The sequence below is a fragment of the Botrytis byssoidea genome (assembly GCF_014898295.1).
Source record: "Botrytis byssoidea strain MUCL 94 chromosome Unknown BBYS_017, whole genome shotgun sequence".
Taxonomy (NCBI): domain Eukaryota; kingdom Fungi; phylum Ascomycota; class Leotiomycetes; order Helotiales; family Sclerotiniaceae; genus Botrytis; species Botrytis byssoidea.
In genome coordinates, this window is record NW_024065858.1 from 681,649 (window position 1) to 788,225 (window position 106,577).

The following is a 106,577-nucleotide window of genomic DNA, read 5'->3' on the forward strand; positions in this document are numbered from 1 at the left end:
GCGTACTCCAAAATACCTCTCCCGCCTCCTCCCATTACCAAAACCATCGGGCTCACCCCTTCCTCCCGCATACCTTTCCGTGAAGAAATTCACCGGGCAGTGTTCCGTCCAAGTCGTCGTACCAGACGTTCGTCACGTGGATGGCGCTTTTTCCAAGACTTTGGGCAGGCGATGAATATGCATCGAAGTATCGATTGCGTCGCTTGTCCTTCACGCACGCTTTTTGCAAAGTGTGCAGGCAGTGTGATTAATGTACCAATTGTAGTGGATCTGATGATCGATATGTGTATGGTTCTCTGGAGAGAAGCCAAACGCGTCTCTTATGCCGGTATATTGTTATCCGGTGAGCCACGTTGGCTAAGAGGTCACTACGGAGTATTAGATTATTGCTATTATTCTCTTCGCACGAGTTCGTGTCTTGGTATCTGCTCAATGCACTGGTACCTGGTGCCTCTTCTGTAATGAATCTCGGTTCCAAATAAATTCGCGTTGGGAATTTGTGAAATGGCCGGGCCCAGCTAGCTATGGCTACAGAGAGATGGAAAACAGATTCATGTGCGCCGTTCGAAACCCCTTGTCTCGAGTTTATCAGGGCGGGCTTGCTGGCTTGCTTGTTTTCTTGCGCTTGTTTGTTTGGCTTGCGGGAGCAGGGAAGAGCTCCACTATACATAGTTAATACTCCACCGTTTGTTCGCACGCTTATCGTTATCGTGCAACGCTCTTTCTCGTGTCTGAAATCTGGACAGGGTCAAGTCGGAAAGCAACTTCAGCTCCTCGACTCGATCCTCCGTTCCCGAGGATCCCGCGCAAGGACTCCTTGACAAAAAGCCGTTTACGGCATGTTATATATCATATCTTATCACATGATTAGACAGCCATGCGACTTCGGTACCTTCTTCCCTTTCTTTGCGTAACCAGTCTACTTTTCTCTCACGTCTTGCTTCATCTTGCTTGCTTGCTTTATCTGGGATCGGGTTTTCATCGTGGGACTAAATTCGGGAAAAGAACTTGCTGTGGCGTTGTGTTCTCTGTTGTCTCTTGGCTATATTTATATTTACATAGAGAGAGTGCTGTGTTGCGAATTTTCGATCGGTTAAAGATCTTGGCTTCGGGTGTTGTTCCCGATTCTTGGTGCGACGCATAGGATACTAGAACTAGGATTCAGGTACTCGGTACAGTGCGGTGCGGTGGTGGAAACTCGATCGGTGTCTGCCATCTGGCATGTGAGCGGTGGGTAGCGATGTACGGATGGACAATATGTATGTAGATGAGACTAGATGGGACGGTAATGTAGCACGTATCAAGATGGGATCGTGGTGGGAATGGGAAATGGGATAGGTCACGTTACACGGCTTTCTGGGAGGGTAATGGGAGGTTGGAGGTGGGAGCAGTTCACGGTGGCTGCATCGGAAGGGAATGTGGGAAAGAGCGGGAATTTTGGGACAGGATTCGGGTGTTGGTGGGTCAAGATAGGGTATGAACGCTGTGTGGTCGGATAAGGGGGCAGAGTAGAGGGGTTTACGTCCCGAGTGGGCTGGGAAGCTGGGAGTTTGGTAGTCACCATGCCTTATGTTTTCATTTAGGGAAGCTCGGGGAAGAAACCGGAGTTTCTTCAAAGAGCGCTGGAAATACTTCCAAAGTTGGATACACAGATGAACTGGATGCATAGTACGAATGTATAAGGAGTAAAAGAACAAGATGATCCATCAGGATAATCAAATTGTGGAAAAATTTTCAGTCTGGATCTGAATTAGCTGTAGATTTCATACCTAGCTGATATATCAAGAACACCTGAGCGGAATTCCGCGTTCTTCATTGTGATCTGAATCTTTTGGATTTTGAAAATGAGACACGCTGGGTTGTGGTTTGGTATGATATATGTGGTGTTGTGAACTGAGATGGCATAGTAGTTTCCATGGTAATAGCAATATTATATGGATACTCTCCATAGAGACTGTCCCTATATATCCATACACTTCTATGTCCTTTTTTCTTCTATCGTATAATGTGAAAGGGAGATCGGGATGAACATGCATGGTGAGAGAGTGAGAGAGTGGGAGGGTATAGGATAGGTATGTGTGGTTTACTATTGTTGAATTCTGTAGAGGTTGATGCTTGGTTGTTATGCTCTACTGGGTTATTTTGGGGGGGGGGGTTGCAAGTGAGATAGCTGCGGAAGGAGAGGGAGACGGAGAGGGAGAAGGGAGAAGGGAGAAGGAATGTTAATGTTAATATTGAATCTAGGTTTGGAGTCTAGTCTATATCAAATTAGATCAATCAATAGACTAGTGTAGCTAAGGGATTCGAGTGCTAGGTAGATGATGTCATGTGTAGGTAATTAGGTAGCGAATTTGAGATTGTGAATCCGGACAATATGAAAATCTTTATGCGGTGGTATGGAGTCTGAGGTTTAGGGACTGTTTTGATATTTTGTGAGCGGGGAGAGGGGAGAGGGGTGGTAGAAATCTATTGTGTGAGATGGGATGTGTAGTTGTTCTGTGAGATTTGTTGCAAGTTGATTTGAGATTTAGGTATGAATATGGGTTTGGATTATAGCGGAGACGGTTTTGGGATTGATGGGTGTTTGGTGGCGATATCTTCTGGGTATTAGATGGAGGAAGAGTGCAAAGTTGGGGGATTTGGGTGTTTGGTAATTTGGATGGCGATGGTGGAGGGGTATCGTGGATTCAATTTGAAGCGTTGGTTGTATGTCTGTGGTTGGTATACATGAGCAGGAGCGACATAATAGAATAGTGCTTGGATTTGAGATGGTTGGTAAAGGTGGTTCTTCGCAAGATGGCACTTTTGTAAATTGGTGGAGATATATGGAAGAATATTGCATGATCATTGAGTAAATGTGATAGCTCAATGAAAGAGAGGCTGGGAAAGATGCTAGTCGTCTAGGAGTTCGAATGTGCAATTTGTCTAGGAAGAATCGCGGTAGTGTGCAGATGAGACCTTGATTCTCGAGACCCTGTATTAGGATGATTGGGAGAGTAGAACGTATAAGTGACTCGATTAGGTGAATGGAGAATAACTCAATTATTTGGGGGATTTGACGATGAGTGTAGGAAAGCGGATCAGGGAAGGGACTCGTACTGCGTTAGGAAAAGATGCTGTAGCTTATATATGCTTATATATGGTATTGCACGAAACAGAGGATGACCTGAGACAAGAGCTTCTCCACGAGAAGAGGTATAGAGTATGTTGAAGATGAGGCACAGTCTATACTAGCCTGAATCCGGCCTACGAAGGGGTTCGAAAGAACGATCTAGGAAGTAAGCGAAGAAGCTGCGTCTTAATCATGAGAAGAAATATTTGGAAAGTTGATATTAGAACCGAGAAAAGTAATGAAACTGACTCGTTCATTAGCTAATTGTTCTTATCCTTCCTTTGATCATGAGTGTAAAGTTCTATAGAGATATATAGAGAGATCTCTGTTCGATTGAATAGACCTAAGATTCATCACCCCTCGATTAAACGATTGACCAATGTGATTGTCTATTCAACAATCTATATACGTATTCTCAGGTATATATATATTTTAAACTCCCGTAAGGATAGTCTAATTCGTAAATTTAATACTTTCATCTCCACAATAGGGTGATAGGAGCAAAATGACTTCTTGAATAGAATGCTAGAACGTGATCCGAGACGATGGAGGGGTACCACATGATAATTATGTAAGCTCTCGCACACTCGTCATTGTTAATGCCTGAATTTCTGCCTCGTAATGATTAGAGCTCTTTCAAGAAAAAGTTCAGTCGCATCAACCTCGAAAGTATTTTTGTCCATCAGTTTTGAAGGCTCGCAATCACCCACCACCAATCCCTCTGATCCGATATTCTTTCATTCGCATATACTGATACTACTTCATCCTCTCAGTGTTATCATATTATAGAAAAAAATGTCGTCTTTTGCGCTGGAGAAGGAATCGCCTTTGGGCTTCCTTTACAATAATGCTGCCGCCGGGGCTTTGTCAAATGCATACAATACTTTCCAAGAGAAGAGGGAAGCGCTGGGTCTCTCAAACCCTGGAACAGTTGAGAACATTGCTAGAGAGGTTCAACGCGATGTATTTCTCAACAACTACACATTTTCTGGTCTGAGAGCAGATCTCACCAAGCCTTTCAGCATGGCACCTTTATTCCAAGTCTCCCACGCATTTTCTATGGGATCTCAAGGCTTACCCCCATACACATTTGGAGCGTTGTTCGGCACAAGCAAGGTCAGTAATGGAATGATGGAGATTTTCTCATCAATCTATACGAGGCTCCCACTATAAATTATGGAAAAGAAGTTGACAATGCGATTGACAGATCTTTATGCAAGGAAACATGGACAATGAAGGGCAACTTACCACTAGATTCAATTACAGATGGACTCCAGCTTTCGTTACCAAGACACAACTTCAAGTCGCCCCTGGTCAAGCTATGATGCAATTAGACAACGAGTATACCGGACAAGATTTCACAGCTTCAATCAAATCTCTCAACCCTTCGATACTTGACGGAGGATTCACCGGTATTTTCATTGGTCAATATTTACAAGCCGTTACACCAAACCTTGCTTTGGGTTTGGAGGCTGTCTGGCAACGAGCAGCAATGAACCAAGGACCCGAAACTGCGGTATCGTATTGTGCTAAATACAAGGGTAGCGATTGGATTGCTAGTGCTCAATTACAAGCGCAAGGAGCTGTAAACACATCTTTTTGGAGAAGATTGACAGATAAGGTCGAGGCTGGTGTGGATCTCAACTTGCAATTCGCGGGGTTGTCTGGAGCTGGAATGATGGGAGGACCAATTAGAAAAGAGGGTGTCACAACTGTTGGTGCTAAGTATGACTTCAGAATGTCTACTTTCAGAGCTCAAGTTGATTCAACTGGAAAGTTGAGTTGCTTATTAGAGAAGAGAGTTGCACCACCTGTGCAGCTTACTTTTGCAGCTGAGATGGATCATTTCAAGGTATTTTGTCCCTATTTGAGACTTGTTAAATCTTGACTAATAAATTTTATAGCAAGCAGCAAAGATTGGAGTAGCAGTTTCCATCGAATCTGGTGATGAAGCGGTCGAAGAACAAGCAATGGCAGTCGGAGGTGCCCCACCTCAAATCCCATTTTAAACATATGGGTTTCGACACAATGCTTCCCAAAGCACATCCTCCACTCCCAAAATTAATCGAATTCTAATGCCATAACATAAAACCCTTTACGAACAAGAACATGTATACCGACTAGCCACCTACCTTATCTACTTAACGGACTCATTTCTGCTATGCCAGACCTTCATGAAATGCTTCTTCATTTCCTTTCGAGATGTTTTACTACAACCTTGAACCTCGTTTTGTTCTACCGCTGGAAGAAGGAGTACACTTCTGCATGCATGTCCGAACCAAAAGATGATGATCCAACCTTTTCATTTTCTTCTATCATATCATAGACTTTCTTTATACCTCATGTTCTCGGGACCCTGCGTTGTTGGAGCAGCATATCTGAAATTTGGTTTGGAATGGAAAGCATTGCGAGTGCTTTTATTGAAGATAGCGGATAGTTTGATGCGAAACTTGATCATGGATGATGCATGAGATATCATGACGGAGATGTTATATGAGGATGAGTACTTCTGTATTATAGTGATTCGATTTTGCAGCGACGACGATGGGAGGGAGGCATGATAGTATTTGTCACTGTAGATACCTAGCTGTGTATAAAAGACAGGATATGAATGAATGTCCATGAAAACAAAGTTCTCACAATATAATTAACATACCTAATTGAAGTGAATTGCAGCTAAAATATGAATAATAAGTTGTTGTTGATGAGGCATCAATTCTGAATCCAGGCACGAATAAATTCATCCCGCTTCAATCCCGAAGTGAATTTTCTCGAAAACCTTTCTTTTATGATTGGTCAAGTGAATGCATCGATTGACTAATCTTTGATCTACCACTTATCTTGATAATCTTAGCTGAAGCTAAAGCAAGGACAATCACGAACCGCATTTTCGTCCTCCAACCTTCGAAAACTCATACGACCACAGACATTTGGTATTGATAGATTTCGTGCTTCCCATCAAAGCATACGGCGGGCGGTTGAAAAGAGTTCATTGCACAAGATTACCGACGGATATCTGAAACTACCAAGCGCCGAGAAGTTTTGAAAGGAAGTCCGGGTATATATCCACGAGAGCAACTGGTGGAGTAACTAGAGGCTGCGTGAGACAAATATTGAACAAAGCTTTGCCTTGATACTTTTAACCAGAGCGAATCCACTAACGCGTGTACGGCTCATTGCACTTGCTCGTCTCTTTTTCTTCCGGGAACACGAGGATTTAAAAGGTGCTTTGTGCTCGGAAAGACATTCTCGAAATTACACAATATACGGGATTTGGTCTTGAAGTCACGAGATTACCAAAGGAAAGAAAAGACTGGCCAGGAGCAAAGGAAGCAAGACTCAAGTGCTACTGTATATTCACTTCATCTGTCCAATTCCTGAATATTTGAGATTTTTGGTTAAAGATCAATCACAACGGATTTAGATTGCAGAGTTTCTTTTTCGAGAACTACTTTTGTGGAAAATCTAGAAAGATGGATACTTTGTTGTGAGTGGTCATAATTTTTCTGGTTATTCATTTTTACCCCCTCGTTTAAGATTCAGGTAGTCTTGAGATGATTTTGTTGCGCCATTCTTCTTTCCTAGTTCACTCTTTCAACTCTGGACTTGCCTTCCACGGAAGTTGGAAGTCACAACGGCCTCCTCTTCTCAATCACAGCCACCACCGATATTTTCTCTCAACGCTCTATTAGCACTATCATGGCGAGACTAGAGCTCGCCGATACCTTGTTCACTGAGACTGACCATGAGCTTAGAACTGCGGAAATCGCGGCCAATTCTCCTCGCTTTCGTCGGAGATCTTCAACTTTCATCGATGGAGTTCATGATTTGCCAGATGAGAAGGCCACTATGGCGCCAGCTCAATTGTATTCAACTGAGTCAGGTAGACTTTTCCATTCTGGAAGAATCGCTATCGTCCTAGTTGGTCTTCCTGCGCGTGGAAAAACGTGAGTTATTCCTCCAGATGAGATTTTAGATGCAGTTTCACTGATTGATCATTCTTCCGTAGACATATCTCTGTCTCACTTTCGCGTTATTTACAATGGTAAGTTTTTATCTAATCCTAAATATCGCTTCTCTGCTAATTCTTCCTAGGTTGGGTGTCAAGACAAGAATCTTCCATCTAGGGGATTATCGTCGTGCTACAATGGGCCCAGGTCAGGATGTCCCTGATGATTATTTCTTTATCAATGCATCTGCTGCTTCAGTTATGCTTAGACAAAAGATTCTCAAGAAATGTCGTGAAGATATTTATGCCTGGCTCAATCACGAAAATGGTCAAGTTGCTATCTATGATGCTGTCAACCCACTTTCCGGTGGTCGCAGATCTCTCGCAAAAGAGTTTGCTAAGCATGATGTTCAGGTATGGCTTATAACAACAATCTCATCCTCGATTGACAGAGGCTAATTCTCATTTCAGACGTTGTTCCTTGAATCATATGTTACGGATGAAAAGATACTTCAGGAGAATGCTCGAAGTGTCAAAATATCATCTCCAGATGTAAAGCTCCCTTCAGAGTGTTGGAAGTACCAGGATGATGCTAAGATACCACAATCGCAGTTTGTTGGCATGGATCCTGAGGACGCTGCCAAACTTTATCTCAAGAGGATTGACATGAAGATTCCTCATTTCGAAACTATGACTGAACCTGACCTTAACTATGTCAAGATGATCAACGCTGGTGAGCGCATTGATTATAATAACGTCAGCTTTGGCTATCTTTCCCATCGGATCGTCTTCTACCTCATGAATCTCCATATCAAATCCCGTCAAACTTTTTTCGCTCGTGCAGGCACATCTAGTCTAGATGATTCCTACAAAGCCGATGCATCACTCTCTGATGAAGGTCGAGAATACGCTAAGAAAATGTCTGATGCATTACTCAAACATCGTGAAGAAGAGAGAGCAGCGTCTATTGCAGCAGGTGGTTCTGATGCACCTCTTAAACCACTGACAGTTTGGTCTTCGACTAGAAAGAGAACGGTAGAGACCGCGGAGTATCTTAAAGGAAAGGGATTTAGAGTTAGACAGAGAAGTCAAATGAGTCAGTTGAATCCGGGAATTTGCGAGAAGTTGAGTGAAAAGGCGATGAAGAGACTGTATCCCGATGAAGTCAGAATGCATGAATTGGACCCTTACCATCATAGATACCCGCGTGCTGAGGTATGTTATTCTTCCCTTACCACATGTTCCTTTCTCTATGACTCGAACATTTCATCTCCAAATATATCTGATCTTTCGCACCCTTTGATAAGAAGAGAAGCTAACGAGAGCGATAGTCATACCATGACCTTGCAGTCCGCATGGAACCAATTATTCTCGAGCTCGAGAGAGAACAGAATGATCTGCTTATTATTGCTCATGAATCCGTTTTGAGGGTTCTTTATGGTTATCTAATGGCTTGTGATGCTATGAATATTCCTACACTCAAGTTCCCTAGAAATGAAATTATTGAGGTATGTATCCATCAATCTGCCTATATTCCTCCCATCTCCGCCATTTCCTTGCTCTTCTTACCTCCATCCCATCTACTCTCTTCTCATAGTTTGCAACAATACCTACGTCAAGTCCACGCACATACTAATTTTTGCAAATAGATCATTCCCGCCTCCTACCAAAATGAAGCAAAACGGATCCACATCGATGGACTCGCACCAGAAATCATTCCGAGCTCCCCAGAAGATATTAGAATTCCTGTTCCACCATCTACTGCTCCTTCGGGTGTTCAAAGTCCCTTTTCAGGAATCGGAACGCCAGCTTTGGGAGGAAGTGGGGTGGCTACACCTTCTGGGGAGAAGATCGGAGGGGGAAAAGGGGAGTTGAAAGGGATTAATCCTCTGTCGCAGGACTAGGGAGGAGAATAGAGAAGGATAATAGGGTAAGAGAAAGTGGAAAGGGCGAGAGGTGGAAATTTGGGGGGCATTAGGAAAGAGATGAAACGATGATTCGAGATGGGATGACATGAACATGAGACACCAGAGAAATGCGGGAAGAAACGCAAATTCCAGAAATGAACATGAATATGAATATAAAAAGAGTCTTTTTCTTTCTTTTTCACTCTTGTCCTAAAATTTGTCGTGCCAAGTTATGCTACTGAATAGTCACATATATACATTAAATAGACTGGGTAGTTACGCCTATATTCGCTATTTAAGGGATAATTGCGGTATTGATTCTCGGCAATTGAGAAAATGGCAAATTGCTCTTATGCCCTAATATAGATTATAGTCAACAAAAGTTGAATACATCGGGCTTGAGGTAAATGTTATGTCACACATTCTAGCTTATATCCATAGTTGGAGGCTAGCTTCTATAGCGAGGTAGATTCTGTGATATAGGCTCTAATTACTATAGGTTAGGACCGATCTAGGTACGACGAGAAGTCATGCTATATAATGATGATGATGATAAGGATGGAATCATTTGTATTAATTCGGTATTGAGGATATCCATGGATCTTCTGAAATCATAGCTTCGGATTACAAGAGACTAGTGTATATTCTTGAGGTAAGTTCTATAGATAGATACTAATATTGATAGGCTAGAATCTATAGCGTACAGGAGTAGAGTGGGTCACATCTTTAGGGCTTGAGAATGATTTGTCGTTAGGAATTTCGTGTGTTGGGATGAGTGTTGAAGATTTCTTTACTGATATTTGAGGTTTTGAATGCGTTAAATTCTCGTTTGGATTGATGGTCCGGATAAATTAATTAAGGGTGGATGGAGAAAGGGTGCTATATTTCATGTTCAGAAAACTGAACAGCGTTGAATATGCAACATCTTTATCAAAAATCTTACGCATCCTAGAAATGTATCTGAAGACGTTTCATGATTATATATTTGTCTATTTGAATGTCCACGATAGCTTATTGACAATTGACTGCTAATAATGGCGAGTAATGTTCAGTAGCGCTTAAGATTAGGACAACGCGCTTAGCCACATCACGGAGAGGTTGACGAAAATTTAAAGTTTCAAAATGGATTCGTATCATTAAACAAAGCTCTACAACGAAATGACATTAAAAAGCAAAAAACTGACTTCTAGCCTAGCGCGGATTGTCAATTTGCTTGGCCGTTAAGCTTTTACTTTACACCATCAAAAGATGGCAGCTTCTCCAACAGTTTCGTTAACCCCCCTGAATAGCCCCGCCAATCTGAGTAACATCTGCATGATCCACAAGATATATGGCGATTGGGAGAGAAGAAGCAGGTCTTTATCTATCTGCTTCTTTTTGATAATCGCCAGGTTTTCATGATGTGGTTCTGGATCTTCCTGATTGACCAGTATGGTATCCGAAGAGGAGCATGAAGATTTAACGTCTGTTTTCAACTCACTCTCCAGTTCGACTACTTCTTCAATTGGCTTCAAGGTTGATTTTTCCGGTTTCGTTATAGAATTTTGAGCGTTTTGCTGTCTTCTGTCTACAAATACTGAGAGAGCTTTTGTAAGGTTCTCGATGGAAGGATATGTTGGATCTCCCAGGGAAGGGTTCGAGACCCCTCGAATTAATGTGGGGGAACCAATGGTAGCTCGTGATTTTTCAACAGGGTTAATAATTGCTCGATTTATGCTTGGTCCTGAGGCGTTTGCCGCGATCCCACCCAGTCGAGCGAATGCGGACACAGCATGTGGCACTTCTGTTGGTACAGCTAACAAATTTTCGATCTCCATTGCCCTGGGGAGAGCATCTGCCAGCGCATCGAGCTGGGTACCAAAGCCGATCTTCCGAGGAGGTTCAACCAATAAAGTTGCTACTTTGCTTCCTTTTGCCCTTGAGGAGAATTTTAAGCATCTTCTGATCCTATCTTTAGGACTTTTCAGCTTTCCTTCAATTTTGACCTCCATGTAGAACGCATCACCCGCGTGCTCAAATGCAAATGCAGTATAAATAACGTCACCATGCGTGGCTTGTGTCTCAAAATCGCTCTCTATCAAATCCCACTTCAATGTTCTATAAACGCCTGTCTGGTGGCCCTGCTGATTCGGGTGGACTGCAGGTATCAGATGGCCTTTGAAGTTCCAACGACTACTGCGCACAGAACCTTTAACTCTATCGAAACCAATCCCGCCGCCTCCGTTGCCGAAAACCGTGAAGTTGGGTGTAAAATGAACGTTTTTTTTCACAGAAACTTTTCTCTCTTCGCCAAATAGTTCCTTTGGTCCAAACCGATTGTCGATGTGCAAAGAACTCGAGAAAGCTTCATCGTTTCTGTTTCCATCTTTGTATTCCTTGAAAGTAACAGAGACAGTTGCCTGAGACAACCTGCAGTCACCGGGTTGATGAAACCCGAGGCTCATATAAATGATTCCAGCGGGGTTCTCAGCATGTCCTAAGACACCCCATTTCGATTTTGAGAGGTGAAATTTACAGTCGACTGTGATTTTTCCGACGTTCCGATTATGCAAAGACAGATCATCAGGAGGATTATTAATTGGTTTCAGAATATTTCCAAATAATCGTGAAACTTTTGGTCGGTTCAGGGAAGCGTGTGAACTCATTGTATGTGCAATCAATTGCGACTTTTGCAGAGCCAATATTCGAGTTGTTCTCATACAACAAGTTAAATACTTCTATTACACTATCTCATACTTGCGACTCTTACTTGCGTTGAAGTTCGTATTCCTACTTTCCATCCAAATGAGTTGGATGTGTTGTATCCTGAAATTACACCACAGACCTGCACCATGCTACAATTTTTCTCTCATTCGACTTCACCCAATCATTCCTCAAGTCTACCTTCCATATCGTGTCGGCACTTGATCTAGGGAGCCACGATAATATCTCTTTGACACAGAGTCGAACACGTGCATATCATCCCTGTTCTTGCATACATAACTCGCTAGGCAACGCATAGCCCGCATATTCGAGTGCTTATTGATGGTCCAAGAAATGGAATGTTCAGTTATCGAAAATTTGGTATTCTAAAGTCTGGCTCAAGCTCCAAAATACAAATCGTGGAGCAATATACTGCTGATCCACCAGCGAAAATGTCTGATCCTGAAAGTCACCACCGGTCTCCTACCCCGCCCCATATACTCCGCCGCCGTGGTCACCAAACTTTAAGACGAAATTCTGACCGTCATTCTTATGCTGGGATGGATAGATTTCCCCTTTATTCAGATAACCTTCACCTACCTAGGAACAACGAACTGGACCGACACCATAGGGGCAATTCCCCAAACAGTGAGATTGATGTACGGAGAGCAGATCTGGTACATGAGCGATTGGGTACTGAAGATTTCACCTTTTTTCCACGAAAAAGTGTAGTCACGACAAAAGGCGTAGAAGCAGTATGGAATATGGATTCGACCCAAGATGTAACGATACACTTGGACTTCGAATGTGATGAGGATATTGAAGCTCATGTGGAAGAGCTTTCTAGATTGAGAAAGCTAGGCGATTTTGAGGCCGCGTTGCAGTATATTGAATCGTGTCCAGATGAGTGCAGAAATAATATGGACTTTGCTGTCAACTACGCATATATCTTTTTAATGCAAGGCGATCTTGACTACAAAAAGCTTGAAAGGTTGGGATCAGCTTTCCCCAAGATATACCAGCAATGCATAGATTGCGCAATCTTCAAAATGAAAATTCTACGGACCTCGGGCTCTGAATTCGATTATAACGCATGTAATCTTCTGGAGTCTGAAATGGCTAAGGAGCTGAAGTCAAATTTTCCTCGACTCAATTCAATACAGGTAAAATCATCAACTACCTTATTTTGCATTCCACTGACATGTCCAAGGTGAAACTTCTTTGCAATTAGTTGCGGTTAAATGAAGCATCCAATATAGCAAAGAGAGTTCCCACAACCGAATGGAAGACCCTCTACAATTATCTCGCTTCCCAAAATCGTGTCTCAGATATGCGAGATCTGTTCCATACTATGTCAGAAAGCGACATCATGTCCGCAATCCATGGTTGGTTTGAAATGAATCTAACCTCCGAGAGCTCCATCAGCGACTTCATCGCTCTTTGGACTGAATCACGCGATGAATTCACAGACATTGCTCTTCTTGACGTTTTGGCGTCAATGTGTTTACAGATATTCTTGAATTACGTGTACCCTCGCAAAGAATATGTTAGGCACGCTAGCCAATGTATAGAATATGCTCGGCAATTCGCCAATTCTGTCAGTAGTAACAGTCCCAAAGACACCAAGTCCGAGTCCTACTTGACATGGATCTTGGCAGAAGAAAAATTGTCGAGAATCCTAAAAAGGAGCGAACCCCGCTTAATTAACCATTTCAGAGGGTTTCCTGGTATTGTCATTTGGCAGCGCGATGTTCCAATTTACGTTCCTTTTTCAAATGAAAACCCGGGGTGGGTCATAGATGAGCCACTTAGACAATCCAATGACCTGCTGGAACTCGGGCTGAATACGGCACGGGAATTGGGCAACTTTTCGTTGGAAGGAAAGTTCTTGGAAGAAATCATTCTTGGTTCTCAGGCACCGATGGAACTATTGAGAGAGAGAGCGCGCCTACAGAAAGATGTTCAAGGATATCGGCAAGGCTATCTTGCAACATGTCTGACAATGTATCTTGTGGCAGCAAATGAAACTGTGCAAAGAGAACTGTACGACGACTTGACCAACTTTGATGAGGGAGAAATAGGATATTCTGAAGATCGTGGTGATGCTATCATGTTGAAATGGTGTCAGAACAGAATCCAAAGGGCGTTGTGCATCTCTCTCAAGGGTAGCAAAGAACAACTGGACAAATATACACGGAGAGAAGTGTTTTTGCATAAGAAAGTTTCAGAGAATCACCCCGAGCTTTTTGAAAGCAATATGAGAGCAATGGCAGTGAATGAACAAAACGATTCTTCTTTGAGGATTGGTCGGAGTTATAATGATATTTCATACCTTTGGTATGAGAAATCCTCTGTTGCTAAGGACGAAAGATATTGGGAGAACAGACCAAGAAGCATGTTTGAGAGCATCAATACAGATAAGATCAGGCTTTCAAGAGGAGAGATGCAGTCGGAGAGCGATATGGATGGATCAGAGGAAGGAACATACTCAAGTGAAAGAGATAGAAGGTCGCAAGGGAAGAAAATTGCACGACCTTTAGGAAAACACGTCTCTTCACCACAGCAGGCTAATGGAGCCCATATTAATGCGATAGGGCGGACAGGGGCCCGAGGGTCATTATATGGGAACACAAGCGATGAAGATGGCATTCGTGGCGAAGACGATCCGAATCACAGGATCACCCGAAGCAAATACGATACAGATGCATATCAATCAGAAACCTCTGTGTATGAATCTTGGAGCGATCAAGATGAGCTTGATAATAGACGATAGAATTATGATACTGAAAAGAGTAGGCGAGTCAAAAGAAGTATAGGCATCGATTATTATTATAGCTAGTCTGTACTTGCTTCAATCGATCACCAGGATTTTATGCATCTATTGAAGGCCAGGCTAAAAACTCATACCGTTACCAAATTATCTTCTTATCTTCTCCTATCTTGTTCTATACAATTTTCAGTCATACTTTATGTATCAATCACTGATAGTCAATTTCCTCTCCTGGGATGAGAGATTACCGTTATTCACAAAGATTGTTCTTCTCGCAAGTATTCTTTTAGTCCCTGGTTTTGATATATATATTTTTCTATTCCATCTCATCCTATATCTAGATTTTGAATCGATCAACAAGTTCATTCTGTGAAGTTTCCTTTGATCTATTCGATCCGATTTCACTTCTCAACTTCTAATCAGTTACCCTATCCCCAGTTCAAATGGAGGAGAGAATAGAAGTTTCATAAAATAAATTTCAAGTTTTTTAGCAGAATACCTGACAAGGCTAAAAATACAAGAGCGTATTCTTGTTGTACTAAAATTGTCGATAAGATTGACATCGTCGGAATAATACATATACCGCAATGTGTATTTGCCTCAGTAACAATTCGACGTTCTTGTAAAACTTTCCCCCTCAAAATATGTACATAAGAGCAATCTAAATCGCTTAAGCTAATACATGGATATCATTTGCTTTACTAAAAATTTCACGCAATAGACTAGTGTTCCCCTTCTCTGGACTTCTTTGAAATTTACCTTATTTATCTACCATTCATCAGATAAGTGTCACCTACAACAGGTGTGTTGTTTTGTTTGGCGTTCCTTTCGGATAACAAATCTGTTTCTGATGGATCGGACGCGATATCATAGGTCAACGGTACACTTGCGATCAGGAAATTCAAATCTTTGTTGGGTTTGATGCTTCAATATTATAAAGATTTTGCTAGCGGCTAGCATTGTTATTACGAATTAGCACAATGGATCTTTTTCTCTAGGGAAAACAAATTTGTGTGGAAATGGATGTTACTAATGAGATCATTGAGTCTATCGCAATGAATCCTTCGAATCGGATTGTGGGATGTCGGTATTAACATGAATATGTTGACTTGAGGTAATAATAACCATACTCAGTTATTCAATCATTTCATACGCGTGGAAATGGTCATCCTATTTCAGAGCAGTGATTATTTTCAAAGAAACTTATCTTTGAATATGGATGATTGAATATTTCGAGTCAAAATGAGTATGATTTTACCAAGTCAGGAATATTCATCCAAATCTGGATGCTTGATCTCCTTCTTAACGCATTTTTGGAAATGGCTAGATCGATTTCTTTGAGTCACAATGATTGTTTTCGTGTAGAAATAAATATTCTAAGTCATTGAAGATGGACTGATCTCCTCAAAATGAATCATATTGCCAATTTAATGGATATTCTCGATCTGAATAAATCATCCGAATCAGAACACCCGTTATACCCACCATTTCGAGTCACAAAAAAGACTTCCAGTCACAGTGTCCTTCAGTTTGGTCTCATTCAGTCATATTTTATGACGCCAAACTAGAATCCACATGGGTACAATGTGCTCAAGTACACTCGATACGTCCCTCTTGGTTTGAGTTTGGACATCATCGAGAGATCTAAATAAATCCCAGATCAACGAAAATCTATTGCGATACATCATATTTAATCTGCATACGGCTAGATTTCTTACGCCTGAAGCTCATTCCTTTTACCGTCCTAGCTTATTAAGCTGCTTGGGAAAACTCCTACCTATTAATCGACATTCACTGTGATATCTAAAAGCACATATCCATATCCTTTAATTCATCTGCCATCTTTCTCGGTTGCACGTATCCGGGACCATCACTACAGAGATCTTATCATCGAATCCACGAGTTTAGTTATGTCAAAAAGATCACGGAGCTCACGGATATCACCACCTGCGCGGAATTCAAGGGGCTCACGGGGCTCACATGTACCAACAACTTCCTCACGTGCACCACGTCCATCAGAGTTATCGCCGACGCCAGCACCACTGCAGGATCTATGGGAGTAGAACACAGATTTGAGTGCGGAAACGAATGACATGAAGGCTATGGAATTTACGACTGCACATAACGTGCCTTGGGAATATATGCAAAGATGGGAACTTCCAGCCAATTTGACACCCGAGAGCGCATGCGATCAATACCAGATCTGAGTAGATAAGGTAAGGCTAGCTGCCGGTATGAAGCGTGAGCTTGCAATTCATTTCCCCAAGGGCGTGCCACCGCTAAGGGCTTACTTCCATCCTGTCTTTTTTAGGAGAGAGCCAGGACCCCCTCGAATGGGTGATATGATTAGTATGAGCCCGGAGTTCGATGCTGAGCCAATACCATCAGTTACTGAAACCACATATAACAATATTTATTTAGGTCGTGATCCTCTTCAACAAGCTATGGTCCCACGACCACTACCCGCCATTGCAACACCCGCGACTCTACGAAGTCAACTAGAATCAGCATTCCAGTCATTACCCAAGCACGCGGCCGTTCGTTCCTTGAAGGACTACATCGCTCCTCCTATTCCTCCAAATATCTTCGATCAAGTTTGCCATCGAGGTTTCCCTGATCTGACAATCGAGGAATTGCAACGTGACTTGGTTCCCTTTGATGGGCATTATGATTGGAGGTTTCGTTGGCCAGATATATTTAGCGAATTATTTGTGCTACAGAATACGCTCTGGGCGAGAGACTTCATTAAATCTCAAGAGAATTGCCAAGTTTGTTGGATCACTCGTACTGTTGAAATGCAAAAGAACCTACCTCCTGGAGCCATGCTTTATCCCAAGATCAAATACTATAGAGAAAATCCATATGAGGTACCTGAAAACTGCAGGGCATTGGTGATTGCTGAAGGTCGAAAGCGAGGAGAAATCCCAGACAGCGGGTATTATCAGCCTACCAACAAAGCTAGTGGAAGTGGATATTCGAATTATCCTACCTATGATGATGGTAGTACAAGCGGCTATGGAGCTGACCATTATGGACAATCAATTTATCAACCCAGTGGCAGTGGAAATGTTTCTTATACAAGAGATCAACCTGCCGTCAATGATACAAGTGGTACGAATAACTATCAACCTAGTGGATTTAATCAATATCCATATCCATCCGGTGGAAGCGGATATAATAAATTTGCAGCTGGTGGTCAACAATATGACCACGGAAACGAGAAGGCTGATGGATCCTATAGTGATGTTAACACAAGCGAGCCTAACATAATTACTGCCGAGCCACAACATCAAGAGAGAATACCCGCTCCTCGTGATAGTACCGCTTCTGGTAGCCGCTCCTCGAGAAAAGGAAAGGGGCGTAGCTATCGCTAGCGTAATTGGATACACCCAGGGCCCTTGAAAAGAGGAAGATATAGAGATATTGGAAGTCAGGGTTGCTGGTCACCTCGACGAAGAAAAATTAGATAACAAAGATTTTGTTGCGCGGGTCGCACGATACAGTAGATGTCAAGCGTGCTGGTCACCGTGATGAGAATAAGTAGAATACATGAGTTCTATTGTGCCTGTCACACAACTAAGAACATATATGGATAAAGAAAGTTGCTTTTACAATGATCCCTGACTATTGAAAATGTTCATTCTTCTGTTTGTGACCACTGATGAAAAAATTGAATAATGCTTAGGTATTTGTTGTGATATACTTAACCGAAAAAGGCGAGAAAAAAAGAAAATCAAATTTCATATGACATGGTGGATCCAACTTCATTGATTCTCAATTCATTTACATACTTATTAAATATCTTCTTTAAGAAAGTTGTGACGAGATACTCAATGGTAAACCCATAGGGAAAAGTATACTCTGAGGCTTTGAGAAGGGGAGAGGAAGAAGGAGAGAATTTCGGACACCACAGGTAAACGGTGACTCTAGCTATGTGATATACTTGGGGGATTTCTTTATGGAATTCAGAAGCAGAATTCTTTCAAAAACAAAGAAAGCGATCCGAAAAAAATGTATTTTCTGTTTTTTTCTTATTGTCTTACCCCGCTCGGCTAACCTCAATTCTTTGTGTTGCACCAGTGACATCCTTCATCTCTTAGCCCCAAGTAAACACATCTGTTCTTTGGTTACAATAATTGAAAGTATATTTAAGTTGTGCATGTAAATACAAAGGCTTTCTAAGATGTCGGATGTTTTGTACATTGGCAATGATGAATATACTGAACGACAACCTAAGAGTGAAAGTTCTCAGCCCCAAAATGAATTGGCTGGAGACTCTCAGCGAGATTGCCCATCAACCAAAGAGGACGATACTGAAAGTGGGTTTATATTCCGGGACGGAAAATCTCTAGCAGTACCGATATCAGAAAGGGGGATTACAAATTTAGCCGAGACTCCCGGTTCCACAGAAAGTATGGAGGTTACTTTTGACTGTGAATACGATCTCGAGGCATATCTGGAAGATTTTTCTCGTCTCATGAGGAAGGGTAGATTTGATGCTGCCATAGATCTTTTCAAATCTTGTCCATCGGACTTGAGAGATCACCCGGAATTTGTTCTAGACTTCGTGGATGCTTTACTGAAGCAGGGTGCCTACAAGACTTTGATGGATTTTGCTGCGGGTAAGGAGTCAATTTTGCTGAAGCAGTTGAGTGACTGTGGACAGATTCCTATTCAGTATCTGCGTTCCGTGTTTGAGTTGGGAAGACAGCGTGCTTTTCGTTACTTGCCCGACGGTGACATGAAAGACGCGGGGGCTGATGAAGCTCAATTGGATTTACTGACGAATTTCGAGAGCCTTGATTCGATTCAGGTCAGTCGATTTTGCCGAGTGTTGAGATTTTGTCTGATCAGTTCCTAGGTACAATTGCTTTGTAATATTGTTCAGCTTGATTCTGAATTAATGAAATACACAAAGCTACCAGAGATTATCCCTCGAAACCCCGAAAGTATCATAGATAGCTCGTCAAACTGGCACAGTTTGTACAAGCATCTTCTCTCGACTAACAGAATATGGGATATGCGAGACCTTTTTCAGGCTCTTTGTTCCAGATATGGAGTCGGAGATGCCATTAAATTATTATTTAAGAATCGAAAACAGGACCGCTCCAAGAAAGCTCCTAAGTCAGATGAATCGGAATTCAGCGGGTGGTTTCATTTTGTGTTTGACTGGACTCAACGTTCCCATGGTGACGAGTCTACAGATTTAGCCCTCCTTGACGTTTTGGTAACTATCTTTCTGCAATTATTATCGCATAGCAGTCAAATTGATTCGTCAATCACGAAAATCATCAATCAAGCCATGGCTCATGCCAACCAGTTTACAATCTCGCTTAGTCTAAGCAATCCAGAGAATGTTCAAACGAGCCCCTATCTAAAATGGGCTTTGGCCAACCAAAGACTGGCGAGAGAACTACCTTCCAATCCGCGTCAGATTCCAGATTAAAGATACATAAAACAATCTCAAGGGGTTATCATATTCATTTCTAATCTGCCGATCTACGTTCCATTAGACTCTCATGATTTGAGCCCCGTGCACTGGAAAAGGCAATCGCGAAGCACGCCGGAGAATTTGCTTAAGCTAGGGCTAGAGGTCTCTCGCAAAAATGGCAATTATTCTCTTATAGTAAAATATTTGCAAGAGATATTTTTTACATCTGAGTCACCTTCAGAGGTGCTAGACGAATTGTCGCACATACAAGAAGACTTGCAGGGAGACAACATTGGTTACTTACAGACTTGTCTGACGAAATACCTTTTCGCGAGTGATAAGCCTGCTATGGAAGACCTCAGTAATGAAATAAATAAGTTCGATGAGAAGATTCAGGAACTAGACTTCAATCCTCGGAAGATTGACCCGTTAACAAGATGGTCTCAACGAGGTATTCAAGCTGCATTGCACGAGCGCCTACGTAGGGATAAATTATCGACAAATTCATACTTTGAAGAGCAAGAAAGTGCATATCGAGAGCTGCTGTACGATTTCAAAAGCTTATTAGCAGAATTAGGAAAAGAACACGGTGCTTAAAAACTGAATTTCACTGATGAAGCGCTGTCGAAGGACTTCAAAAAACGTTGCAAGGGGACTATCTACCGAGATCAGAATTTCATTGTCTGCGACTCGTCAGGGTACTTTACAAGAATCTTTGAGGAGCCAAGTCATGAGGAAGTATTGATTGAGATATAACCTTTAATTTTCAAAAGCAGTGTGTACAATGAACTATCGCCCTTTCTCGCTTTCTTGTTAATTACTTGAGCCTATATTGCAAACCAAGACCTCTGGAATTACAAAATAGCTTGAGATATCATTTTTTGATGGCAATTTAATCAATTTACACACAAGTTTCAATACAATATTTCATTTTTGTTTCTTATCATCTAAATTGAAGTGGTAAACTATACAATGGCTCCTCACTAGAACATTGCAACATCCCGTATTTTCAAATTTTCAATATAATTAATTACATGCGACGCTTGAATACATCATAAACCTGGATTTTCTTCAGTGGAAATAAACGAGGCGATTACAAGATCTTGCCCCCTGATAATTCCCTTTGATCCTTTTCAATATTATCAAACCATCGAATGGCACCAAAAAAGATCGCTCCACGAACGAGTCTTCAAGTCTAGATAGTGACTAGAGACGGTTTTAGGTGATTGATAAATCAAAGCACGAAATATTATGAAAATGGGCCCACCATTATACTCAGTTTCTCAAGTCAATTAAGTAACAGGTAGACTTTTTCTTTAGCGAAGAAGCAGGCTCAATTATGAGAGGTGGTGGAATTGATGTTTTCGTGAAGTGGTAATTATAATAGCACTATGGATGGAACTGATAACCTATGCTGCCTATGCTATAGCCTTAACGTCATCATATTCCGAATATTTTTTGACATTGAAAGGTCTCCCAGAGTTCAATGCGTACATCTCGTTCACTCTCATCCTGAACGCGGCAATAACAGCCAAGGGCATAATAGACCCATCACTTACGCCATCAAGCTTTTGTTGTTCCCTGTTGGAACTGTAATAGAAATTTTCTTTCATACACATATCCAATCTCTGCCTGCCATGTCCAAAACTTGCTGTACGCATTACAATACTCGGGTCATGCCTGTTGTTCCAGTTCCATTTGGGGCTCAACAGCTTTTCAGTCCGTGAGTGAGGAAGACCCTCGGTGTCGAACACACGAATGAAAGGTTCGATTTCGGCATGCTTGCGCGAATCTTCCAATCCTTGAATTATCAAATCAAAATCGGGCATCCAGAGGTGACCGTCGCGTATTACGAAAGTACCATTGAGCTTGGTTGCGCTTTCAATTGTAGTGATATTATCAAAGATAGGGTGAACCGAAGGGTATTGTTTTCGGCCGCTAGCCCACCATTTCGTGAGCTCATCGGTTCCATTGAAATGTAATTCGCGCCAGACACCATTATCTATATCGACATCGATGGCAAAATTTGCAGTGTTAGTTGTGCTACCAGAGAAACGATGGAAGTATTGATAAGGCTCTTTGCTGCCAAATTTTGGTGCAAGCACGGGAGCGAGGTAGAAGGTTTGATTATTGACAGATTCATTGAGACTGTAGAGAGTGTATGTTGACGCTGCAAAATGAGTGCCTATCTCGACTCGGGTGTCAAATCCATGGCAAGAGTCCTTCATCTGATTATACCATTGTATGTCTGGACCACCGACAATTCTAAATGCAGCAAATATCAGTCGAAATCCAATAATAACTAATACGAAAAGGGCTAATATACGTACCCTATAATTGGGATGGCATAAAGTCCCACGAGAAAGCACGTTAGTAAGAACCCTCCTATTACCGCTCGTGAAAATCTAAATTTGTATCCAGTCTGCCACGGATTGCCGTTGAGTATCTCCAGGTAGAATTTCGACCCCCCTTTTAAGCAGTTGATACAATAGAATGCTCCGAAAGGGAGGTAGAATATTCCAACCACAAGCAAACAAAGTCCTTCTGCAATAGAAAGACCGCCTTTAAAACGAGGATATAAGTATGGTTGTGTATGCCACTTGATGTGAAAGCTGATATAGGTACAAATACCCCCAAATAGAGCTACAATGAGCACGGACTTGAAAAGGATAGTGCGAAAGTTTAACCTCTTGCTTTTGAATCTACCCCAAATAGTATTCATATTTGCCGGGTTGGGTAAAGGATCATTAGCGCATCTTCCACATTCATACTTGCATGGCCCTGGGTGACATGGCTTTCGGCAAGATGATTTGTTTCCATGAGCACATTTTGATTTACTACCGCAAATACCATCAAAGCACGCGTTTGGGATGGTAGGGTGGTCATTTAATGGGCTACCTTTTCCACACCAGCATTCTTCCTTGGGACTCGAGCGCTCAATATTTTCACATTTGGGACATTTCCAAGCAAGGGCCCTTCCAACGAGGTTTGCCTTGGCCCATAATGCCGTACATCGATGGTGAGTAACAGCATGGTAAGACTTGCAATTCCACAAGTAACGATCCTTTGCAAATCGTACGGGTTCTAAACAAACTTCGCACGCTAGACTAGAACAGACATTAGTATGAACATGTAGGGGTTGTTAAAATACAAGTAGTTGTCAAAATACTAACCGCTCATTTCGGATATCCTCGATTATACGTTTCTCTTCTGAGAGAACACCGGATTGATCAACTGCATCTCGTTGTTGCGTTTCGCTAGACAGGCGTGCAGTAGTACCGGTTTCAATGTCTTGTAGAGGTGTTGCGTACCTATCATCAAATGGATCTCCATTACTGTCATCGAAGGGATTTTTAGTATTTGTAGCACTAGGTGACCACGACGAGCCGTTCATCCAAGAGGTTGAATTTGAAGCCATCTTGAGTAAGTGTTGAAAAAGAAACAAAATAAGTGAAGTGAGAAAAGGTACAGTGAAGAGAGGGGGAGAAGTTTATATATATAGATATATACCAAGAGATAGCGATGCGTGTCTTCTAGAACTAGCAAAAACTGCCTCCCTAGTGTTGAAGCTACTTGAACCATATCCTGATTTACTGGACTGTTATATATCCACAATTTGTCATTATAATATTCAAGATAGACAGGCTAGAAATATCCAGTATAGCATGTGCTGAGGATAATGGATCTTGACGTCAAATATTCTAGAAGTAGCAAGTAGCATAAGATAAAAAAAATGACACCAGAGCAAAACCACATGCTTTTCATTGCCAAGAACATCATTGGTAGTCCTAAAGATGCTAAAGTTGACAAATTTCCAGGATTTAAGCTAACTATGGGGAAATCTTCAGTACAAAACTTTTGTCATTGTCTTAGATAGTCTAGTACACTAGGCGCAACAGTCACCACCCAGTTTCATGAATTATATATGACGTACATTACGTAACATCCAATTTGATGTCTATATCTTCTGTTAGGTGGTCATTAGGAACCAGAAATGAAAAGTTGCTGTTCCTAGGTTTCAAAAGATACGCGGAAGGGGCACCCAATATATCTCGAGATGTTCGAACTTTCAGGTTTGTAATCTGCATGTGATACCTGGTAATTGTAATGAAATCAAGAAGCAGTTACAAATGACGTGAATACTTATCAAGTGTTCTACAATCCAATTCAGTAAAGAGTAGTTGATTTTAAGTTTGGTACTAGCATTATCTGATGTGCGGACTAAGCTTCAATTGGTCTGGATTGCCAAGGAAACTGTTATTCGTGACTTGCAGTAGTCTACAATTTAAATTCGTACCAACTCACAATCGATCATAGTGCTAACTTGCTGATCTTTGAGGTTAAGTGAAGTAAATCTTGATGATTAAGTATTCAGAAAAGACTTTGTAAAAGCAACGTGTATATTATCTATCTATATTCTCGGTCTTACGGCCAGTGTATCATATCTCCTTTCCATTCTTGCAATCTAATTAATTCCTACCATAGCGACTCACGCAATTATGTCCAATATCTGTATCTTTTTGCTGTTTGTATGATTTTCGAGATCTTTAACGATAAGAGGTGTTTTTCTAGTGCAGTACCAAATGAAATATGAAAAGTGTGCTCCATCAAACCACGGAAATAGGGACAAGTGTTTCTTAAAATACACGAAGAGTCCCTACCATAATCTTATGTTTGCTGCTGGTCCTTTGTTGGACCCAAACAAACGCCTGAAGGGCATGTTCTATTCTCAAAAGGTTTCCACACAACTTCCGGGCTTCCTTCATTCAAAGGCCTGGTGATACCTACCTTACAGTTATTGCATGCTTGAATCAGATTCCAAAATGGACGAGCACATACACAATATTTAGACCACTGTCTGATACACCATAGGCAAGTAAGTGGCCGTATAGGAGATGGAGGAGGAATATTTGTTTGTCTACCGCTACCGCCGCTTGTTTCTGATGACATTGCTATTATTATTGTTCTGTATATACTTGAAGTTGATATCTTTTTTGTAGGAGTCTGTAAAAGGAAATGAAGGTGCCCACTACTATGATGAAAAGCTTAGTTCTCTGAAAAAACAGATTGCAAGCAAGAGTAGGAAGAAACTGGGGGAGCTACCTCGAATATCCGAATGAAAAATATTTGAACGACGATCGAGCCGTGGTAATGAGGCACTCTTGAAATTAGTCCAGGAAGAGGACTTTTGATGACGGAAATTTGTTCCGACGGAGACTTTATGTGAGGCGTTGAGTCTTAAAGGCAAGTCTTTGGGAAGTTATATATGATTTCGTCGTCTTGTATGATGTTTTGCAGTGCTTAATCGTATTTAATGGTAGCAAGGTATATCTAAAAGGGTCCATCGATTGTATTTAAACACACATTACCCCTGCAAATCTCCTTCTTGTGTCCTCGAAAATGACTCCTAAAGGCACTCAGACAGCGACAATTTGACTCAAAAAAGCCGAAAATGACTGGGAAAAGTCGTCGGATTGACTCGAAAGTCTCTCTTTGACTGGAGATGCTTTTCTCGATTGAAAAGACTCATTTCAGTAGGAAATAATGGTCCTTGTGACTGTGACGCTCATCTTGGGACAGTGTAGACAATAGTATTTCCCGTATTTCGTATACGGGCTAGTTTAGTGGTGCGTATCGATTTTTTTCGAAATATATATATGTACGTGATATTGAATTCAATACCACTGAAGATATTCAATATTATTTAAACTTTCGATATTATTAGCAATATACTGAAGTACTGGAATTCAATATAAAATATGCATTCCTATCTATATTAGATAATAAAATTCCATTCCTTATTCCAAATCGAGTTAAGATCCCTTATTTATAGCCTAATTTAGCATAGAATGGATAGTTTATATTGAATCCCAGTATTTCAGTATATTGCTAATATTCTTTAAATATATAAATATATACGAAAGTGGTATAACCTCCTTTCTAAACATACTAGCTGCAATATCAATATGTTAATACACGCCACAGTTTTACTGTAGTATACTATTGCCTACACTGTCTTGGGATACGGATTTATCAAAAATGCGAAGCCTTTCATGATACTTACACTTCATCTATTAGATCTATGAGCTGCCATATATTCTTCTCCTGCTGTATCAGTCACTTGGCCAGAATCCTCAAGCTTGAGTCGAGGTCTGAATATCTTTGAAAGATCCACCACCAAATTTCTATCGTAAGTTGACATGGAATACCAGCTGATCAAAAGTGTTATTGACAAACCTTTGAATAGTAGTCAAGTGCAATTTGCAAAGAATCGCCGCGGGTAAATTGGCGCGGACAATGGGGTCTTGTAGGTTGTCCGAGGAAAACAGTAGTGGCAGATGGTGCTGGATTTTATGAAATCTGTAATATTCGAATGACTGCTATCCCATGCCTCTGGCCGTGTCTTATTTGTTCGAGCCCCAGTGATTTTTTTAATCTAATGAGGGTAACATCATACCATATTTAATCACTTAAAAAGCTTAAGCAGGTATGCAAGAATCAGGTCATGGTTATGAGAGAAGAAGCACACCTTCATCATTAAGTACTCTCACCAATTTGCTTAGCATACCATATATTTGCCCGAACAATTTGCGTGAACACCTCCATTCATTCATGTTCATTTCTTCCCTGATAGCACCAGTCAATGAAATACGCCCGTTGTTCTGGGAGACAAGTCTGTATTTAACATGCATAGCTTGTGTGTACAGAGAATCTGCTTTCTGAGAATATCCATGACCATCGCAAGACCATCGCAAGATCTACGCATTCGATGCGACCCTTAGTGTTCTCTTACCGAAATATTTTTTCGCAGATTCTGTAAATGGCAAACTGCATGTCCAAGTCATCTTATCCAAAGCACAAGGCTAATGATCTTGTGCCGATTTACCACCTTACCTCTGGACCATATTGTGGAATTACAGCGATGGTGGTTTGCTCGTCAAATCTTCTGTATCTTTTGAAAAGTATCAAGCAATGAAGTTGAATCATCCAAGTTTGTGAGTCCCAAGAAAGGAAGCTCTGGGTTCATACCTAGGTAGTGATGAGAAAAGCCTCACCCCAACCTTGAGTTGCCTCAAATTTGACTATGAGCTAAGTAAGGTTGAGCGAATGGCGACGAAGGTTGCTGGTCCATTTTCCGAGTTGGTCACTATGACTTACCGTCAGAAGTCAGGTAAACTTCCTGAGCTCGTGGCTTAACTGAAATCAAGGTCTAATAGCATTAGACCAGACGCTAATGCATATGTAATTGCTTTCCTTGGAATGTTGGGATGCGCTTTACGAACTGTCATTATGATGTCCCGGTATCTTAAAACAATGGCACCATGTGGAAAGAATAGTCGCGATGCCTAGCTGCTGCATAGTATCGATGTTCACTTCAGCAAAACAAAACCTTCCGTATCTCGTTCTTCGCGAAATATCGGTTTTGATCCAATGACTTCATCGATTGATAAATTAATATTCCACAAGGAACATATTGACATTCAATCCGCCTGAATTGCTTTTGCCTCTTTGGATCTGTATGCCAAATGTCAGCCTTAGCTTTACTTCAGATACTGAGTCTTTATTGTGGGTTTATAATCAGCAGATCTACTTTGAATGTTGGGTCTGGAAATGTACTTGTCAAGGTAATGATCTATTGTAAAGAAGGCCGGACAGCTCTCTCCGCATGGATTGAACCTGTACGTCTGTACATAGCTTTATGCTGGAGATAAATTCACACATAGTAAGGTTTGGTTATGGTAATAAATTATCTCATAAATCATTCCATAATAAATGTGAATATAAAATGGTTTCAAAGTTGTGCGCTGGCATTCGATGCCCTTGAGCTCAATGCCCCTGATCGCAAAGATCCAGGTACTAAGATGCCCACAATTGCACTAGTCATCCTTTTTATCGTTGGCTGAAATTGATGTAAAACAATTGATGATCTTGCTCAGCTCTTGAAGAAAATATAATCGGGGACAGTTGCGCTGCTCATTGATATTGGGTCAATTAATTGGTGGGGGTGGCACAGTAAATTGGGGGCCGCCAATGCCTAATCGTGGGGAAGAGTCACCACACCGGAGTGACTCCTAAATTCTCTATTTGTGACTCAAATCAATATGTATTTGACATGTATTTAGTTGATGCTCATCTTCTATGATCCGACTACTTCGCAATCAGTTTTCTTCTCGCAAAGAAAGCTATACATCAAATATGGCTTCATGGAAATTGGTTCTCGCGCCAGCCGATGAGGGCAAAATCAAATATACCTCATTCGCCAATGCAAGAAAGTATTTCGCTCTCGATGCTTCTGGATCTACAGTTGGCCTTCGATTCATCTCGGAACATAATTTTGCAGATGGAATTCACGAAGTATCTATAAAAAAAGATGAAGATAGAGTCACGAGATGGGGTTCCAACTGCAGAGACCCAACGAGTTGGGAGCAATGTTTTTGGGCTCCCGATCAGGACGGAACGCAGCCACAACATATGTTGAGGAACCAAAAGTCGATCCAAGCGATTCGCGATTCTGATATTTGGTTCTTACTTACAGATGGAGAGGTCCTCAATTCTGAGGTGCACACACTGGCGGGGTTGGGACAAGAACTGGGAGTGTTTGATTGCGCGACGGTGTTTTTGATCACATCACATACAAGGGATGCACTAATTCATGCCAATATTTCCGTTGGTATCACATCTTATGCCAATTGTGCGAATGCATTATGCCTATTCAAGGATTATGAAAGCAATCGAGTTTATGTAATAGCTAGCAAAGGCGCTTTTGCAGAATTAGATCAAGCATAAGATCATAATACGTGGAAGAAACTAACCAGTTTTCGTAGCGAAGCAGCGCTGATCCAAAGAATCGCCAAGCTAAAAATTCATGTCCCAACTGCGGAAACAAGAATTGCAACACCAACTCAGCTCAATTTAGGCGAACAATGGAACGCGGCTCACAATAACTCCCAGCCTACATTGGTAGACATTGACATGCTTCTTCGAGCAGGAGTTATGTCAGATGAAGATCGTGATCTACTCTTTGCAGATGAAGCACTCGATGCTCTGCTTCTGGCCTGCAAGTCTCGCGGAAAGCTGAATGAACTTCGATCATTCCTTCTCACCCAAAAAGTCGAACAATTGACAATCAAACTCGAAGACGTATCTGGTGCCACGGGCTTTATTCATCTCCTTGCTGATCAAGAAATGCCTAGCGAGACTAGAACTCTCCTGCAATCCAAGCTAAGAGACGCCCACGAGGCAAACCGTAAAGCTTATACCGCAGCTCAAAATAATGTACAAATAAAGGCCATCCAAGATCGTAATCGAAGAGTCGATGCAGCATTACGTGCTCTATCTGGTTCAGAAAAATCTGAATTTACAGCAGAAATTCTCTCGAGAAGATCCAACCGAGCACGACGAGCTGAAAATATTTCCGTAGACTCTGCAGTGGATATTTCAGTGCTAGATCTTGGAGCCCCAGGCTTTAGAGGTGAATGCCAGGTTTGCTGTGGGGACAATGAAGTTCTATCAATTGCTCTCAAAGTACTGAGCGCAGATGCTATGGCAGCTAATACCGATAACTTTGCTCTTGACTTCCCATTGGCAGCCGGGAGATTTGAGGCGAATATGAATATACTGTCCAGTCAGTGTGTTTGTTTCCAATGTGCTTTATTCGGAAGACCTGATCACTCTATCTACGGAGAAGAGATCTCCGCTGTCATTCCCACTCTAGAGTACACTGGGAGTAACAAATTGTACATCCACCAACAGCTGTACAAAGCACTCAATGCGGGGCTGAAAACTGGCGTTCCAGCTATGGGACAGTTGTTTGCGACAATTTTGGATCGCACTCTGAGGGTCAAGGAGTGGGCTGGTGCCGGCTTTGAGAATGAGCAAGGAAGCATAGATGCAGAAATTCTGCAGAGGAGAAATGCAATAACTTGGCTTCTGAACAATATAATTTCACATCTCCGAGTAAGGGAAACATCCAATGAACTAGGCCAATGGACTAGCTACCCTCTCGCTCTTGCCTGGGCGGCACAAGATTTCCAAAAAGAAGGGTTGACGTCTTGGTGTATTAATTATCCTGTCGCAGGTTTCATGCAACTCTTACGTTTCGGAAAAACACTGAATGTGTTTTCCGATGAAACCATCACGGATATGAAGAATATCAAATCCCTGCATTCATTCGTCTCAACCTTCCTTGCACGGCTCTATAAAAACATGGGTAAATCCCGCAACTGGACGAAACCTCTGTTGGAAATTCTTTACGTGGAATTTAATGACGATCTAATTCCAAAAGATTTGGGAGGCAATGCATCGATATTAAGATCAGTACCAACATTCTGGAACACACTGATGGAATTCATGCCTGCGGAAGATTTTCTCAAAGGTTGGACAGAGGAAGAATCAAGAAAGATGATGTCTCGAATACAATTCTCGCTTTCTGGCTAGTGTTTTACCAATTTGCGCACACATCTGCAAAGACATATTTCGCACAATTGCGCTCCAAGGAACCGTTAGCTGTTGTTTTGCTGGATACAAAAGCTGAAGTTCCTGAAAATACTGTCATCGAGATACTACTGAGTATATTCATTGAATCCAAGCCAGGGTTTAAGAATAAAGATGCGTATACTAGCCACGAAAATGTTGTAGTGCCATTGGAGAATCCATTTGGTGCGTCGGTACTCCACTGTGGAGCTCCAGATTGCGGTATTTCGTTTCTACCAGAGGAAGTCTCGTTGAAGCAAATTGCAGACGGGGAGATAGAATGGACGCCACGACTATTGGATCAAGTGAGAAAGAAGAGGCGAGATCACCTTATCGATATCTTCGGTATTCTCGGAAAATCTGAGATTGAAAAAGAAATAAGCGAAACAGGACTACCAGGTGTAACAAAAGTCCCATCAAGACCAAATGAAGTTCACACTTGTATGCATATAGGAATCGCCAAAACATGGGCTACACTGACGCGTAAAGAGAGAAGAAATTTGGCAGGTGCCATTCAATCTTCGTGGATTGGTGATTGTGATGAAGAGGATGAAAAGGTGATCGAGGAGTTCGTAATCAAAGCAAGAAAATGCATTTGTGGGGTTGGGAGGGGCAATTTTTATTCGGCAACACTGGAAAGAGATATCAGGGCTGTGTTGCCCAGCTTTCTGGAGGTTTTGAAGGTGGGCTTGGCGATGGAGAAGAAAGAGGGGACATGCGAGGATGTGAGTTTGTATGAGTTTGATTTTGGGGAGAATAGGGTCGCAGTGAAAATTAGGTGGGAGGTGGAATCTTTGAGGAGGAAAGGGCTCGTATAATGGCGCGAACAAAGGCCAGTGAATGACTTGAAAAGTCGGCAGAAGATGAGTAGCTCTGCCCTAGAGAAAGAGGTACTATTAATTTGAAGATCCATATCGTTAGCTGATAAAGCTTTCGATACATACAAATTGTATAAAACTGATATTTCAAGATCTGTCCATTTAGTTTGGCGTATATATGCAAGGTCAGGAGGTGTAGAATCCAAAAGCAATAGAGTCCTTTTATTATGCGCAAAAGGACTAGGAGGCCCCGAGACTGCAATATGTGCGAACTGTAAACGCAATTTTGTGGTGACGAGTACATACCTAGGTGGCTAAGAATGGGCGAGGTTCGACAAACTCAAAATCCATTCCGATTTTCATCCAACTTCGGAAACCTGTGTAAGAGTCTACAGGAGCGGGCCTCTAGCAGGCTTCTAGATTGTATATCAGAGAAATAAATCATAGTCTAGTATTTGATGAGCCATGAATGTAATCATGGAAAGAGAGAATATATTGCATTTTCACTGGAAAGTCGATCAAACGTTCGAAAAGATTTGCTAACGAAGTGAATAGATTAAAATAACGGGGTAGCATGAACTGTATGCAGGAGCTTGGAATACAGTACATAAGTATAAACTTAAGTTTATGCAGCAGTGACCATTCATGGTTTCATATGTTACATAGTAGTAGAAAAATAGTTCCATACACGGTACTAAAAAGTCATGATTCTGGAAAAGTGGCGACGATAGAAAACAAATATATGTGTCGCTTGAATTAAGAACACGAAGGTGTCTAGTCTGTCCAACCAAGTCCCCAAGAAAAGTTGATTCGGAAGGTAGTTTCCCTTATTCGGCGTTCTTTGATAGTGGGATACAATCGTTGTCTATAACAAGAACAGATATACCCCAAGTGAAGGGTGTATTAAGGGTCCATCTCGTGGGGAACATGGTTTTGATGGTGGCGCAGTAGAAGGAGGCCAGCCCTGGAGATATGAAAAATTCGTGACGTTGAACTCCTGTAATAGATTTCTAGATATCATCCTAGAGTGTAACATCATCGAAGATGGTTAGGCGACGGTAGAGTTCCAAGGTAATGGCACCTTTTGTATCCGTGAAGGTCTTGGTTCACCATGTTGCAGTGAGCTTGAATGAACTGGGGCTCCTTTTTCTGTCTTCATGATCTGTGGAGATGAAGGGAACGAGTCTTGTAGCAGTATGAGAAATTCACAAACAGTTGGAAACCGTTTGCGAGCTCAAAATAATTATTTTCGCCATTGAGTTCTTCTCTCAATTAGGTGCGAGGATAGTTGGATGGAGGAGTCCAAGTCACGTGTAAATAAGAGCAATAGTTCTAGACTGGATTGGGACTAGTCTGCACCTTTTTGTCGGGACTGAATTATCACTCAACCACAAACAAATAATCGTTCGATCCTCAAGACTTCAAACTCTTCACATGTCCACAGACACGCAATACATGTTCAAAATTGTTCTCTTCGTGGTATTATTGATTCTCAGAGTTCGTCGTGTCTTTACTGAAATTCTTCGGAGCACGTTAATTATTAATAGTGAATGGTTTCATCCTAGCCATCTTGATACTTCTTGAGCTTCATGGGGACGCCGCATGAAAGTTCCACCCCCTGATCTTTGCTTCCAAGGTCAGGCCTCATTCTAGCGATTACTGGACGAACCTTTCGTTTTCTTCTTAAGACCAAAAGTTGACCTTTCGATCTGTATCGTCTTGTTTGTTTCCAAGACAAGGGTCCGTCGTACCCTTGCTACATCTGAAATAAGTGTGTACGTACCTATGATGATGTCAACTTGGTTGTGATATTGCACAAAGTCCCTTTGGTAGATTCATGGCAAAACTTCAGTTGCATATAGGCAACCTTTACTGCTTTAACAGTTTTCGATCTTGCTTGCTGTTGACCTCGATTAGTGCTGATTAAGTGCCGTCGAAAAAAGATATTTGCTGATTAGTCTTAGGGTTTGTGGTGATTGATGCTTAAATCTGAAAAGTTCAATCTTCTCTTAACAGAGCGCATAAGGGCCAGTGTCCTGATTCGGGGTCCACTCAATCAATGCCATCGGCAATTTATAGCCAGTTGGAGTCCATGAACTAAAAATTCTCATAGCCTAAATACGATGGAATATTCTACAGAACCATCTACGTTGAGGATCATGGATATTTTCCAGTGTCCTTTTCATCCTCTGGTCCCTTGGCTTCTTTTACTTTTCTTGATTGGTCAATCCATCCTGTTGCATAAACTGCTTGACCCACACTGCTTTGACCTTGTAGTCAGGGTCCTAAGCGAACATTTGCGACACCGTCGAAACCTCAATGGTACTTAGTCAAGCTTCTCATACTTCAGTCGTCAAAGACTACTTTCTTTATTCTGTCTGGCCGATTAAACTGATTTTAGTAATGGGAAATATCGTGATAAGCATCTTCAATCAGACTCTTCCTTGAATATCGCTCACGTTGTGAGCAATTAATTGCATCCTCCACTTGATCAGGAAGTTCAAACACTTTTCGAAATAATTCTCTCCTTGGGTACCACCACCTTTTCATACTCTCCATAGTAAATGAGTTGAAACCCACTTCAAGTGGCGGCGGCGTGGCCCATATTAGTTTAGCACTACTCCCCCACCACTTCCTCCACGCACAAGGTTACCCTGCCAGGATGGACTTGGTCAATCCGCCCGTGGGCCAGACATTCGCTTTGCCAGATGTGCTTTCTTATACATCATGCATTCCGATAATATTTGTAAACCGTCTTTTGAGACTTTGTGACATTCTCTTGGGGTTCTTTTTCCTACCTTCGAGTCTGTCATTATTCTCTACGATACGTGCAGTGCACTATCCATCACTGCTGGTTCAGATAATTTCTTATCTTTTATTTTCTTATTCTGTGCCAACTGGATTATTGGTACAGTCCGCTCTTTTAATACCTCATTAATTACTTTTCCCCGTCTCCTCTATTATCCGCGCTAAAGAACTCTTGAATCTTCTTCCAAAAAACCAACTATCGCTGCAGCACTCTCATCATTCGAATCTCATGACTTAACGACGACATAAGGCAACGCCACGGCTCGCTGCCTATATCCATCGATAGCTTCGATCATAATAACGACAAAATGGGTGCAAGTTCAGCTTTGTATCTGATGGCCCGGGCGGAACTTTACGATGGCTCGGAACCCGCGTCGACCTTCCTGAAAGATGTACAGAGTTCTGGGAACAATACAGTCGCAGAGGGGATTATAGAAAACTTGGTGTTTGCAGAAAGCAAATCGGTCCGGACATCGACTATTATTCTAGCAGCCTTTAATGTACTAGCTTCTTTTGCCACAGCAGCCAGTATTCTTTACGACTGCTACTGGGCATCGAAACGATGCAACCCCAAGTTTAAAGCTTCGTATGTTATGGATAATTCCCATTCTTGTGGCAGGGTAACTAACGCGTGCTAGAAAATTCTGCGTCTCCATGATTCATCCAGCGGAAACTTTCCCTTTGGTACTATCTATTGGTATTGTAATTCAAGGACTTATCTTTGCTGCAGTTCAAGGAGAAGGCCTTCACTCATTATTTACATTTGGATGCGGTACAATCGCTCAATTTATGTGGATCGGTATGTTTAATCTAGGACTGAAAGCCTTCTTGATACTAATGATGTTCAGCTCTTTTCATTGTTCCATATATTCAACTTGTGTTCGGACTCGAATGTGCTATAAGATCTTTGAAGAAAACCCCTTTCCAACCAAGAGGAAAATACGATGTGTCCATATGCTTAGGAACAATTGTGTTGATGTTGGTTGCCACTTGGATCCCAACAAATCTCTTTCCACAAAAGAATAGATGCTTTGCTTCATTGGTATGGTTCGTGTCAAGATATGGAACTTTTGGGCTCATTGTATATTCTGCTGTCGCCGGTCTCCTAATTATCAGTGCTCTCACTATATTTGTCAGACTATCCAAGACAACTTTGGTAGAGCGCAATCAAAGAATTGCAGCATCTCGTATGGTGTATTATCTCGTTGTAGGTCTCGTATCATTGGTAAGTCTATTTGATCAATTGGTGTTTAATATAGCTAAAGATTAGCAGGGTTTCGTAATTCCATACTTCATTTCCCAAGCAATCGGACATGGTAACTTCAAGCTAGCCATGATGGCAACTGTGGTCCTCAATTTGTCCGGTCTGATGAACGGTTTACTTCACTTATTCTTACGGTCGAACACTGCAACAACATCATTTGGGCCAAGAGGCAGGTCCTGGCCTAGTAATAAGCATGAGATTAGGATGTGGGGACCAAATGAGTTGGCATTCAGCGACCAGATAATGGACCCTGTTCCAGCGCCAGTATCTCCTAGATCAGGGTTAGTAAGTCGAGCAGAAAGCCAGAAAAGTTTGATCACTTCCTCGGACAAAAGCAAGTTCATTAGTATGACCGACTTATTTGTTCCGCAATCATCCACTTATTCACCGACGAAGCCAAATCCTCTACGCTCGAATTTCGTTACCCAAATGTCATCGGTACCAATTCCTCCGACTCCTACTGAGCATTTGCCTTCAGAGTATACGAGAAAACAATCATACTCTCTTTTCCCAGCACCGGCTCGCGATAGCCTTGACACATTAGAACCTCCACACATGAACAGATCTGCATTGGAATCAGTATACGATATTAGCGATCTTTCCGATCTGGTACCACCTCCACCTCTTCACGGTAAGATTGGACATAGAAGAGGCTCTTCTGTATCTTCATCAGCAACAGTTCAAATTGGTATTCGTTTCTCGCAAGCACCACCTCCAGTCATTCCTAAAACTATCCCCTTCGCCCTCCCAGCAACAACTTACGAATTGACTCCACTTCCCGCGACTACTTTTCAAACTCCCGCTCCCCCGTCAATGACCTACTCTCCTACATCAAAATTGAATCCCATTCCAAAGACCATGACTGCTCCATCTAGAGCTCATCTCCCTCCACTACAGACGAAAAATCTGACTGGAAATTCCATTCCAATCCCACCTCGCTCACCATTCCGACCTCCTCCTACCGCCAGTACAAACATCACCAATCAACGACAACAATCCCCTACCATGTCATATTCTCCTCGCTCTACCTCACCGCAACAATCACCATCCTTCGTCAACAAGACTCTCCCGGGGGTTCCAAAACCATCAACCCTAAAACAGCCAGCAATCGAACGCTTAGAGAACTCAGATGCAATATTCCAACTGAGTCCAACTGTTTACACACCACCTGGAGACTCGCCCCAGCGAAAAGGTTCCGTGAGGACCATCCCCATTAGATCGGATTCCAACCGTCGACAGTCAAGGCTAAGACAGGGAAGCAATGGCCAATGGATATGATCTGTCTATCATTTTGAGCGTCATCGATCTTTGAACGCGGGGTTTGTTTGTATATTGGAGTAGAGGCAAAGAAAATAAGGATGGAGTAACTTAGGAAAGGGAGTTTTTTCGGATCTAATGATACCAGCTTATTTGGTTTTTTATGTTTTATTTCTCATTTATGTCTATTATCAGAGTCTTTGGATATGGAGGAATTGGAAGGTGGAAGATTAAGATTGTGTCATGCGGCGTTCATATACCATCAATACCTACAACAGGGAACTGAAAGCTGCTCCCGCACCCATGGATATCTCTTTTGTTGGATATTATATACGCCTTTTGTACTCTACAGCTCTAGAGGGAGATAGAATTTTCTTACATGTTGCTAGAATTTGTGGTGGCGGATGAGGAAATTTATTTTGGAGAGTCGTATGGAAAAGCGCGTGGTGGTAAAGCAATGAGGAGATGAGATTTACGATGATAAAATGAACTTGGTAGAACAGAAAGTATGGGAAGTGTACTATATTCTACCTCTTTAGAGAATTGATCATTATGAGATGATATTACTTGGTTCCCATCTTGCTCTGAAGATATCCTCAATAGTGCTTTCTACCGATTAAATTTCACCAAATTCACTTCGTGCCAACTCCTCTTCACACCACAATTCAGCTTCACACTTCCCTCATTTCTCTGTATCTCAAAGCTCCCAGAACCAGTAACAATAGCAAGCAAAAACACCCAAAACCGCAAAATCATCCAAAAAGTAGCCTTCCATCCGATAGGTGAGTTCAGACACCCACTACTACCAGTTCTGGTAAACTATCTATGAAAAGATTAGATTGCGAACCAGACTTTTTTCGCGACTCGGACGAAATCGGACTTAGCTTACCATGGTGTTTCTTCCCGACATGATGTTTCATCTTTTGACTTTTCTGTCTGACTCGAGGTGCGGGAAGGAAAGAGATAGAGTGATGGAAGGCAAAATTTTAACATGAAGATGGGATCGAATGGACGGGAAGTCTAAGTCGCAATAGGTTAATTGGATTCCATGCATGCTGTCGAAATGATAATATTCATGTGATCCGAAATCACACAACCTCATATCTTTTTGAACACTATTTCCATAATTCTGCTACCACCGCCGATCACCTTCTACAACTCTTCTCTCATCCTTCTCGAGCATTCCAGAACCCAAATCCCTTCCATCCTTCCACACCAATTCCAAATATCCAAATATAGACCCCTCCCTCGTATCCCGTCGCCACCCCTCCCGTAGCCATAACGCTCCTAACGTCTACGAATGTCGATCTTCTCGCAGCCCTATGCATAGTATACTAGCTACTTATTCCCCTCTTTACATGTGGATATATCGTCTCGAGCTTCCCTTTGTGTATTTGATTCATGCAGAAAATTTAGTGAGGAAGGGACGGGAAGGAGTGGAGATTTGGGAAATGGGTGGATGGTGAGACAGGAGTGGTTTGAGATGATGGATTTGAAGATTGGCGAGCAAAGGGTCTTTTTTGGGACAAGGTAGACATACGTGGGTAATAGGAGGAGGTGGTAGATGTGGACATAGAGGCTAGTGGATGTGGATTTGAAGAGGAGAGGGAGGGGATACGCGTGCTGGTGAATAGGAATAAGTGGCACAGAAAGTTGTTGTTGATCGACTGGCTTGATTCCAATTTTGATCATGGTCGTTTACCACTTGTGGTGATATGGAAGTATCGGTATTTCAAATCTTCTGTTACTTTTTGGTAAAAATAGAACTTAGCCCCTTTGTCTTTATCAAGAGGTAACTTTCAAGTTGATTCTAATAGCCTGATCTATGAAAATAATTGGACGAAAAGTGCTGCTCCCTGTTGTGCATAAATAGCACTAGCAAAAGATTTCTGAGGATACCTCAAGTCGACCTTGCTATATTCTATCTTCTGTTGACACATTACAATTTCCAAGTGGTAAATTATGAAGTAGACTCTAGATATCGCCAGTGCTGTGACTACTAGCTCCGTGGAAGATAAATTCTTAGTACTATATCATGGATGTCCAGCTAGACTAGACCTGAATCTGTAGTTTGAGAATGCTAGACATAGGCTCAATAGATATCATGAAATATTGAAAGAGTATCTCCCAAGATTGATGGATAGAAGCAACATTCCAGTGATTAGAAAGATTGATGGGAAGGGAGTGGACCAGGTCGAGCATTTTCTAGCAGTATATTTCACTTGATCAGAACGAGAGCCAACTATCAAGCGGGAGACCAAACCTAGAGTCAATGAACACAGGACGATGTGATGAAGAAAAAATATCATATAGTTGATTATACAAACTAGATGCAACGAAGAGGGACTACTACAAAGCGAGGCTTTATAGATAACTCATAGGATAGGAAGGGTCTGTGATAGAGTATTTGCAACACAAATTATCTGCACATCATGTACTAGTGTAGATTACTTTCGGGCAGCCTAAGAATTGTGCCTTTCCGCACAAAAGGATGGCAAGTTGCGATTGCTAATCATTTGTGAAGATCTATAGAAAAGCTTCAAGCGCTTTCAAATACGGTCATAAATAAGAAATAATAAATAATAATATCCTGCCCCTTACCACTCGATGACCCTTTCCTCTCCCAGCCCATGAAATTCAGAGGTGATACCCTCTTATTTCTACAAACTCTTCGGAGGTCTTGTGATTCCAGTCAAATAATCTCCATTCAGCGTCTTGAACACTTTCCCCAACCCCTCATGACTATAATCCTTTTCATTCCACATATCTTTATGATAAATAACCTTCTCTTCATTTCCTTCTTTCACAAGCTTCAAGCTTATAAGACCTATCACATATATAAGTCACGTATCAGATGCTTTGGTAGATATTGAGTGCGGAAAAATGAATTCTAAAGGACTGAAAGAGGGCTAAAAGGGAAAGAAAGTACATACTGTCAACAACCTTTCCTTTTGGCAAGAGTTTTGGTCTATATTCCTGCCGCAATTTAAACACAATTTCGTCATCTGAAGACTTCACAATTTCTGTAGCAAGAGTCTTAGATGATCCCATTATCATAGGTATCCCTATTCAATTATCTTGCATTAGTTTCCTTTTTCTTGAATCTGTTCGTCAAATGTAAACTTGGCATTTCGTCCCAGTTTGGACTCAACTCAAGATCAAACCTCCATTCACACCTTTCACTCGGGGAACAACTCACCATACCACTGTCCCGCAATCTTAAACCTTGTATCGCAATAACTCCACGGATCATCATAAATCGCTTTTTCAGAATAAACATGCATATCTTGTTCCCCGGTGCCTCCTTCCACACAGCTCCCGCTGTATAGCGATGTAATACTTGTTACTATCTTCTGACGCGAGGGGGAGAGGGAGATGGATAATGTGGGATCAGGTGTATAGTTTATTTCTTTAGGATTTTCTGGAATTGCGGTGAGAGCGATGGGATCGGGTTGAGGTTCATGATTAGAGGCGGGTGTGGTGGTGGAGGGACCTGTTGACATTTTTGGAGATGAAGGGATTGTTAAGATTGTCAACTTCGAGGTTTGTCGGACCTATGAATTTAGACGTTGTATGTGCTGCGTGATTTGATTGAAAGGTAACATGGTGTTATATGTTGTTCACCACAGCTTGATATTAAGTCGTGATGTCATCGATAGCAGCGATCATAATCAGGGACCAATGGCTCGTTTACTGGGTTTTGCAACATCCAATGTTCTGTGTTTCGAAAAGCCCAATGTCTCAAATCGAATTGTTGATTTGATTGTCGATAGATGAGGCTCACTAGAGCTTTTATTCATGTTTTGAACTGCTGTTGTGTGTATCGCAGAAGATTGCATTTCTGATATTTGGATGTATGTACCATCCGACGATATGATTTCTAGCTCGAAAGAGATCAAAAGAGTTTGATACATGACAAGCCTTATGTAGGCATTCATTGAGTAATATTCTTGATTACTAGGTAAAGTATGTATCATGTCAAATATTTTAAACAGAAACGACGTACTCCTTCATGCACGCCCTTCGCTAATATGCAAACCAAGATATCCCAATCGTCTAAAATGACAAACCGTGTAACGCCGCTAAATATGTAGTTTCCATCGCTAGCGCCATCGCCATTGACGTCCTCGATCCGACCCTATTAGTAATTATCATATCCGTCACCGAACTGGTATTTCCCAGGCAGCATGGTTTTCTTCGTCATCATCCCATTCTAACTGATCTTCTTCGTCATTTAAAGCCATGCGTACAAATCTCTGAACCCAAGCCTGATTTGCTGCATGCTGATCCTGATCCTGGACATCGGCAATTATCTCATCGCGACCCCGACCTCGACCTCGACCTCTGCCAGCTCCTTGCCGTGGAATTTCTGGTCTATTCATACCACCAGCACGACCACGAGGAGCCCCATTACCACGACCCTGATTCTGTCGATTTCCACGATTATGCTGCCCACGACGTGCCTGTGGGGCATCAGGGACTGCGGGGGCAGGTTGTGCAACTTGACGAGGCTGATTTAAACGCAAGACAAGAGGGGCTTGTCGTTCTACTTCCTGCCGTTCGCCTTGCTCGATTTCTTCGTCAGGCTCCTGAGCTTCCTGCTCTGGTTCCTCCACCTCAGGTTCTTCCATCTCCTCCTCCTGAGGGATCTCAACAATTGCTTCCTGGACTCCACCACCAAAACCGCGCCCCACATCGTCCCCATCACCCGCTTCCAGTTCCCAAAGTCGTTGATAGCAGCCCGTAGTTTCTTGATTAAAATGCTTGTAAGGATTTGCTGGTTCCAGCCAAGCAGAGCAGAGATAACAGAAATGGGAATTGCATCTGAAACATATCATGTGGTTACACCCGTGTGTCTTCTGAACCGGGGCGGCACATGTAGGACAAGGTGTGGTATGAAGCTGCATGTATTCGAGCGAAGCCTTTTCTTCTTCAGAAAGCTCTTCTTTCTCTCTCTTCGGAGTGCAAGCTTTGAATTCTCCATGCCATCCCTGTAAACATCGACTGCAGAAAGCATAGGAACAGTCTTCACAGATTGCGATAAGATCCGCTCCTGCAACAAATCCCTTTCCCTTCCCTTTCGTCTCTGTGTCAGATTGATCATCTGAACTTTCATCGTCCTCAAGACCTTCAGGTTTGCGATACTTCTTTGACCTGGCGGCTCCGTTACACCAAGCTCGTGGGCAGTAAACAGTGTTCTTATCAGATTCCAGTTGAGCTTTATGCTTGAGTTTGACAAAGCGTGTGACAACATCATGTTCAAGGGGTATTTGAAGAAGTTCGCTGGGACTCAATTGAGTTTTCGGCTTTCGAGATTTTTTGGTGGACTTTTCGGCTCGTTCTTTTGCGCAATTCGGGGCCAAACATCGGACTGATATTAGATCACCCTCTTTGATTGCATTGTTATAGAAATCTTGTAGACATTCGATGCAAAAGACGTGCCCGCAATCGATCATCTTGTGGCAAGCGGAACCCTTTTTTGGATCTAAAGACAAGTCAGCAAATATATCGAATAAGAAGTCAGAGTCACACTACCAAGACAGATGCCGCAATCGTAAGTTCCTCTGTCGAATGCTTCTTGTATAGATTTGATGTCGAAATCCAGCAAGGCGATCTTATCATCCTGTGGGATCTCTAACATTTTGTCCTCCTCGCCATACCCAAAGGCATTCTCAGCTCCTTGTTGCAGTGAATCAATGTATGCGAATACCACCAAATCGTGCCCCATTTCTTCCCACATGCGAGTTCCATCGGCCTCGAGTTCGTCAAGGCGGGTTCGGGGAAGCCATGCGGGTGTTGTGGACAGCTCAAACTTGGGAGGTTCGGTTTCCGGATAACCTTCTGGTAAAGTTATGTGCAGTTGTAGTGATGGTAGATACGTGATTTCGTGCGATTCGGTATTGTTAGCTAAGGGATTATTGGTTACGTTGCCCTCCGCATTATCAGAACTGGCAGACAATGGCGGGGTAGGAAAGTTTAGCACACCATCAGATGCAGTGGGAAACGAGACAGTGACCGGGTTTCCGGGCTTAACAGATAGTTCGATGGATGCGCGAAACTTGTTACTGGAGTCAAATTCGATTTCGGGAAAGATAGCGGCGACGCATTCAAACTCCTCTGCTCGCTGATCCTCCATCTTGGTAGAAGATAAAAGGACGAACAACGAAATAAGCTAATAGAACAACTTCTGCTCTAGATTCTCTAGGTAGTAGAAGTGATTCGACCACCAAGGTCATAAAAATGAGCGAAACAACCAAGACATCCAGAATTCACAGTTCTGAAAGTTGGTGAAAGTAAGTGGAAGATATTCTCAGTGGCGGATGTGTATTGATAATTATGATGGGGCGTAATCTGAGGATGATGGAATTATTTTACAGAGCTGCTTTAACGAAAATGGCATGCTGCCTTTAAAGTTCTCTGATAACCCACCGTCATAGTCATCGGCCAAGTTTTAAATTTTGTAGATTTGTTACCCAGTGAGAAAGTATCACATTGGATACCCACATAGAAATGAGGTAACAGACTTCACTTAGCAAGCCCTTTCCATTAACGAACTTTGAGCTTCAATTGTGAAAAGTGTCTACAAGGAGTGCGATCTATTCGCAAATTTCAGCGCGAGAATATCACCATGGCAGAAACTCCATTAGCCTCACTTTCCTTGACGCATGTTCATTATGTATGTGCCAGCTCTCCTTTCCGTGCGAACTATGCTAATTGAACTCAGGATCCTAATGATCCAGTCTCCTATTTCTGCGCATGGCTCGCCCTCGTACCCCAAGGACTATGCGTCGTGTATGCCACTCTCATTTGGTCGACGCGCGAAATCGAAGTTCTCATGATGTTTGGTGGACAGATGACATGTGAGGCGTTGAACTTCATCCTAAAACGTATACTGAAGGAAGAACGCCCAAAACAAATGCATGGAAAGGGCTATGGAATGCCATCTTCTCACTCCCAGTTTGTGGCTTTTTTCTCAATAAGCTTGACATTATTTTTACTGTTTCGACATGTCCCAAGGAAGCCAACACCTTCGCATACACCACTGAGTATCACCGCCCGGGTTGGTCTATCTGGATTAGTCTTGATCAGCGCCGGACTGGTAGCTTGGAGCAGAATCTATTTGAACTATCACACACCAAAACAGGTAATCGTTGGTTGTTTAGCTGGAGCAGGGAGTGCTACATTATGGTTCTTATTTACAACTGTTGTGAGAAAGTCAGGATTACTTGCATGGATTTTAGATCTGCCAGTGACGAGATTATTCCGAATGAGAGACTTGGTTGTGGAGGAAGATTTATGCCAGGCTGGTTGGGAGAAATGGGAAGTCAAAAATGCGACTCTACGGCCATCAGTCAATGGCAAGAAAACTCGCTAAAGGTTCAAGGAATGTGTCAGTTATAAAGTCATCACCACAAAGTCGATGTGAATCATCGCGTCAAACCAATTGTCAGCTGGATAGACCCAGTAGATTCTTACGAAACCCATCTCACCAATACTCTGGAAACAAACGGGTTAACAGTCATCTGAATTCTGCGCAACACTCTGGGATTCCAATGGTCAAGAACAAGTCCACGATTGTTCGCCCAATGAGACATCCTACTAACTTATTTGGTTGACGACCGACCAATGCAATTTCTTCGTGGATACGTTTTCTCCCAATAGCCTCTGAAAACTCTTCAGATAATGCTCGCAAGCAATTGCATGTGCTACCATTTACATTTCCAATACACTCCGATATTCCCAAAGTTTTTCTAAACAGTGCAATCAATCGTCCATTCAAGTGTGCTTTATATCAATACGAGAACGTCTGCAGGTATGTTCAGTTAGCTTGGTCAACTTGCTCGGAATGGGTGCCGATATGTATCATAAACGCATTCAGAAAGCCGAGCTGCAGATTATCAGGCTCGGGATGTGTTCCTGAAGATGCTCCGGAACTATCCTAGGGTCTCGTTGACTCTGAAATGCAACCGTACCTACATGTTTTACGAGATCCAGGTCAACAAATTACGGATCCACTATTGTTTTTTGCTGCAGCCGCTTTTGTCGATGTTTGAAAAATCTAGAGACGAGCGTCAGAAACTCAAATCATGCTGCCGCACAAGTATATTGAAGCATTTCCGAAGAATTGATTTGCAGTGTCTACCTATGCAGCCATGTGGCCCAGCCGTATCCGACGGCGGGGCTTTACCTAATCAGACGAGATCCAGGAATTGAATGCAAGTCTTGCATACCCGGCGTAGATAAGCCTCTCAATATGCGATGCAGACTACATGTGTAGAAATGTTGGACTGTTGTATGCACGAGAAGTTCCGATCCGATCCGCATGGCACCACCTAAGGTCTGAGGCAAAATTCGATGGTTTTATGATTATGACTCAAAGTCGAACTCGTTCTGATTTGAGACCCAGATAATTACAACATTATATGATTGATATCCGGGCGTGATATTGCTTATCGTCTGCTTGTGCAATATCGCTGATAAGGTTAGAAAGATCAATAATTGATTTTCCTCTTTGCCTGCGTTACAATCATACCATTGTGGATAGATATTTTCCGTTTCTGATAGATCTAGAGCATATAACGTGGTTTATCAGTGAACGGGTCATTTCGAAAACCACCTAAATCAAGCTTTTTAAAATTTTAAAATTTTAATAACTAATCATTATTTTCTTAAATAAAAGATTTTAAAAAATAATTAAAATCTAGGTTTTTTATTAATCTAATTTTTATAAAATAATTTTATTATATTCTAAAAAGAAAAGGAAATTGTCACGATTTTCGTTACAAAAAATCTATTTTTATAATAACAGCTTTATAAATTCAAATTTCTTGAAACTAATAAGACTTTTAATATTCTTATATATTGAAATATTTTATATCAAATTTTCAGAAAATTATATCTATAAATAAAGAAAGTGCACGGTTACGCACAAACGAATTTTGTATGTAAAATAAGTGATCCATTCACTGATATGACCCACTCACTGATAAACCACGTTATCTCGTTTATGTTACTGAATCCAAATCAGGATTTGATAAGTGCATTTTTCTAACTACATTTACATGAATAAACATGACGTATTCCGTTCAGCAGAAGTCAACACTTTTCCTTATCGAGTGCGTTTTACTGTTACGAAATAACGGTGTCCAGTATGAATAGCACCTTCTCTTTTGACTATTAGATGCATGGAGTGCCTGCTACCCTGCTAGAGTCCCAGCGGACAGGAGACGCTCACCCAATTCGGTTCCATCTTTTGATGAAGACCCCTGCATCGATTGAGGTTGTTCAGTACAACATCAGCGCTTCGCGATTGGTCAAACCTTTGCTCCTTGTCAAGACGTTATCTAGACATTGAGTGTCGTGAAATTCATCTCTACCCATTTCAAATCAACAACTTTGAATGCATGCATAATCACCAGCCGGCACTGGGTCAGATCTCGTAGGTCTAGAAGAACTTGCGGGAATAAAGTTTAATCCCACATATTCCTGTCTACACTCTTTGATTTGCAAGCCTTCTGAAGGTCTAACTATCCCCTGTCTAAATCCTAGTATCTTCTTGACCTCAATCTCATATGCATGCGAAACTGTGCAAAATCACTTCATCGACATGCAGTATTGGATCCAAGATTACTCAAGACCGACGATTGTTGAACCTTCAACGCCCTTCAATTCCGGCCTTGACATGCATTCTATCCAGTCATCATGCATCATCGCCTCCGTACTAAGCTTCTGGAATCTACAAACGGTCCTTCTCAACCCTGTCAATAGTTATATGACGTTAGGTGAATCAAAACTTCAGTGATGTCCGTTTGCATCTCACTATTGCTAATCCAAACAAGTTGCGGGCCATCCGAACCCTTGTCTCCTCTCCCCTTCGCAATCGCACAATGTCATAATCCAGAGTGGTCAAGTGCGATTAAACTATAAAAACGATCTGATCATCACTCATCATTCGTTTAAAGGGGTATCTAGTTATTTGAATTCTTCTAAAGGCCCAAGACATGCTTCTTTCTTCGTCGTTACTAGCATTTTTTGCTGCTGTAAATGGAGTCACTTTACCAGATAGTAACCTGAGACACAGAAAGACGGATGATAATACCTTATATCCAAAAGTTAACACCATTGATAAGGCGTTCATTGTTGAATTGGAAAAGGGAGTTAGCCCCTCTATATCTAGACGAGATCTCCACAATGCCTTCCACAAACATGCAGCGTCAATTAGCTACAATGTCCGTCACGAATTCGATTCTACAGCATTTTTAGGCCTTTCCATTTCTGTCATCCAAAGTGACACCAATGCTGAATTGCAACGACAGCTTTCGGAGATCCCTGGAGTAGTGGATGTATGGCCAGTATACCAAGTCCCCCATCCTGGTGTACTTTCAAATTACACGAACGAGGATAGTCCCAATGAAGATTTTCCGTTGTTACAAAAAAGACAATCCACAGTAACTCGAACAGGAGATTTGGCATCAGCTCTCGAGATGGGCGGCGTTGATAAGCTACATGCAAAAGGCATCAAAGGCAAAGGAATCAAAATCGGGATTGTAGACACCGGGGTTGATTATCGCCATCCTGCACTAGGTGGAGGATTTGGAACTGGTTTCAAAATAAGTGGTGGATACTCTTTTGTATACGATAACGGAACCTTGGGGGAAAGTTCAGACCCTTTATCCACGTGTATCACTGGAGGACATGGAACCCACGTATCAGGTGAGCGTGCTCTGCTCTCTTCGCTATTTAATGACGAGCTAATGTCCTTTAGGTATTCTTGGAATGGATCCCATATCTGAAGATGGCTACTTTCCAATCAGTGGCGTCGCTCCTGAGGCGAATCTCTACATGTACCGCACTTTTGATTGCGCAAATTCAGGTGGTAGTGACACTATCATGGCTGGCATGTTGAAAGCACAAAAAGATGGTGTTGATATTATCAGCATGTCCCTTGCGGTTGGAACCGAATTCCCTTCAACCCCAGATCCATTGGCTTCTGTAGTAAATAGCATTACCCAAGCCGGAATTGCTGTGATTTTGGCAGTCGGGAATGAAGGCTCGCTAGGTCAATACGCCACAGAGTTATTCACTGCAGATTACCCTTCCACGGAGCCCGGTGCTATCGCTGTTGGAGCCATTGCAAATAGAGATTTTCCACTTGTCTATCCGGCCGTGGACTCTGCCAATTTCACTCTTGGTTATGCATCTGTTTGGCCAGTCAATCTTACTATTCCCGTATATGTTTATCTTGTGTCCGATGGGTGTGATAGCTCAGCATGGACTAATGCTCTCGATACCGTCAGTCAAAGTGGTCTTTTAAATGCCACAATCTTTGCTTTCGAGGCATTCAAAACGACTTCTTATTGCAATCCGAACTCGATTGCCTCAGATTGGAGTTCAAGTAAGGTAAAACCTGTCTATGTCATGGGCTACAATTCTGACATTGCGAATTCTTATTTACTCGAGTATAACGTCTTCAGTCCTTCATACTTTGGTGCAGTACACTATATCAACCTTAATACCAATGATGGAATTGCTCTCGTCAACAATTATGGTTCGGTTGGAGGTTTTCCTAGATACACTTTGACATTCACGAGAAGCGAATACAAGAGCCCTCCACAACACTCAGGAGGCTTGGTCGATTATTATTCGAATTTCGGCCCAACCTATTTCACTTATGATTTAAAACCACAGATTTCTGCACCTGGCGGACATATCCTCTCGACATATCCTTTAGGCATAAATTCCAATTACGCGATTTTATCTGGGACTTCAATGGCTACTCCCTATGTCGCAGGATGTTTTGCGCTCGTTAAATCCCAATTTCCGACCGCTAGCGTATCTCAAATATTGGATCTGCTTCAAACAACAGCTAAGCCTGTCAGTTGGGTCTGGGATAGTACGATCCTTTCCGCGACTGCACAACAGGGTGCGGGTCTCATCAATGCATATGATGCCATCTTTGCGCAAACCACAATTTCTCCCGGGCAAATCGTTCTTGGAGATGATAGTACACACACTGTCTTTGGTGCTGCAAATATCACCATTGATAATGCATCAGAATCTAGTAAAACCTACACTCTATTTCATATCGGTGCTGGTTACACGGATGGCCAATTGTCCGGACGGAATTACAACCAGATTGCGCTTTACGGAACTGGTATCTTCCCCACCCCTACTGTCACTCTCGCAGGTGGTGAGTCAAGAACCATCGATTTTTCTATCGTCCCCCCCATAGGCATCGTTGCCTCAAATCGTCCCGTCTTCGGTGGTTTCATCAAAGTCAGCTCTTCTGCCGGTGAAACATATACAGTCCCCTACATCGGTCCACCCTACTCAGTATTCAATGCATCATACATCTCGGTCATCCAGGTTGCTGGTTTTAACTCGGCTGGAATACCGGAAAAGGATACTGGGTTCCTCGAGATCAATCCCACCAGACAGTACGGCATAGCTGCTGATATTCCACAACAATATACACTTGCATTCCGATTTGATCTCTTACCCGCCAATACAAATATTACAGCTAACACACACGCATTCAACGCATCTCAAACTTTCCCCTACATTTCTTCTCAATCCACGCCCAGATCGTCGATCTTCGGATATCCATCTTTTGGAACTTACACAAACCGTACGGCGACGGTAGCAAGTGGCCCAATACAGCCAGGTAATTATATCCAGTATTGGACGAGTGCACGGGTCACTGGTGATGATGGAGTGAGCTATAACGTAGGGGATGGTGACTATCGATTTTTCGCAAGCGTGCTGAGATGGGGTGGAAAGGTGGGGAAGATTGAAGATTATGATACGTGGCTGGGACCAATTTTGAGATTTAATGCGAGCTATACAGGTTAATGAATTTGCGTGTTGTAATAGTGCTCATACGCTCTAGTGCGCGGTGTTAGTTACTGATAGTTATTGTTAATTGATGTGGCAGTTCCAGAAGGAACGGAAATTTATCAGAAACAAATAAGATGTTCATCAATTATTTTAACTCATTATAGTAGAAGATTCCACTTACTTATCATTTCGAATTTACATATCATGCAACGAAAAATGAATAGCTATCATTATCTTGATCGTCCCTTTCGGTCGCGTATGTCTTGTCTGTCTCTTGTCCTCTCGCTTCCAGTCAAGTATCCACCGTGAAAGCGTGAAGCGTTTAATGCCGTGGCCTACTTATGAGACTCAACCCAACCAAATCTATTTTTGGGCAATAAGGCTGATCTAGGTCACCGATAATGGACCCATCGCACCCTGTTCTCATATAACTTAATTAGACAGATGGACGTGTGACGAATTAGGATTTGACGGAAAGTTGAGGCCGGCCCCACAAACCTACCTACAAGACCTCAATTGTGTTCTATATATAGTCCATAGGATGGATATTTTCCAGTCTGTACGTATATCTTGGATGAAGGCTTGGTTGATTGAGTCAAAACAATTCTACGAGATTGAATCTGGTCGCAAATTTTGTCAAAAGTGTCGTTATATTGACGTTAGAATGTTACGCTTCTTACGATGTCCAATACTATTGAATCAAGCATATTTCGTGAGAAACTATTGAAATTAATAGTAGGTCCGATGATTTGGGATGAGGTCTTTACGTACCGGCAATGCATTTACTAGATTTTATTGCCATAGAGCGTCAGGAGTTTGATATAAAGATGAATAGGTCGACAGCAGTCTTGGTCAATTCGGACCATAGTTTCATTACGCAAGTTTCGATGAGAAAAATTTCTCATCTAGGCTTTCTGATATAGGCTACGATTTTGCTGTTCTAATATAAAGCATTTCGAAGACTTTATTTAGATACGATTGAAGCAATCTTGTGAGTTCAATGCAATTTGGTCACTTTCTGGAGTATTGGCAGTGATTTGAGCTTGAAGATCTGGGGTATCTACATCTCTTATATACTGACCCTTGAATGTAGGATGCCACTTCATTTATTTACTACCGAAAATGTCTTCGTCTACCTTGAGGCAGCCACCATCTCCACTACACGAACCACCTGTGGATCCTGATGTAAGAAAGGCAGAGATAGAAAATGTCATGAAGACCGTGAGGATGTATGAAAGGATTAGAGTTCCCCTCCATGATAGAAAAAAGAAAGGAGCACACGAAAAAGCAATGAGAGTTTGGGATGGCCATGTGCAAAAAAGTACATGGACAAACCATGGGCATATTGATCGTCGATTCGAGGAAGATTATCTCAGGGCAAAAGTGGGTCTAGACCGACTTGGAAATAATTCAAAAGAATCAGAGACAGTAGGGTTCATTGAGCGATGGCTGGGATCGAAATTCTCGGAAGCCCGGTTTCATATCAAGTCGCAATACGGAATATTCCCAAAGAAGGGTCCAGAAGAACAATCGGATAATATGCTGGGCTACCTGAATATTCACATGCTTGAGCAGCCTTTAGTGGTGATAGAGGCAAAACCGCCAGAAGAAGATAGGGAAGAGATGACACCCGCTAAACTGGTTAAGATGGAGAATCAAGCAGAACGATATTGTCGTGAATGGCTAAAGCACAACCCGGATGTACCCTTTATATATGCAATTACATTCCGATCGACAAATTTTAGAATGTGGGTCATGGCAAGAAAAAGAGATATGGAAAAGGCGGAGATGGTGGGATTGTGGCAACCGAAGAAACGGACATGGGACGAATATAGGGACCCGGGGTTGGACTGCGATGCCGAGACTATTAAAGTTGCAATTAGTCTGATTAAAGAACACCCGAATGGCTCAGACTATGCACTTACTACAACTAGTGATCCTCAATCGCAAAGTGATCAAGCCCCATCCGCAGTTCCAATTAGAGCAACGAGAGGAAAAAGTGGATCGAGACGTGGAACTCCAAGTGGGGATAGCAAGGGCGAAAGAAATAGAAGCAGAGATAGAAGGAACAACAAGTCAGATGATCAGTTTTCAAGCCAAGAAGAGACTTCTGAGCAGCGAGCAGAAAGGCACAGAAAGAGAGACAGGGAGAGAGAGAGAGCAAAAGAATCAGAAAGATCAGAAGGGAAAAACAAGGAGAAAGAAAGAGGAGAAGGACGTGAAACCTCTATCAAGGCGCGCTCACTACAACCAAGCGCTCCAGTTGACGTACCACGATCATCCTCGAGAGTTCCCAGAAGATCCAATACATCAACCAGTGAGCGTGGAAATCTAGCATCAAGTTCCAGTCCCGAGTATTCTGCACAAACACCAATACCAACACGCGAACGTCGCGAAAGAGGAGATACAGATCGAGCTGAGCGATCTTCTACCAGAGACGGAAAGCGGCCGGAAGGCTCCAGTAATAGCAAGCTTAGCGAGCCGAAAAAACGTGATTTCCAGGCCAGGAGAACAGATTCTCTGAGCACGGTACCGCCGACTTCGTCGAATGATCGGAATACTTCTAGTAGTGATAATCGGGAACCACGACCCAAGAGTACGAAGAAGGTTGGAGATGCGTCGGCTGATGCGAGGAGGAAGTCGAAGCGGGAAAAATCGTCTATTAGTTGATGAATTGGATAGGAGGTAGGTAGCTTTGGAAAGGTATGCATTATCTGGTGTGTGTTTTCATTGCCCTTTCACTTTGTTTTATATTATATGTTTTTGCTTTGTTGATCAACTGTGATTTACCATCCCTCCCAAACTCTGATGGGCCTATAAAATGATAAAATAGAGGGCTATAGGTTCTACTGCAGCAGTGTCGTTTGATTATGGGTTCATCTTGCTATTTCTTGTTATATATGCCACAATAGTTTGAGATACAAAAACCTGCTTTGAGGGCTTCTGTTTTCAACATCATGCTATCTGTTAGAGTCCTATTCCATTTACTTCCATGTTGCGATATTCTTCTCAAACAGTAATATATACATTCACATGAAGCAGAACGGCAAATGACAAATTTGCAACAGCTTGTGCTTCTTCTGCAACCAATGGTATATTTTCAGTCATATCGAGCGCCATGTTCTTTTTCAAGTCAAAATTATTTGTTTCCAAGAAATCTTCGGGAATAATTCTAACCATAACTGTTCCACCTTATTTATTGCAAACAATTATAGCAAGCACATGTACATGATATATATGTAAGAGCTCGAGGAACGCAGTGAACTTTCTTCATCTTGTTGAGTGGAAATTCGACAGCACTCTTCTGATTGACTCTCTAATACAATTCAGTCCATCTAGTGTTCGTATCACTCATACAGAGCCCTGCATAATTTATCAATGGCGTAATATGTGAAGCGATCTCGATTAAAGTTTTGCTACTCTTCGTACTTTTTCAATATGCACATATGTTTCCTCTCTATCATGGATGATCTGTATCTTAATGAAGAGGTGAGAATTTTTTCATACATGTAATGTGTTCATAAAGAAGATCTATATTGAGAGATGGCGATGATGAACTCATAGAATCAAGGAAGGAAGCTTTGATGATAGATGATGAGCTACGGGAAGCGAAAGCGGAAACCGAAAGGTTGAAACGTGGAGAGTGCAGCCACTTGGAAGAGATACCACTGCTTCTTTTAGAAAAAGAGGAAGAGGAGCGCAAGATAGAATCAAGAAGCTTCAAGAAGAGGCAACAGAAGGGGAACAAGCATTCCGACAAGCGAAGCTAGATACAGAGACCCGGCACAGGAAGGAACTTGGGCAGTTGGCTGCTAATCTGGAGGCTGCGACTACCAAGGCACAGCAAGCTTCTACAGAACTGCAAAAGATAAAGCAAGGTTCCGCAAAAACACTGGCAGAGCTTGACGCCAAACTGGCCAAGAATACTGCGGCTTTAATGGGAAAGGAACAAGAGCTGTCAATAGCCACAGAAGCTCTTGCCACAAAGGTGGCTGACTTCGAAAGTACCTCGAAGGCTCTCTCAGAAATACAGCAGAGCCATAGCAACTGTTCCAAGAAGATCAAGTCACTAGAAATCGATTCGCGAGACGCAAAAGCTATCAACAACGCCAGCCGAACAAGCACCCATGCGGAAGCTGATAGAATGAAGAAAGGAATCGCAAAAGCTACCGCGGATCTCGAAGCACATCTCAACGAATCAGAGTGTAATGATCAAGGGTTGGAGAGGAAATGCCGTATGTTTGAAGGCAGATACTCCGAGCAAGTGGTTGCATCTGCAAAAAAGGAAGAGCAACTCATTCGAAGTGTGGTCGAGGAACGGCGCTCCCATGATCGAGTTTTGGAATTGCAGCGAGATCTCGAGAAAGAGGAGAATGAATTTTTCGAATTCGAGTCGGCTTTTCGGGATCTTCAGCATCAGTTTGGTGTTGATCACGAATGATGGGGTAGTGGTAACGTTCGTGGAAGAATGGAGTGGGGGAATGTTGATGCGGGGTTATCACGTGTTTGATTGATTTTAATTACGAATAGGTAATGATGGAGATATGTTAGGTATTCAAGAAGATAATATCATGTAGAGTCATCGGCCTCCTTTTTGAATAAAATGAAGCATTTGAGAACAAAAATTGGTTCTAGATGGAATAGCTACGGTATCACGTGTGTATGCTCATTCCGTGGCTACAGCATTATGAGGCTTGCATTTCATCTCACTGCATCATCAATCGGACCTTCAAATACTCAAGTAAGAATCAATGTGTATCGTGATTGATAATTTCATTCCATCACATTGAATAGTTGATCGGATGATTTTCTTTCTAGTTCACCACATTTCTCTTGTTATTGCTCTTGTAACACCAACCCACGACGGCCTCTTCTTCTTACTTGCGGATTTCTCGGTCAATCAATAAACCAATCGTCTTGGAAGGAATGCGGGGAAACGCGAATCCATTCTATTGCGGGGGAACAGCTAGGAATAGCCAGGAATAGCTCATGAGTGTGAAATGGCAAGGGCCATCAGTCAATCTAAACCCATGATGGAAAGCTAAAATAGCTGATTGGCAAAAGAGAGTTCCATTGAAAGTGTCCTTGAATTCTCATTTTCATACAAAAAGATCAGATCCCAACATATCAGCCTGTTTACATTATAAAGGAAACCATGCAAAGTAGGTAGGTAGACAGGTAGGTAACCATTCCTCCATGTATCCCCAGTTTTAGATACGATTACGCTGCACCTTTCTTCCGTCTCATATATATGATACGATCAATCCAAACAATCAATCCTATCGAGAATATCTACTTCATTCACGCAACGCTCTTTCCATTCATTCGGAAATGGTACCACAAGACGGTAGAATTCATTGTGACAGATGATCTAAACATTCATTCCCCGTTCATGCAATCCTAACATTTACCATATTGCTTCTTCTTGAATTCATCGGCCTTTCTAACCTGCTCCCTTACAAGAACAATTCTTCCTTTCCCTAGAACACATCCTACCAACTTCTCTTCTTTTTCTCTTTCTCTTTCTACGAAAACAATTTGTACAATTACAGATGCGGGTCTAGAAGATGACCTGGCCTTCGACAATGAAGCCGATACTTAGATTGTGTCGTGCCAATAATTACTCAGAAGTACTCTCGCCGAGTCCAAAGACTGGTGGTAGTCTTGGTATGTTTTCATTCCCTGACGTTCGCTCTAGCTCACGATTTCGTATATCAATTACTTGATTAAGACTAATATGTATTTCTCATAGCTACTCACGTACGATCACTCTATCCAACAAACCAGAAAAAGTACAAGAGATATACATCGGCAACTACTTCTTTTACCACATCTGCTGCCCCGAATACCGCATCTCTTTCTACAGCTTCCTCTGCTGCTGTTACGCCGGATCCAATTACCACTCCATACTCGAATTTGACAGTTGGTATAGCTCGCGAGACATATCCAAACGAAAAACGAGTTGCGATTACTCCGCAAAATGCACAATTGTTGATTAAGAAAGGATTCTCCCGAGTTCTTGTTGAGCGAGGTGCTGGAGCCGAAGCTCAATTCACAGATGAGGCATATGAAACGGCGGGAGCTAAAATAGTAAGTAGGAAGAACGTTTGGTCAGAGAGTGATATTCTTTTGAAGGTCCGCGCACCAACTGTGGAGGGACCTAATAATGAAGTGGATTCGCTCAAGCACAACGCAACTCTTATCTCGTTCTTATATCCCGGGGTAAACAAAAATGTCGTGGAGAAATTGGCGCATCGAGAGGTTACCTCTTTCGCGATGGATATGATTCCTAGAATTTCCAGAGCTCAAGTCTTCGACGCTTTGAGGTATGCATCGCTTCCAGATCGCAATTAAGAGACTGAAAGCTCACATACTACCGTGATTAGTTCTATGGCTAATATAGCCGGTTACAAAGCTGTCCTAGAGGCTTCAAATCATTTTGGTCGTTACATGACTGGTCAAGTCACTGCTGCTGGGTAAGTATATGTCAATATGTTGCTAGCGTTGTAGGCTAATTTAGTGACTTTTAGAAAGGTACTTCCTCGAGCATCCGCTTTTAGTTGACGTCATTAATTTATTTAGGTTCCTCCTTGTAAAGTACTTGTTATCGGTGCTGGTGTGGCTGGTTTAAGTGCCATTGCAACAGTAAGCATATGATTCTACTCTGTGACATAGATATTGATGGTCTTCCTAATTAGGCTCGACGCATGGGAGCAATTGTACGTGGATTTGACACCAGATCAGCTGCACGTGAGCAAGTCCAATCATTAGGTGCTGAATTCATCGAGGTAGATTTCAAAGAAGATGGATCTGGCGCCGGCGGTTATGGAAAAGAAATGTCCAAAGAATTCATGGAGGCCGAGAAAAAATTATTCATGGAACAATGTCGTGAAGTTGATATTATCATTACCACTGCATTGATTCCCGGCCGTCCTGCTCCTAAATTGATTCACGAAGATGTAAGCATTCATAGACGTGAAATTGTTGAAAACGATCTGATCAAATCCACAGATGGTTGCGGCAATGAAACCTGGTTCTGTCATTGTTGATTTGGCAGCAGAAGCAGGTGGCAATTGTGATGTCACTGTTCCAGGTCAATTGATTGAACATAAAGGAGTCAAAATTATAGGTTTGTGGCATGATTTGATAAATTCCGAGGCAAAGCTAATTTGGTTACAGGATATACTGATCTTCCTTCTCGACTACCAACTCAATCTTCCACCTTGTACTCCAATAACATTACTAAATTCCTTCTTTCTATTGCCCCTGAAGAGAAGCAATTCGGGATCGACCTCAAGGATGAAGTAGTTCGTGGTTCAATTGTCACTCACAATGGAGAAATCATACCCACTGCACCACGACCAGCTCCGCCAGCTCCAAAAGCTGCCTCAGCCATCGATGCTAACGCTTCAGCTGCTGATACTGTACCCTTGACTCCTTGGCAAAAGCAAACACGTGAAGTCGGAGCTATCACCGGTGGAATGAGTCTCGCACTTCTTCTTGGCAAAGCAACTGGGCCTTTATTTATGAATAATGTCTTTACATTTGCACTGGCTGGATTGATTGGTTACAGAACTATATGGGGAGTTGCTCCTGCTTTGCATTCTCCACTCATGAGTGTAACAAATGCGATCTCAGGTATGGTCGGCGTAGGTGGTTTCTTCATCATGGGAGGTGGTCTTGTTCCACATACTATTCCACAAGCTCTCGGAGCTTTATCTGTAATGCTTGCATTTGTAAATGTTTCTGGCGGATTTTTGATTACAAAAAGAATGCTAGATATGTTCAAGCGTAAGTACTATACTCGTTTCCAATGTTGACTTAGCTGACTCTTTACAGGACCAACTGATCCAAAGGAATACCCATGGTTATATGCTATACCTGCCGTTGTTTTTGGTGCCGGGTATATAGCCGCCGCATCTACTGGTATGGCTGGGCTGGTACAAGCAGGATATATCACTAGCAGTCTTCTGTGCATTGGTAATTCCACTTTTTGCATTTCGTACTGAAACGATTGCTAACTTTACTAGCATCATTATCTGGTCTTGCTTCTCAAACGACGGCACGTCAAGGTAATCTTCTAGGTATTTTGGGTGTCGGAGTAGGTATACTCGCATCTCTTGCCGCAGTTGGATTCCCAGTTGAAGTGCTTGCACAATTTGCTGCTGTTGCTGGTTGTGGAGCTATCATTGGTAAGTAATCGCTGATATTTTTCATGGAGAATATTATTTAACTAACAAATTTTCGTGATAGGATTGAGAATTGGACGACGCACTACAGCAACTGATCTACCTCAAACTGTCGCCGCACTTCACTCTGTGGTAGGCCTTGCTGCTGTTTTAACCAGTTTCGGATCAGTCATGGCAGATATTGGTGATATATCACAACTTCACCTCATAGCTGGATATATGGGTGTCCTCATTGGCAAGTAAAATCACTTTTCATTATGCTCATTTTTTTGCTGATATCTCCTAGGTGGTGTTACGTTCACCGGATCGATAGTAGCTTACCTTAAACTTGCCGGTCGGATGTCTTCCAAACCAATCAGGCTTCCAGGTCCCAAACATTCAGTCAACTCAACTCTGCTTGCTCTTAATATGGCCAACATGGCAGCCTTCATTACTTTTGCACCTGCTGCGCCAGTGATAGCCGCATGCTGTCTTGGTGGTAATGCAGTTCTTAGTTTTATTAAAGGTTACACAACTACCGCTGCTATTGGTGGAGCAGATATGCCTGTCGTTATTACTGTGCTCAACGCATACTCTGGATTTGCAATTGTATCTGAAGGGTTCATGCTCGACATGCCACTATTAACAACAGTTGGCTCCTTGATAGGAGTTAGTGGTTCAATCCTATCTTCTGTCATGTGTGTTGGAATGAATCGATCCATCGGAAACGTTCTCTTTGGAGGAATAGCTCCTAGCACGGAGACTGAGCATAAAATAGAAGGTCAAATCACCAAAACCAATATCGATGAAGTCGTGGAATCCCTCGAAAATGCCGAAAGTGTTATCATCGTTGTTGGATATGGGATGGCTGTTGCAAAAGCTCAATATGCTATCAGCGATATTACTCGAATGCTTAAGAGTAAAGGCATCAATGTCAGATTCGCCATTCATCCCGTCGCAGGTCGCATGCCTGGTCAATGCAATGTTCTTCTTGCAGAAGCTAGCGTACCGTACGATATTGTTCTCGAAATGGATGAAATCAATGATGACTTTGGAGAAACCGATGTAACACTTGTCATTGGGGCAAATGATACTGTTAATCCTATTGCTCTCGAACCAGGCTCTAGTATTGCGGGTATGCCTGTTTTACACGCGTGGAAGAGTAAACAGGTGATTGTTATGAAGAGAGGTATGGCAAGTGGATATGCTGATGTGGTTAATCCGATGTTTTATATGCCGAGTACGAGGATGCTTTTTGGTGATGCTAAGGATAGTTGTGATGGTAAGTTGTTTGATCCTATATTATATACATCTTTTACTGGATGCTAGTGTTTGAGCTCTGCACATGGAGTGGTTGCTAACTTGGGAATTAGCTATTAAAGGTGCACTCGAAGCGAGAAATCGCATGTATGATGTCTGAGTGACTCTAAGCGAAATAGCCGTTAGTCCTCTAACAGTTACTGGCGAAGCTTCTTTCAAAAAACTTCCTTGCTTTGTCCGGTAGATACATCAAACTGGGTATATATTCCCTCAAAACTCGGTTGGAGGGATATGACTAAGTATTAAGGGTTAAGGGAGGTAATTTGTCTATAAGTGAGTTATTTGGGCGTCGAATATGGGTTTTGGGTACAAACAGATGCAGAGTCGGAGGGAAATAAAATAAGAAGAGAAGTAAATGATAAAAAACATTTGGTAGATGCTGATGATGATGATGATGATTATGCTAATACTGATGATGATGATGATGATAATGATGATAATGATATTTGTTGTCTTACCTATTGAGTCTTTTTTCCAATACAGTCATGTTTTGACGAATGTGACGACTGAGTGTATTGGCTGTAGAGTCAGTGAGGAGATACTTTTGGTTAGAGTTTTGAGGGGCTTTCTCGGGATCTCAGAAGGGGTATGGTTATACTCGGGTGATGCTTAGGCTGTTTTACTTTTTGGGAAGGTGATTCCTTTCAATTTTTGAATATTGCTACTACATATATATGATCGATCCATTGATGCAACAAAATTTTATTTATTATCATTCTCTGCCCCATCTTAATAATTTACATAGAATTATACCCCAATCAGATTAATTTATGTGGTGTTGTGTTGTATTGAATGGAGATTAAATGTAGTAGAAGTTCTGGACATGGAATCGATATATCACTAGGTGTAATAATTTTAGAATTGAAATCGAGACTCAGTAATGAGTGACAATATTCCGCATTGAAGTGAAATTTTTCTTATGTTAAAATTTTGTAGACCTTTGAATACCATCTCCAGATCCAATAGTATTTGATAATTACTGGTTGATCACAAATTTATTTCAGCCTACTATGGGAAGCCAGCACCGACCTTCGGAGGGGATCGATCCTACATGTACACATCAGTGGAAGATCAAACATTTGACCCAGAACGCTTCATTGAAGTAAACGGGGTCACATCTCTTTCCTGCATCAGCAAGATGCTGGCATAAAAAAAAGGGAAGGCGGCGCCGCAGGCACTGTTCAAAAAGCACATGCAACAGTGGAGAAGTCGAGAGTTCGCGAATCAACACGCTATTTTTGACTTCGCTGTGCTCGGTGTGCAAAGAACCTATCATCATATGAATTTGATGATAGGCTAAAGAGGTTGAAGTCTATCTCTTCGAAATCGGCCGGTCGGTCAAAGGAGTGATATACAAGAAAAACGGGGCACCTATTTGTGATGCAGTAAAGAGCTTTGACGAAGCCGAGTCCAAGTTTTGAGCAGCACCAGCTGTCCGAGTGCAAATTCTTGGAAGCAGAGAAAACATAATCAGAAAATACACGAATATACGTAAAATTAGCAATAACCTTGACAGATACGCGCTCATTTGATATGGGGAGGGTAAGTTAAAATGACCCACTAGAGTAGACGGAAAACGCACCAGAATAGTATGAGATCCTAACAGCGATCATCAAGACAGTCGTCTTTACCTGTAATACGCATAATTTTTCGGCAGAGAGCTCTTCAGTAAGGTAACTGGTCTTACTTTGTAAAAGATTTGACGACCTCGAAAATCTCCATTGAGTGGTCATTCACTTTGAACTCCAAGGAGATTAGAGAGCGCGTACCCAGCCATGAGGAGATGGCAACCATGAAGAGTGTTCCCCAAGCACAAACAGTTCCGTGCATACAGGACTGGTCTAACTATGCCGTGTCTGAGGTACCACCATTGGTCATAAACCTGATTTAGAGTGAGCAGGACAAAATGAAATAATCATCTCATCGGATGACATGAGCTAGAAAGTGGTTTAAAAGCTCCACCCATACGCGAAGGCGACCAATCGATGGGAAGCATAGAGATAAAACCGAATCGCTTCGAATGGAAATGCTAGGCCGCTTTATCACAGATGATGAGCCCTGCATGAATGGCATAGATGTTGCATTATACCATGAAATCTCACGGTCTCGGAGAAAGAGGTTGATCTAGGTATAGTTAGTGTATCTATCACCTCAACCTGCATGGATCAAATCAACATACGCATACTGAGGGTATACTGGAAGTATATAGGCCCGGATTCAAGAGGGACACATCTCAAGAGTCTGAGACTCAGCCTATCTCCTATTGAATGAACGTTTGTAGGGGCAATCATAAACCTTAAGAGAGAAACAAAGGTCGCTCATGTGCGTGCTCCTGAGAGCTTATGGTGCTTCTTTCATGTATTGCCAAGGGATTAGAACGAACGATCACACGCAAGATCAGTCAAATAGCTCTTTTGAGGGGTATACTAAGCCCTCAACACAAAGATGCCCACTCCAGACGTTCAACTTTAAATCTATTGGCGGGTATAAGATGGCTTTGATAATTAAAAGCAAACAATCTTTGTAACGATTGACATACAAAGATATTCTGACTCTCTACTTGAAACATGTTAATCAAACAAATTCCAAAGCAAGGCTAGTCAAAACAAACCATCCTGTACCATCCAAAAAGTTCGACACCTCCCAATCAAGATTGATCCAAACCCTACCCTTACGTCAGCTCTCAGAACTTTTCCAGGTAACACACAATCAATACTTAAGTGACTGATAATCTTATTCACCAGAAGATTCTTTTCCCAAAAGCACATATTTGAGAAAGGTAAAAAGACGACGAATATTGCACAGTCCAATCACTAGCTAGCGCGTACAGCGCATAGTCTGAACGCAAAAGCATTTTGTAAGACCACAACCATGTACGTGTTACCATCAACACTGTATGGGATGAAGGCCCCTCGCTGATGACGATCCAAGCCGAATAATCCAAAGGTTCGCCAGGCAAAAATTGTTATCCACAGATAGTGAAAAGAATGATCGCCGCAGCAGCACGAGGAGCACGTCTTTAGATCATTTTATGCTTTAATTTGAGCTTTGCAGAAGCTCACCTGAATTCAAAGATAATAAGCTAAGCTGACTCATAATTCTAGATGCGATGGAGCATTTCACGTGAAGAAAGCTATATCACTGATATCGACCATTTCGTTAAAGATAGGTTTGATATTTATTCCTACCTTTTATGTGAGCCATATATAGGGTATAGTCAACCCTCAATTGATGGTAATTTCGTCAATGTGAGCTTAGTTTGATGTAAATTTTATCCATTCATTGAAGGCAGCAAAAGAAAGCTCGCAAAATAGTGATCTGATTGCAGGGACAATTCATTCTACGAGTGTGGGGTGATCCGAAACCAACACGGCTCGGGCCACTCATGTTCTGAAGTCGGTAAGCCGAACCGCAGGTCACTTTGCCCAATGCGGAACTAACAACAAATTCATGTTGATAATCCCCAAAGAGGTTGAGTAGAGAGATTTCTGGTATCTCGAGAACTATATAAAGTAAACTGTTTGTAAAAGCTATGTCGTATAAAGCTTATACTATATCCTTGCATATCTCTATTTCAAACAATCGAATCACTAATCAATCCTTTGCAACCAATTGTTCGGAACATCGATATGACGGACGAAGATTTTTTGACATGGCTACAAAACAGTATAGATTATATGTTTCGCAAGTATGATTTGCTTCAAAGTGCATTGATAACCCCGGGATTCACAGGGGACAAAGTTGGGGACAGGGAAGAGAAGAAGGAGTACGAGGGCAATCGTACCTTAGCTCATATTGGAGACAGTATTGTTCCATTGGTTATACGACACAAACTGCTTCTTATTGATGGAGTGTCCCGTGGTATGTTTTAAACGGCAAATCTTATGATATCTGTTGTCCTAACGTCGAAGCAAGCCGTGGCGAGTGATAAATCGACATCAATCACTAGCAAGAAACACCAGGAGGAAAGGGCAAATCTCCTTGGAATTGCGGCTCACTTGAAATTGAATAAACGTTTGAATGGAAAAGCGAGCTCTAATACACTGCGTCGAGTACTTTGCTCAATAATCGGTGCTGTCTGGCTGGATTGTGGTCAGAACTTTACAATCATAACGAATGTTGTACATCGTCTTCTGTAAGTTGTAAATAACATTCTTGTAAAACTGTGAGAATTTTAATCGATAATTTTAGGATCGACCCGTTGATTTATGATGAAACCACAACAAGAGGTTTCTCTGAAGGTGCAGCAGACATTGTTCCAGGATTTTTTGACGACTGTATATACAGCTATGAAAACCAGAGCACATGTTCAGCAAACGATTCGTTAGAAATGTTAAGATGCGATCCGATCGGCGATCATAATGATTTGCAAATGTTCCGTCAGTATTTCATAAAACATTTCTTTGCTTGAACCTCATGCCGTACGCTGACTCGAATACAGTAGACGATAACTTTCTAGATACAATCTTTAGTCCTGAGGTTACGAACTTTGATCATCAACAGCAGGATGCTTCCACTCCAAAGGAAACAGAACAGGTCACATCTCTGGACACAGCGTATTTGCTTGACCCAACGTTCATCCCCGTTCTTCCCAGTGGCTCAGTCCATAGTCCGAACAGCAGTCAGTCAATGGCTATCTCCGAGGCTGAAAATGCTTCTACGGCACCTATCAGAAGAAGAAAAAGAAAGTCGTGCATGAACAGCGCTAACAGTCGAGTGTCAATATCCGATTATCTCAGTGAATATATGAGAATCGAAAAAGAGCGATGCCATAATTTGGGCTTTTCGTTTACCCATAATGACTTTGATATGGCGATGAAAATAGCTTCTCCGGGTCTGAAGCTAGACGACATCATATTCGATCAACTGAAGATGCTATACTTCGCGATTGGGAGTGGGGAGTCACTGGTATCTCTGAGAAGCCTGCTTGAAATCAGACGCCGCCCGATGGCCAGACAACAGTGCAAGGAAGCGTATTCTTTAACGATAGTAGAAAGGATGAAACAAGTTGAGCATCTTAATACGAAGATTGCTTATAATATTTTCGAGAGGAGGTATCATATTTACCATCTCTATAATGACAGTCGCTCGTTCCATAACAAAACTAGTGATGGGTTTGTTAACACCACGAGCCAAAGTATATTGATAAATAGTGCATCGAGAATGGGTAATCCTCTTAATCTTGATGAAAGCCAGGTCACCAAAAAAATGCTCCATCTGTTGCATCCTGACTTAGATCATGGTTCTACAGAATACCAAAAAAAACTTCGAAGCATCAGCAAAATCAGAAAGCTGGGCGAACGATTCGAAATTTTGGTTAGGAAGTTCGGGTACGGTATAATCGGATTGCTACCATTACCAGTGGACGATCTTACTACTGAGTCAGCGGTTTGTACCAGTGACAGTCTGTAAGTTGCTCTCAGCTTAGGTGTGTTCTGATAGCTGACTACATAGTGTTTCATCCAGCAATGACGCTGTGTTTCTATCATTTGTCCAGTGCCTTGATAAATTAAAAGGCAAGATTCTGAAAGATATCAGCTCTGCTGTTTGCCCGATTGTAACAGTTCTGTTTGAGAGGAAATCAGATCCGTTCTGGACATTTCCTATCGAACAATTTGATACGAAGCAAATCTTGCAATGTTCTAGTGGGTCACAACAGCTTCTAGATTTGGTCTCTGGTCAACAAGACATCAATTATTTTGGAGCAATTAGGGGTGTGGATAGTTTCTTCGCATGCGTAGGTGAGAATAGCTTTGGTGTATGCGAATAAGGATGGATGTTTGACTGCATTGATCATTTGGCACTGGCAGTCTTCACAGTTCCGTAATAGCTTCGTAGAGAACCGATCACAGCAAAAATAAATCGGTAGTTATCATGGAGTCGAATGACTCTGATCGCTCGCTACATCCTGTTCTCTTCACCAGATTCTCGATTTTGTCTGTGAATTGATTTTTGGTGATCCATACATTGAATTGGCTTCATTTTCAGATTCAAACCAGCACTACTTACCCTTACCGGCACATTACAAGTAACGTGGTACCAGTGGCCCTTGTGATTGATGCTGTTGGTAAGCCTGAGATTAAGCTTCTGAAGCACAGCTCGCGATTATTTTTGGTAGCTAATTTCAGACTTGGCATCACCAAAAAATTGATCACTGTAGGCACCGTCTAAAATAAATCTCAAACTTTCTTCGGGAGTTAACGCTGATGTGTGGAAGGTAGTTTGTGCTAAGGTTGTCCGCACTTCCCCACGAGCTGCAAGTCATTTCGTAGAATCCTCGAACTCGGTTTGCAATTCCTCAATCAATACTGGTAGTTGATTTCTTCTTTGTTATAGAAGAATATCACTAAGCCTCCCGCGTAAGTAAACTATCCCTAGTGAAGTTACGAGAAACTCTTTCAAGATACCTTTTTGAAAATTAAGGTAAATACCTCTTCCTCAAGATTGCGGTGCGATAGGAACCAAGATCCATCTCCAGAGCCCACAGTCTTCAGTATGTGCCATCCAAGAGAGAATTTTACGATCCGTCTTTTGCTAGACTAACAAAGTCATTCTCTCTCTCTGTATCCGCGACAAGAGTATCAGATTCTGTAATCACGCCCAAAGTTTGATTATCCTCACGATCGGCAAGGCGTGTAAGCTTGAGTAGAAATTTATTTGTATAGTATTTTTTTTGCAGAAACGACTACGAGGGTGAAGATTCATGGTTTGCTTTGTGCAAGCCTGGACAATGCTTTGTACCGCTTCAATGCGGGAGGCTGACTGTTAATTTGTCTTCGAGTATATCAATTCTGAAAAATCGACTAGTCCCAAGTGACGACGATCAGGACCTTTGAAGGAGATTTTGGACGAAGCTTTACCACTTTGATGAATATTAATTGCTGCTTTCGCATTCTTGATCGGCTCTGCCGGATTATCAAAGTGTTCGAGCTAGTGGTTGATTTCGCTTAAAGATATAACTTACATTTCATTTCGCTAGAAGAGTGATATGGTATAATCTTTATACGAGCGCTAACCTCAGGCGTCTTCCGAAGGTTCAATCCAGCTAGCAATCTTGTACAAAGATTGCTCTTGACAGAAAGAGGCACGCCCAAAAAGCCTTGAGGACCGAGCTTTTTTAATGTGATTGGTCACGGGGCGCAATGATTAGTGATAAGGGCTCATATAAAAATCTTTTAGTTGTAGTGAAGCCGAGATAATCTCTTGTGATTATCTATCACAGCCGGGTCAAAGTCTCGGTTTACTTGTGTATCAAAATTCTCTACTGTATTAGTGAATATGTGTATAAGAGGTTGCGAGCGGTTCGAATATACATGGCAATCTTCGGTAATTAGTGATTTGTTAGGGTATAATCCCGCAAAGGCAAGCAAATAAATATGTTTGCAATAGGAAAAAAATTGAGCCTGTACGCAATCCCAATCAGATTCTAAATGTTTACGTATAAGAGATTCTCACTCATAAATAGTATGTTGATATACAAGAGGAACCTTACTTATAATGGGCAAGTATTTTGCTTTTGAACTTTGATATGAATATAGTATTAGGTTATTTAACTTTTGAACAAAATGCAGATTATTCACTGGAATTACAAAGAAACCTTCAATTAAGGAAGAGGCAACAGATAAAATGTGATTCACTTGAGGTTACAGGTTCAAATTATGATGAGAACAAAGGAAATGAATGTACTGAGGCATATTTCCGATTTTATTTCATTCTCTTTGTGTACCCTCACAATGTTACACTGTACTTGAATCTTCCGGCTTGTGGGTTTCAGTTTCATTGCAATCTAGCTTTTTCTAGGGAGTGATCTAGCAATGAGAGAGTAAATAGTAATCAGCAAGGAAATTTCGATGCAAAGCACCGCCCTTCCATCAGGGAACCCCAATGCTGAGCTGTAAACTCTGAAAAGATGACCACATGTATGACTATCTAGTTCTCTCATACCTAAGTATTTGTACGAATTATTTCCATTGCGGGGGAAATTCTGCTTAAATATGACAAGATATCGTGGCGAAATCAGGATACGACTTTTGATCCTCTGCTTCGTGACATATTTTACCTCATAGCATATCAAATGTTATTCCTTTCTCCGATGACTTGAAATAGGATTCTGAAGTAGCATCATCATCTTTTCTGATCGAAAACAGGATTTCACACCATCTCTCAACATTCGCGGATAACCTGATTTTGTTCTGTCCAAAGTCTTTTCTCGCCTCTTTGATGATTGTGGATATTCTCACAGTAATTTGATAAGCTCGGAAAGTTCCCCTATACTTCAGAGCTAATAAAGCAAGATTGTTAAACCACGAGTGACTCAGATCGATTTATGATTTCCGACAGAAACCAATAGGCCTCAAGATATGCAAGCTTACTGACTACCCAGCTAATACGTTTTCGTTAAGGAGGAATGTAAAATTCTCAAGCAACATACGTGGATCTAAAACTTTGATTTAGCTTTTTACTTATCAGGAATGAGCTAAGAGCATCGGAGGAAGTCATCACTCTTTTAGTATACCATAGCAATGCACAAGGGACAGTCACATGAAACTCGATATTCTTGCTTGTTCTACTCAAACACAAGGCCTCTTTTGATACAGAGAAGTGACAGAGTCCTTGAGGATTTGAATCTACCCGGTATTAGAAGTTGCATACGTACCATTGCACCTATCAACTTCGTGAGCACATGGAGCTGGAACCATTCTGTGATTGTAGGATTTGCACAAGGTTACATAATATGTAGAAGGGCGACTCACTCATAAAATGTGTGACTTTCCTCGTGATATGACGAGGATTATGGTATATTCCACTGCTAGCTCTGATAAAACTCGTACCTACCGTCCAATAAAGTCAAAATTTGCATCGTCAGCTCCGCCCAGGGCAGAACCCGTTTCGAAAAATCCCATTCTTCAAGTTGTAGATACAGCAAAACCCAACATGTATCGACGCCTTTAATATGTTTTCACGGAGTTCATAAGGCAAAAGACTCGACCGATATACATTCTTCTGACATTGTCAAATCTCCAGGTATCTCAAGATCTCTTACTTGGATGTTCAAAAGTATGTGCTTCTATGATTCAGACTCTATAGACACCAGTAGATCAAGAAGTGACTTATTCAATTCTTGAAATCTTGGATGGAATTCGAGCTAACTCATTCATTTAACTTTTTGCATCCAAGATCTGATGATCTGATATCTTCCCATCCAACGCCTAACTTTTTGACGAGAGAAAGAGAGTTCATCGTATTTGGAAAAAGACATCATAGTATCAGTATGCCGAAAGTTTGTACAATTCATGAAAACTTGTTGATGTCATGGACATACCAAATCCTGATGCTTTTGACGCGCTATTTCATTCGATTATGCTGTAGACAAAGTGAGTAGTAGCCGAAACTCAACGAGAATTGTGGTATAAGAAGTGTCATAGACGGCGAGAAATATCACAGTGATATACCACATCAAAACTATATTTGTTTCATAAAATCAGATTTCTCTCCCAATCTTTCTCCACACAGCACCTTCCGACAAATATGTGCCTCAAGACTTTCGTGAAAGATAACTTGGATTACGAATTCAAGGAAGACCAATTGCTCACAGAAGCACTTATAACGAGTGGAGTTGTTTCGGGAGCAGATTCGATTGTCGAGCAGCAGGGCAATAGAAGACTCGCCCTGATTGGAGATGCCCTGATACGTCTTGAACTGGTGCACACCAAATATTTAGAGGGCGCCAAACTCGGTAAGAACTAGATTCGCGAATGTGAGCGATGGCTGACCATATATCAGCAACATCTCAAAGATGCGTTTCGAAGAACGCTTCGAATCACAACCTTGGAGTCATCGGTCAGCGAAACGGCTTGGTGGACCAAATGGTTCTCCCAGCTTGTCAGCCAAAGCCAAGCGAATATACTGTTGCAACAACAGTCGAGGCTTTGATCGGAGCTATCTGGTTAGACTCGGAGAGGGATTTTGACTTGATTGGCCGTGCTATCAGAGCATTACACATTGAGTAAGCATAGCGGTCGACATTGATTCGAGATGACAATGTACTCAGGTGTACTGCGTACCATAACACACATTTCCAATACTTTCTTTATGATATCAAATAGATCTTCATAAGCTATCATGTATTCTTAATTCAGAATCAACTTCATCAATGCTTCTGGCGAGAGTTGAAATCCTCCGAGTGACAACTCCACAAATCTAAGATCCTTCACAATTTCTGAATAACTACCCTTTATCCATAATAATCTTTGAATCTGGGATCTCTGTGCGTTGCAGTATTGAGCAGAGAGAAATAGGCATTTTCTGTGTTTCTTTCTTCCACTAGTTGCTGACCAAGCTCTCATTCTGTGCGTATATGTAAGCATTCTCCGGCAGAAGAAGTGAGATGGTGAGATGAATTGAAGGCTTTCATGTTGATTGTACTTTATTTGGGGGTTTTTTTGGCTTGGAGGGGATGGGAATGTATTAGGCAAGATAGATAGAATAGGCGTGGAAAATTTAGAGGTAGATTGTATCGCGGAGTCCATAACAACAGCCAAGAAGGCAGTCCTTCTGCTGGAGGGGGCAAATATGAGGTACTGGGACTAAAAGAGGAGACGCTGCGAGGGTTTTGAAGCATTTGAAAGGGGTAAATTCTCGTATGGTAGGGGAGCGAGTGAGAGAGGTTGCCCGGAGATTGATTGGGAGATGGATGAGTTTACTCGAGTCTATCAACCTCAATGTGTCATTCAAGATATGCTCCTTATCAGCCCGAGATCACAACACCCAAAAGATTCACATCACCCAAGAAAGAATCCCACAGTTCTCCAATCCTCAATATCCAATAAATCAGCCCTTCCCTCCTCCCCCCTCAACAATTTTCCGCTTCTAACAATAATACAAATGCGTATGCTTTTCCTCATTCTCCTCTCCCAGACAGAGAAAGCTCTTCACTAGAAGCCATTTCCTTCCATCATTCAATCCTCCCATCATTTTCCCTCTCCAACTTCTCAGCATTCGACCCACTCAGGACTATCAGCTACAACCTATTCAGTATTGTATCCACGATCCATAATCCACCAGGCCATTACGGTATAAGGTGAAAGATCAAGATTTTATAGGATGGTTGTACACATACACAGTCACCTACTTACTCCATCTATTGTGTTCCAGATTTTCGCTATGAATCATTCACCCACTCACCATACATATCCCTCATTTTTCCATCTCCTCAGGTACCCTCTATTCTTTTCATCTCGTTCCTTCATTATTAATAGTATCACCAAATCCCAAATCTCATCTTATCTCAAGAATACACATTACAAACTTAACACACAATAAATCAGTCAAATATAAAACTGTAAGAGAACGCACACGGAAGGAATATTTATGTCTGTTCCAGATCCCTTGTCTAAAGGACGCTCATCCCTGCAAGCCTCAGGTAGGTACCTATCTATCCCTCGAATCTCAAGTTCAAGGTATCCATTGTTCTGTCCTTCCATCCTTTGAATGCTATGCTATGCTCTATTCTACCCTACCCTGCCATAGCCTACCCGATACCCGACCTTCCAATTAACAATGAATAGCATAATCTGCAAAGTGATCCATCAATCCTGTTATCACACCCAGCAAATCCATCCTATTCCGCGTGGAAAATATACCCCCACGAAAAAAAACCTATATAATCCATCCGCTAGTCCATCGTGCATGTCATATTATATCATGACTATGCTAGCCAGCTAGACCCTCATTGAGCTATACCCGTCCATCCAGCCATCCTGTTACTTAGTATCCTCCATACAAATGAGATGAAAAGAAGTCCTTCCCAAGAAGCAAGCAACGCACGCTATGCAATAAAAAAAACAATAATCCCATCGCAATGCAAGAAGATGTAGACTTCTCAACTTATAGATCTAACCTTGAAGTTTTTCTAAACAACCTCTTAGTACCTCCAACCTTATCCATCTCGCCCAGACTTTGTCTATGACCGCCCTTACGTCTCTCTTTCTCCTTCTCCGTACTTGCCAGCATGACTTTCTCCTTCATACCTTCAACCCATTCAAGATCTTTCTGATCCAATTCCTTTTGTTTACCTCTTGGTCCAGCAAGACCTAATGAAGTATCGTCTTCATTCCAATCCAATCTTGATGAACTTCTAGACACTGCTGATTGAGGGGTCTGATTGGTATCTGCTTCACGTTGAACTTCAGCAAATGGTGTAGCTGGAAGAGGAGGCACCGCATCAGAAGAAGAGAATGTAGATTTTCTCGTTTTGCGAACACCAAGAGATGATTTGGGTCGATCAACGGCAGTTGATGGACGAACACTCATCGCAGATGCAGAACGTGGACCGGGTGTGTTACGACCAGGTCCAGGCGTGGTACGTCCATTATCACGAACAGTAGAACCACCAGATGGAATACGTGATGGTAAATCTTGAACCTCAACTTTATCGGTATCAACTGGCGCTCTTCGTCCATGATGACTTGCGTATTCTTTGAGATATTCTCCAAGATCTGCCCAACCACCTCCAACACGTACCATGACTCTCTCACCATTTTCACCCACTAAGCGAACAAAAAGCTTAATTGGCTTTTCACCACTTGACCTAGATAAATGATAAACTTTAATCTCTGGATTACCGTTCTGAGGTCTGTGACGCGGAGTGCCACTCTTTGCATACGCAGGAGCGAGGGTAAATGATGGAGTTGGGGCACGTAAGCTGCCAATTGAAGATTGCGAACGAACTGCAGGCATTGAGGGAGTAACCGAGCGACGAGTCTTCCGAGGACGAATTCCTTTAGTATCTGACTTTTCTTCTGGTTCGGAGCGAAGCCGAATATGTGCTGGAATTGATTGAAGTAAAGAACTAATTTGTTGTTGCATTTGGTCATCGCTGTTGTTGCTGACGGGCGAGGCAGGGATAGATTCGAGAGCATTGCCACTAGGAAAAAAAGAAGAATCGGGTGTGGAGATTAGGTGGGAGAAATCGGGACTTTCGAGAAGTTGAGGAGGGCGACGTAGAGCTTTGGTTGGAGCTCCTGGTGGAGAACCAGGTGGAGTGTTGTCATATTTCTGAAGATCATGTGACCATTTTCGTGGAAGGGGAGAATCTTCAAATGTTACTGTAGATGCTCCATCAGAGTCATGATCGACAGGACTTGGACTAGCCTCTGGAGTCATTTTAGATTCGCAACGGTCCGAGAGTGAATCATCTGAAGCATCGACAATTATGGAAGGTCTGCGTGCTCCCATCTGTGCATCTAAAATGTCGAATTCCATCCCGTCAGGACTGAGCCTTTGAGCACTTTCTGAAGCACCATCACTGCTCGCTATTGTAGGATTTTGAGACGCGCTAGATAAAAATGCTGGTGCCTTTACATTCTGGCCTTTCACATGACCAATTTGTGCCGATTCGAGGGATGTAGAAGAAATGCCCAGCTGTTTCGCTAAAGCAATGCTAGAAGCTGGCGCATTCAAGAGGGAATTCTTCTTGGGAGAAGTAATTGAATCCTTGGAAGAGAATAATCCCCGTTCCATTCCGATGATATGTGGTGAGCTCGAACTACGCAATCTTGGCAGTCTAGATTCTGTAGGGGACTTCATCGTTGGACTGGGAAATGTATCAATAATCGCCGATGATGGTCGTATAGAAATTCTTGGAGCTGTAACGTGTAGATCATGACTCGAGGCTTGTGGTGATTCGTCATTCGAAATGGTACGTCTCAATGCATTTGCGAAAGTATGTCCGCATTTGGGAACTTTGGTGAAGCTCCTGACGCTAGACGAACGAGTTAATGGGGTGCGTGAAAGCGCACTGATGCCAACTTGTTGTAAGTGATGAGAATCTAATAATGGAGAGGGTGTTTGAGGAGGAGATGGGCTTTTCGAAATTGAAGTTTGCGTAGCTTCGCGATCTGGAACTTGAGCAGCGCATGGATTTGGTGTTTTCGCTGGTGTTGACAACAATCCATGGGAGATCCCAATAGACTCCGTTTGAAGGGGAGTCGTGGGCTCCACTTCGTGACTATTCACGTTCCCTCCCATTGGGTCATTTTCAGTCGCAGATGTTGATAGAGCTCTAGCATCTTCTGCCCGCGCCGCATCAATTGCGGCCTGTTTAGTCGCAATTGCGGCCAATTCTCCATCTGTAATTTTACGATCTGCTGAAACGACCCATTCGCCATAATCCCGTTCGAGGTTTTCCATCCTGTCTAACCAGCTATCGGGTAAGGTATCCATCCTGCCTTCTAAAGTATCTAGCATGTAATCTAGATCTCTTCCAAGAATCGTAACTTTGGCCTGTAAAACATTTTTCATGACTTCGAAAGTTTGGCGAGAAAGAACCATATCTCCCATTCCATCAGAACCAGTAGCATTTGTCCCTGCCATCTTTATAGCCTGCCATCCCGAAAGTAACGCCATCTCCGCATCATCCAACCCCAGTAACAAAGGCGGCACTCTTCGAAGTACAGATAGACGAATACCCCATATATCCAATAAACGCGTCAATTTGGCCAAATTCGGTAATGCCTGCAATACCGTGGCTGTCACTAAAGCTGTGAAATCATCCATCATCGTATACGAGGCAAGGAAAGCCGGCATGGCAATAGTAGAAGAGGAAGGCCGAGAATTCGCAGAGAAGTGTGTATCTAAGACCCGTCGTTTGATTTCTTCCACCTTCAAATCATCCATACCTTCTCCAATTTCTTCTATCCGATACTCATATCGTACAACCTGGTCGAATAAAAGACTCCCACAATATTGCGGCTCTGTATCTTCTTCATTCTGTTGTTCCGTTTCATCATCCGACTTTGGTAGTGACACTTTTATTTTCCTCGAAGAGACAGGAGCTTCGAATCCTGCTGATCCCCCAGTTGTGGGCCATGGCCAATCTGATAATTCATCCAACCATTCTTGTACCTTCTTGGATGCTAACGTTGCTCGTATGCCAAATGCTCGATCCGCAGGAGAAGCAGCTTCTATGCTCGTCTTCAGTTTTCCTGTGGGTGTAGTGAAAGCTTGCAGGGTTGTGGTGGGAGTGAGGTCGGATAGGAGGTCATCGGCAATATGTGATCGACTGGAAGATCTATTTGGGGATCTTGTTCTCGAGGCAGATCTTGGGTGTAGCATTGGAGGAGCAAGCCTCGAGGTAGAAGGAGTCACAACTGCGGTACTCTCCATGTTTGATTATGTTTTTCTGATTAGAGGAGGATTAATTTAATGAGGAAATCGCAGGCGCATTGCTCACAAGAGACCTTAAAAGAGTGATGGTCTACAAGCATAAGCAAGGTTGAAACATAATAGTTTTGGGGATAAAGAGAAGGTGAAAGGTAATGCAAGCTGTTTCGAGTGACGCCCTGTTACAGGCTTCGTAGTTCGTCGTTCAAGGCGGTTGCTTGCATGATTTTGTTTAGGGTGGGTCGTTGTACACAAGTTGTCTTGAACACCGCACCTTGCAGAAGGGACTAGACGAGACGATGTTCTTAATTCTGTGATCTCGTTCTTTCTTTGGGTGGGTGTGGAGAATTCTTGGATCTTGTATCTTGGAAGTTTTGAGTTTTTGCTTTTGCTTTTGCTTTTGCTTTTTCTTCTTCTTCTTCTTCTTCTTCTTCTTCTTCTTCTTTTTCCCCCTTTCAATTGTTCTCTGTGAACGAATGGAGATGAATGGAGATGAATAGAGATGGAGCTCTCGGAAAGCGGATCGATTCAAGGAATACGATAAAGAGTGTAACGAGTATAATAGATTGGTGGTGAGAGCATAGGGAATGATTGATAGGTAGGAGGTAGGTTGAGTTTAATGTAGGAGCAAGGAATAAAGAGGAGACAATGGAGACGAATGGAATAAAATAAAAAAGAGGATAGATAGTTATTAGCAAATAGTAAATAGGGAATACACAAGTTGATAGGAAAAAGAAATGATAGTAGTAGTAGAAGAGTGATCGTATTGTATGTGTTTGAGAGAGATTGGCTCAAGATTGAGTAAAATCTGTAAAATTGGTAAATTGGTAAATTGGTAAAATCTGTAAAATTGATAAAATTATAAAATTATACAATTATGAAATTGATACTTTGACGCTACTACTGACGCTAATATTGACGCTAATTAATACCCAAGTACTAATATCCAATTTAATCTGGATATGGTCGATCCGATTTTCATGGGACCTTTTTTTTTTTTGGTTTGTTTTTTGTGAGGTTTAAGTGTGGAATAAAAGATGGTTGATTAGAATGATGCTAAGGGCCAAGATATTAGCACTGGCTTAGCTAATCTGAGCTAGATTAATTTAGTATATATATATAATTAAAAGTATAACAAATATTGTAATTGAAAAGATACTTTGCTTTAAAGCAAAATATATCTAGTTTTGATTTTCATTTTCAAGTATATATGAATCTATTTATTGAAAATTTTAATTAATTTTGTTGAAATTCTTTTATTTAATACTTATTGATTCTACTTTACTTTTCTTTTTAAATATCAAATCAAATATTTGTTTATTTCTTTTTCTCCTTTTTTATATAAAACTTGTTTTTGTAGAATTCTTTTCAAAATCAATTCAGGATTTTATAGAATCTTTTGTACAAAAGAGTAATAAAAGAAATCTTGTATAGGATTTAGCATAGGTTTAAGATATATAATATTAATAATTGAATGTATCTTTATAGATTTAGATAACTCGATTCGATAAGTTAAATATCCAATCTTTTTTAGGACTTTGAATAAATCTGTGAATTGCTATTCGATTTTTGTATTTCTGTTTACAATATTAGGTATATTATATTCTCGATATAATTATAAAGAAATATAATCCCTAATTTTAAAGAATATAGATTTATATTATTAATTGAAATAATATTTTATAAATATAACTATAAACTTAATTATATTGATTATTTCAATTATTATAGATTTATATTTAGTATTATTTATAAACTTTATTAGGTATATTTTAATTATTTGTTTTATTATAGGTTTGGATCTAGTTCTTTAGGGTGATATCTTTGTTAACTCTATAATTGCTTTTATTGTAATATTGAATAACTCTTTAATTCTAAATCCATATATTATTATAGTAATAATAACATTTGTATCTTAAAATATAGAATTTGATAAAACTATAGATAAATATGGTAACACTATTAACTATTATGAATTATTATTTAAAATATTAAAATAATATCAAAAAACAATCTCTATTATTTAATTAGTATATTTATTACTTTTATTTGTTTATAAATGCTAAACTATATTAAATAACAATTTAATATTTAATAAATTCATAATCCCTTTCTATACCTCAAAAACAAACTTTTTATTTTAATTGAAAATAATTGTATAAGATACTCTCTATAATATTAAAAGTAAATATTGAATTAGGGAATTTCCTTATTAAATTATAATTCAAATATTTCTTTTAAGAATCAAAGTGATTGTTTTGAAAAGCTTATCTATAATTAATAAAGTACAGTCAAATAAATCCAATATTGATCTAAATAAAACTAAAATGAAATCAATAGATATTATATAAAAGATATATAAAGAAATTAGAATAGATTATAGTAATCTATAAGGCTAATATCAGAAAATTAATAACACTCTATATTAATAGTAATAATAAAAGAAAAATCAAAGCTTTTTAAATATATTAAAAATATAAAAACTAGAAGAAATCTTTTTGTAAATATAATTATAATTTGAATATCCTAATTGATTATATATATAATTGAATATTTCGTTTTCTAAAGATACAAGCATTATTAGTCTTTTTATGAATATATTATATCAGATTTTGCATATAAAATATCTTATTTCATTTTGAAAGGCAGTTTTGCAGTATTAACTCCTAATTTCTCATTTTTCTTGATTTATTTAATCAATTTGGTGTATCATGGATTTAATATATATACCTACTTAAGTTTCTATAATCAAATCTTTTCAATTTATAGAATTACTATAGAATAGATTATAATTTCTAATATCCTATAATTATAATTTTGTTCTATCTAGATTGATTTCTGCTTATTTGTTTTCTTTTTAATAATATAAAATTGCAATAAGGTATTTAGCATAATATTGAAATGTTTAAGCTTATATTATATCTCGAGATAGAATCGGGAAAGATATTCGGAATTTTGCAGATAACAAGGATTCAATCGAATTAAGGAAGATATGTTTATAGAAGTTTGAGTGGCAATTTGAATACTTGCAGAATGATTTGTATATATTATTATCGGAAATTTTGATAATTTGATTAAATACTGAATTCTTGAAATTATTTAGTATAAACCTACAATCTCTAATTTAATTGGCTAATAATTGGATTCGATGGATGTGATAAATTAAAAAAGAAATATGATTAGTATAATAAACTTCTGAGTTAACGGATTGACTATAGAATAATAGATTATACTATCAACTTTTTTTTTGGATATATTTGTATTAATATATAATCTTTTCTTAGAATTGAAATAATATAAGATTGAAGATTTCTTAAAGACAAATTGCAATTTGTTAAATAAATCCCTTTTTTTAGTAATAATATTTTTGAATTTCAAAATTACCATTGAGTTTTTTCTTTTGGTTTTTGTAATAGTATTTTTATTATAAATATACAATAAATGATTCAGTTTACTTTTTCTTTTTTGTAATACTATTAATAATTTTGTATAATATGGAATGTATTATTATAGATAATTAATAAGATTGAGGTAGTATTCAAATTATTTCAAAAATCGAGGGAAAATTAAAGTTTAAATAATGGAGAGTTTATTTTCTATTGATACAAGACTAAATATATCTATCCTTTAATTAAGTAATATAATAAAAGGATAGGCTAAAAAGCATTTCTTAAAATTCAAAATAATATTTATATTTTTTAGTTGTAAAAAAACTTATTGAAAATGTTTTAAATAATCCTCAAATATATAGTTAAAAATAACAATATTATTAATATAAGCTTTCACAAACTCTCTTTCCAATTTAAGAATAGTATTAATACATTTCTGAATATAAACTAATGAATTTCTAAACCCTATTATTATATAAGTAAATATTTCTTAATTGTAATAAAATAATATAGTAAGGTATTTCTAATAATCCTTTTTGATATACTATTAATAAAAAAAGCTAGTATAATTAATAATGGATATAAAAGAATATTTAGTTATAGTTATAATAATATCGGTCTATGTAGAGATTGAATATATATTAGGAATAACAATCTAATTTAATATATAAATATCTATAACAACCCTATCTTTTCTTGATATAACTCCTTTTTTATTGATTACCTTCTTTTATATATAAAATACTAGAAAACTAAAAGGAATTGGTTTTATTATTTATTTGAAGCGATTTTGTTTATAAAGTTTATTATAAGTTTTGTTTATAAGAATCTAATCTTTTTGATTTATAAAATAAACCTTTACCTTATTTGATCTGAATTTCTCTTTCCAGTTTTCGTATAAATCGATCTCTATCTCTTTATTCTTTAATATATTTACAAAATCTTTTCAATTTTCTTAAATTATATAATTGTTTATTACTAGATCCTTTAATTATTGTTTTTGTATTTTATTTCTATAAATTGTAATTCTATTTAATAGAATAACCTTTTGTTTAATAAATTCTAAATCAATTATATTTATATAGTTTAGAATATTATTTATACTATTAATTGTTTACAAGACTATAATTGTTACAATTGTAAGCAATCCCTTAGCTAAAAAGCGTTTTTTGGATTCAAATATAATAGCTAGTATTTGAGCAAAATGATAAATATCAATCTCATCTATAATTATTATCGCTTAAGCATCAAATTCTACAATATTCTCGAGTTTTAGATTTTTGTAAACTATTATTTTTTTGTCTATAAGGTTTTCAATTATAATAGAATTGAATTTATTAGATACTAAATATAAAAAGAATATGAAATTCCTTTGTTGTAAAGATTTATAAATTATATTATAAATTGGAAAAGACAATTCATTACCCTTTTTGCTTATAATTAATACAAATACTTAAGAGTGAAATGGAATAATAACTTTGTTTATAATATAAACTAGGATTTTTCTTTCAGCCTTCTTCAATTGTATTACAATCTTAATTTACAAACCTATACATTAAGATAAAGTTAAGATTCCGTTATCTAAATCAATAATTTATTCTTTTAGAATAATAATATTATTACCCAATAGGACTTTGGTATTCAATATATCTATGATATAGATTTTATAATAGAAATAAATTATAATATTATTAATTACTAGTAAATAGAAATCCAAATTTATAAATTGGCTTATATTATATCTTTAAAAACCCAGATTATAAATATTTATAGTTTTATTTATAATATGAATCTTTATAGTAGGATATATTTCGAATAAGAAAAATCGATTAATTAAATTTATACTACAACTTGTATCGAGGCAGACTATATATACTTTGTTTTAAGGATTACCTAATAACACTTTAATCTTAATATATCTTTAGTCTCTGAATATATAACCTAATAATAATTTACTTATTCTAGCTATAGAACGAACTACTTAAAGTTGATATTGAATTAAGGATAGTTCTCTAGATTTAATTAATATAATATTTCGTTCAAGTCGATTAATGAGTTATAAGAGATAAAGTAAAGTAGCTTTTGAAATATTATTGATCTTAGATTTCACTGAATATTTCGCTGATTTATATTTTTTATATTAATCTCTGAAGTGAATATATAATTTATTTCTAATATAAAATATCTTTTAGCAATTGTAGTATTGATATTTAGTTTTATTAATCTTGATATCTCGGAATATTGTAAGATTATTTGATTTATATTTGAAATCAATATTTAAAGGGGTAAGCCTTGATTTCTGATTTCCTTTGTCAAATTGAAAACTCTTGATATTGTTTTGATATACATTATTGAATTTTATATCAATTGACATCTTAGCTTTCAAAGATTTAAATAATATTAAAACAGAATCTTGAATAAAGTGAATATACTATATATCCATCTTTTTGTTATAAATATTAAAATCAGTATTTGACTCTTCATAATTGTTTTTCAATTTTTGATAATAAATTTGATTATATATATAATTGTTATAATCTTCTACTATTTCATTTGTAATAACAGCTTTCTCTATTTCATTCTCCTTAATGTTATAGATTCTTGTTCTATCAGTTTTCTAATCCCATTTGGAATTCTGCTTCTAATATAATTTCCTATTTGATAAAAATATGTTTTACCTAATATTATTTTTCGTTTTGTTAGTGTTATACTTTTGGTAGGGGTTAGAAGAATCCTTAGGAAATAGGAAAAGGTAAGTAAATCCATGATTATTCTAGTATTATAGTTTATTAAAAGAAAAACACTTATTGTTATATTAACTAAATAAACGATTATTAGTAAAATTGAAGTGGTAGATATCAAATCAATCGTTTTTCTTTTATTCGATTTGTTTTATAAAGATTAATAGATTTATTTCTATTATTGAAATAAATATATGAATATAAAGTTTTGTAATTAGGTATCAATGAGTAATGAGCATTTGAATATATTCAAACTTAATAGTACTTATACTTCAATCAAGAACTATAATATTCTAAATAAACTCTTTAGGATTTTTGTATTAATATATATCTCCAATAATATATTTAAGCTTTTCTAATTTTTTAAATACTATATCTAATAATATATGGAAATATATTTCCAATTCAATATATTAATTCTCAATACTAGCCTTCAATTCAGTTTATATTATATTAGATATTTCGTTAGTATATTAAAGCTCTGTTTTTCTATATAGATATTAATTAAGTTAGGAGATAACAAAGTGAGTAGCAAATAATCCCTTAATGATATCTAAAGATTTGGTTTTTATATAAGTAATAAATAAGAATATATTATAAAAAATCGAAATATTATTTATTATTTTAACAAATATATTAATTTTATTATCTAAATCAAAATAATCTAAATCTTGAAAATGGAAATATAAAGTAATTATTGGTGAAAAATTCTATTATATAGAAGCTTAAATTACTTATAGTAATTATTGAAATTGTTCTATAAAAAAGGTTATAGCTAAAAGCTTTATTTTGTTTAACAAAAGATTATCAACAATATTATTTGATAATACAAATTATATCAAAAGGGATATATTAAATATTATAAAATAATAATCTTATTTTGTAATCTATAATATAAGTAAAGTATTAATAATATCTTGAATTACCTTGATTATTTAATTATAATTATTGAACTAATTAGTAGGTATATTAGATATTTGTTAAGAATTATTTAATAAAAAAAAGAAATTGTTTAATAAAAATTTATATAAAAAAGTAAATATTATTTAATTATTTATACTTAAATTCAGTAAAACCTAAATGATAATGTTTTATTATTAAACTAATAATTTGTTTTGAGCTCTAGGATATTCAATAAGAAAAGAATCAAGTAATCTTGTTTTTGATATAATCTCTTAAAGAGTTATATCAAATCAAATTTTTGATTTAATAATAAAGCTATCTTACATTACTATTCAAAAATATAATATTCTATCAAAATACATTCAGATCCATAATAATATTTAGATATAACAAACAAAATATTTTTCTATAATTTAAAAGAAATATAATAAAAAATTTGATTATAGGATATACAATATAACAAAGAAAACAATTTAATATAATAACTAATAATCTATTTTGATACCCAAAATAGGACTTACTATCATTTGTAAGGTTTAAATATAGAATAAAAGATGGTTGATTAGAATAATGCCAAGGGCCAAAATATTGGCACTGACTTAGCTAATCTGAGCTAGACTAATTTAGTACATACACGTGATTAAAAGTATAACATTTTTTGATCTAAAATGCGCCTCAAATTTCCGCCCCTCGCTCATATTTAGTTATTACCTAGTAGAGGTGGAACATGGAGAAAAGATTGAAAGTGGCTGGGGGGATTTGACAGATGTGGATAAGATATCATGGTGTACCGGTATTTCTGGAAATTATTATTAGACATTTGGGAAAGATTGAGTTAAGATTGGGTAATAAGATTGATTTCATAAATCTATCCATTTCAGATGCCGGTATACGAGGGAAGGGTTTTTTGCTTTTTTTTTTCTTTACTAGAGGATTATACTTTGTTTTTATGAATCAACTATTGATGGTAGATTGGTATATATGTCGATACTGCATGGTAGATACCGGGTGTATGACCATTTCACCCATCCATCCATCCATCCATCCATCCATCCATCAACCGATAAGGATTCCGGGAGATCTCTCTCTCTCTCCACAATCCACCACAGTCCAGTCCATACCATAGATAGTCCAGTCCATAGTCCGTAGTCCATAGTCCATAGTCCACAATCCGTATTCCATATTCCACATCCATATGCTATACCCAAACTCTATCTATACTCCATACTCCATACTTCATAATCCCATCTACAATACTGCACACACTCCTACGCATACCCACGAGGTGATATATAACTCACCCTGACCTTTCCACTCCCATCCAAAAGCCTTCTAGAATCATGTTCCATGTACCCACCCAGATATACATCGTACACCGAAACTATCTTCATTTAGTCCCATCACTTCTTATGTCATCAATGCATAAATGCGGTGTCTGTCAAACGGTGAAAAATATACTCACTACCTACCCAGGTAACAATACGATAATATTGATAAGAGTAGATACAATACATCACCGAATATCAAATCAAGTATGACTAATCCTTTTCCAGCCACCAAGTAATAAGTACCTCCAGCTACCTAATCACCGATTATAATTACAAGTACCAGTCTGCAACAAATACCAAATATCACATATCACATCCCATCCTACATTCCACAACCCACATCTTGATCGTGAGATAGATGACGAACGGGATGACGAGAGAGATGACGAGCTGAAACTTCGTCATACATACATCGAGTGAGTGAGTACACTTGAGTGAGTAAGGTTACACACCTACACACCGTACATCATGCGATGTGATGTGATAAGATCTTGAATCTTTCTTTACACAATACAACACAATAAATACAATACAATCTGTGAGTTTACTGGTTTTACGAAATACGAAATTGAATTCGATTGGGGATTCACAGGGCTGATCTTTTGGTTGCTGAATGCTAGAGGGTAGAGGGTTGAGGTGTGTTAGGTACGTATGCTATCGGCATTACAATTCTCTCATTGTAGGTGGACCGGTGTAGCAGCTTCGCTGTTTGTGAGATAGATGTGAGATGCGTCACTTGGCTTTTTGTGCGTTGATGATGCATAGGACACTTCGAGTACAGAATGATTCCTAGCTATCGCTTCTCACTCGCTGTCGTCAATCTGCATGTTAACAAGTATTCAAGACCATATGTACTTGAGGCATTAGAGTTAGAGTCCCTCCGGTAAGCATCGAATTGTCTCGGTGTGAGGGGGGAAACCGTAGCTTGGAGAAACTTATCTACGAGGTGAAAATGGTCGTGGTATTGCAATGCTCCCTCCCTATTACCAGACATTCTCTGGGGGAAAGCAAAGCGATCCTACTCCTTCCAATACCGCACAGTCTTTGACTCTACATCAACCATCTTTTTCCTCACATCAACGTGATTCTTCAAGAAGCGATATGTGTCTATATATCTAAAGACTTCAACTAAGGGTGATATATCATTGCAAATTGTAGTTCTGAACACTTCCCGGGAACTCGAGTAGTTGTTTTAGTGATTTCTTAGACTAATCCTATTTCATCTCTACTATTCTCTACTATTCTCTACCGTTATTTCATGTTCTCTTATATTCTCACAATCATACTATCAGGGAAGTTGCATCTTTCGGCGCACGAAACAAATTGTATATTTCTTACGATCTATATGCATAAAGTCTATGAAAAGATCCGGATCATTCTGGGACACAAGTAGTATCAATTTTGGACTTTTCTTCGGGGCTTCCACTGGCAATCGTCTTAACTTGATAAGACGCAACCGGACGTCAATTTTGACAATCCCTAAATCCTGGTTGAATTGATATACGCCAATTGAGTACGGATCAGCCCTCAATACATTCGACTGGTACATGAAATTGACTCAATGATCGCGTTTTTTGACATGGAAATACGTTTCTACATCTACCGGGTGTCGACAATTTGAGAGATACCAGAGTAGGCGCTTAGGAATTGTTCTCCCAAACGCCTGCATGGCTGCACTGGCTATCGAAGAAGGGTTTGAAATTTTGACTGCCGTCTTTGAAAGGCATATTATCTTTGGTAAGAGATAACGCATGCTAATAAAATGTCTACGAAGAGCTACTTCAATTGTTTGGGTCTATTCTTGGCCTGGTACCTTTGCCAATTTCCTTCCTCGCTGCTTAATAGCAAGTCAGTAACTGCTCAATTTCAGTAACGTCGCCTCCCAATCCGCAGACAACACGTTATGGAAAGAACGAAGTCTCCTTATCCACCCAGCCTGTTTACATCCCCATTCATAATCCTTTTTGTTTCTCAATCCAATTCTTTTTCTCTTCATCACCAACATCATCATCACATCCAGCTGGTTTTATTATTTGATTGCTTTTGCTCTATTAATTTTGGTTAAATCAACTTCATCCTTCTTACCGCTTTATCATCTGAAGATCACCATTTGAAACGTCTTAATTCATCTGTCATGCATTTCAATTCTCTTGCTATGGCAGCTTTGAGCCTTGTTGTTACGGGTGTTGCCCAACGTCTGGCAGGCACTAGTATTTGTGATTATTATACCACTGCGTTGTTCAAGGATAACAATGCTTTCAATCAAAAGAAATTATTGGTCTATGTGGTCAATAGGGCTCTCGTTGGTAATATCGGTCAGTCCCCATGCAAAATTCTGCAATGATTTCCACTCATCATCTCTTGCAGGAGATCGAACAGCCTCTAGTGTCAATGTCCCCGGTATCCTCACCAACGGAACTTTCAATGGTATCAAAGTCAGTTTGTTGCCGTACTTCAACGGTGAGCTCGTCTCTACCAATGGAGGGAACAAACCATTATCTGTCAACTTCCTTGATGGTGGAGGAGCAGATAGTCTTCGTAATTATCAGCCTGCCAATTCCGATACAACCAATCAATAGTGAGCTTTCCTGACAAACGATACGAAACATTGCTAACCATGATAGTTCCCTCATGACTCATCTCTATCAATACTTTGGTGTATTACTTTCATGCTCCAAACAAGGTAGCGGTGATTTCCCGAGATATTCTGGTTCTGCATCTCAGTATAATGTTCACAAGTATGTCAACTTGATCATAATATTCTCATCTTTTGAATTCAAGTTTATGATACCATTAAGGTATTTTTCTGACAACATTGAATAGGTTCATGGATCTTTCTGACGCTGAAGTCAGCTACTTCATTGAACAAGTCGCATTATCCGCTGCATCCTTCGGTGTTTCTGACTCAGATCTTATGACTATCGGTTACTCACTCCGACAATCATTTGGATACCGTTGCCTGCCACCAACGACTATTGTTCCTAAACAAGGAGATCAATTGCAATCCATTTGCACCGATAATACATGTCCCCTAGCGCCAAACAATACTTGTGCTTCTTACGATCATACGGTCACCAAGCCTATTTTATCTTCTGCCAGATCACCCGGCCCTGGCTCAAGCACTGGTACTAGGACTAATACCAGTGCAGCCACCAGAATTGGTAATAATATCTCAAGTAATAGAACAGCTACCAATATCAACGGCACAAATTCGTCATTGGGTTCTGCATCTACTACCGTTACTAACGTCACAAAACCACCCTCAGGTCTCGGATCCGCAACGATAGCCAATGGCGTAAATCCGCCCTCGGGTCCTGGGTCTGCAAATAATGTTAGTAGTACTGTGGCTGTTGCCAAGCCAACTCAAGTCACAGCAGGTGCTGCCACTATTGGTTTGAGTTTCGCTGCCATTGCTGGTGGTCTTGCGGCATACTTCTTATAGACGTATGCATGACCATTGTCGCCGGTAAAGAGTGAAATAGACATCAATCCTGCAGCTCGTCTTGCGACTGGTGGTCAATGAGGTTCTCTACATCTTTGTAATGGTTAGGTAGTTTGATGATTGTCATCGATTATCAGGTTTTTATTTGATTCGAAGCTGATGAGCATGGGCTCTTCATTTTTCGCAAAGTGCTTTTTGGAGGGCATGAGTTTTAAAACAGGATGATAGAAAAGAGGAAAAGAAGGAAATGAAAGTGTCTATATTTGCTGGCTTGCTGGATCAGTTTAATGTAATCTGGCTTGTCGTTATTCTTACCGTTTGCTCCAGAGTTCATAGAAAGGAAAAGGTTTACAGAATAATAGTTTTTTGATATTGGTTCCTCTCAGAAGTTTGGAGCTCGTGTTTGTTGATTGTGATTGCTCGTTAAAAGCCATTGTCATCAGGGAGTAATCACGTGGGAAGAGATTATAACATTGAATTCAGATGAATCGATCGAGGGCATCCAGAACGATCATCTTGGAAGACTAGATGTAAGGTAAAGAACTAAATTTCATATGCGCTATGGGAGCTGGGATATTTGTGATACTTGTGATATAAGAAAGTTATTGTTTGAGTGACTTATATTAGGAGGGGGAATGTTTTAGCTTTACCCCAGATTTTCTGGTTGGTTCAATTGAATTAGCGCAAATCTCGTGAGGGTTACCCTTGTCAGAAGAACGCTTCACGTGATCCGGGTACATCTTATCATCAATGTACTTTTCCTCAACCACGTCAAACCTCACTCTTGGCTCATCAACCAAAGCTGGCTTTCAATTGTGATACAAATCTCGGTTACCTATAGATATACTTTGGATATCGATATCATTTGACCATGGAACGGAAGAATTCAGAAGCTGGCCCTTCAAACAGTCCTTTAAAAATTCCCGTTGCATCATTTCGTGTGTATCGCCCTTCATTATCTGCACATGTTCTCCTACTAAGAAGTCATAGCGACGCATAACTCACCTCGAGTTTGGTTCTTAACTTCCGCTTTATCTCCATTATCTGTGCGGTTAATCAGACTTCTCCTCAAGCATGGCGATTATGTAGCTGCTGGCCTACCGCCGAGTGAAATCGAGGATGATGAGCGATGTATAGAGTTCAAGGAACTCATTAATGATTGCAATAGTAGTAAAAAGCAGTGTGAGGGTTGGAAAGATAGAATTAGAGGTATTAGGGTTGATGGAAGGTTAGGAAATATGCCGTTGCCGTAACGTGGGAGGGGTTTATGCTGAAATCTTGATAGGGCCAAATCACAATGTTTAGCAGCTATTGCGGAAGCCATCAAAGTATTCGGTCGTATAGACATTTTGTTGTGTTCTTCATCTGAAGGTATTTTAGTATGAAGTATCTATTTCAGTACCATGCTGATATCCGTGTAGCTGTTGTTGGCACGGTAGAAGAACTTTCGACAAATCCAGCTACTCAAAGTCTTGTTCGTGATCAATTCGAAGCCATCTACTTCAGTCAGATCAATTTTATTAAATCCGCTCTTCCTCATCTTCGCCAAAAACGTGATGGCCATATCCTCATACTTACTGGAATTACGGGGCACATAGGGACACCCGGAATGTCCATGTATTGTGCTGCGACATGGGCTTTGGAAGGATTTTGTGATGCTCTGACATATGAGATTGCTCCATTCAATATAAAATTGACAATCGTTCAACCGAATAAAGAAATTCCCCTCCTCACAAACAAAATTACTTTCGCTCCACAATTACCACAATATGAACCCCAGAATAATCCGGCTCCACAGTTGAGGGAGGTTTTGACGCACGTGTTGAATTCACATCCGGATACTCGGATGGAACCACAGGCTGGAAAAAGTGCCATTGAGTCGAGATTTCCTAATCTACCGAGCGAATCGAGAGATAAATTGGTTATGGAAACAGTTCATGCATTAACGGCGATTGGAGGTCATGAAAATCCCCCAGCAAGACATATTGTAGGGTATGAAGGAATAGCATCTGTTAAAGAAAAACTCATGACAGTTAGTGAAGAGATGGAAGATTTTGTGGAAGTTAGTTGTGCGGTGGATATCTACACTAAGAGTGCAGTCAATCAGGCAGCGTTGGCGGAGATAAGATCTCAGCGTAAACGTAGTGGCAGTCAGGACTCGAATCATGAAGGATCGGTTCCGGCTTTGTTTTAATGCGGATGAGATATCTTAGGGGATTTCTTTTTTTTACAGAGATAGGGAGAAATGTAAGGGAAACTCATGGTGGAACTCAAGGTCGGGATTGGAAGGGTACCTATATACAGTTGGATTACATAATAATTAGTATTCTTTTAGAGTGAAAAGGGATATCACAAGTTCTTTAAGAAGTTTATATATAAGCTCTTGGTAAGCTGATCGTCACGTTCATAGATGGGTCAATAGATTACTAAAATTTATAGATAATTTTTTATTAAATTTTTTCTTAACTTTTCCGAGGAAATAGGAAATAGAGTGAGTGGTGGGAGATTTTCGATACTTGGAAAGAAATGAAAAGACTGAAAAGACTGAAAAGACTGAATGAATGAATACCCGGGACTTACCTGAGTCTTTCGGGAAGGAAAGAAGAACTACAAAAGAAATACTCGGATCAAACTACTGTCAACCGCCTCCTCTCGCTCTCTCACTCTCATCTACCTACTGAGAAGATCTTCTCTCCTTCTTCTTCTTCTTCTTCTTCTCGATCTCCACTCGCTTCCTCTCCGCTTCCTCCTCCATCCTCAGGATTCGAACCTCTTCGTCGTCTCTGAGCTTGGAGTGCCTGGTTTCGTCGTCTCTGAGCTTGGATCGCCTCGTTTCGTCGTCTCTGAGATTCGATCGCGTCGATCTCTTCGAGTGGCTGTCTCTGAGCTTGCATCTCGTTGATTCGTCGTGCTTGGGGTTGGAGCACCCCGATGCGTCGTCTCTGAGCACGGATTGCCGCGAGCTCCTCGTTTCGCTGTCTCTGCGATTGTGCCTCGTCGAGGCCTCTCTGAATTCGGAACTCCTCGAGTCGTCGTCGTTGGTATTCGGCTGCTTCCATATTGCGTCTCTGTCTCTGAGCTTGAGCTTCGATCCCTGCGTTTCCTCGTCTCCGGGAACGGACGGCCTTGAGTTCGGCGTTGCGTTGTCTCTGCGATTGAACCTCGTCGAGGCCTCTCTGAGATCGAAACTCCTCGAGACGTCGTCGTTGGTATTCGGCTGCGTTGATGTTGCGCTGATGGAGGCTGAGGCGGAGAGGTCTAGCTTCGATGTGGAAGGGAGAGGGAGAGGGGGTAGGGAGGGAATTCGAGCGAATTCTCGGGGGAGGAACCATGGTTGGTTGGTTGCGGTTGGGTTGTTAGTTTGGGATGGGGATTTGCTACTCGACTTACTAATGCGTTTCTGGCCTGGATTTCGGATGTGAAGTCTAAGATGGAAAGTTGCTTGTATGTATGTAAGTAAGTAGATAGCAAGTGCCTGGAGAAAAATGTGATAGATGGGATAAACATTCAAATTTATAGTGTAGATTGTGATGTTGTTTTGATACTGTGCTGTGGAAATACAGTGCTTTTATTTTATTTTTTGTCCTGTTTTTTCCTGTTGTTTTTTTTTTTGCTGTTGCTTTTGCGGATTTTACAGCTGAGCAAACAGTTATTTTTCGGTAGTAGACTTGTTTACTCTCCTATTCTTTGGTTTGGTGTAAATTTTCTTCATCATTAGATTTCAAGATAAATTTTAAATCACAAGGAGCTAGCTAGGTACTAAGTATCTACTCACCTACTTATCTAGGTACATAAAGAAAATACAGTGCCTCTGATATTCGAGCACGTGATCGTGCCCCGAAATATATTGTTTAGATAGCTTGATAGGTGGGTAACTACTCGTATATATTCTTTGTGGTTTGTTGGTGGGGATGAAGGTGGGAGGGAGGAGGGAGGGTTAGATTAGGTTGGATTGGATTAGATTGCTAGTGTAGGTAGGTAGGAAAAGTGTTTGTTCAACAAAGCGTTGTTCTGTTTTGTTCTGAATTGTGTTGTGTTGTGGAATGAAGAATAAAGAAGAAAGAATAGAGAATAAAGGAATAAAATAAAATTAATAGATAGAAAAAGAAAGAGGGAGAACAAGAAGCATATCTTTCGTCTCCAAAGGCGTAAGAATCTCAGCATGTCAGCTATCGATATTAGTACTTTCGTATCTCTTCTTTGGCTTGAATATTTGAATTTAGGCTTGGGAGTTGAAGACAATCTACTGACGACTAAAAAGAACGAAATTAAATCGTAGGGGATATCAAGAATAGACTATACAGAGATTTTGTCTGACGGCTGATGGAGCAGATGCATTAAGGTTGATATTTTGTAGAAGAACAAAATACGCAGGATTATAGGATAGTTCAATTTGTTGGATAGATCACGGAGAAAGTGAACTGGAGGTGAGGATGGGAGGACTTCGGTGCATCAGAGAAGCTTGCATGATTTTTCATGGGTCTGAAGTTTGATCAAAATCATTCAACAATGTAAAATAGAAACTAGCCGGTCACCAAATAGCAGGACTAATTACAAAACAAGTTCTAAATAATACCAGGACAGCCGCGTGACTAACCCCCTATCTGTTTGCTAGAAACGATCCAAATCTTTAGACATATCTTTGTAGCATCTCTAGACCGATAATGATAACATTGACGAAAATCAAATCGAACACTTCAGTTTCCACCCCTAACATGTACCCCAGAATACGCGGTAGATTAATCCGCCACCTTGGCATTTCGCTCCTTTTATTTATTGATTCAATTTCCTCCATTCGTTCGAGAAGAAGTTTGTAGCATTCAGCTGAATCGGGGGGTACTTTCTCAAGATATTCAGATAGGCTATAGTGCATGTATGATTTTGTCACTCCCTTCTCTTCTTGCCGAACAATAATTTTTACCGAAAGGTCGGCACCATGATCGAGAAACAATCTAAATATTTCAGTTCGAATCTTGCTACTAACATGATACTCAACCCGAATTCGTTCCCGAAACCAAAGTTCTATGAATTCAGCCCATATTCCATTGATAGGTCTTCCTCTGTATGAGTCGGTGGACAAAGATTCGCGTTTCGCTTGAGTTCATATGGCATCATAGAAGGCTGATTCGAATCAGCCCCAGCTTTTGAAGTACCTTGACTATTGTCACTCAATCATCTGCGTCATTGGGATCGTCGAAAATTGAGATAGTATTTCGACGCAAAGCGAGATGAAGGTGCTTGCACCCGTCAATATCGTTTGCCAAAGCTGAGTTCTCTTAGAGCTTCTGCCGAACATACTCAGGCATGCGCGCCGCACGCACAAAGCCAGAATCCAGCCCTGTTCCCAGCGCCTTTGGTAATCCATCATCAATAATCTGATGAAATTGTCGCTGGCGGACCGATCAATTGCAATTCGATCAACCTCTTCAATCAGTGCAAATACTGTTGCATTGCCGCGAATAGCTGGCTTTTTGATGTGATGTATAAAGAATGATATTTTTGATACTAGCGGGCTATCACAGTTACGATTGTATCTCAAGCTAAACGTCAGGTCTTTCTCTTCGGTCGGTGGGAAGACTTTCAATTGCATGGTAAAAGAGCGACACAGTGACAGATGAGGATCAAATGGATCTTTTGTCCAACCCAACAAAATCTTTTGCATAGCAGGCCGCAGAAAAAAATTCTCCACTGTTCTGTGCAGAAAAGCAACATGACACTCAGGGGATGCTAGATAATGGAAGTTCAGATCGAACTTCAGGAAGCCACGACAAAGAGCTTTAACCCGTTTTCTTGTAATGTATTTCTCTCTCTCGTAGTGATCAACTGACCATGGCTTTAATTTTGCGAGTAATGCATAATTAGGATTATTCTGTTCCTCATCTAAAAATGCAAAGGTTATTAGTGGCCAAATACCTCTCGCAACCAAACACATTTGGACGATTGGTGATGTTTGGCGGCGATAACATTTCTCGATGGTATCTAGCATCCGGTCAAAAACTTCATCGAGGCTAGGTAGAATATCCTCTAGTCTAGCTTCCAGTTCAGGAATCGTATCTTGATGTGTCAACCCTTTCAGTATCTCCCTGACAGTGAGGACAACCCAGAGAAAGACACCTCTATATTTGTTGGATATTTGCTCGATAAGATTCCAATAACGTTTGTCTATTTGTGGGATGCGGAAATCAGGATGGTGGGTAATCAAGTCATAAGTATAACGTTGAATGTCTTCTCGGGTGAAGTAATGCAAGGGCAGCAATTGACCAGGGATTGGGTCGATGAACGTCTCAATCTCTGTCCAAGGTCGACTCGAGACGATAATTTTAACATCTGCGGATGTTACAAATGCCTTCAAAAGGCGTGCAATTTCTGCTGGGTCTCCAACGTACTCATCCACACCGTCAATGAAGAAAGCAAACCTACCTGGCCATAACTGTTTCTTGGTGTCTTTCGAATGCGTCAAGAAGCTCGTTTTGTGACCAAGAGCCATTCATATTGATACCCGAGTGGTGAGGCTATGCCCATCTTTCTGGAAATAGTTCTGGCAATACCGAAGGACAACTTCTCAAAATGTCGTAAAGTAGAGATTGTAAAAGGCATCGCTGGGATTTTTCCATTTCATTCCCAGCACACCAACAGAAGTAATTGCCTACAACAAGAGGTTTTGTGCCAGCCCAATCCAGTAGCGCGGTTTTCACAACATTATTAGCCACTAGGTACTTCATGAGTGTAGATTTACCAGAGCCAGCGTTTCCATTGATCCAATATATATCAACACCTTCACGGAGCCATTGCAAGAATCTTATCGTTTGAGGTTCAAATATTCAGTCGAAGGTGCCGTCATTATGTGCTTCATCAACGTTAGAGATTCGTCGGCCTATCCCTTCGTCTTTGAATTTCTCAAGGACTGCTCGCTCAGTAGCAGGTTTATTGCCGTTTCCGATATGGTGAGAAAGTTTTTTCCATAACACAGCCTTGGTCTGTTCACAATTGCGGCTATCTTGAGACAGAGCAGATAAATCATCTCTTAACCATGAAAGATAACCCATGATGTTTGATTCTGTACGATCTTGGCTACGTTGCAATTCTATAAGTGCTATACCCATAGCAGGTTTCTTTACATAGTTGGCTTTTATTAAAATGCCCGACGGAAATCGATCTGAAACGTGGAAGCGTACGCCAAAAGGGCTACAAGTCTAAGTACCAATTGATTTCGAAAACCATCCAGCCGTTTCGAGATCTCGGAAATGTAAGCTTCCTTCCACAATCTACGCATTGCTTGACGAGCACTTGCCCACTTCGTATGTGCCTTTTTGATATTCAACCCATCAAGGTCATGAAAAGCTTGTCTGATAGTTCCTTGCATTGTGAAGCAAGACCATTAAGCGCTAGTTCGTCCTTGGTGTAGCTATGCATTCCTTGGCCAGAGCTTCGTAAACTCAAAGCATTACTAATAGAACTGAGATCTGGGATGATCGTTGAGAGCTCCAGATTGTTGGCCAAGGCTCCCTCGGAAGAGTGATGCAACTCAGTAGCATCGGAGATGACCTTTGAGCCATAGTCCACAAACTGAACTATAGTCGCCGCGAGACTAAGGGCTGAGAGCGGATCAAGCATTCTGCAAGGGTAGTTACACTTCTATTGAAGGAGAAGAATTAAGAATGGGAAGACGCATTTGAAGCCTGATTGATATTGTCTTGTCACGCAGTAGTGTGGCGACACAGCGAGCCGACCACTGCCTCAACAATTACCTTAATGCATGTAACTTGCCGTAGTCGTCAGACCTTGGCAATTTATTTGTTTCGCCATCCAGATCATTTTGGAAACTATCATTCAAGTGAAATCGTTGTTGAATGCTTGAATTTTACACATTGATCAAGGCAAAATTCAAACACGAGGGCGTAGTAAAAAAGCAAATGGCACAGTTACACAGCTTCTTATGTAACAGCAGGCTATGCCAAACCCAGAGAGATAGTCGCATAACACCACATAGCAATTTTGGCATTGAACTCTCGATAATGAGACTTTAAAGATATCTCATTGTCTGAAAACCGGTAGTGGTGGTAATCGGTAGTGGTTGTGATCGAAGACCTCAGAGCAACAAAGGCCCGTGCACATGAGCCGTAGCCTTGCAGCAAGGCTGAATATCCCACATTCCACGTGGACGGGAGGATCATCGGCATACAAAGATAATCTGTTGAACAGAAGCCCCATGAATTTCAACGTTTACCAACATGAATTATGTCTACAACGCGCTTGACCTTTCTATATCCCACATTATTTCGAGGAATTCGAGCTAGCGAACCCATTGCGCCTAGAGTGCGAATACAATCCAGACGAGCAAATCGAACACAACGACCAAGGCAATTTGGCACAACCCAGAACAGGAGGGATGTTTTTGTGCAGAGACATGGAAAAGCTGTAGAGCCTTTCTTGAAGGAGGGAGAGAATGAAAGCAATGTAAAAGTATTTGTGCCTGAGAAGGAGGTTGAGGTCGAGGAAGAGGAAGAAGAGAGTCTGAATGATGCAAAAGTGGGAAAAGAGTCAGAGAAAGCAGACAAAGCCAAAAACTACGAAGGGAAAGCAGAAAAGAGACCCTCTTCTGCAGCGCCTCTGTCGGAAGAGACGCAGGCTGCTTCAATTATAGCTGGCGATTCTGGAGCTACATCGAGATCTAAAATCCCTCAAGGACCGGATCCACTGACGCCCCGTCAACAAGCTGCTGCAAATACCGGTAAAATGGCGCCGCTGGAAACAGTATTACATATGCCGCCACCTGAGTCTGCGGAAGCTCAAAACTCATCAAAACCACCGCATCTCCAAACTCCACCATATGTTCATCATTTCGACACATATGCTTTGGTACAGCAGGTTCAGGAAGGGGGCTTTACAAAGGATCAGAGTATTACTTCTATGAAGGCAGTGAGGGAATTACTAGCCATTAACTTGGATGTTGCCAAAGATGGTCTGGTTAGCAAGAGCGATGTAGAAAACGTTAGTCACATCTTCACTGTTAGAATCTACTCTTACATGGTTGCTAACAGTCAGTCTTATAGGAAGTCTATCTCTTCCGTGCAGCATGTTCCGAGTTGAAATCCGAAATTCAAAACAACCGCAAGGCGAGCGAAGAGAAGATGCGAAGAGAACGCACATTACTACAACATGAAGTTGATATCCTAAATCAAAAGCTCACTCAGGAGTTGCTCACACTTAAAGATGATCTCAAAGGAATGTTCGACGATCGTAAAATGACTGTGCGACAAGAACAGCGAACAATGGAAACCGGGGTATGTGGTTCATGTATCTCTCCTCTTCACAATTTCTAACAGCAATATAGATCCAAGAACTAAACTACAAAATAACCGTCATGCTCAATAGTGATGCCAAATCCGAGATAGAAGGTCTCCGATGGGTACTCACTCGAAGATCAGTCATGGGAATATTGTTCATGGCATTCATGGTGTTGACAAGCTTGAGATATGCAAGTTATAAAGCACATGAGCACGAGGAGAAAAGAAAAAAGGAAGCAGAGATGCATGCGAAACATGATGAACACATTCAAGATTTACCTTCACAAGGAGCGGCGGAAATTTTGGCTGCCAATTAGCGAGCTTTTGTTGGATTGAGCGGATTACAAGATACCTCATAAACGTTGATGCGCTTTTCTAGACTTGATGAATACAATACCACATACCATTTCCTCGTTTTATCACATTACCACAGCACAATAATTCAACACTGGACAGTCTCCGGGTTTGCAATCTGAAAAACAGAAAAATATGAAAAAGTAACATGTCCAAGTCCAGTCATCTCATCATAGAATGAGAAGTGTACTTACAAATCGAGGTACTCCCTCGCATTTCGTATTCCAGTGAGTCTGATCAGGTGCGAAATCAGATAAATCGTAGTCAATATTGACAAAGTTGGAATTTAATCCCGTGGCATGGAGCTTTGCAGCTCGATAGTTGTTTTTTTGCCAACAGGCGCGGCCTGCTGGAAGAGGACATGTTGTTGTTGATTGCATACGGGACATTACGATGTACCGTGGTTGGATTGTTGAAATGAGATTCGAATGTGTGTGAAATTGGCTTGTGCTGGTGTTGGATCGTGGTAGTGGCTGTTGCCACTACCCAAGGTGTAGATTGTTGGTCAAAATGGCCCATCGGATGGGACTTGTGAGGTGGATTTTGCTGTGGACAGGTTAGTTGAAATCTCGAAGTCGATTGCTGAGAAGTGGTGATGAGACGACTGGACCATGAGGACATGTTTTTTGATGGGAGGAAGAGATATTGTAGATATATAAAGGCGGTAGGCTAAGCTGTGAGAATGAAAATGAAAGGGAGGTGGAGATAAGGACGAAGGAAAGTTATGTCTTTTTGTTGAGTTTCATTCTTCACATTCTCTTCGATCAAGCCTCAGTTTCAACTTCGCTTAAGGTCACATTGCCCCACTTCTCCTTGTGTCTTGTCTTGATAGAATTGTTTCCTTAGAGACAAAATGGGTATGAAAATTCTTATGGCATTGTTTGAGCTGGAATATGTGGTATGGCTACCATAACTGATCCCCATTTATGGTTCAATGCGATTCGTTATATTCCATCACAAGTACATTATACACAGTATCCCTCACTCAACACTCCCGTTTCCCGTTCAAACTCCTTCTCGCCACCAGATTCAACCACCTTTGTCGACTTTCCAGCACCAAATTTATTGTTATATTAGATCTTACAATCTCTTGTTGACCATGAGAATTTTATGCCTCACCTCATGGGTTATGGTATCTCTTCATGCATTGCTCTCAACCACATATTACTCATGCGTACGGAGCTCATCGCAGCGCATTCAGCCATGGACTTTGTAGGGTGGGATCTATCTCGACAGTGAGGTCAGCATGGAACTACGATCAGTATTCCTCAAGTAAACTTGAAGTTCTCCCGGGAGGATGAAATGGTAATGGCATCACGCACCTGAGAGTTGTTGTAATGGACTGAAGAACTTCCCAGTCCGAGTAGTTTACAACAGGATTACTACTGCAATCTCATGAATCAAATTCATTGCCACTCTAGGCCTCTTCTAGTATGTATTTCCTTATCTCCCACTTCGACTTGAATCACGGAAACGTTGCTTGAGTGTGTCAAAGGTTGAATTTGACGTCTGCCAAGCCTCAGAGCTCGGCTCTGCCCATCTCGGATATTGCAGTGGACCATCGTCAAAGTGAGTCGGCTCTGGGACCGGATAAGAGACGATTCTAGTGGCAGGAAGTGGCATATATGACCAGCATGGTATCTGAGACTTGGACGATTCAATTGTGATTTCTCGATAGGATGTTTTTGATTGCTGATAAGCTGGTCTCGATTCTGGAGAACGATATCCAGAGTCTGGTGGGTTTGTTTGGGGATGTTGACGGGATTCGGGATTCTTGGCGTTCCGGTAATGGTTAGGATTTCCGTTGCTTTGGTAGGGAGAAGGGTTTCTAGTGTAACTGTTTCTTGAGCGATCTTTGCCGTCGTAGGAATGGGCCATTGGTTGTTGGTTATGGTTCATTTTGTTCTTTAAGATGCCCTTTAAAGGCGTTGGCATCTTCGTCCGATCATTAGGATACTTCCCGGACGCTGGTGGCACTCGATTTATAGTTGAAGAGCTACGGTGAGGCTCGTTCTGATATTTTGGTGATATCGATGCAACTCTGGGTCTTTTGTGAAACTGGCACTCGTTGATGATTTTTGGTTCCACCATTTCCTGCAGGGTTTCGCGTCTGGTGTTCCGATCATCATGGTAACTAAATCCGCGATGTCCTGCAGAAGCTCGATATGTTTCTGTCCCCTGATTCCGACCTCGGGGTCCTCCTCCAATGAATAGCTCTCCCAGTTTTAATGCCGTGGCATCTGAATCTGCTTTCACTTCAAGGCTATACGAGCGGCGCCGGGTAACTATATGGGCAACTGGAGTACTGGTGACATCCCCAGGAAATCGTTTGATAAGCTCACTCTCCAACCATTCTGTCTCTGAAGCATTTGCGATATCGTAATTATCCAAGATTTTCTTAATTGCGGGGACTGAATCACACCAGTTCGCTGCAGTTCCACTCAATAGAACATCTATTGCCCATAAATAAACTTTAATTGGGATGGTGCCACAGTTGCTAGAAGCGATGTCAAGCTTAATTCTCTCGAGCCACTTTGAAGCTGATTGGCCTTCACCGTAAAACTTTCTTGCCTGTTCAAATTTAGGCAAACTATATGAGAAGCTCATAGCTGAAGGGAGTTTGCTGAACTGTGAAGAAATTCCAAAACTACTTCACTAGAATGATTCGGTTTAGTCGGGAAGAAGAAAAATTATTGGTTTGATTTTGAGCATATGAGGTTGATGTAAAAAGCCTTAAGCTGTTGTCTGTGACACAAAAAATCATATCGTCAGCGTTTTCCTATGATCTTGAGCCTCTTAAAAAGCGTCGCCGAGTAGAGAAGAGTTTCTTTCTTGGTTTGGGTCATCACAAACGTGTCAGAATTTCAAACACGATCTTAGCGCCTTTCAAAGAAAGGTAACATTAAAACCTTGTTTATTTTCGGATAACCAATCGGTTGATTCGACCTGCTAATAAGTATTGAAAGTAGAAACGTCGCAATTGACATTCCTCCTTCGCGTGTGGTTCTTCTGTGTGGTCTCTATAACAGGAAAAGAGTGCATATCCTTTACTACTTCTAGGCGCTCGACTTCGAGAAATAACTAACTCACGAATGGTAATTTTCAGTGCCAAATACTATAATACTGATTAATAACGGAATCTTAGTATGTAACCATTCGAATAGGTGCAGTGCCTTCATTCAAATCACACTACTGGGCGATGAACTGAGTTCAAACCTTAATTGATAGGTAACCCATTTCAGTTGCTTCAAGAAGAATGAAATATTGGAGAAACCAATTTATGAGATAGATTTCATTGGTCCTTGAGCATAAGCGAGTGTGACCCAAGGAAGCGCTCACGATGCAAGCCAGAACGAGCCAACCAGAGTGGACGTGTGAGCTGACTGCATGGGGCATGAACCGACACATGAAGAAAGAAACGTCGGTGAAACGGTCACTTGATGCAAAAAGCTGTTCCTAAAGACGGGCTACAGTTCCCCCAGGTATTATACAGTAAGTAAAAGTGTATATGAGTACAGAAGCAAGAACAAGGAGCTGAGGTCTAGATGCTGTAATATCACGTGACTACACAGAAACTCGAGCCAAGGCACTAGGCTCGATGGAGTACTTTGTATTCCAAACAAGCAAACGCAGGATGCGGCTGACGTGCATTCTCGTATTAGAAATCTGGACCTCAGAATTCAGAATTCCAGTATATTATTCCGTATGTTCGTCGGTGTTCAAAATCAATTAGGAAAAACATTGTCTCTGCTGACGCTAGCCCGTTGCAACACGAGTAGGCTTCTATACCAATTGTATGCGGACTTTGAGCTTGTTTTATCTTGAAGATCACAAAAAGGCGAAATCTTTGGAATCAATTGTGGCGGATTAGACGTATGAGCTCCAAATATGGCAGATGAATCCCAAGATGCATCCTTCACATCATTTTGGCACCGATCTGTTGATAAGATCTCATCCCAGAAGGTTAAATTTATGCCAAATATCACGAGACTTAAGACTTGTGAGTTAACCTAGCACTCTTCTCATTCTATAAGCTTCCTTCTCCCTCTTATATATCTCTACCTCAAAACCTTAAGCTGCCCGTCAAAATCAAATTGGGAATTCGCGCTTAATACAACTACTCACCCAGCATGAGCTATTCGGAATCGACTACCTCATCATTATCATTTTTACGAAACTAACTTGAGATGAAAGTCAAGGATGCGAATAGCGAAGCAAAATCTGGTACAGCTCAAAAACAGCATAGACGAGCTCAAGTTCGACGAGCTCAAATGTTAGTTTGCCCCTAGTGTAGTTCTTGATTCCGTTGCTAATTTCTTTCCTAGAGAACATCGACAGCGAAAAGAGAACTACGTCAAGCATCTTGAGGAAGATTTGATACGTCTTAGGGGGATGATTACTACAACAGAAGCTGAAAGTTCGGCCTTGATGAAAGAAAATATAGCGATAGAATCGACGCTAGCAGCTTCAGGTATTAAGAATCTGTCTGATTTGAAATCACGAGTTGGAAAGATATCTGGCGACCAAGCAATCGATTTGCTTCCTCCACAAGAATACGAACCACTCCGCGACCTTACTACCTCCAATGCAACCCAAGAGATAAGGCCTACCATTAGAACCGTCGACTACGAGTCAGAAAATGATAGACTTTCCAGCTATATCAGTGGTATGCTTACTCAGGACAGTGAGCCGCTCACTAGTTACTTCTCCGACAATCACAATGTACCATACTCAAGTAATTCATCTGGTTCTCATATCAGTATTCAATTCGATGAGTTCCTAAATGCATCTTGCCTTTATATTAGCGATTCATCCGAAAATTCTACCAAAGACCATGGGGCAATTGATCTTTCCAAACCTCTTCCACCACTTCCCGGCCAAATATTGCTACCTGGAAATGCAGTACAGAAACCATTACCTGACATATCGCTTGTAGCGATCAGTTTCATTCTGGCGTAAGTCATTCCCCCTCTTTCATAACAAAGTCATGTATTGATTTCATATCTACAGTCTCGAACACCCTTGTCGCACCCACTTTCACCATATACCAGATACTCCTCTCCCTCTCGATCCCGCCGGGGATCCATCCGGTCACGAGCTCATGGCCTCAACACATATCTTCGCTCAAGCACCGCTTGAAGCATTTAATGAATCAACTTCCGAAGTTTCGTGGTTTTCTTCTTCTGTTTCTTTGGCTCAGCTATATGCCATGTCGCAGTCGCTACCTGTTTCAGACTTTGAGATTACTCCTGTCCAGGCTTGGTTTATGATAGCCGAGAAATATCATAGTGATATTGAGAAGGTAGTTGAAACACAAAATATGAATAATCTAAAGAGAGGTCTGGGTAGTCTATCTCGCTGTTACCAGTTTGGGGCTGTGATGGCCGTTGACAGCTTTTGGGAGGTAGTGGATAACGTTATGACACAAAAGTGGACTTGATAAGAAGAGTAGGGTGTGAACCAGTGGTTCTATTGGATTCGAATAAATGATGAAATACTTCCCCAAACACTTATTTTCCAATCTTTTGTGGGTTTAAGGCAAAAGCTAGGTACTTCGAGAAAAGAGCTTGGTGTGGGAGTTGAAATGACGGGAATTCATTGGACGGACCCTAGAAGGGCTTGAGACCTCGAACTCTTTTTCCATGCCCATTAAATTATGACGCGGCAATTCTTTTAATTTTTCAGGTTTCTTCAGAGCAGCCAATTGCAATCAGTTTGGGCAATGAGATAAATCAATTCAAATTCGTCAATTTCATTTGACGTTCCAATTTTAGAATTGAAACCATGATATTTGCATTCAGGTTCGACTATTATTCAAACCGACCGCACTACTTCTGAGCAAAACCCAGCTGCAAGCAATTTTCCAAAAGTCACGATGCACATTTTCTTCATTCTTTATTCCGAAAACATTGCCACTCGCCTGTTCCTAGCGAACCACACTAAGCCGCCCCTTTCATTCTTTATCCCCATGTCTCACTTGCACCCATCGAGCCACATTCTTCTATTCCTCAAAAAGGGCTTCCATTCCCGAGTTCTTCCCTCTACTTATCTTATCAGGAAAGGAATCAACATCACCATTCCCAACCCACCTTCCACATTTTCCATCTCGAAATTCATTTCCATCATGGATAATAATCACGGTACTAATCGGCCTGGTACCGAAAACCATGACATACGAACGGGTCATGTGTTGAAACCTAATAAATTTCTCAGCGCATTGAGAATCTTACAACTCCTTCTCGCGCTTGCAATAATAGGGTTGGCGGGGTTCGTAGTGACGTTTATTGGGTATTCGGGGGCGTTTCTGGATCTTTTCGTCGTATGTTTTTTCCCCTCAAGTCTATCAATTCACTCCCCTAATTCTGCGGGACACCACTAACAAATCTTTCCAAAATAGGCCAGCGCAACAATTTTAATAATCTTCTACATCCTCCTATCAACTCACCGTTTCACAAGCATCTACAACTACTGGGCCATCGCCTGTCTCGATATATTTCTTGTCATTTTCTGGCTCGCCGCTTGGATTACCTCTGCCGTTCAGGTGCGTCGTTATCGTGGCCGATTCAATTACTACGGATGCGGATATTACTTTTGCAGACGCGATCTGTTGGAATTGGAAGAGAGAGATGATTTGAGCGAGGGGTTGGAAAAGAGAGCTAGCACTAGCTATTCTACTTTTAGAGGGGTGTATATTGCGGCTGCGGTATTAGCTGCTATTGAATTGTGAGATTATCTCTTTTTGCGTTTTTGTTTCTTGTCCCTTTCCCTGCGAGCGATTTTATCAGGATAGAGGGTCGAAGTGAAAGACCATTGCTAACAAAACCTCAGCGTCCTCTTCATAATAACCTTCGCCGTTACCATGGGTAAAATCCTCTCTCATCACGACGAAGGTCATCACAGTGCGGCCTCCCCCAACCAAAAACACACAGCAATGGAAATGCAAACTCCGGGGCAAACAGGTCATGCAGGACAAACAGGTCCTATGCAAACGGGTGCTGCAGGTCCAAATCCTGCGAACCCTGTTGCTCATCAGGGCGTGAATGAACCGGGCTATTCAGGGAATGCTGCTCAGAGGGTTTGAGTAGATAGAGGAAAGAGATGTGGGGGGAAATGAGGCTATGGACCATATGAGTTGACCGAAAAATAATGTGGTAGAAAAGTGTTACTCGTCGGATTTTTCGTTTCGTTTGCTAGAAATTAGTGTTCTGGGTCGCGCAATTCAAATCCAAGCATTGTCGTTTTCTTAACCAATTTTAACACAAATGTGTGGTAAAAGCAGTGAAATATCGATCTATTGAAGACTCCGCTCGTTGTGAATTTCGAGATTGCATTCAATCCTGCTCCCTAAACCTGATTGTCGTCGTCGAATTAGACGAAAAATGTTGCCCTATTGAGTTACCATGTTTTTTGCCAGCTCATTTAACATCTTGTGGCTGTGTTATTCATTTCCTATTCCTTATTCGGCTCAATATTATGGAATAAGTATAGGATTGGTCTGTGGGTCCAGTGATGAATGGCTGATCGGCCCAGAAGAATGAGGCACATCTGGCGATAATCTTTTTTGATCCTGCGAAAGATTGATTAGGTGGGTGCAAATATTGTGAGGTTGGCTGGTATGGATAAGACAACTTTGGATGATTGATTTGTTGATTACATGTGTTCTGTTTCTCATGTAGTGTTGGTAGCGAAAACAAATTCCATGTTTGGATGTATATGAGAAGACGAATGATTCGCCTATACGGCATTCGCGAAGTGATCGGCAAATGACTAAATGCAAGCGGTGGTGATTCACGGAGATAATGCCATGACTCGAATATCCTTTGACTATGTAATCGTGATATTCTTTTCTGTATTTGTGCAAAACAATGTCAACACATCCTGGTGATGAGATACAACTTTGAAGCCCAAAAAAATCGTTCTTAGTCTGAAATATGCTGGAAGAAGCTCTACCTCGCTTTACCTTTTCGAACAGCTGACTGCCTTATAATACCATAAACTTCGTGCCGATTTTTGGAGAGTTCTCGAAGTCTCAGCAAATTTATTCCAGCCAGGCACGAGTAAACAAGTGAAAAAACGAATCGTCTGTAAATACTGCGGTCAATGAGCTTGTAATTGATCTTTTTTCTCCATCATCATGTGAAAAGACTTCTAGGTACTTCCGCAGAAACATGAAGAGCGCTATCGTCGGGGCGAAAGCTATTGAGATCCCTTTAGATGCCGGGGGAGCTGTAGAGGTAGTGACTGGGCTGCTTCATTGAATGTAATGATGATCGTGGTTCTGATAGGAATTGTCAAACAATCTCCAATCATCAGTGCCAGTACAGAATAAGAGGTTGCCAGGGAGACTCGAAACAAGTCCGTTGATCACTTCCATCAACTATTGCCTAATCTGTTTTTCCGAATGAATTTCTATAACATCGGGCGTGATGGTACCCTATATTATAACACACTTAGAAGGTTGAGTTCTCCAGGCACTGACCATAAACACTCGAGTCACTACAAGGTCCAAAAAATCGTCAATGTCGAACGTTTTTCCCTAATTTCTTGATCCGACCCTGTATGTGTCAAAACTCTTAAGACTCTCGCCATTCTTCTTGTGAATTGACTGAAATCGGAGTCAACGACGGAAAAAAATGTAATGACTCGAAGACACAATAGCTGCATGACCCTGAAGTATCTCCCCGTTTGTGAAGGTAATTGCAACAACAACACTTCCTTTCAGCAACTCAAAAGAACAATACTGCAAAAAACTTTTACTTCGAGCTTCACATTGGCAGATCCTCAGAAGCCTTATCGTCGCGAACAAGAACTTCCTTGAATCAAGGTATGTGATATCGAGTATACCTCTGGATAATTTCTGCGATACTAATCAGACTACAAGGCAGAAAAGATCTCCGAGAACTCAAGACCTCACGATGAGTTCTAACAGCAAACAACCTTCTCCAAAACAAGCCATGACAACGGCGTCTCAAACCATGGTCGCTCGACAACCTGTGAGCAGAGTCCAGAATCTATCTCGTGTCATTGATATACTAACGTACGTCTTTCTCTAGGCTCCCACACAGCAGATGGGTACCCGATCCAATACTGGAGATAGGACGGTTCCATGCATCGAGACTTGTTTAGGCGTGATGTATGTCGTTCTATGCTGTCCTCTCCATGGTTGTGATGGTAGTGCTAGCGGCAATGAATGTGGTCGAACTTGCGGTGACTGCAATGATTGCAATGATTGCAGTGGCAATTGCTAGTCGTAGCCGATGGAAATGAGTTTGGGCACAAGTATCCAATACTTTGACAAACTCTTATATAGACTGTACCGGTAGAAAGAAATATAAAATCATCGTTGTTTTCAAAGATACGTGTTACCTTTTGCTGACTGTCAGAGATGATTTTTGATATGTGTGATAGAGTTCGAAAGAGAAATCATCAGGTCTCAGCGCCCCTCTCGGTGACATTTCAAACCTTGTCCAAGCTATCGTGTGGCGGCAAGTGCGAGGGGTCCAAAACTTAATTTCTTCTGAAATCTTTCCAATTTTAGGATTCCGAGTGGTTCAAACCCTTCCATAGGAGAGCCGAACTGGTAAGTCTCAAGATGACTGCTCGACGCATACAACTAGGATTTGCGGTATTTAATAGAGGATTGGACCGTTACACTGTGTAGCACTACTCCACAATTAAGACGGCAGAAAATATACGAACAGGATCAACGCAACATTAAGCAGTAACGATTGAGCGGAAAGATCGAGATTCGCAACTAGTCGCTAATAAGCTGTGGCGTAGTAGATAATGTACGAAGCTTATGAAATGCACAAAGAGTCTGGACCTGACACTCAGATAAATGAAAAAACCGGGAAAGCTACTCGGTATCGCCAGCCTCGTTTGCAGGGGATGGGAGTTTGGTGAAACAAGTAGAACGAAATGTTTGCTGACTCGTAGGTTGTGAGACTTACATGTGCGTGATGAACTGTACTTTTGTACACAGGAAGCGCGCGGAGCATACCATGCAGGTACCAAAGACGGAGGTACATGATAGTACGATACCACATTATGAGGCGAGTAAGATTTGATTTGCTTGCAGATATACGTGGCTGTGTTGGGTATTTGCTATTCACCGTTTGTTCATCAAGTTATGGTTGGTCAATGGTATCTTACACGAAACCACCCGGTTTTTTCAACCCTGTCCTGGTTTGCCAACAAAAGATCTTGAAGAGGTATCCACTATGCACCTAAACCCTACAACGTCATAGAGACCAATGATATCTGCACGGCCCATGATAGCACATGTTTGCTGGATCTGAGGGAATTCAAAAGGCTCGAAAATCCCCCATCAATCTCCTCCTCATCCAGACTTCAGACTTCAGACTTCAGACTTACACACTTTCCATCAAACAAACTTTCAACCCTACTAAAACCTCTTCAAATCGTCAGTATACCTGTACTTAAACCTATTAGATCTCTTTATTGACTGTCATTTACCTAGAAATCCCTCAAAATGCCTTTCGAACAACCAGTCGTTGAGCAACAAATCCAATCCGAAGCTCCTATGAGCTCCGAGAACATTGGTATCGAGATGCAACAACCAGTATGATATCCCTCCCACAACAGACTTACTCCAACATACTAATCTTTTCCCTACAGAAACCAGTTCCCACCATGGGTACCGAGACCAACCTTCGTGGTGGTGAGTCCGCTGGCTGTGAATGCTGTGGATGCGGATGTGGTGAACAATGCTGTTAGAAGACGGAGCTCGGAGTGGTGGAAACGAAACGATGATGATAGTTAGCGATGGATAAGGATTCGACTCTGAAATACAGATATTTGAAATTTGGGTTTATGATTATGACAATACAATACAATACAATACAATACATACTGATGAGAATGATATGATTCTCAAATCAACACACATCGTTTGTTTGTTTGCTTCATTCGTATTGCTTCATGTTGGATTTCGATCTTTCTTTAGTGACACCGCCAAGTTGATTTCTCCACGTTTCCGTATCTTGGCTGCTTGCGTCCTAACTCATCAAGCTTTTTCAAGGGTGGCTGCAGTGATACGACACGGGAAGCACAAATTAGCTTCATAATTGGCTCGGATAAATATGGGTTTTATGTCGGGTAATGTGGATAAGCACTAGACACATATTTAGTAACTAATTTGCGGGAATTCAAGAA

The 106,577-nt window shown here is 40.7% G+C and overlaps 30 protein-coding genes across 30 annotated transcripts; 20 read left to right on the top strand and 10 right to left on the bottom strand.

The window, feature by feature from the left end:
- Positions 1–247: 247 nt before the first annotated feature.
- EAE97_008271 (uncharacterized protein) lies at positions 248–670 on the bottom strand (the record flags this gene model as incomplete). The annotated part of the gene is made up of 1 exon (XM_038878785.1): positions 248–670. One exon carries the CDS (start codon positions 668–670, stop codon positions 248–250), a length of 423 nt encoding a protein of 140 aa, XP_038730465.1.
- Positions 671–3,907: 3,237 nt separating this feature from the next.
- On the top strand, positions 3,908–5,121 carry EAE97_008272 (uncharacterized protein; the record flags this gene model as incomplete). Its single annotated transcript, XM_038878786.1, has 3 exons — positions 3,908–4,228; positions 4,320–4,964; positions 5,017–5,121. 3 exons carry the CDS (start codon positions 3,908–3,910, stop codon positions 5,119–5,121), a joined length of 1,071 nt encoding a protein of 356 aa, XP_038730466.1.
- Positions 5,122–6,811: 1,690 nt separating this feature from the next.
- EAE97_008273 (uncharacterized protein) lies at positions 6,812–8,965 on the top strand (the record flags this gene model as incomplete). Its single annotated transcript, XM_038878787.1, has 6 exons — positions 6,812–7,059; positions 7,122–7,157; positions 7,208–7,475; positions 7,533–8,276; positions 8,393–8,569; positions 8,711–8,965. 6 exons carry the CDS (start codon positions 6,812–6,814, stop codon positions 8,963–8,965), a joined length of 1,728 nt encoding a protein of 575 aa, XP_038730467.1.
- A 1,244-nt stretch (positions 8,966–10,209) lies between these two features.
- Positions 10,210–11,613, bottom strand: EAE97_008274 (uncharacterized protein; the record flags this gene model as incomplete). Its single annotated transcript, XM_038878788.1, has 1 exon — positions 10,210–11,613. The coding sequence occupies one exon, from the start codon at positions 11,611–11,613 to the stop codon at positions 10,210–10,212; it is 1,404 nt and encodes a 467-aa protein (XP_038730468.1).
- A 186-nt stretch (positions 11,614–11,799) lies between these two features.
- On the top strand, positions 11,800–14,423 carry EAE97_008275 (uncharacterized protein; the record flags this gene model as incomplete). Its single annotated transcript, XM_038878789.1, has 2 exons — positions 11,800–12,813; positions 12,882–14,423. Exons 1-2 carry the CDS (start codon positions 12,010–12,012, stop codon positions 14,421–14,423), a joined length of 2,346 nt encoding a protein of 781 aa, XP_038730469.1. The 5' UTR covers positions 11,800–12,009.
- Positions 14,424–16,654: 2,231 nt separating this feature from the next.
- On the top strand, positions 16,655–17,794 carry EAE97_008276 (uncharacterized protein; the record flags this gene model as incomplete). Its single annotated transcript, XM_038878790.1, has 1 exon — positions 16,655–17,794. One exon carries the CDS (start codon positions 16,655–16,657, stop codon positions 17,792–17,794), a length of 1,140 nt encoding a protein of 379 aa, XP_038730470.1.
- Positions 17,795–18,603: 809 nt separating this feature from the next.
- On the top strand, positions 18,604–20,607 carry EAE97_008277 (uncharacterized protein; the record flags this gene model as incomplete). The annotated part of the gene is made up of 4 exons (XM_038878791.1): positions 18,604–19,233; positions 19,282–19,849; positions 19,889–20,440; positions 20,471–20,607. 4 exons carry the CDS (start codon positions 18,604–18,606, stop codon positions 20,605–20,607), a joined length of 1,887 nt encoding a protein of 628 aa, XP_038730471.1.
- Positions 20,608–21,269: 662 nt separating this feature from the next.
- EAE97_008278 (uncharacterized protein) lies at positions 21,270–23,269 on the bottom strand (the record flags this gene model as incomplete). The annotated part of the gene is made up of 3 exons (XM_038878792.1): positions 21,270–22,116; positions 22,182–22,958; positions 23,025–23,269. The coding sequence occupies 3 exons, from the start codon at positions 23,267–23,269 to the stop codon at positions 21,270–21,272; spliced, it is 1,869 nt and encodes a 622-aa protein (XP_038730472.1).
- Positions 23,270–28,047: 4,778 nt separating this feature from the next.
- On the top strand, positions 28,048–31,142 carry EAE97_008279 (uncharacterized protein; the record flags this gene model as incomplete). The annotated part of the gene is made up of 3 exons (XM_038878793.1): positions 28,048–28,448; positions 28,677–30,226; positions 30,289–31,142. 3 exons carry the CDS (start codon positions 28,048–28,050, stop codon positions 31,140–31,142), a joined length of 2,805 nt encoding a protein of 934 aa, XP_038730473.1.
- Positions 31,143–34,258: 3,116 nt separating this feature from the next.
- Positions 34,259–36,492, top strand: EAE97_008280 (uncharacterized protein; the record flags this gene model as incomplete). The annotated part of the gene is made up of 4 exons (XM_038878794.1): positions 34,259–34,536; positions 34,589–34,749; positions 34,799–35,175; positions 35,224–36,492. 4 exons carry the CDS (start codon positions 34,259–34,261, stop codon positions 36,490–36,492), a joined length of 2,085 nt encoding a protein of 694 aa, XP_038730474.1.
- Positions 36,493–38,989: 2,497 nt separating this feature from the next.
- Positions 38,990–39,974, bottom strand: EAE97_008281 (uncharacterized protein; the record flags this gene model as incomplete). Its single annotated transcript, XM_038878795.1, has 3 exons — positions 38,990–39,298; positions 39,405–39,536; positions 39,671–39,974. 3 exons carry the CDS (start codon positions 39,972–39,974, stop codon positions 39,132–39,134), a joined length of 603 nt encoding a protein of 200 aa, XP_038730475.1. The 3' UTR covers positions 38,990–39,131.
- A 657-nt stretch (positions 39,975–40,631) lies between these two features.
- On the bottom strand, positions 40,632–42,607 carry EAE97_008282 (uncharacterized protein; the record flags this gene model as incomplete). Its single annotated transcript, XM_038878796.1, has 2 exons — positions 40,632–41,956; positions 42,007–42,607. 2 exons carry the CDS (start codon positions 42,605–42,607, stop codon positions 40,632–40,634), a joined length of 1,926 nt encoding a protein of 641 aa, XP_038730476.1.
- A 492-nt stretch (positions 42,608–43,099) lies between these two features.
- On the top strand, positions 43,100–43,846 carry EAE97_008283 (uncharacterized protein; the record flags this gene model as incomplete). Its single annotated transcript, XM_038878797.1, has 2 exons — positions 43,100–43,147; positions 43,196–43,846. 2 exons carry the CDS (start codon positions 43,100–43,102, stop codon positions 43,844–43,846), a joined length of 699 nt encoding a protein of 232 aa, XP_038730477.1.
- A 2,626-nt stretch (positions 43,847–46,472) lies between these two features.
- Positions 46,473–49,323, top strand: EAE97_008284 (uncharacterized protein; the record flags this gene model as incomplete). The annotated part of the gene is made up of 2 exons (XM_038878798.1): positions 46,473–47,184; positions 47,237–49,323. The coding sequence occupies 2 exons, from the start codon at positions 46,473–46,475 to the stop codon at positions 49,321–49,323; spliced, it is 2,799 nt and encodes a 932-aa protein (XP_038730478.1).
- A 1,107-nt stretch (positions 49,324–50,430) lies between these two features.
- EAE97_008285 (uncharacterized protein) lies at positions 50,431–51,978 on the top strand (the record flags this gene model as incomplete). Its single annotated transcript, XM_038878799.1, has 1 exon — positions 50,431–51,978. The coding sequence occupies one exon, from the start codon at positions 50,431–50,433 to the stop codon at positions 51,976–51,978; it is 1,548 nt and encodes a 515-aa protein (XP_038730479.1).
- Positions 51,979–52,892: 914 nt separating this feature from the next.
- EAE97_008286 (uncharacterized protein) lies at positions 52,893–53,749 on the top strand (the record flags this gene model as incomplete). Its single annotated transcript, XM_038878800.1, has 2 exons — positions 52,893–52,936; positions 52,990–53,749. The coding sequence occupies 2 exons, from the start codon at positions 52,893–52,895 to the stop codon at positions 53,747–53,749; spliced, it is 804 nt and encodes a 267-aa protein (XP_038730480.1).
- Positions 53,750–54,434: 685 nt separating this feature from the next.
- Positions 54,435–59,152, top strand: EAE97_008287 (uncharacterized protein). Its single transcript, XM_038878801.1, has 13 exons — positions 54,435–54,975; positions 55,061–55,634; positions 55,695–55,784; positions 55,843–55,867; positions 55,891–55,953; positions 56,007–56,267; positions 56,320–56,437; positions 56,488–57,099; positions 57,148–57,288; positions 57,339–57,500; positions 57,562–57,720; positions 57,784–58,758; positions 58,850–59,152. The coding sequence occupies exons 1-13, from the start codon at positions 54,876–54,878 to the stop codon at positions 58,894–58,896; spliced, it is 3,327 nt and encodes a 1,108-aa protein (XP_038730481.1). The 5' UTR covers positions 54,435–54,875; the 3' UTR covers positions 58,897–59,152.
- A 3,273-nt stretch (positions 59,153–62,425) lies between these two features.
- On the top strand, positions 62,426–64,566 carry EAE97_008288 (uncharacterized protein; the record flags this gene model as incomplete). Its single annotated transcript, XM_038878802.1, has 5 exons — positions 62,426–62,657; positions 62,712–62,931; positions 62,988–63,175; positions 63,238–64,204; positions 64,251–64,566. The coding sequence occupies 5 exons, from the start codon at positions 62,426–62,428 to the stop codon at positions 64,564–64,566; spliced, it is 1,923 nt and encodes a 640-aa protein (XP_038730482.1).
- A 3,758-nt stretch (positions 64,567–68,324) lies between these two features.
- EAE97_008289 (uncharacterized protein) lies at positions 68,325–68,806 on the top strand (the record flags this gene model as incomplete). Its single annotated transcript, XM_038878803.1, has 2 exons — positions 68,325–68,532; positions 68,580–68,806. The coding sequence occupies 2 exons, from the start codon at positions 68,325–68,327 to the stop codon at positions 68,804–68,806; spliced, it is 435 nt and encodes a 144-aa protein (XP_038730483.1).
- Positions 68,807–70,682: 1,876 nt separating this feature from the next.
- EAE97_008290 (uncharacterized protein) lies at positions 70,683–73,961 on the bottom strand (the record flags this gene model as incomplete). Its single annotated transcript, XM_038878804.1, has 1 exon — positions 70,683–73,961. One exon carries the CDS (start codon positions 73,959–73,961, stop codon positions 70,683–70,685), a length of 3,279 nt encoding a protein of 1,092 aa, XP_038730484.1.
- Positions 73,962–84,453: 10,492 nt separating this feature from the next.
- Positions 84,454–85,761, top strand: EAE97_008291 (uncharacterized protein; the record flags this gene model as incomplete). The annotated part of the gene is made up of 4 exons (XM_038878805.1): positions 84,454–84,634; positions 84,687–84,897; positions 84,944–85,057; positions 85,143–85,761. The coding sequence occupies 4 exons, from the start codon at positions 84,454–84,456 to the stop codon at positions 85,759–85,761; spliced, it is 1,125 nt and encodes a 374-aa protein (XP_038730485.1).
- An 871-nt stretch (positions 85,762–86,632) lies between these two features.
- Positions 86,633–87,955, top strand: EAE97_008292 (uncharacterized protein; the record flags this gene model as incomplete). The annotated part of the gene is made up of 4 exons (XM_038878806.1): positions 86,633–86,699; positions 86,752–86,989; positions 87,047–87,132; positions 87,183–87,955. The coding sequence occupies 4 exons, from the start codon at positions 86,633–86,635 to the stop codon at positions 87,953–87,955; spliced, it is 1,164 nt and encodes a 387-aa protein (XP_038730486.1).
- Positions 87,956–88,427: 472 nt separating this feature from the next.
- On the bottom strand, positions 88,428–89,093 carry EAE97_008293 (uncharacterized protein; the record flags this gene model as incomplete). Its single annotated transcript, XM_038878807.1, has 1 exon — positions 88,428–89,093. The coding sequence occupies one exon, from the start codon at positions 89,091–89,093 to the stop codon at positions 88,428–88,430; it is 666 nt and encodes a 221-aa protein (XP_038730487.1).
- A 1,298-nt stretch (positions 89,094–90,391) lies between these two features.
- Positions 90,392–92,248, bottom strand: EAE97_008294 (uncharacterized protein; the record flags this gene model as incomplete). Its single annotated transcript, XM_038878808.1, has 2 exons — positions 90,392–90,855; positions 91,060–92,248. 2 exons carry the CDS (start codon positions 92,246–92,248, stop codon positions 90,392–90,394), a joined length of 1,653 nt encoding a protein of 550 aa, XP_038730488.1.
- Positions 92,249–93,078: 830 nt separating this feature from the next.
- EAE97_008295 (uncharacterized protein) lies at positions 93,079–93,375 on the bottom strand (the record flags this gene model as incomplete). Its single annotated transcript, XM_038878809.1, has 1 exon — positions 93,079–93,375. One exon carries the CDS (start codon positions 93,373–93,375, stop codon positions 93,079–93,081), a length of 297 nt encoding a protein of 98 aa, XP_038730489.1.
- A 624-nt stretch (positions 93,376–93,999) lies between these two features.
- On the top strand, positions 94,000–95,365 carry EAE97_008296 (uncharacterized protein; the record flags this gene model as incomplete). Its single annotated transcript, XM_038878810.1, has 3 exons — positions 94,000–94,752; positions 94,815–95,045; positions 95,096–95,365. The coding sequence occupies 3 exons, from the start codon at positions 94,000–94,002 to the stop codon at positions 95,363–95,365; spliced, it is 1,254 nt and encodes a 417-aa protein (XP_038730490.1).
- Positions 95,366–96,845: 1,480 nt separating this feature from the next.
- Positions 96,846–98,009, bottom strand: EAE97_008297 (uncharacterized protein; the record flags this gene model as incomplete). Its single annotated transcript, XM_038878811.1, has 1 exon — positions 96,846–98,009. One exon carries the CDS (start codon positions 98,007–98,009, stop codon positions 96,846–96,848), a length of 1,164 nt encoding a protein of 387 aa, XP_038730491.1.
- Positions 98,010–99,025: 1,016 nt separating this feature from the next.
- Positions 99,026–100,842, top strand: EAE97_008298 (uncharacterized protein; the record flags this gene model as incomplete). Its single annotated transcript, XM_038878812.1, has 5 exons — positions 99,026–99,105; positions 99,182–99,402; positions 99,597–99,675; positions 99,728–100,357; positions 100,413–100,842. The coding sequence occupies exons 2-5, from the start codon at positions 99,291–99,293 to the stop codon at positions 100,840–100,842; spliced, it is 1,251 nt and encodes a 416-aa protein (XP_038730492.1). The 5' UTR covers positions 99,026–99,105; positions 99,182–99,290.
- Positions 100,843–101,526: 684 nt separating this feature from the next.
- EAE97_008299 (uncharacterized protein) lies at positions 101,527–102,483 on the top strand (the record flags this gene model as incomplete). The annotated part of the gene is made up of 3 exons (XM_038878813.1): positions 101,527–101,721; positions 101,800–102,125; positions 102,231–102,483. The coding sequence occupies 3 exons, from the start codon at positions 101,527–101,529 to the stop codon at positions 102,481–102,483; spliced, it is 774 nt and encodes a 257-aa protein (XP_038730493.1).
- Positions 102,484–105,403: 2,920 nt separating this feature from the next.
- Positions 105,404–106,139, top strand: EAE97_008300 (uncharacterized protein; the record flags this gene model as incomplete). The annotated part of the gene is made up of 4 exons (XM_038878814.1): positions 105,404–105,458; positions 105,650–105,825; positions 105,883–105,984; positions 106,041–106,139. 4 exons carry the CDS (start codon positions 105,404–105,406, stop codon positions 106,137–106,139), a joined length of 432 nt encoding a protein of 143 aa, XP_038730494.1.
- Positions 106,140–106,577: the final 438 nt, after the last annotated feature.

Excerpts from the sequence above, each read along its gene's own strand:
- EAE97_008287 (XM_038878801.1), top strand. The coding sequence starts at position 54,876 with ATGACCTGGCCTTCGACAATGAAGCCGATACTTAGATTGTGTCGTGCC. Across the intron at positions 57,289-57,338 it reads TAGCAGTCTTCTGTGCATTG|CATCATTATCTGGTCTTGCT; the intron begins GTAATTCCACTT and ends TAACTTTACTAG. Across the intron at positions 57,501-57,561 it reads TGGTTGTGGAGCTATCATTG|GATTGAGAATTGGACGACGC; the intron begins GTAAGTAATCGC and ends TTTTCGTGATAG.